Source organism: Talpa europaea, assembly GCF_964194135.1.
Source record: "Talpa europaea genome assembly, chromosome: 9".
In the NCBI taxonomy this organism is placed as follows: domain Eukaryota; kingdom Metazoa; phylum Chordata; class Mammalia; order Eulipotyphla; family Talpidae; genus Talpa; species Talpa europaea.
Genome location: NC_140076.1, coordinates 110,652,547 through 110,796,725, shown reverse-complemented (window position 1 = coordinate 110,796,725; position 144,179 = coordinate 110,652,547). Strand labels below are relative to the sequence as shown.

At 48.5% G+C, this 144,179-nt stretch overlaps 2 protein-coding genes across 5 annotated transcripts; one reads left to right on the top strand and one right to left on the bottom strand.

Annotated features, from left to right (window-relative positions):
• Positions 1 to 28,570: 28,570 nt before the first annotated feature.
• On the top strand, positions 28,571 to 79,796 carry CASQ2 (calsequestrin 2; the record flags this gene model as incomplete). The annotated part of the gene is made up of 11 exons (XM_084243786.1): positions 28,571 to 29,096; positions 44,362 to 44,446; positions 47,034 to 47,134; positions 48,553 to 48,664; positions 54,106 to 54,179; positions 60,186 to 60,316; positions 61,348 to 61,393; positions 67,412 to 67,466; positions 76,550 to 76,650; positions 78,348 to 78,422; positions 79,545 to 79,796. The coding sequence occupies exons 1-11, from the start codon at positions 28,863 to 28,865 to the stop codon at positions 79,794 to 79,796; spliced, it is 1,266 nt and encodes a 421-aa protein (XP_084099912.1). The 5' UTR covers positions 28,571 to 28,862.
• Positions 79,797 to 92,935: 13,139 nt separating this feature from the next.
• VANGL1 (VANGL planar cell polarity protein 1) lies at positions 92,936 to 132,671 on the bottom strand (the record flags this gene model as incomplete). 4 transcript variants are annotated; one of them, XM_084242105.1, is made up of 7 exons in its annotated part: positions 92,936 to 93,196; positions 96,264 to 96,498; positions 97,295 to 97,463; positions 98,794 to 98,951; positions 120,406 to 121,013; positions 124,974 to 125,106; positions 132,601 to 132,671. In XM_084242105.1, 7 exons carry the CDS (start codon positions 132,669 to 132,671, stop codon positions 92,936 to 92,938), a joined length of 1,635 nt encoding a protein of 544 aa, XP_084098231.1. The 4 variants fall into 4 exon arrangements, with proteins under 4 accessions (XP_084098231.1, XP_084098232.1, XP_084098233.1 ...); XM_084242106.1 differs by having other exon boundaries at positions 98,818 to 98,951; XM_084242107.1 differs by having other exon boundaries at positions 97,295 to 97,427; positions 98,818 to 98,951.
• Between the last annotated feature and the right edge of the window lie 11,508 nt (positions 132,672 to 144,179).

Below are 144,179 nucleotides of genomic sequence, written 5' to 3'. Positions count from 1 at the left end.
ATTCTCGCTGGCTGGCCAGGATCAAACCCGTGCTGCAGAGGCTGTGGACAGCTTCATTCACAGCCCTGTGCTTAGCGGCCTGTGCCACCAGGGAGGCCCGCTAATGACAGCATTTTGTTTTACAGGAAAATTGCAAGGACTTGAAAGTCTCAGTTGCTTTCCACCTCTTATCATTTGGATTTTCTACCATCTTTGTCAAGACATTTAAGGGAACTCAGCAGTGGGGAGAGATGTCATGGTTTTCTGTTTTCTAATTCAACAAAAGTAAAGCATCCTGACCTCTGTCCATCAAGCATTCATCTCTCAATTTTGAATGCAAGTGTTCCCCAAAAGTATGATGGTTAATTGGACTTTGGGGGAAAATTCCTTAACTCTGAAGTTAGGAGCTATCAGTGGTATTCAGAAAGGACAATTATCTTACCAGAGATGTTTTCATTCATCTCAGTGGTTACTTTGTATATTCCTGTTCTTTCTTTCCCAAAACATGATGAGATATGAAAAATCAGAGTTTAAAATACAAAAAGGAAGGAAAATAAGAAGGAAGTAAACTCTGGGTAACTCTGAAAGATGAGTCCAAGGCATTTGACAGTGGGGGGTCTCAGAAATTGCAGTGAAAGACTTTAGACCGATGGGAGCTTTAGAGTCTGGGAGTTTATACAATTGAGTGCCACTATAGTTGGCGAAGGCACAAAAGGTTGTCTTAAGGAAGTGTTTCCTAAAAGCTCAGCACTGCTGACATTTTGGACCAGATAGCTCTTTCTTTGGGGAGGCTGACCTGTGCCACGTTGGATAATTTGCTGCATCTCTGCCTGTTGTCATTAACTGCAAGCATCAACACCCTAGCCCTGTCAACAAAATGTTTCCAGATATTGATAACATCCCCTGCAGGACGAAATCGCCCCCAGTTGAGAACCACTGTTTGAAAGTATGGGCCTGTGCATCTGTGTAGGTGCAGTTACTGTGGGGGTCGCAGGGGAGGGAATGAGGAGGCTGGCATTTGGACCCTGGGGAGTTAGCAACTCCCTTTCCATCTCACATATTTCTTTTAAGGAGTGTCTTCAGGACCTCAGCAAATGCTTCTTAGCATTTCCTCTTCATTCTGAAATACCACAGGCAACCTCATTGATAAGGGCTCCTCCTAGTGGTGATGTAGTTATTAAGACCTTGTCCCTCGAATTGGGATATTCCTTCAAACCCATCCCCTGAAACCCTTCTTCCCCATCACAAATGCATTGAATAAGATCAAAGTCTTCCCAAGTGACACATTTTGAGCTTTAATTCAAAGACTTCCTGGAAGAAGGAAAATCAGTCCAGTGCAAGCCTCAGATATCTCAACCCTCAGAATATGGGTTATTCACAAACTACAAATAGGCAAGAAATGTCCCCTGTCCCTTCCTTCCCCAAACAGGCACTTAGATTATTGCAAGTGACATCTACATCTACTGTGCCCCTTGTTGTGTCTCTGTCTGTGACCACGTGTTTCCTTGATTCAAGAGTTGAGGAAGCTCTTCCTTGTCTCTCCTATGTGGCACTTTGGGGCTTGAGAACTCCAGTCATGACGGAGATGCCTTGTCTTTGGGACTACACCAAGGAGGATAGTGCCAGAATTGCTATAAGAAATGCCTTCACGATTAACAAGTCTTAAAAGTCCCCAATCTCTCTAGAAAGAACCAATCCCTGCAGGTATCCTCTGATCTCAGAGACTCATTCATTTATTCATTCATTCATTCATTCAGTGTAACAGGGAAGCAGAGGGCACTAGAGGGGCACATTCAAGAGTGCCAACAAGGACTATCAGCGACAACTAGAACATAAATAAAAAGTTGATGGGGGGCCTCCCCTGGTGGCGCAGCAGTTGAGCGCTGGGCTGTGAAGCTGCCCGCAGCCTCTGCAGTGCCAGTTCGATCCCTGGCCACCAGCGAGGGTCCCACATGGCGCGACAGACCTCTCTTGCCACGCCCGCTGCTCCCCTCAGCAATGTATTTTGTCAGTCTGTCTGTTCTGTAACCCGCTCTGGCTCTGGTGAATTCTGTCACCCTCCCACACTTCTGACTGTACCCAGTGCTTGTATAAATAAATATTAAAAAAAAAGTTGATGGGGGGAAGACTTTATAGTAGTTCAAGTTAGCATCATCTGAACCCAGTGATCAATCCCAAAGTCTCTAAAAGTGAAAATGCTGATCCTGTTCTGCCATGTGATAGGGCAGAAAGCCCACAGCACCATTTATAGAATATTACCGCAGAAAAAAAGTACCAAATGTAATTAAATTTCTGAATTTAACTGTCTATTTAAAGGAAATACAGGAGTTAAAGGAACATGTTAAATGATACAAAGAGAATGCAATGAGACACTCTCAGAATGAGGAAAATTCTACAAAGCACAAAGCACATTACCTCATTTCTCCCAGAGAAAATAAATAGAATGAAATGGCAAAAAAAAAAAGGAGCAGTTTTAGAGATTGAAAGATATTTAAGACCAAAATTAACCAAATATAATTTGTAGAGCCAATTTAGATCTTGATTCAAACAAACAAAAAATGAAGGGATATTTTGATGACAATTATCTGAAATCAAATATGAACTAGATATTAGATGATATTAAAGAATTATTAATTTTGTTGAGAATGTAATCATATGGTGGTTCGGTTAGTCTTAGGGGAAAAAGAGTCTATGTTAGAGGTGGAGAAGGGACAATTCATAGATCAAATGATATGACATTTAGGTTGGCTAAAATATTCTAAATATGTTCATGAATTACTTGTACAATTAAAAAGCGAAAAAAAGAATAGGGACCAGGTTTTTATTATTCATCATTAACATAGAAGAGGGATCTCATTTAACCTGCAGACTTGGGATAGAAGGCATTAGATATAGAAACCAGGTTTAAACCATTTAGATCATTGCCAGCGACATCTACTGAGTGAAGCAGAGCACCAAGTAGGATGTGTTCTATGATTTTGCTACTTAAAGAATAAGCCTTGGCTTTGCAGCATTAGTAGCTACTGAGTGATTACAAATGCAAAATCTCAGACCCACCTTAGACCCACGGAAACAGAAACTTGCATTTTTAATAAGATCCCCAGGTGGTTCATCTACACATTAAAGTCCGAGACCCATTGCTATAAACGCATGCTCATCTTTTAATAAAGTTGCTTCATTATCCATCTCTGAAAGCTTCTAGTGACCAAATCTAAGATTTCATGCAGGTTCCCCTGAGAGCAAAGATTTGTTTATTAATCTGTTGCAACACCTACACTGGTCCCCTCACTAATGGCTGATCCACCATCCATTCCTGGCCCCCAGCCACACAACATCCTTCCTGCCATGCTTTCTAATTGGTAATCTGCCACCCATGACCTTGACCAGATGGTGTACTGCCTTGGGATCCCTGGCCTCATCAGCTGATTCCACACTCAGGCAGAACCACATTACAAAGGGAGGCAGTGCCTGGAGCATCCGTAGAGATGGATGGGTCCCGAAGATTGTGGCATGCAATTAAAGGGAAAGAACTCTATTAAGTATTTTTATGAGAGGCCACGGCCCTTAACAGATAGGGGTCACCAGCCCTGCTATTAATCTAGTACAGCTCTGTCTTCCAAACAGAAAATACTTTACATATGAAGAGATAGGAGAGGGCACGGGGCAGCTGTCTGTGTTTCAAATCCATTCAGAAAAGTGGGGCTCTTGTCTACCCCCCTTTTTTTCCTAAGACTGGGAGCAAGGCTGTCTCCTTCCATGTGCTTTGTCCTTTTGGGCATTGCCAAGTTGGGAGCAACATCTCTGTCTTCTGTGTGATTAACTTTTGTTCATGCACATGGCTGTTTAATGAATATTGATTCTGGTGATTGCTTTGATTAATAGGGTCTGAGAGATTTCACACTTAATATCTGAGTTGAGATGAGACATGTGGCATCATTTCAATCCCAGGGAACTGGCAACCACATCACAGCCTCTTATGAAGTGCCTCAAAAAAAATCTTTTCCCTATTTCTGAGTATTTGCCATCAGGTATGCTCAACATCGTCAAGTCTGATTCTTTGAGTTTTGCTTCAGCACCCAAGTGTCAAGAAGACACAGGTGGGCAGTGGGATTATGTGGGAGGAGTGGTTCAGGATATGGATTCTGAAACTAGGTTGCTTGGATTTAAATCCCAGTTGTCACTTAACCATTGTGAACCATTGAAATGACTCACCCCTTTATGCTTCAGTTTCCTACATGTAAAATGAGGATGATGAGGACCTCAAAAATCATAGCTTTGTGGTGAGAATTAGAGGAGATAACATCTGAAGTCTCAGAACAGTGCCTGAGACAAAGGAGGTGTTCATTAAGTCATTAATCACCACCCATGCAAATACTACGTTCTAACAGCAATTCTTTGACTGCCAGCTGGGTGTCCTACAACTCAATTCAATTCCGACACTAACTACCCGGAATTAACACAGATTCTACAAGTTAAAGATCAAGTCCTTCAATTCTGAGGCTAATGATCTAAAGTAGTATCAGATCCCACAAGTATGTATATTTAGTTATGGATAAAATGTGAACATGTATTGATATAAATATAGTAAGATAATAAAAATGATCAATTTGGAAGATTATTTCCAAAGATGGCTCCACCAGCATAATCTACGAAAAACTATATTCCATCTACCTTTATGTATTTGTTCAGGGCCCCCAAGACAGGTGTCCTAAGAGAAAAAGAGCCAAGCAAAAACTTTATCTCCTTTTATGACCTAGTCTAGCTGGGGAGTCACAAAGTCTGTCCAGGTTTAAAGGGAGGGAAGATGGATCACCTTCCCGTGAAAAAGTGTTGATGTCACATTGTAAGAAGACTAAGTGAGAAAAGATAAATACTGAATCATTATGTTGTACACCCAAAACTAATGTTACATGCCCACTAAACCTGAATTTAAAAAGTAAATAGCTGGGCCTCCCTGGTGGCGCAAGGGGTTAAGATGCAACCTATGAAGTTGTCTGCAGCCCCTGCAGCACTAGCTCGATCCCCGGCCAGGGAGCTACCCCCATGGCACAGCAGGCCTCTCCTGACTCTCCTGCTGCTCCCCTCAGCAGTGTATTTCAGTCAGTCTGCCTGTTCTGCTCCCCACTCTGTCTCTGGTGAATCCTCTCACCCCCCCCACCCCTGGCCTGTACGCCAGTTCTTGTATGCATAAATAAATATTTTTTTAATTAAAAAAAGTGAATAGCTGACCCATCTGGAAAGAGCTGATAGCATCAACTCCCAGGCTTCAGATGGTGCAGGACCCAGACTTGGAGCTGACCAGGAGATTCCACCAGATGCGGAGAGGTTTCCTTGCTGAGCTGTGTCCAAATGTCAAACTGTCATCAAAATTAATAGGGTTGTTGCTCGACACCACTAAGTTTTGAGGTGATTTGTTCTGTAGTCATAATAACTGGAAAAATTGGAAAGAAGAAGTCAACAAGAGTTCTTACTAGTTGTATAAAACCCTTTATACTCTATTAATATTATAATTCATAATATTTTTAGCCAGAGCAATGCAGTTGTATACGTCACTAAAAAGCAAACAAACAAACCTGGATTAACCTCATACAGTGCAGTCAATCAAAGCTGTGGTTCTATGCCCAGTTCATTTCTACACTAGATTTTCATGGCAGACATAGCCAAAAAGATACTCCCTCATGAAAACACCATAGACACCACATAACCCAGAGGTGTGGGGTGGGGCTACTTCCCTTTGCCTGCCCATATTCTTGATAATCTTCCTGAATGAGATTTACTTTGTCTTCTTGTGCACGTTGAGGAGCCTTCATAGATCTAGTTACTTTTATTAAATCACTCCTTACTAAGACAGAACTCTGTTCAAAGAGTTCTGGATCTAGTATCATGTATGGTTTGTTGCTTATTATTTTAGGTCTGATTGTATCAGAGTCACAACGGGAAGCCTGAACAGAAATTCTCACTGTTACACGATAAGTACGTGGAAGGTGGCAGATTCCCACTCCACTTGTCGTAGAGATGATATTGTTTAGGAATTGTCAAAGGGTCCTGGTTTCCATTCAGAATGGCTGCTGAATCCTATACCCCCATCTTTAATTTCCAGATAAGCAGCACCTTCAATCCCAAATCTTGCTATAAGTACAGACACATCACTTGTTTTACTGAATAAATAACCTCATCTGATAGGCAGCTTCCCCACCATTTCAGGGGCTTTGTGTTTGTGTGCACATGCTCAAAGTACTCTTCGCCAGGTTCCGAGAACACTGTGCTGGTGTCCGTTGCTGACATGTCTGCATAATTCCTGGAGGTCTTTGTCACTGACCACATTTTCCTCAATTTCCATTTTCTTATCTTTTGATATGACTGCTATTAACTGCCGGTGACTGTAGTATCTGAGCATCTTCTTGGGGAAGTAGAGTGAGTATATTAACTATTGTAAGACCATCATGCTGGAGTTCTCCTGTGGAACATGGTCCAGAGTAGAGTCAGATGCATTTGATGTGGCATGTGTGGTGTAGGTGACAGCAACCTATATCCTATGGGATGGTTGGGTCATTTGCATTATCCAGAGAATCAGCCAGTGTTTTATTGGACCGTGTATTTATGAAGAAGCCTGTACAAACTCCTATTTGGGAAGGAGTTATGGCCAATTTTAATATTTTGAGTTGTTGTCAGAGCTGATTATGTCCTTTTTGCTCTTACACCACAATGTGCCCGGCAGTGTTCACCCCAAGAGTAAAAGACTGAGTCTCACTTAAATCTCCTATTTCTTTTCAGGACTCTCGAAAGGCCACTCATTCATTTGGCAAGGAAAAGTTTCATCAAACCAGATAAAGAATATAACCACTATGACACAGTGGTCTTACTCTACTTACCACTTCCCATGCCCCCTTATCATCCTCAGGATAAACATCCAAGCCCAGACCTGAAGGACCAGACGCCCCTCTCCCTGACATGCACCCAAGGGTCCCTCCTTTACGAATCACTTGTAGCCCCCTCTCCAGTCTCTCAATGAATGGTTATGGGTTAAGTCAATACATCTGAATCTAAGTCAAATGCACAGGAGGTTCCATGTCTTTCAAATGTATATGCACTTTGTCAATGATGGTAGAGAGACAGGGTCCCATTTACTTGTAGGACAACCTCAGTCAAAATGGTGGTGAAAACTAACCCAAATTTCCAGAGGTGCCTGCAACTGTAGGGGCTGTGGGTGGAGGCTGGAGGCCTTGTTGACTCTGAGGAGCCTGTGCCAACCAAGCGTAGTATATTTATTTGTTGCTTGTGACTTAGTGTGGACAGTATGATGACAGCCACCCAGCAATTAGCCTCGATCACCTTTCCTTTAAATCTTCCATCTTTAAACTCTTATTTTCTTTTAAGTATAGTTTCTATTACTCCCCTGAGCAAGATTTTTCATCTGGTACACAACTTTAGCTTTCAGATGTATATCCGGGTCAAAATGTAATTCCATTAACCAAACATTTCTGTCGTATTTAAGCCTTTAAGAACCCGTCTGGTCTGTGCAGTAGGTATATTTATATTCCCATTTTCCTTTAGGGATAGAGGAAAGAAGTGGAGTAGGCAAATGCATCCAGCTCACCAGTTATTAATGCTGTGGATTGCATTCTCTGTGGATTAACAGGGTTGCGTTTTTCATTCTGGGCTAACACTGACCCATGTACCTGGGGAATAAAAACTCATTTTAAAATTAGCCCAAGCAAAATAAATAATGAGTAAAGGAAATGCATTGTAAAAAAGAATAATATGATGCAGGTGAAGCCAGATAATGCAGTTTTGATCAATCACCGCTTTGGACCATCTTTCTTTGCTCTCACTTCCATTTGCATGCATAATTGAATGTTGACTACACAATGAAAAGGAACAGTTTTTTGAAAATGTTGCTATCAAGGGGATCAAGATTTGCTAAACTTCTGCTTTACTAAACTTCAAGAACCCACTCTTGGGAAATTTCTCCCATTTTGAGGGTCCATACCGCCTTAGATTTTAAGTTTGAGTGGCCTTTCCTGGGTAGCTGATGAGCATTCTAGAGAATGAACTAGTTCTGCATAACTCACCAGGTCCTAGGGATCTACTAGAAAAATCCTTGAATATTCACAATCTCCAGGAGACCCTAAAATGATCTTCCTCCCTCCCTTGCTCCCTCCCTCCCTCCCTTTCATTCTGTAGATGACATGGGTTTGCATCAATGTATATGACTCAGAGGAATAAGCTCACACCTCCCCAGATGTGTATCCCCACACTCGCCCACCTCAGAGCACCCATGTCCCTTTATCCTATACCACTGGGCTCCCTCCAAACTGTGTTCCCACCTCAATCTTCCTTCCTGAGTAGCCTCAATTCTACAGTCATATTTCTAGACTTTGTTTTGCTTTTGTTCTGTCAGTTCCTTTGTTTTGTTTCTACATATTCCACATACGAGTGAAATCATCCAGTATTTGTCTTTGTCCTTCTCCAGTTCCATCCCTGTTGTTGAAAATGGCGGGAGTTCATCTTTTTTATCATAAATGAATAGTATCCCATCATGTATCTATATCCTATCTTCTTAGTCCATTCATCTATTCTTAGGCACTTAGGTTGTTTACATAACTTGTGCTGTTATAAAAAGTGCGATAAACACAGGAGTGCACGTATCCCTGAAAATTAGTGTTTTTGTGATATTTGGATAAATACCAAGAAGTGGAATTGCTAGGTAATAAGATCTATTTTTAATATCTTGAGAAACCTCCATACTGTTTTCCATAGGGGCTGGATGAGTCTACATCCCACCAACATTGTAGGAAAGTTCTTCTTCTCTACTCCTCATCAACGTAACATGACATTTCTTAATGTTCACATTTGCTTTTTATTTTCTTCCTCTTTTTTCTTTTTCACCCTTTGGAAAATATGTTGAAGATGTGGTTTCTTCCTTTTCCAAATATGTAGAGACCTACACATCTTAACTGCTTGACCATCTCTGTTCTGGATCTTCTCAGCATCCTTTTCTTACCTCCCCTTCTCTGGAATAATAGTGTCAGACTCAAAACAAGAGGAGGCTTCACTTTCCACACCATCCACAGAATGACAGCTGTCCATGCATGCTGGTGATGTCACTATTGTGTTGACTGATGAATTCAAATAGGAGGTTGTGTACAGAAAAAGGAGGATGAGTTGATTGATGGCAACTGGTAGGAGCACTGGATCTGAGTGTAGGGCAGTCACATCCAGAAACTCTTTTCTGTTCCCGCCATGATAAGCAGCACCACATATCAGAGCATCAACAACCTTGGTAAGATAAACCCTTATGGGTTCCCACTAGTATCTGGGAGCCAGTCAACCTTCATCGTATGCTCTGGGCAAGTTCTCACCTTCAGAGAATAGCATGCCAGGCAACAGGGGACATGGGGAGAGACCTGTTTTCTTGTCCACCACTGGAAATTACAATATTTTCATTTGCTTAGGAAGAGTGGGAAGTGCCCTCTTTTACTGCTGGGTGACCATGTTCATCACTAGGACCTTGACCTTCATGCAAACTAAGGGAGCAGGATCTTCTGCAACCTGGGTGGATTTCACTAGATTGCTTCCCTCCCCCCCCACCCCATCCCCTCACATATTTTCTACTTTTTAATCTAGACTTACCAATATAGTCTTTGGAAAAAGAAAAAAACTAGCCTTTGGGCCTAATGTATTTTTTTTTAATAATGATTTTTTTTAATGGAACCTGCATTGGTCTGACTTCCTCTTGCCTGAATAAAGGCTTCAGCACAGTATAAAAGGGCTGCATGTGCTGAAATGTTGCCCAAGGATATGTGTTATTATTCCTCCCCCCTTGACCAGCAGGGTCTCAGCTCTTTTTCCCTTTCAGCCTTTTGTTTGAACAGATGGGATTGGGGAAGCCAGGGAAAGAAAGCCATTCTGTTCTCATTAACTCTCCCCATACACAAACACAAACCTGGGCTTTAGGGACTCAGAAGGGGGACAGCTCCCACTCCATTGCCATTGAGACCCAATGGACTGAGATACAAAGGAAGCCGGGCCCAGGGCCCACATCACCATATCAATGAGGCTGCTGGCCAGGGAAGTGGCTTTTATATAGGTTTCAATAAATACAGTCACAAATGCATATATTTCAGTACAGAAGCCTATATAACACACAGGCAAATACATATATAAAATAAACCAATTATATATACTACATGTAGTATGTTCTTTTCAGGAATTCCTTTATCATGTAGAGTGATAGGTTGAAAATACAGATAATATATTCATGATGACAGATAAAGGTATTCTTTGAACTATAAAACCTACATTCCTTTTGCCATATTTTCTCTCTCTATGATAGAGGTAAAATATATTGAGAATGGTATGGCCCAATTATTTCAGGCTTTGGAAAGTAAACATTATTATTAAGGTTTCCAGTTTGGATGGACTTGTTTGTCACAGCACTCCTGACCAAGGACACTGTTGCACATTTTTTAAAAAAATGTAGTGAAATATTGAGTGTCTTGTCTTTAGGGGGCCCTCTAAAAGCATGGCTTTTTTTTAATATTTTGAAAGAAAATGAAAGGTTTTACAGAAATAGATGAGTATGTTTCTCACCGAGTAAGCTAATTCTAGGAAGTTCTACCTTTTGTTCTGAATGCTGGATTAGGAAGTGGGCTTACTGATTTGTTAGACCGTATTTGCCTTCCAACTCCATCCATCCTCATTACTGTGATGAGGGTACCGAGGCAAAGGTAAACAGGGCCTGAAAAAAATGCCTTCTCATGACCAGATGCTGCCACCTGGGCTTCGACTCCATGAGCCCAGAGTCTCAGGAGAGCGAGGAAAAAAGAATAAAATTTTTATCTCATAGAACATTCATACATTCAGAGTGTTCTCCCCAAGGAGGAAGAGGCTACCCTTATTTCCCCAGGACTTCCAAAATGTGGAATATGAAGAGTGAAATGGATGAAACTATGTAGACAGCAAAAAAAAACCCCGATGTTTGCCAAGGGATGGGCTATGGGAGGCACTGGGCAGACAGAGTGAAGAGGGTTTGAGTGGAACTACACTGTTAGATGCTTTGTGGTTGGATATGCATCAGAATGTACCCCACCAAGGGTGAACCCCAATGTAAACAGTGGACTTTGGGTGATAATGAGCTGTCAGTCAGTGCAGGTTCATCAGTGATAACAAATTACTATGGGGGTGTCGGGGGTGGGGGGACTCCCCGGGATAGAGATTACATGGGAATTCTCTGGACTGTCCGCTCAAGGTTGCTAGAAATTCAAACTGTTCTAAAAAATAAAGCCTATTTTTTAAAAAATGAAAAGTAGTCTCTTTAATAAAAATGACATACTTCTCCTTGGCATCTCTCTTGGTGGGATCCCCAAATATGGGAAAATATTTGCGCCAAGAGACAGAAGCATTTCTAAATGATAAACAACTCTTTGTAGTTCTTTCAAATATTTCCTTGGCGTTTGTTATAAACATAAATTTGGTCAGTTTACTTTATTTACACTTGAAGAAACTAAAGTGCAAAATGTTCCAAGCCTGAGTTTGTGACCAAAAATAGCAATTGAGTGAAACTTCTACTCTCCATTAACTCATGAACACGGCTTCAAAGGATTTGTTGATAATGAAACATTTCGCCAACTCTTTAGATCACATTAAATATGCTGATATTTAGTATCCTGCTGGGGAAAATAAAGTAGACTGTGCTGCACAGTCATAGGTTCCTGCTAAATACAACATAACACAGATTTGGACTAAACTTGGGAACATCTTGGGATATTTCTCAACATTTTTACCCTGAAAATCAGATCAGATCAACGAGGCTGAAGACAGAGAGTGATGACTATAAATTGGCCAAACAACTACAGAGGGGAAAAGACAGGGCAGAGATAAAAGGGGACATTCCCTGGGAGGGTGGGGGGTTGTCTGCCAGGGCGCTGCAGGGGTCAGTGATGGGTGTGGGCCTGTTTAATATTTTTATTCCCGATGCAAAGGGGGAGGGGAAGCCACACAAAAATGAAGCTGCAGATGGCTACTCATTACCAGGATGTGCAGACCCCAGGAAGACCAAGAAGGAAAGGCAGAGCTTCCTTGGAAGGTGGTCAGAAGGACAAAGAAGACACTGGCTGGAAGGCGCGTAACTACCTGGAGGGAACAGCTCCAAGGCCGAGGGCCAGAGGCTCTCAGGCTGCAGGAATCCTGAAGGTGTCATGAACAGAAAGAAGTCTGATACCCACGCCCCCCCACCCCCACCCCAGCTCCGCTCAGTGGGGAGCACACACATCAATTTAGGTCTTTGGACTGGCAAGGCAGAGTGCTTTCTACCTGGGCAGCTTGCAATGGCTGGATTTAGCTGTGAGAAGGCAACGGGGGTGTCCCTTGTGCCCCTGCCTCCACAGTGGCAGTGCCCTTGCTGAACAGCTCGCTGAGGCAGGTGGAGGACGGAAGAGTCCAGTTGGGGTCCTTCTGCTCTTTAAGGAGCTCAGGCAGCCTCCCGCACCCACCCCACCCCACCCCCGTCTGTCTGCCCTGTGCAGCTGGCTCCTTGGGTGCAGTTAGCACATGGTCTTACCTCAGCAAGCGCCTTCACCACCAGTCCGGCCAGCCTCCCCTAGACCCACCTGAGGCTTGGAGGGCTGCCCCTGATGGGCCTTCCTTATTTGCTCCACATGGAGGTCGTCCATCATTGACTGATTAGGTCTCCCCTTTGCTCCAAATCCTCTGTGACTTCCTTAGCCCGGCATCCTGGCTGCTTCCCCAATAGTGTGGACATCCCCACATGATCCCTGGAAGCAGGTTGAGTGGCTTTAATGGTATGATTCACCAAATCCCCATCATTTCAGGCACTTTATCTCCCAAACTTGGATAATGACAAGCTCATGTTGCTTTAGCTCAGCGATGGCAGCCTCGGCTCTTCACGTGACATTATTCACCATCTTTCCCATCTCCAGTATAAAAGGAGCTTTCAAAAGTGATCTTTTTGTTTGTTTATGAGGTGTGTTTTATCTCCCAGAAATTCATATTTCCAGGAACACACTTAATCTATCACGCAAAAGTGATATTTTTCCTGTAGAAGTTTGCTGACCAGGTCCATGTTCCAACTGGCGAGTGTTTGTCTCTTGGCCTGCCACAAAGCCCTGGGGTCTCAGCCCAACGATCCATCTTTCGCCCCTCTTTTTCCTGCCCCCCACTTCACCAAGTGAGACCCCAACCAACCACAGATGTGGCTCGCTAGGCCGCCCACACACCTCAGGGTTGCACACTTCTGTGTGGTGCTTACAACTGTCCGCCCTCTGTCCTTCGCTGCTTGTTCACTTGGAAAACAAGCAACAGTTACTCTCTTTAAGGCCCAACCAAGATGGCACCTTTTCTGTGAGCTTCTCAGAGACTCTCTGCTCCACTCTTTTCTGACCAAACTAATCTCTTCTGTCTCCATCTCGACTGCAAGAGCTCTTGGGGTTCCAACTGTGTCTCTCTCAACACACTTCATGTCAAGTCCCTGGCACAAAGTCCTCAATAAATAAAGTGAATAAATAAATAATAAAGTGCTGTAGCTAAACTTCACGTTCATGAATAGAAGCTGTTCTTGAGAGAGAAAGGAGAGGAACCCCAGGAAGCCCAAGGACTGACTAGGAGAGGGGTCCTGCGGCCTGGAGAGAGGTGGGCCTGGGCTGTCACTAGGTGCCGGCTGGAGAGAGCTGTCAGCTGGGAGAGCTTTGCCGTGATCTGTGGACACGGGGCCCTTGGCAGAGGGAACTGGTCTGGGTGTGCCACAGACGGTGCTGGGTGGGAAACCCCGAATTGCAATTGCAGCCTGGAAGCGTCTCCTCGGCGGGAAGCAGCTCCCGTCCTGGGAGGGCGCGCTGTGTAATCAGGCTCAGCTGGCAATCAGGCGCTGCACACAGACGCGAGACTAAATTACCTTCCTGTCCCAGGCAAGGCGGCCTCTCCGCGAGGGTTCAAGCCAGCGATGGTGGAGAAAACAAAGGAAGGAGAGTGGCAGCTGCCACTGCACACACACCTGGCCGGCCAGGGCTCCAAGGCATCCTGGTTCACCCGCAGACCTGCCAAAGCCCGGGCGGCTTACCACAGCGGGCGTGGCAGGCCAGAGGCGGTTGGTGTCAAAGACCTGGACTGAAGAGGAAAGCAACAGATGCTCCTGGTGCCTACGAGAGGGTCTGGGACCAGTTTCCTGTCGATAGCACTGATGCATGCCAAGGGCTGGTTGAACAAACCTGAGTGGGACGGTGTGCCTCAGTTTCCCCGGTTATGAGTTAAGTGGGATGTGCCCTCACCTCCAAGACACAGATGATGCAGCCTTCCTGCGAGCCAGGATTCCACTTCTGTTCCTGCTTGTGTGACCTTGGTGGGCCCGAGCGAACTTGCTGTCAGGATCAGAATTACATGAATTCCCGAGCAGTGGGCTAATTATATGAATTGCCAGGAAATCAAATTACCTAAGAAAGGGGGTCCTTCTGGGGGTTGGAGACAAGAGATTGCTCTGTTCACTCTGTGCTTATGAAGGACTCAGCGAGCCAGGCACATAGTGAGCGGAACAACAGGAAACTGTTCCTTAGCTTACACTTTGGGGGGCAAACTGATGCTAAACATATCTTCCCAGGAGTAAATGCAAAAGCACCCCTCTAAGTGGGCAAAGAAGCAAAAAGGCACAGAAGTGGCAGCGGGGGAAGGTCACTGAGAACATGGCATCTGAGCCAAGAACTAAGGCAGAGGGGCATTAACTTGGGCAGGAAGGGAGGCTAAGTACCCCACTCTGCTGACAGCAAGTACAAGATAAGCACCCACAGGTGTGCAAGGTCTGATCATTCACTTCGCCAGTCACTGTCTGGAGCAGACATGCTACTCAAGGGCTAGATTGTAGCGGGAAGAGAGGGGGGCTGCGAGGAGTTAAATGATGCAGCAGGAGTTCTACCTGAGCTGGATGGTAAAGTCACCCCTCCCCAGGGGGGCTGGAGGTTAGCTCTGAATTTCACTCATCTGTCTGTCTAAGAGAAACAAGGGCAAGATGTTCTGATACAACTCTTGAGAAATAGACAGTAAGTGGGCAGGACTTGCTCCAAAGAGGGGGCTTTAGAGTGGGCTGGTGATATTGCACCATCTGCATCAGTCAGCTGTCGTCATGGTAACACCGTGAAACAAGTCGGTCCAGTGCTCAGTGGGTCACCACGAGCCTCTTTGTGCTCCTGCTCATGGTCTGAGGTTTTCCTACAGCTCAGCAAGTCTGGAATGGTTGCCTGGGAGGCTCTGCTTCAGGCAGTGGGGAGGGGAGTTCTTTGAGGCAGGGCTCCTGGCCTCAGCTTGGGTTCAGATCTATTACACCTGTCCTGGGGGTTGGCTGAAAAGGGTCCAGGCTGAAAAGGCAGTGCCACCCAAGGCCTGTTCTTTTTTTTTTTCCCCCAATTTTTTTTTTAAAGATTTATTTATTTATTTATCTAAGCACTGGGCATAGTCAGAAGCACAGGAAGGTGAGAGAATTCACCAGAGCCAGAGTGGAGAGCAGAACAGGCAGAGTGACGAAGTACACTGCTGAGGGGAGCAGCGGGCAGCAGGAGAGGTCCGCGCGCCATGTGGGACCCTCCCAGGGCAGCCAGGGATCGAATCAGCACTGCAGAGGCTGCGGGCAGCTTCGCAGCCCAGCACTCATCCACTGCACCATCAGGGAGGCTCCAAGGCCTGTTCTTATGCTCACTGGGTGCAAAATGCTGACCACATAGCACATGTTCTTTCCAGTGGTCAAAGACAGTCACATGGCCAAGGTCAACATCAGTGGGTCATGGAGGGATGCCATGACTCAGGCATGCCTTCAAGTCCAGGTTCCCCTTGTGGGAACAGGTAGGGAGTATTTGCTGAGCAACAATCAAATTCTTACACCATCCTTAAGACCAGCGCATGGTTATCTTAGGATCAGAAACCGGTGCTCTGGAAATTCGCTATTTGTATTGTCTGCTATTATTTCCTTTTTGTTCTCCCTTAGTATTTAGTTAAATTCTTTTTGAAAATGTCAGCTTGTCTCAGCTGTGCTATGAAGAACCAAGGGAAACAACTTTGTCCACCCTTGAGCCTAGTTTTAAATGGAAACTGATGTGGCCTGGGGAAAGCATCCCGAGTGCCGGTGAAACTCAGGGGCACTGTCTCCGAGAATTCTATTTCAGTATCCCCTCGCCCTTTGCATGGATTCTCCTTCAAGCATTCTTTTCTGCTCACTCCTTGGAGGATCCCAGGGTTTGGTCTCATAAGGGAAATGGTTTCCTTGCATGTGCACAGGTGCAGACCACCGGGGAACAGCTACAAGGTACTTCTGGTGGACTTGCTGTCAGCAAGACCAGCCTCCATGAGTATTGTCAGCTGTGTGACCCCAACGTGGGGTTCTCCATGCCAGACCTCAGGCACGCCTTCAAGTCCAGCTGAGGCAAGTGCTGCTCCAGTTAGAGTGAAATTTTGGAAAGTTGTACATACTCCTCTGCTAGTCCTGAGAGAGATTGTTGGAGATGACCAGGCTCTGCCAGCAAATATCAAACCCCAGCCAGACTCTCTGCTCTGTCCTCCCTTATAACCTGTGGCTCCAATTTGTGAGGGCGCCCCTCACATTTTAATGGGCTGAGAATCACTTGTCTTGTTAAAATACAGATTCTGATTCGTGGGCCTGGGCCGGCCCAAGAGTCTATGTTTTTGGCCGGCTGATACCTCTGGTCCCTGATGACAATGTGAGAAGTTAGGGATACATAGGCCAAGCTCTGGCTCCTCTGGGAAACTAGCCTATCAAGGGAATGAGGCTGTTATTTTAGGTATATCAAAATGTCAAGGAAAGCATAGGGTGGCCTTTGTCAGGCGAGGTGGGGTTCAGGATAAGTCGTAGGGTTTCCAAAGTAGGGCATACAGGAAAACTTTTATGGATGCTGATTTATGCTCAACCATAAGAGAACTTACAGAGTTGCTGGACAATGAAGTGGGCTTCTTTCCATATTAATCTTCCCAGTGCTGAAGGCCATGGAGAGCAGGCTAAGGGGCTGCTGATCAGAGAGGAGGGAGAGGACTTCAGCCAGGTCTGGATGTCACTGGAGGACCACTAGCCTTCAAGTTCTCTGTCTCTATATGGGGTTTCTGTTCTAGGTATGGTTCAGTCTAATCTGTGATGTAAGACTTTTGCTGTGAAATGCTTAAAAATGAAAATTGCTATAATAAGTCAACAGAAATGAATTCTTTTCCCTCCTCTCTATTTCTAGTCAATCACATTATTTCTTAGAAATAGTGGGTAGGGCCTCCCCTGGTGGCACAGCGATTGTGCACTGGGCTACGAAGATGCCCGCAGCCTCTGCAGCACAGGTTTGATCCCCAGCCACCAGCGAGGGTCCCACATGGCTCGACAGACCTCTCCTGTCTCACCCGCTGCTCCCCTCAGCAGTGTACTTCGTCTGTCTGCCTGTTCTGTTCCCCACTCTGGCTCTGGTGAATCCTCTCACCCTCCTGCGCTTCTGACCGTACCCAGTGCTTATACAAATAAATAAATAAATCTTTAAAAAAAAAGAAATAGGGGGTAAACATGAGACTGGGTGCTTGGCACACTGACCTTGAGGTGTTGGCTTTGGAAGAACACACATAGATAATGTGGAAGCAAAGCAGGGGGACTTAGCAAGTCAAAGAGGAAAGATTGATTTCTGCCCTTATCCTTATTATTCCCTTTCTTTTGATTATTTTGGAGTTAATTTTATTCTTATTTGTAATTTCTTAGTGTGGAAGTTAAGGTCATGATTGAGACTTCTTGCTTTTCTCTAATACTCGATGCCATGAGAAGCCTCCTCGGCTCTGCTCTCACTGTGTGCCACATATTTTGATATGCTGTGATCTCATATTTAATCAACACAAAAGATTTTCTTATTTCTCTTGTGATTTTACCTGTCATCTATGTGCTATTTAGAATTATCTTGTTAATTTTGAAATCTTGGAGAGTTCTCCAGTTATTTATTTCTAATTTAATTCTATTTTGGTCAGAGAATCGTTTGTGCGGTCACAACTCTTCAATTTGTGGAGACTTGTCTTTGGTCCCGAACAGGGTACATCTTCCTGGATGATCTTCATGTACTTTTAAAGTAAGTATATTTTGCTATATTAAAGTATGAACTATTTTATAATTGTCAATTTAGGTCAAGTTTTTTGATTCTGTTATTCTAGACTTCCACATGCTTATTGATTTTCAATCTACTTGTTCTCTCAGTTATTGAGGGCGAAACATTAAAATTTCTGACAATAGTAGCATATTTGTCTACTTAGCCCTTCAGTTCAATCAGATCTTATTTCATTTATTTTGAAACCACATTCATAGATATAAACACATTTTTAAGTATATTGATGAGTTGACGTCTTATTATGAAATGTCCCTCAATATCCCTGGTAATATTCTTTGCTCCAAAATTAATGCTGTGACTCTAGTTTTCCTTTGGTTATTTATTAATTTAAGAAATACCAAATTTAGTATATGGTATTTCTTTTTTCACCCTTTAGTTTTAACATAGCTCTATTTTAAATAATAGTACTTCACATATAAAAGAAAAAAACCTACAAAAGCAAACCTCCATCATCTCTTCCTGTCCTTTGTGTGATTGTTGTTATACATTTTACATTTTATATACTTTTTGACTACAAAAATTTATGTAGTTTTTGTTTTAAACAGTCATACCTCAAGACTCCTCTGGAGCTGTTCATTCCTTTGTTTAATTCCACATTTTCTACCGGTATCATTTTCTTTCATCCCAGAGAATTTCCTTAGCAGTCGGTCCTGTAGTACAGTGCTGTGGGTCATAAATATTTTCAGCTTTTATTTATCTGAAGAAGTTTTAATATCTCCCTGTGTAAATAACTGTAGAGCTCATGGTTGTCTAATTGGCCTATGATAAAGTCTACATATTGAAAGTATAATCTTTCGTGTGAACACACACACACATATGTGCACGTACATATCTACACACATATACAAGTACACATCTACACATACACATGTGTACAAATATACAAACACATCACACACATAGATATACATTTACATATATATGAACCCAATCACTACAAACAAGTTGATGACCTTTTCTGTCTTCGGCAAAGGTTTCCTCCTACCCTTTCTTACTTAATTCACCCCTTACTTCTGGAAGATACTTCCTTCCATTCAACAATTCTAGGTTGACCTTGTCTTCTCTTTCATCACTATTCTCCACAGTTTTCTGGACTGCAGAGTTTCCAACAAGTAATCCACTGTTAATTTCATATTCGTTCCCCTGTATATAAAATATCTTCTCTGGATGCTTTTAGAATTTTCTTGTTATCACTAGTGTCCATAAATTTAATTAGGATGTGTTTTTACCCAATTTCGGTTTAGTCTGTCTCTGCTTGGGATTTGTTAAATGTCTTGGATGTGTGAGTTTATCATTTCAATCAAATTCGTATTTTTTTTTTTTTAGCCATTTGTCGCTCCAAATATTTTTCTCTGATCGCCCCAGTCTCTCTCGGCTCCTTCAGGAATTGTATGTCAGGTGGGTTATTCAACACTGTCTCACAGGTACTGGGAACATGTTTATATTTTTTAGTCTGTACTTTATTTTAAATAGATTTTATTGCAGCTCCTTCTGATTCACTGATCTGTTCTCCATCATCTGATCTACTGTTAGTATTACTTAGTGTATTTCTAATTTCAGCATTTTTATGTCTAGAAGTTCCATTTGAATCTGTTAGTGGGAACCTATTCTCGTCACCAGATAATTCAACTAGTCCTGCCAGTATTTCATGAGACTGTTCCATTTCTTGGAGTCACCCAGTTAAAGTATAGGGAATTTGAAGCACATAAACATGTTAGCTGCGTCACTTAACTTCTCTGAGTTTTAAGATTCTCATCTATAAAGCTGGGGCAAGTGCTAAGAATAACTCAAAGGGTAGTTATTTGTTAGAGCAATAAACAGGTGGAAGGAAGATTAGGAAGCAGGAGGCCCCACCTTCCGGCCCTGCAATCTTTCACTTTGGAGGCTGGTTTTCCTTGTGAGTCAGAGAGAGGATTAGCAGTCCCTATGCCCTTGTAAGGAATGGCAAAGGAATGTTTCTAGATGTTACAAACACAGACCATCCTTTGCACGACACAGTAGTTATTCCCGGAGCGGAGCGTTGCTGAGATGATGATCTAGAGGTTATCACACCTGCTGGTCTCAGGTGGCACCACACCCACCTTGGAAGGAGCTGCCCAGCACTTCACCTTAGTTAGTGGGTCCCCCCCAACCCCCCTCGCCCAAGGGTTTGGGAATTCCGTCCCCAGGACACAGTCTCTCAGAAGCTCCAGCACCTCAGCTCCTCCAGCTGATCACGCTAAGAATGAGTAATCAGGGAATTCCAGAGGATGGGAGGTTACTGTCACTGGGCTCTGGACAGGTCAGGCAGAAAGAGGAATCAGGGGCTTGCATTGCAGCATAGCTCCAGCAAAGGGAAAAGACTGGACACGCTGTCAATACTTACCCTAGAACAGTTGCAGAGAGAGTACCTTTCCCAATCTAAAGTTATCCTTAGTCTATGAGGTAACGAGGCAAGGAGACAGCTGCAAAGAGCTTCGCAATCCAGCCAGGAAATTCAGCCAGAGCCAGAACCACAGGCAAAGCCAGAGCTCCTGTACGGACAAGGAATGAAGCTGTATCAGGTTCCTGGAGCAGGGAAGATCGCTACTATTCAAGGGACAAATGTCCACAGAGGGAGACTCTCGGCATATTAGCATTTTGGTTTAGCCCAGGTTTTTCAACTTTAGCACTTGTGATACTTTTTGATCAAGCAATTCCTTATTGTGGAAAGAGCTTCTTGTGCATTCTAGAAAGTTCGTTGTACACAGGCTTCTATCCTCTAGATGCCAGGAACACCCAAGCCTCTCCCAGGAGTTGTAACAATCAAAAATGTTTGCAGGTGTTGCCAGAGATCTCCTGGGTTGTCCAATGGCCCTGGGTTGAGATATATTGGTCTAATCCTCTGCTCTTATGCTTAAGAACAACTAAGAACACTTAACGATAATATCTCTTGAGCCTACCTATCACATAGTGTGAAATGCGGGGACCTCTGTTGTAAATCCAGCACTTTAGGCTGGTTTCCTTATAGCCATGAAGCCAAAAGTCATTATTTACATAAAAAATCTCCCCAAACACTCAGCAGAGGCATATAGTGTAGTTGTGAATTATAAATACTCCAAAGCAAGAACCCAGCTGCTCAGACCCGGCCTCGCCACTGATCAATGTAGGAGACTGGCCAGGGGAATGGCATCCTTTATGCCTGTTTCTTTATCTTAGCTGCAGTGACCACAGCGACTGCCTCCCAGGGCAGCTGTAAGGGTGCCCACTCACAGCTGCACAGACCATTCCCAGCTCCTAGCACACCAGCCCCGGCACCACCTCTCCCAGCTCCTCTCCCTGGGGTGGTGACGGCATTCCCAGTGTTCATGGCGCGAATGGCTCTAAGACTTTCTTTTCCCTCAATTTTGTTTGTTTTCATAAGTACCTAAAATACTACCTTGAAAATCTTGCTTGAGAATCTCCAAAGAAATCCAAGCACACATGGCTCTTGGAGGAGTCACAGGAACCGGTTCCTGAGTCAGATGCTCGGATTACACTCAGCTGCCACCGCGGTTTGGCTATTTAGAGCTTTCAGTGATCTCTTTTCTTAGTCACCATGTTGTCAAATTTGTGTCCGTAACGCACTGTTGCACAAAAGAAATACTGGTGCTGAAACACAGGGACAAGCGTGTAAATGTTAATTCTGCAAATGCATCAGCAAGTGACCTTCATCACTCCATAAGCTTATCTGACCTAGTGGACACATTTGCATGTGTCTAAATTTCTGAAGTCGGAGCCCAAAATAATATCTAGCATCATCATAGTGGATTTGGCGCTTCCTGTATTAAGAATAAAGAGACTAGTGCGTTATTTGCCTTAAATTTCTAAACAAGAGCTATTGAGAGATTGTCTATTACTATAAAAAGGTGAGCCAAAGGGCTGGGGAATCTGATGCAATTTCGTGGCCTACTTTAGAGGGGACAGGGGAGCCGAGTAACCCATGGGGCCGTGTCCCAGCTCCTCAGAGGACCCCTCAGAGCAGGTCAGAGAACTGTGTGTGGCAAGAAGCCTGATCAGGTCTGGTGTAGAACCTTCTCTCATCTGAACTTTGTCTGCAACAGGGTGAGGAGAAAGAAGATACAGATTATTTGTATGAGTAAGTAAGGCCACAGGCAGCTTTTCTACCCTTTAACAGTTACCTTTGATTGGTTTCCTCTGTATCAGCTCCCCACTGCTGCCGTAATAAATTAGCACAGACCTGGTGGTTCAAACAACACAAATGTATTTTCTTACAGTCATGGAGGTTAAAAGTCTAACAAGGTGGGGGCGCAGGCTGCAGGCCTTTGGGGTCCTAGGGGAACACGGCTCCTTTATCTTTGCTGCCTCCTCAGGCAGGTGGTCGACCTCAGCTTCCGCCCTCCTCCCGTGCCCGCCCTCCTGCTAACCCTGCTGTGCCCCTTAAGAAGAACTTTGTGATAAAAAGGGGCCCACCAGGATCAAGCAGGCTAATCACCCCATCTCCAGGTTGTGAATCCTAAATCTAATGATCTACAAGCCCCTTTTGCCACAGAAGGTAACACATTCCCAGGTTTGGGGATTAGGATCTTTGGGGAACTGGGGGGTGTCTTTACTTTGCTTACCACACCCTCCATTTGGACACTTTCATTTCATACATCCAGGATTTTTTGAGAGGTTTTCCTGCTCTTTTATGGCTTCCTTGGGGCGTCTCTATTTTCCCTCCAGTTCCAGGACAAAGTTTTCCATTTATCTGATCTCATATAAATTTATTTCTGAACTTTGTCCCTTGTTTTCTTTTCTTTTTTTATTTGTTCCTCTTGTCCTCTCCCGTTGAAATACCTGCCTTCCCTTTCTCTTCTTGTCTTTCAATCCAGTGAAATCTGTTTTTCCCTGAAGGAAATGCACGTAGCCTGGGGTCATGGGAGCGGAGAGAAGAGACCTGGGTTCAAGTGCAGTCCCTGCTGCTGACCAGCTTGTGAAGCAGCAGCTACTTGACCCGCTGAACCTCAGTTTCCTCATCTGTGAAGTGGAAAGAACCATGCCCAGTGTGATAGGATTTCAATGAGGTGATGCATAAAATGTCTCGTGCCTGAGATACCATCTAACACCAGTGAGAATGGCACATATTAAAAAAACTAGCAACACAAACAAATGTTGGCGAGGATGTGGAGAAAAAGGAACTCTCCTGCACTGCTGGTAGGAGTGCAAACTGGTCCAACCACTATGGAGAGCTGTGTGGAGATTTCTTGACCTACTAAACATAGAGCTTCCATAGTTTCCAGCAATTCCACTCCTAGGTATTTACCCAAAGGACACAGAAACATCAATTCCAAAGAGCACCTGCACCCCTATGTTTATAGCAGCACTGTTGACAATAGCTAAGCTTTGGAAACAACCCAAATGCCCAAAAAATAGATGACTGGATCAAGAAGATGTGGTCCATATATACCATGGAATATTACTCAGCATTCAAAAAAGATAAACTCATGCAATTTACAGCAACATGGATGGAGCTGGAAGGGATCATGCTCAGCAAAATAAGCCAGAAAGAAAAAGAAAAATACCGGATGGTCTCACTCATAGCAGGAATCTAGAAAACTTAAATAAGGGACCAGGAAAATGAATAATTATAAGAAAGTGAAAATCAAAATCAACAAAAAACTATGAACCAGAGACACTTTTTGGGGGGTGGGGGGTGGGAGGGGAGGGATTGGGGTCAGAATGGGGGGGTTGCAATTGTATGGGGAATATAAAAATAAAATTTATTATTTAAAAAAAAAAATGTCTCGTTCCCATGGCTGGCCCATAGCAAGCACTGAGCACATTAGTTCATTTCCTTCTACACACACAGAAAGGAGGGGATGCCCCAGCACCTGTCCTTCAACAAGGAGTCTCACACTGTGGGGCGCACCCTCTGAAGCAATTCCTGCCTTGTCCAAGTGACTCCTCACCCCCTGCGCGAGGCAGCTAGCTGTGGTCCAAAACCATCACAAAGCCCACCTTGGGGTTCAAATCCCAGCAGGGCCATTACTAGCCACGTGACCCTAGGTCAGTTTCTTAACCCCTCGGTGTCCCACGTACCCTAAAAGGGGATGCTAAACTTACCAACCTCATGGGTTGCTAAGAAGAATAAAGGAGTTAAATGTGTACTTAGACGAGGCCCTGGCACAAAGCTAGGTACTTCATATTTATTTAATAAATATTTAATGGCAACTACAATAGCTGTGCCGAGTGCACGGGAGACGAACAGATGCCGTCCCTGCTCCAATAAAGCTCAGTCTGGCCGTGGAAAGAGACTCCCCCGCGGGAGAATGTTTCCAAGGAGAAGTGGCGTGTGCGGCAAGTGAATGTCAGTCCTCTCTACACTCCGGGCCTCCCTGAAGAAGCAACCTTCCTTAGAATCTGGGGAGCTTATTGGTGGAGCAGCGGGCTCTTGGCTGAAGTGACCTTGATCTTCCTCTGCTCGGTTCTGTTTGGGAGTTTCCTGGTGCTGAGAGGAGGGGAACCCTCCTGGGGTTGCCAGGTGCTCAGGGTTAAGAGGGAACCAAGGCCCTAGGGGGCCAACAGGCTGGTTCTGACCTCACCAGGGGAAGCCCCAGACATTGGGGTGCAGGACTCTGGGGGTTGCCTGGTGCTCAGGGTTAAGAGGGAATCAAGGCCCTAGGGGGCCAACAGGCTGGTTCTGACCTCACCAGGGGAAGCCACAGACATTGGGGTGCAGGACTCTGGACTCAGGCATTTCCGAGACTCACAGTGCCCAGCCCGCAGGCCAGCGGCCCTGCAGGACACAGACGCCCGAACAAAGAAACGTGCCATGCCCGGCTTTGTCCACAGGGGGGAGCATTTTAGCCGAAGAAGGAGCTCGCGGCCGCCGAAGTCCTGGTTGCGTTTTGCCTTGAAAGGCAAGCTCCGGCCTGCACACCCTCCTGGGCCAGCACCTCTCTTCCAACTTCCTCCAACGTGCGCGCTGCGCCAAGGCTTCTCCTGGTAAATGCAAATCTTCCACGGGTGCAGCAAATTTTAAAAAGTGCCATAGAAGACCAGAGACTCTTCCCCAAATTGGGGAGGTGAGAGGTGCGGAGACCTGACCTGGCGCCTCTGTCCCACCTGTCAGAACAGCTCAGAACCCAGGTGTCCGGACTCTGGGGTCCCAGTTCCCTTACTCTGACCTGCCTTGGAGTCGCTCACGTAGTGTCCCGGCCTGTTGACCTTCCAGTGCAGGTGTGAACCCCCAAGTCTTATTAACAGGTGAAAAGAGTCTTGGTGCCCACCTAGGAGGACGAGGCGGGCGAGGCGCCCTCTAGCGGTGGCGTCCCGGCATTGCGGGCTGCCAATGTCAAGGCCCTTGATGGACTCACCTGCTGGGCCCTAAGGCTCGTGCCTGCCTGGCATCTGCTACCAGGCGCCCTCCTCAAAGGTGCTTTTCTCCTCACCGGTGCAAAAGGCCACTCCCTGCCCCTGCTACTGACTCCTTTGCCCTTCTCGGTTGTTCTACAGCACGTGCTTCTACTTGATGTCATGTGCACAAGCAGGGACTGCACAAGCCCCACAAACACACACGCTTCTTGCTGGTTATTGTTTGCCTCCTCTCTGTGATGCAAGCTCGGTGAGCTCAGGTTTGCTATCCCCGGGATGCAATAGAGAGTCTCGCACATAGATGCTCAATAAAAATTTAAAAAATGATGTCGTTAACAAGGAAGGAAAGGCCATGGCTTCCATCCTGATGCACCTATAAAATGGATTATGGTGGAAATCGGCTTGTAAAATAGATGCTAGGACATTGCGCCATTTGTCAAGAAGAAAGAAATGAAAGGATTTGATTAGATCAAGGGATTCTAGGTGGTGCCCACACAGAGTTAAGGACTAGAAAATTGTTAACCAAAACTTAGGGACCTACATCATATATTGTGACAACAACTGACACTTCTTTGTATTTTCTTGTTTTGTTTTATTTTTTCTTGTTCAAATAAACGAAGGAAAAATGCCTGCCAATGGCACATAAAAACACACGCCTTAGCATGCCCACGTAAACTACCCACACAGAGCACACCGCCTTGTGGGCAGCCACGCCCTTCAAACCCTCTTCTGCAACTACCAGCTTTAGCAGCAGCCAAATCTGAAATGCAAAGGCTGATTTGTTAGATGCAAAGTTGACTTGGAACTAGCTAGGATTCCTGTTTATAACATCAATTAAAGTTGGTGAGCAGTAAGACAAAGGAAAAATGAAACTAGGAAAAGGCAGCCAGAGCAAAGGCTGGCACACAGCAGACCTGAAAACCTATCTCCAGGAGTGGGACAGGAGCCGAAGTCCTCGCCTCTCCCCGAGGATGGGCCGTGGGAAACCCGATCTCTGCGGCAGATGGCAGGGGCCTGCGGTCCTCAGAGTCCAGGATCTGGGGCGAGCTTTGTGCACGGGGCTCTTCCATGAATGCTTAGTTGCTTTAAACCAGATTCAAGGGCTGAACTAAATTTTTAAAATGACCCCTTTGTCCTGGTACTTTTTGTCAACTGCAACTCAGGAAATTCAGACTCTTATTTGAAATACCTCCCAGTTTTTAGTAACATTAAAAGGGGGGAAAAAAAAACTTGGAGCCTCCCTGGTGGCACAAGGTATTAAGACACAACCCATGAAGCTATCCACAGCCACCACAGCACGAGTTCGATCCCTGGCCAGGGAGCTACCCACATGGTGCAGCAGACCTCTCCTGTCTTGCCCGCTGCCCCCCTCACCAGTGTATTTCAGTAAATCTTCCTGTTCTGCTCCCCACTCTGTCTCTGGTGAATCCTCTCACCCCCTGCACCTCTGGCCTGTACCCTAGTTCTTGTATGCATAAATAAATAAATCTTTAAAACAAACTTTATGATAAAAAATGGAGCGAATTCTAAATAAAGGTAACTTGATGAGATTGAGGATTGAGACAACTGGCAACCGTTTGGGGAAGCTGACCTCAAAAAAAAATAACAGGTTGTTTCATTCAGAAATCTTGCCTGCCCCCCTCCCCAGTTTTCTACAGAAAGCTGAGATCCCATATGCTTTCCAGCGGCCTGGAAAGCTGAGCGGGCCTGGGATGATTGCCCTTGGTACCATCTTTAACCAGCACAGAAGCGTCACCTCTGGGAGGCCTGGATGAGGCGCAGCCGCACGCCGGGTGCTCCAGGTCCTGGCTTCTGGCACATGGAGTGTCCTGAGCCATCTCCCCATCAGCCTGCCTCTAGCAGGGGCCTCTGGCTGCAGGTTGGGGGTCTGGTCCCACCCCCTAGGTCACTCGCTGATCTCCTGTTTTCCTTCTGTCCCTGCAAGCATGGGGCCTCACAAAGCCCTCATTACTTCCGAAGCTGATTTTTCCAAATGGAGGAAGAAAATACCTGGCCACAGACCTGCAGGGCCGTGGCCCGGAGTTAAAGGGGCCTGATCGCCGTTTCTGACACAGCTGAGTCCTCCGCCTGGGGGCAGCCACACCACCCAAGTTGCCCATCCTGCTGACTCTCAGCTCATCTCTGAGCATGAATTACTTCTGCCCCCCAAATGCCTGCTGGGTTCAAGGAGAAAAGGACAGGAGACGGGTCACAGACATTATCGTACGTAACTGGCAGGTGATTATCGCAGCTGACGTGTCACCCTGTCCAGTGAGAATGGAGCGAGACTCACAGTCACCGCGTTTGGACCCGCTTGCAGCCGACCCTTCCGTCTCTGCTGCTGACCTCACCGTGCGTTCATATCTGCCCCCACCGATCCAAGGACTGAGAATCAGAGAGGGCACGTGCACACCCAAGCTCACTCAGTCCTGGAGGGCGGGGCGGGGATCTGAACTCCAATGTGTCTGATGTGTGGGGCTCAGAGGCCCTCGAGGCCCCCACCCCACTCTGCCTCTGCAGAAGAGCAAAGCCCAAGACCATGAACACGGGTCATGTAAAAACCAAAGACAGGCTGAGGGCAAAGTACCCAAGAGGGCTTGTGAGAACAGCTTTGAGCTTTTATTTTACCTCACTTAGAAATGCAGATGGTGGGAGAGAAGCCTGGGGTGACTGGGGCCTCTGCCTCTGTCTGTGGGGGGCTGGCACCTCCCGGTCTGCAGAAGCATGTGGGCTGGGTTCCAAGAAAAGAGGACAGGAGGCCGGGGACGGCAGGTACAGGATGGGAGGTCCACCCCGGGGCCCGCCTGCCCCCATGCTGGCGTGAGCGGGTAGGGCCAGCAGCTGCCAGGGCGCAGGGTGACGCCTGAAGAGTAACGCACGGCCTCTGTCTTCCCTCTTCTCTGCTCAGCAAGCCACCCTCCCTGTTCTCTCGCTCATTTTCTCTTCTCCCTCTGAGATTATTTCTCCCCTGTGACCTTCCTGGCCTCCTCGCTTCACAGGCACCCACTCTCCCCTCTCCCCGCTGCCTCCTCCCGCTCCACCACCCTGACCCACTGTCTCAGCGAATCCCTCAACAGCGTCCTATCTAACTTTTTTATTCATTGCATGATTTATTTTTAGCCCCAAACAACTGCATCCTAAAAATGGAGTTCCTGATGAGACGGGGCTGAGCAGAGCTATGCGAGGTATCTGGGGCTCGGCCTCCAGGCCTGGCTCTGGTCCTACGCACGCCTGAGTGTGAGCCGCCCCCTGTCCTGAGCCGCCTTACGGTGAGCTGCGCCCGGGGTGAGCAGCAGGTCCTTGGCCCGGGGGAAGGGCAGAGGGGAGACAAAACCAGCCGGTCTGCTCCCCACTGGGCTCAGCACGTCCCCTAGAGTCCCCGGTCCTCTTTGCTGCACTCGATCTTTCTGGAAAGGAAAACAAAACTTCTCCCAGATGAAGGGGACCCACTTGTTCATCGTGGGGATCTACTTGCTGGCCTCCTGCAGGGCAGAGGAGGGGCTCAGCTTCCCCAGTTATGACGGCAAGGACCGGGTGGTCAGTCTCACGGAGAAGAACTTCAAGCAGATTTTGAAGAAGTACGACTTGCTTTGCCTGTACTACCACGAGCCCGTGTCTTCAGACAAAGTCGCACAAAAGCAGTTTCAGATGAAGGAGATTGTGCTGGAGGTGAGCAGGGGCCTGGGGGCGGCCGAGCTCGGGTTGGTGGGCAGGAGAGGGGGGCAGCGCGCACCCTGGCTGCGCTCAGCCTCCTGGAACCCCGAGCAGGCTCCTGCGCGGAGCTGGGCCCTGTGGCCAGCCCGGGGTGGGTCCACACAGGAACGTGTCGTGGTGCACGGGACTGATTCGGTGTCTGCACATGGTGACCTCTTCATTTTCCAAGGACAGTCATCACAGCCACTATTTTCCTGAGAGAAATGCTAGAGCTATTATGAAAAAGAAAGGATAGTTAGGGATGGTTTTTGCAGGTTCCATTAGGTGTACTGAAGCCTGCCCCTTTGCTCTCTCAAGTGTCCCCCTGATCCGGGACAAACAAGAGTCTTTTGACCTTGCCTCTCTTCACGGATCAGACGGCAGCAGCCCGCAGGGATCTGCCTCTCCTGTGACTTGGTTGCAGAGTCAGACGTGTGGATCTGGGAAGATCTTAGCTGCACATTCATTAACAGGAATTTTTTTTTTCTCAGCAAGTTGTTGGTGTGAGCTGAAGTCAGTTCTTATTTTATCTGCGTTGAGGGGCCTGCTGGGGCGCCTGGCACGGGGGCCCAGGGACTGTTCCTGCAGCTCCTCTGGACCGTTTCAGGCGCCTCCTCTCCAGGAGTGCCCATGGTGCCAGGGATTCTAGTAGGCACCACGGTCCGGCATCAGCCTCCAGGCCTGGCCCAAGCTGGCCCAAATCTGAGACAGGGACCATTTGAGTTGCAGCAGCACTAGTCGGCACCGCCAGGAAGCTCAGCTTCAGCACATCCTTCAATGAACAAATTAACCCTCGTGAATTTGAATTCTCCAAAAAAAAAAAAAAAATTAAAAATGGACGGTCTTCCAATGCAGGAAAAGCACTCCAGACACATTAAAATATCTTTGGTGATTTCAAAAGCCCTTCACAACCTACGTGTCTTGAGATCACCTTACAAACACGTCTTCTCAGGATTTACCTGTGGTCATATGGCCCCCACAGAGAACTCTCTGGTTGACAGAAAGACAAGCATTTTTTAGAAATAGCTCCATTGCTGTTACATATTTTTTCCCTCCGGCTCCCTCCTGGGGACCAAATGTGGAAGTTCGGTTCCATCTGTGTGTTGCCAGCAAAAAGAAAGCGGGGCGGGGTTGTGATAGGTCTTTGTATGATATAAATGGGAAAGTCACAGGCTGCAAAAACCCAGGCCGAACAGCATGACAGTTGCTCAGCCTGTGAAATCCTCACTCCTACCAGCGTCTCCAGAGCCAGCTACCCTGCTCAGTTACTGAGGGGTGTTTTATGATGAAGTTAGGGGTGAGCATGGGGATGGGGCCCTCTATGCTCACTCTTTAGCTTAGAACTTGAAAGAGCGCGGGCGCAGGCAGTGTTCCCCCCATTTCTGATTCCTTATCCTATTCAAACACACACACTCCCTCAAGAATCAGCCCCCCCCCCCCAAAGCCTCATTCGGGGTCACTCAAGCAAAATGACAAGAGGGGATTTCCCCTGGTCTTGCTCTTCCTCCCAAACACCTTTGACCCAACAGTGTCAGTCCAGGTGGGGGGGTCAGTGCAGGGAGAAAATCATTAGGGGAGAGAGAATGCAGGGCACTTGGGGGTCAGGAGAGCTGAACTTATATTCTGGTTTTGCCTCTTCTAGACAGGTGGCGTGGAGCAGGTTACTTAATTTCTGTGAGCTTTATTTTTTTATAAATATGGAAAAATAGCTATCAGGCAGGCTTATGAGATGATTCCATGATAACATGAATATTGATTGAATGCTTGCTATGGTCTATCAATACTTTCGTGAATGAATGCAACGTCAGCGCTCCCCAGAACCTGGGGGACCACGTAGGTTGTCCTGAGCCCCTTATTTCATGGCTGTGGACTTGGTGTGACTTACACAGCTGGTACCCCTGATCCTGGTCAGAAACTTGTCATCCACAGAAAAGCACATACCCACCTGGGAAGGCTAGAATGTGTGGAAAGAAAAAGAGAAGGCAGGATGGATAGTGAATGTTTGGTAGATTTCTTCCCAGTACTTTTTTCTATGATAAATCCATTTTTCAGTTGAGATTATACCATTTATAGTTTCGTTTCCTACTTTTTTCATTTCAGTATATTGTGAGTGTCCCTAGGTCATTAAATCTTTTTATAGTCTTCACAAACACACGTTAATGCCACCAACATATTCCATTGTCTGATCATATTTGAAAGATAATTTCCCTCATTCTGAAAACTGATGCAAATTTCAGGGTGTTTAAAATATTTGTCTATTTTGGATTTTTATTGTTGTTTTAATGAACATTCTTTGATTTCTGCCTACATGAACTTTTTCATAAAATTATTTACCATTTACATTTCCTCCCCCATTAATTATTTTTCTGTGTGTTTCTGTACATATTAATTATTTGATCCTGGGAAAGTTATGGACATGCAGGTTATTTTTCTCAACTAGGAAATCAAGTTAGTTTCTACCTCAGTGAATTAGAATTGAATGAAAGCAGGTGAATAAGTTTCTTATAAAAAGTATAAGATTCTGTACCAGTGCCAGGTATTGTTATTTTGTTAGGATGTTTCCTGTTGAAAAAATTAATCTATGTAGAAGGCTTAACTGAGAGCCTGAAATCTCACCAGTTCTCATCAAAAGCTTATTCCCTTCACCTGTCACTTGAAATTTAGCCCAGTTCTTGGTCAATTGTGGTAGTTCTCAACCTTGGCTGCATATCAGAATCGCATAAGGAATTCTTAAAATATACCGATGTCTGGGTCCCATCCTTAAGAAAGAAGAGCAGGATGACATCCAGGTGTTATAATTTTTTAAGGTCTTCTGGATCATTAATATGCAGCAAGTTCATGGACCACTTGATGCTTAAAATATGGCTCCCACATCAGTGTGCAGGCATCTCCTAAATGCAGTCATATTTAAGTAGGATCACAGGGTGGGCCTCAGATTTGCAAGGCACCATGCTGCTCTCTTGGGCTGGAGAAATTTCCTGACGAGCAGAATCTTGTGCCAATTTCACCTTTAGTCTGGTGACTCTCTGGAATGGCATGGACTTGCTGGCTTGCCTCTGATCTGGACAACTCTGGAGTGTCAAGTTGGTTCTAGGGCCCCCCGGGATGAAGGTCTGCTCCAGGACTGAAGCTTCCCAACACACGTAGTGACCCTCACCTTGAGTCTCCTTAGAAGGACGTGCTCTGGGCCTGTGGGAATCCTATTTGAGAGGTATCCAAGGAACTGTGTGGCTTTCTATGGCCAAATCAGAGGTTGTTTTTCTAGTTAGCCTCAGGGAAGAGTCCACATTCACCTTACTCTTTTCCCCAAAAGAGATGACAAATCCGAGCACCCTAGAGGTAATGAATGTGAGGTGAATGTGAGATGTTAACTAAGATGTCAAAAGAGTTAAAGGGTAATTGTGGAAGCTTCTTAGAGCAAACTGGTGAAACTAAGAAGAGACTTATGAAATTCAGTCTTGTGGAACACCCAAATGGAAATATTCATTCTTTCATTTACTCACCAAATATTCATGCTCTGTTTACTCACTGATTTCCAGGGAGATGTTTTTTTATTTATTGCTAAGAACTCGCTTTATGTCTATGTGAGAATCCTAGCACCTCAGTCAGTGGGAGCTCAACAGTGGTTGTTGAATGAATGTTGAACAGAAGAGGAAGGATGGGGAAATAGCACTTATTATCAATTTACCATAAACTATGTGCAATATGGGCACTTTATGTATGTCATTTTATTAAACATATTCTCACATTACTTATGAAGAAATGATTTCATAGAGTTAAGTAGAAATTGCCCAGTCATAAAGCTATAAAATGGCAGAGCATGAAGCAAGATTTGAATTCACATCAATTTAATTCCAAATAGCAGGTTCCCTCTACTATATCATGCAGTAGGTGGGCAGAATTGCTTCATGTTTGCAAGCAGTGCCAACTCACAAAGGGACACTGTCTTCAGTTTTTATTTTGGATTTTCACCCACATGTAAGGAGCATTTAAATGTACATGTGGACTATATCTTGAACCCAAATGACCGGTGTGATTAAAGGGACTGATGATTAGCAATTACTTGGCATTTAATAAATGTTTGCTGGGTGGATGGATGGATGGATGATGTATGGATGATGGATGGATATATGGATGGATGGATGGTAGATGGATGGAGGATGGACGGATGGATGGATGGGTGGGTGGGTGGATGGATGATAGATGGATGGATGGGTAGATGAGAATAAAAACCAAGGAATCATAAATGCATAGCTTCTATTGGAAATAGATCTCTCCTTGATCTCTTTTTAAAATTAAATGAAATTAAAAAATAATTGAGTGGAATAGTAAATAAATAGGTTGTGCCTGTCAGATACAGGCATCCATCCATTTGTCATCCTAGCTTCATCCCACTGAAATATGGGTGAGACTAAATTTTTTAAATCATGAAACTCTCAGTCCAAAGTATAAATGCAGCGTGGGCAGAAGCCTCTGGGCTCCATAAGACTAACACTGCCTCCAGACCCGCTTGTCCTGGCAAACATCCAGGTGATTGCATTTCTTAATGGCAAGAGAAGAAGCTAAATGAAGTTGCTGGAGTCAAGTAAATCTACAGTTGGGATGATGTGGGAACACTGGGCAGAAAATAGCAACATACACACAATTCGGGTATTTCTGCCAGCTGCTCCCTGCCCGGAGATGGCCTTCTCCAAGCTCGCACCTGCTGCATCTGAGAAATCAGAGGAGGTCAGGCTAGTCTTGGCTTGGCTTTGAGAATGACCCCTCAGAGACAGCCTGTACCCTTCAGAGGATGCATGCCCACGCGCGCTCTGAAACTGCAGACCTCCTTAGAACCCAAGTGCCTGCGAACTCTGTGCTGAGTGTTGATGGGGTGCGTCTCGGTAATGAGGCTGGTGTTTGGGGTGAGACAGTGAAGAGACCAGCGAGAGGTGCTGTTGTGAGGCACAGATTAAGGGGATGGTGGGTAAATTCTTTCTTCCACACACAGACTTAGAGGGGACTAGAGATTTTACAGAGTGACTAATGCACTGTTGATTTATACGCCTTGACACTGTTGAACCTTCTTTTCTCACTACTCTTGCCCCCCAAGTGCCTCAGTAACACTTGAGCCCAGACAGGGGGTCCAATCATTATATCCCTGGGTAGCCTCCACCCAAAGCTCTAAATTTTGAAATGCAGGCATGTAATACCGTGAGGGCCACCAGCGCAAAACTATTATTAGGACTATTATAAGCTAAGGCAGTAAAATAAAAAGAAATAAAATCTGTTTCAGCAGCACAAGATTTTTCTTTCCAATCTCTCAGCATTTGAGCTTGACTGGCTGTTGTGGAGTCTTTTTGTATAATTATCTGCTTAGCTTTAGCATTGAAAATGACTTATTCCACCAGGAAAATCAGTCCCCCAAAACACTGAGTCTGTACAATGAGGCCTCTGGGGCTCCCTCGTCTCTAAACTTGATGTGCTTTTCTCCAGAAAAGCCTAGTCTGTTTGGACAGCCACACGGGAAAATGGCCAGCGCGCCGTCTTGCAGGGCGATGGCTGGGCAGGCCAGGTGACTTCTGAACGCCTGGAGAGGGACACAGGGGGAGCCGCCTGCTGCCGGGGTCCCCAGCCAGGCAGGCCTCTCCTCACCATCTGCTGTGTGCTGGGCAGGAGGCAGGCCAGGTGAGCCAGCAGGTATCCTGCACCTGCCCCTGCTCCCCCTGACACGGGCTCGGGACACCAGGCCATTCACTCACTTGATCACTCACCCAATTTATTTCTGAAACAAATGAGAACCCCCCGAGCCCCAACTCAAAGGGAGAAGTAAATGCACCATATACACGGTAACCCAAACATCCCCAGGCAGTGTGGGAAGCTCACGCCTGCTCTTTGGGGCACCAGGTCTGAGTCCCCAAACTGTGGAGTCTGTCACCAGCCAAGGGGCCACATGCAGCTCACTTGGTTGCTCAGGCTGAACCCCTTCCTGGGGTCAAGTAGAAGCCACAGGGCCTCGTCAAAGGAGTCTCCCAGAGGGACGAGGGCCTCTAAGGCGGGGCTCGGGAGAGCAAGTGCCTCAGCAAGACAGTTGCCATGGTATCTGTTGTCATCAGCAGATGTTATCAAAACAAACCCTGGTCAGTTTATTTTCACAGACTTCTGTTGAGCAGCTACAGGTTTCTCTTCTGCTTTTTAACATGTGCCCTGGGAGGGACAGGTCAAAGTTTCCTCCTGGAGCCACAATTCTATCTTTTGGGGATCTATCTGCTGAAGCGCCCCCCCCCCTGCTTTTTTTTCTTTGATGAGGGCCACCCACCAATGGAAGGTTTAGTTGGAGAAGAGATGCTGGCTCCCTGCCCCCAGGGGGACAGTAAATACTCTGTGGGACTCTTCCAGAGAGAGCTGGGAAGGGGCCAGCCGTGGGGATCTGGTTTGGGCCTGCGGGGTGCACTGTCAGAGGCTCTTGGGCACAGCACTCTGCTGAGAAAACCGGGCAAATGGCCTTGCACCAGGTCAGCCAAATCCATTTTAAAAAGTTCCATTGCAACAATATTTTTAGTAAAAAAGAAAAAAAACCTGACCTCAGTCCTATCCCCTTCATTCACTCGGCTCGGACATCAAGAGATGCTGCTCGGTGAGCGAGAGTGGCGACGTGTTAGCCACGGCGAGAAGGCGGTTCTGGCTTGTGGGCCCCACACGGCAGCACCGCCCTCACTGGACCTTGGCAGACATGCAGTTTCCTGGGCCCCATCCTAGACAGACTGAATCAAAATCCCCAGGGTGGGCCCCGGGAATCTGCCTTTTTGCAAGGGGATCCTCTCTCCAGGCCGTGCTGCTGAGGGATCTGGTTCAGAGACTGTTGACTTCTCGTCATGGAGTTTGCTGTGTAGTAAATTTATAAGGAACAGACTTTCACGGAGGACTTGCACGCATGTTACTCCCAAAAGACTCAGAGCTTGCTTTTGAGATTAGAAAACTGAGTTCGGAGAAGATGTGACTGGCTGAGAGTCTGACAGCTGGTAAGCAGCAGAGCCAGGATCTGGGCCCAGGACCCTGGGAGGTCCAGGCATTAGGAACAGAATGTCCGGATGAAAGCGTAGGCTCTGTAGCCAGAGTGTCCAGGTTGGAATCCCAGCTGTGTCACTTATGGGCTGTGTGGCCTCCGGCAAGTTGATGAACCTCTCTGTGCCTCTAGTTCCTCATTCAACTTCATGGGCGTTTTGTGTCAATAAGATGTTTAATGTCAGGTGTTAGCGTGAACCTGGAATATCGTAAACACCTGATAGGTATGTTGTTGTGGTTGTGCTGGTTGTTATAATGCTTCTTAACAGGGTAGGGAGGGGTGGAAAGCACACACAACCTGGCCTCTGGGTCTCTTCCTGGGCGCTGACCAAGCTTAACGGTACAAAATGCCAGTTAACACAACCCACAGCTGCCCTCTCCACCGAGGTGCTCTCAGAGGCACCCATTCTGGCTCCAGGAGGCCCCAATATTCACTTGAACCTCACGAAAAAGCCAGTCTACCAGTGGCCTTCCTCCTGCCTGGATACAGCATGCGCCAGGCCCTGGCTATACATAGTCCAGGTCTCACTTGAGGGCAGTGGAAAGTGACAGCAGATTACTGCAGATCCCTGTCAGCTCTCCAGTTTCAGGGGAGGGCAGGCAGCTGTTGGACTGCTTGACTTGTCGCCACATGGTACCAGGGACAGTGGGTGAAAACAGTCCTCTGGCTCCTGGCTTCTGTGGGGATGCAGGCCTGCAGCCAGGGTATTTTTAATGCCTGGCCTGAGAGGTATCACTTTGAGCAAAGGTCTGTGGGATTTCCATCGAGGCTACTCTGTCCCCAGCCTGTTCTATCTTGTCCCTGCAGCAGGGACACCTCCTCCCCCAGGAAGTGACCTGTCCCTCTCCTCTTCTGCCCACACCTTCCAGGTCTCCCCTCTGGGTCCGAGGGAAACTGGCTGTCTCCTCTAAGAAGACAAGTCTAGGAAGAGGTAGCTATCTTCCTCTCTCTCTGTCCCCAAACTGGGGCTGAGAAGTCCCACGAGGGAGGGGCCTTGGAAGGACCTGTGGAGACGCACAGGGCCTGGCACGCTGCAGGTGCCATCCCCTGGGGCCCAGGGGGCAGCCACGTGTCCCTGGCACCTCCTTCCCTGGGCAAACTTCTTGAACAAGTGAGCGCACCTGCTGTGACACATCCTTGCCACCCACTCAACGCTCACCTCGCAGCACTCTGGCTGCTGTCCCAGCAGGTCTCTAGGCGGGCACTGGGGCCTTCCCCACTCTGAAAGGAGAGAGCTCAGGGTGGTCCCGCCATCTGAGACTCCCCCGGCATTCGATCTGACCAGCTCCCTCCTCCCAGGCCTTCGCTCCGCTTCCTCTATCTCCCAGGGCTCCTCTCTTGCCTCCAGCCGGGACAGCCCCCCTGTACTTTAGGGCACAGCCTTGCTGGTGGCTGGACTGCCATCGCCATGAAGTCACCGCATGGAAATCCAGCCAAGCGCCTTGCCCAACCCAGCTCTGGCACAGCCTCCCCACGTGACCCTTTTGTCCTTCGCCCCCTTCCCTGGCTGGAGACCCTGGAATCACCGCTCACGTTGCCTCCTCCTTTCCTTGGATCGCCCTCCTGTCTTTCTCCGGAGCCGGGGAAGAGGTACCAGATCGGACCCGTTCTCCACTCACACAGCACCTCAAACTTCCCCTTTCCCCGCCGCGCCGCCTTCGTGGACACCAGCAGCCCCCACTCAGGGCACGGTGTCGCCTGCCCACTGGTCGCCTCGCAGTCTGCTGCGCTGTCTGTGTGTCTGGGATGTCCTCAGAACAGCACCCCGCCCGGCCCAACTCAAATAAGCCATACTGCTCAGCTAGCCTCGCTCATTATTTAAGAAACTTGATGTTTTTGCTGCTACCTAGAATGTGGACTCAGCTCTTCTCATTTTGCCAGGAAAACCAGAATTGTCAAGTTCTGTGTGAAGCTGCTTCATTAAAAATTTTCACATACTTTAAAGGTGATGCCTATCAGAGGAACATGGCCCCTAAAATGACAATTTAAAGACGACTTCACGTGCAGTGTGGAGATGAGCGGGTAGCACGTTCAGTGCAGAAACACAAAACGGACTCACAACTCTACGGCAAGGAGGGTTTGCACGTCTATAAAAGTAGCATTTCCTGAAAATCAGGAATTAAATGTTCATCCCGTGCTTTTGGAACTTAAGCAAAAAGGAGAAAAGCATGGTCCTCTTTATTACTTTTCCTTAGGAATGCATTAATTGTAAATATAATATTTAGTGGCTTAACATCTCTATTAGCTAATATAACCAAATGCCTTGAAAAGCGGGTGGTTGTCAGCTTACAGAAATGGTTAATAAAACACACCTTCAAGATTCAGACATAATTGATACACAGTGCATGTCAGGGGATGTGTGTCCACTGCGAATGGCCGCGCAGTAAGTCACTTCCATCCTCAGACACTTTATTTTCATGACAAGAACTTCTAAGATCTACTGTCTTGGCAGCTTTCAAATACACAGGATTTGAAATGCAGGATGTCTGTCTTTCTGGATGTTTCACCCCAGAACCCCAGTTGGGGGCTTGACCCTTTGCTCCCCTTCAGCCACCCCCTGTCACCCCCATCCTCCACCTGTGGCACTCACAAATCGGTTCTCCCCATTTGTGAGATCAATTTTTTTGTTTTTATTTATTTATTTTTAATTTAAATTTTATTTTTATGTTCCCCATACAATTACAACCCCCTTATTTTGACCCCAATCCCTCCTTTCCCCGCCCCCCACCCCCCATAGAGTGTCTCTGGCTCATAGTTGTTTGTTGATTTTGATATTTTAATACCGGATGGTCTCACTCATAGCAGGAATCTAGAAAACTTAAATAAGGGACCAGAAAAAAGAATAACTATAAGAAAGAAAATGTGGAATCTGAAAAAAAAATTGATCTCACATCTGAGTAAGTTCTGCAGCGGTCAAGAAACGAATCTATTAGATTAATATTTTAGACAGTGGATTTGAGATCTCCGCGGCAGGTGCAAGAGACAGTGTGGGGAGCAGGGCAGTAGCACCTGGGCTTACAGGCGGGCAGTGGGTGGTGGAGAGAAGGTTGTCCTGTAAGTTACCTATTTACAAATGGAAAAAGGGTGATGAGGGACAAGCACAGGGTGCTAAGGATGGACGAGTGTAAAAAGGCCGGCCTATTAGGACTGGAGCTAGGGGGGCACTTTTGAGCAACCAGCATTGCATGCGGTCTTCAGGAGAGCAGGAGCTGGCCAAGGATGGAGGGAAGGGTCTTCTGGAAAGAGGGAAAGGCACGCCTGGAAGCAGGGCCTGTTAGTGCCTCTGGGGACTAGAACACGCGCTCCCTGCAGGCCGCTGCGCAGCGGGCCGCCGGGCCCGGTTTAGGCTGCAGACCCGCCATCCTGTGCAGAGATACCGCGAGGCCAGAAGGAGCCTGAGGTTTGAAGGAACCACAGAAGAGTGCATCAAGTAAGAGGCAGAGTGGCCCCAAATGAGGCCGGGGAGGCAGGCGGGCCAAACCATGCAGGGCTGTGCTGGCTACTTAGAGAATTTAGATTTTATCCTGAGTGCATGGGAATTATACCCGCGCTACTCATCACAGCCCATGCCGCTCTGCAGGATCTGACCTCCCTGCCTACAAGCTCACTGGTGCTTGTCCCCTCCCGTCCCCCTCCCTCCCTCTCTTCCTATCTCCCCATGGCCCTTATTTTCTGTGCTAGTCCTTTAGCCCCTACTGGCTCATTTTTTCCCCTGAGGCTTCTCCCTAATGAAACCACCAGGTCCTTGATGCTGAAAGGCATGATTTGACTTAGTACAGCACCTTGGACAAAGTAGTTCCTCCAGGAATATTGTTCGCTTTCCATTCCAATACATGGACTTTGGTATTTGTGAATTGGTACAAGGCCCAGAACCCTATTCAGGTAGCATAATATTAATTAGATAGTCTCACATTTATTAAGTACTGACTGTGTGCTAGCCAGTGCCAAGAATGGTGCCAAGCACTTTATATACATTGTCTTGTTCTCTTATGAAATAGCTATTGTTCCTGTCTCCATTGTACCACAGAGTCACAATGGGCCAGGCTTCTGGTCCAAAATCCTGAACTCTTAACCACTGGGATACTACCCTAGGCCAATTACTCATTGAAAAATGAGATCTATTTTGAGCCCACCATTACAGAAGTAATGGTGGTGCAATAAATACCTATATAATTCAGTAAAAATAAGTAGAATAAGGATGTACTAAGAATATCCTGTTAAGATTGAATTATGAATTTTACTTAATAGAAATTTTTAAAAAGTTATTTGTACTCAGAATAATCAGCAACAGGGCAGAGCAAATCCTAATGTTTCTGGAAGCAATGAGCACCTTGCCGATGCCAGGGCAATGCCTGGACCAACTGGTGAGAAAGAAAGTTCCATTGTCTAGAATGGACAATAGGCCAGACCATAAGGGAAGCAACCAGCCAAGCAAAACCAGCAGAGAGAAAATTATAATTCAACAGGAGCAAATTATAGTCCAATCTGAAAGAGCGTTCCAGTTTCTAGAAATTTAGGAGACATATTGACTCTATCTTTTCTCATCCTCATCTTTACAGCTCTTAATCACTATAACTAGGGACAGTCGGCTCTTCCCTTTTGACTCTAAAGGCCCTTCAGTGTGTAGAGTATTCAGACCAGTCCAGGCATTGATCCAGAATATGAAGAGATTCTCTAAGTGGGCACATAAAGTGCAAAAGAAGCACAAAACAGGAACCTTTTGCTCAGAAAGGAAAGATTTGCCACACAGAGGAGTTTACACACAACTCTGATGATCGCAAAATAAGTGTCTGAGTGCCCATGAAGGGCAGCTGTACCTCACAGAAAGGAGGCTGGAGTGAAAGATGAATCTGGAGCTGGGCTTTGCAGCCAGGGCGGCCAGCGCTGGCAGCAAACTAAGAGAGATGTGAGGCTGGATTGCAGGAGACTGGAGAAAGGAACATACAAGCTGGAGTTTCAGGACCACAGCAAAGACGGAAGCAAGATGGAAACAAATGTGAGAGGCAGGCCTGTCCCACCAGCCCGGGAGGGGTGCATAGCTTTAGGGAAAAAGGGGTCATATCAAGGTCATTCCAGAAGGTCCCAGGCTTTCATTGCAGCCATTACTCCCCACCCAGTCCCACTACTGTCCCTTGGGTTGCCAGCAGCCCTGCACCCCTATGTTAGGCCCATGAATGTTCTTGCTAGAGGACAGATGTGATGACAGAGCTCAAGTGGCCAGGCTTGGTGTCTAATCATGCAGAGGCCAGAGGGATAGGGCGCTGCAGGGGCTGTACGTGAGGGTGCCAGGGAGAAGGCGGGCAGATCTCTGCTATGGGGGACTGCTGGCTCTTTTCCTCCACCTGTGCCTAGGACAGTGGCTGCTGCACTTATTTATACAGAAAACAAGGAAAACAGAACTGAGTTCATCTGAGTTAGCACCTTCCACTCATGTATCTTCAAAAATCACAAATAAATCTCACCACAGTACCGAAGGCCTTACTTTATGTGGCTGGGAGGAGCACACATTTGCATCTGCCTGAAAACAACAAAACGTGGTGATGTCTGCCTGGGAGGCATCAGAGTTAAATTCCCTACTGGGTTCTCAGAGTTAACTTCCTAGGCAGTTTTTATGTACACTGAAGTTTAAGAACCACTGATGGGGGTCCATGCTCTCATAGGCAACTTAGTAATAATGTCCCAAAGCATTAGGGCTCATCATCATTAATTTTGAGTGATAGACAGTACCAAGCAGGACAGAGCAGCCTAAACCAAAATCCAGAAAAGTGACTTGGTTTAATAAATCGAAAGCAAAAGACTAGAGGCAGAAAGACGGGCCCGTTTAAACATTGCAGGAAATCTCAAGGAGAGTCAGAACATAAACACCAACGATGACATCTTTCATCCTAAGGCTTCCTAGTCCCAGCCAAAATCCAAGAAAGGAGAAAACAAACCACTCAGAGACCATGGGGTCATTAATTGGCTGTTCCCTCCCTGGCTCCAGGCACCAGGAAAAGGCTTCCCAGCAGCTGTCTGTGCTTCTGCCCCTTCTCCTGAGCCCAGAGGACTGGGAGAGGCTAGGAGTTGGAGCAAGTGAGAAGATCAGAGAGGAGAAGAATGAAAAACAGAGTAAGCCCCCAGAGGAGTTAAAACAGGAGAGGAAATCCAGGGAAAGAGGCATACATGCTGGCTGGAAAGTCAAGGCAGTCAGAGGAATGAAAAGAGAAACGAGAGAAGCCACAAGAAGAGAAAGTAGAGGTTTTTGAAGCCCAAGATGTAGAATGTCAAAAAGATTGAGGGTCAATCCACCAGGAAGACAGAAACCCTAACGGCACATGAACCAAAGAACAGAACAGCAGCCTCTTAGGAGCAAAACCTGACAGAACTAAGGGGAAATGAGACAAATCCTTGAGGAGAGAACAAGGCACAGAGGTTCATGCTTCCTGGTCTTATCCAACACAGTGAAAAAGGAAGGTCTTGCCAGGGCCATAGGAAGCACAAGGACATAAACGGCTTACAGATTAGAAAGGGAGAAGCAACTGTCCCTATTTGCAGATGACATGATGTCTACATTGAAAACCACAAGGAATCTACAAAAACAAAAATACCTCTTAGAATTAATGAGAATTCAGCAGAGTTGCAAATATTAGACACACAAATCCAAATAAATATCTATACATATATCTATATCTATATATATATATCAAATACTTAGACACCAAAATTGGAAATACACTATTTACAATCACTCAAAAAATGTAAGTACTTAGGTTCACATCTAACAAAATCTGTGTGCTAAAAACTGCACAGTGATGATAAAAGAAATCAAAGATCTTTACTTTTTTAACTCATATATATTTTATTTCATCCAACATATTCTAAATATTAGTTTCAATAATCAACACCAAAAAAAAATCTATTTTTTAATTGATAACAGTATGTGATTCATCAGCACAGGATCTCACCTCCTCAGATGCTTGTCACCAAAATATCCCCTCCACCCCGGCCCCCTCAGCCTCCTTCCACAGTCCATCCTCCACCCATCCCCATCTTGCAGCGGTAATTCCAGTCGCATTTCTAGGGTTTGGTTTGGTTTCTCTATATTCTACATGTAAGTGAAACCATCTGGTATTTGTCTTTCTTCTTCTGACTATTTTGCTCAGCATTATCCCCAAAGAGTTTTTAAAAATAGAGAAACATACCACACTCATGAGTTGGAAGACTCAACATAGTAAGTATGTCCACTACTACCCACAAGTTAATAAACAGATTTAAAGATTCAGTGCAAGTCTGATCAAAATCCTAGTAAGAATTTTTTGTAAACATAGAAAAGATCGTTCTAAAGTATATGGAGAGATGCAAAGGAGCTAGTCTAGTTAAAGCAGATTTGGAAAAGAAGAATAAAGTAGAAAGAGGCAGTCTACCCATTTATGAGAATTGTGATATAACTACTGTAATCAAGACGTGGAATTGCAGAAGGACAGCCACATAGATAAATGGATCAAAAAAAAAAAAAGAAAGCAAAAATGGATCCACATAAATATGTCAACCAATCTTTCACTAAGGCACAAAAGCAATTCCACAGAGGAGAGTTGATCTTTTCAGCAAATGGTACTGGAGCAGCTAGACCTTCACTGGCAAAAACAAAAATGGAGAAAAAAGGAATCTTAGTAAAAGCTTCATGCCTTCCACAAAATGTAACTCAAAATGGATCATGGACTTGAATATAAAACTATAAAGCTTTTGGAAAAAAAATAAGAGAAAATTTCAAAATGGAGATCTAGGCAAAGAATTCTTAGATTTAATACCAAAACAGAATTTATAAATAAAAAGATGATAAGATTTAAAACTTTGTTCTATAAAAATCCTTATTAAATGGATGAAAAGATTTTCCAGTCAGGGCTTTCAAGTTCCCTTTGCGTCCTTCCTCCCCAGTTCTCGCTCCCAATTCAAATCTTCCCTGCTCCGCGGGCTGAGGAGGGTGTGCGACGGTGGAGACATCTGGCAGATCTCACCTCGGAGGGATGACCATCTTTCCTGCTCTTGGGTCTCGGCCCCCTGCGAGGGGGTCAGCACACTCCCATTGCTGCTGCCAGAACTGGTCGCAGAGGAACAGGAACCCCCTCCTGCCTACACCTCCAAATATCATCCTGTGATATTTCTGCCATTTTCTGTCCTGGTTTCTGTACTTACTCTCCAACCTGTCTTTCCCCTCAGCTTGTTGCCCAGGTCCTGGAACATAAAGATATAGGCTTCGTGATGGTGGATGCCAAGAAAGAAGCCAAGCTTGCCAAGAAACTGGGTAAGTGTGAAGTTTTGATATATAATAGGAAGAAACAAATGTCTCCTGCCCCCCCCCCCAAAAAAATCACAATTGTATTTGTTCTTAAGTGATCACTGGACTATTTTTAAATAAGTATACAATGATCCTGTATACCTTAGGCCTGGGTTGGGGGAGAGTCTCGTGAAAGTAACTTGGCCTGAATTGAATGGTTTTACATTGATCTGTCTAATACATTTTGTGTCAGTGCAGCAAACAGGGTTTCTTCCTGGAGAAACTGATCCTAAAGGCCCAATGCTTTACTTTCAGGTCTTAGAGTTAAAAGCCAGCTGCTCTACCTCCCTGCCATGCTGCTTTCTTTGTGAGAGATCCAGTGTGTTCTCCCATCACCTCTTATTTCCTTACCTCTTGGCGAAAGCAGTCGACAAAAGATAACCTTAGTAGTAGTGACTCTGGGGTCCCAGAGGCTTCAAAATTGAAGGCTCAGGCCCAGCTGGGTATTATCACCAAGGATGCAGGGAAGGTTTTGATGAGACGTGGTGAAGGCTGTAATCTCTTGTGTCAATATGTCACGCTTAAGTGCAAGTGCACTTTAAGGTTCTTACACTGCTGATCCCAAAGAGAGAGAATATAGGTAACTCCTCTGGTCTGCAGACACCCACACATTTTGCCTCTTCTGCATGACTAGTGAAGAATGGCTATTAAAAATAGCAGGAGGTTATAAAACAGGACCTTTGATGAAAGGTTAATTGGATTTGGAGTGGTAAGCACAGGGGGGATAAAGATTATTGGTGGGTCAATAAATACCTTTGGGTACATGAGAGTTCATCACCCTAGAGAATGACAAACAATTGTTTTCTATTTTATTTTTCAGAAGAGCTGTCTTTTTATTTATTAAAGATTTAAATTATAGGTGGTGGCTGTATTTAGGCTAGACACAAGGAAGAATTCTTAGCTATAAATTGATCATGGGTTAGTAAGAATGTCTGGAGTATTTCTTTCTTTGGAGACAATATAAGGAATATCCCCCTTGAGCAGGGCAGCAGAGATGCCCAGTGCTTTCCCTGGTCAAAAGCAATTTAAAGAGCTCCACCACCTTCCCAGTAGCCTGCTGAGTCCATAGTCTTTCCCCTTCCCATTTTTTTCCTGAAAGGCTGGATTTGGGAGACTTCAGAAGAAGAAAATGCTAGTGTTCTCACCATCTAAAAATTGGGGAACACGAATTGGATAGTGACCGTGAGACTAGAACGTGTGGCTCTTCTCCCATTGGAGGACACGTTGGGCTGGACAAGCTTTCTCCAAGCTCAGCCTGGAGGAGTCAGCGCAGGTCCTTTCTGGCTATTTGATCCTGAGTTTACAGGACATTGTGTTCTGGGAAGCTGCTCCTTTCTCTTCATCCCCTCTTCATTTGCCTGAGTTCGATCTCCATCACGTCAGGCCTGAACTCGTGCAATCATAGAGCAAGATCCAACAGCGGGACACTGGTGATGATCTCCAGCACCTCTGTGGGCCAGATTCAAGGAGACCTGGCATGATGCTCCTTTCAATATACAAATGGTGCTGCGTGAGGCCTGGGCTCTTCAGACGTGGGCTGGGCCACAGCAGGCAGCAGGCCAGCCTTTCCCTCGAGGTTCTGCAGAGGAGTTCATTGGGAGAAATCACTCTCCAACTAATAGAGAGTTTGAAAACAATTAATCTAAGGAATTAGGATGCCAGGGAGTTGGACTGAACACCAGCCTCAGCTATTTAGCGCTCCTGGGGGGAAATGCAGTTTTCAGCAAGGAAGCATTTGTTTAAGTGTGCTGCAATGCGCCAAGATCAATGGCGGGGAGAAGAGAGGAAGCAGAACCTGCCCTGGCGGCACCTTTCAGCCACCTGGGAAAGGATGTGCATGATTCAGCCATGCTGCAGAAGCAGGCTGCCCACAAATATTAGGGGGGGGTCTGGGAGACCAAGGTCAGTGGCCTACCCCTAGAGTACACACTGTTAGAGTGAACCGCTCTACCTGGGCAGAGGGAAGGTTAGTAACAGCAAGAGAAACTGGAGCAGCCTCCTTGGAAAAAATGAATCCCAAACTGAGACCGAAGGGAGCCCACTCACATGGGAGGAATAGACAGGGAGCAAGGAGATCACACGTGCAGACTCATGCCCTGTGACTTTCCCTCTGTGCATTCTCCAGCACGAAGCAAAGGGAGCTGGGCAGGGATTGAAAGAGCAGTTCTCGAAGGAGCCAGTCTGCCAGGAGGCCGCGGAGGGCTGACACTGGCTCGTGGGGCACTCGACTAGCAGGCGAAGCTGGACAGTGGGCATTAAGCTTCGGGATCAGGAGCAGGCGGTCAGCAGTAGTTCTTGAAAATGAAAGCAGTGATTCGCTTGAATTTTTTTTTTCTTTTAACAATCCATTGGAATTGTGGGTTCATGATTATTTCAATTTAGATTTCCACTTGGGAACCCTTTAGGTGTGGTTTCCAGGGGCCTGATCCTTGGTAAGCACCATTCCCCCATGCTGCCCCCACTGTCTCCAGGGGCCCTGAGCCAGGCCTGGCCCACAGGATGGCCTGTCCTACACCAGGATGCCTTCATCCCGGGAACTGTTTCTTTCTCCCAGGTTTTGACGAAGAAGGAAGCCTGTATGTTCTTAAAGGGGATCGTACGATTGAATTTGATGGCGAGTTTGCAGCGGACGTCTTGGTGGAATTCCTCTTGGACGTAAGCATTTATGCCCACTGACCCTGAGTTTGGATTTAAAATATGAACAGAGAAGCTGATGAACCTGACTTGATCTGGGGCCAATTTTTCAGGCTTTATCAAAAAAAAGAAAAGAGAGTGTCTCTTTCACAGTGTATTCACTTCTAAGAAATGGCTTTTAAGTCACCTTAGAGACTGACTCATCCAGAAACTGACCAGAGGGTCACAGATGGGGGCTGTGTAGTAGTAACACACAAATTCTCCTACCAGTTATACACCAGTATCCCCTGAAACCGTCTCTTCTGGGGCTGTGAAGGGGAGCTGGGTGGATAGGAAAGAGGTGGCTGATCACCTGATGACAGTGAAGGGAGGAGAGTGACAAGCACCTCACTTCTACTGACAGCAGCACAGGAAGAGGCAGGGCCAATGAATCCCCAATATCACACTCCCCCCTCAGCCATGGAGGTACAGCACCCTCAGTCAGATCCATATGTCAGAGCAAACAGAGGGACAAGCACTATACAAGTGTTTTGTCCACAGATAAACTCACGAATTTAAATAACAGTTGTGGAGGCAAATGCTTTGTCTGTGCAGATGTACATGTGATTCCTTATCAGCCAGCACGTCCCCTCACCTTGCCTCTCTACCGCCAAGTCCCAGAGCCAGAGTGGGTGAGGCCCACCTCCCCCAGAAAAGTGCTCATTCACTCTGCTGCACCACCTCATTGGCCCATATCCACAGGCCCTGTGAAAACGGAGGGGGGCCACAGAACCACGCTGAGTCACCAGGCCACTGCCCAGCTTCATCAGCAGGCCGGGGGCTTTTATACACAAGAAATCGAAATCAGACTCTGCCTGCCCTAAACCATAAGTAATGTGAGCGGCCACATAAATGGCAGCCCAGGCTGGGTGCAGATTTCAGACTTGATCCCACCAGAGCTCTCGCTCCATTTTTCTCTACAAATTACAGATTATGCTGCTTTCAGTGAATTGGCTTTGCCCGCAAACTGACTCGTCTTCAGTTGGACATAAAACGGTGGTGCAAACAAATAGAGCAAATTTCCTCACTCATATCCAATGAGAGGAAGGAAATTCTGCTTTCCCATTCTGTCTTCAAAGGGAAGAACTTTCCCGAGGCCATCAGCAAATCTATCCCAGAAATTCATTGACCAGGTTGGGGTTGCATGCTATTGCAGTCAATAACCAGAGAGGGAAGTAGAATCATCCCCAGACCAACCCACTGCCCCCCCTGAGTTCCCTGAAGGCATGGCTTGGGTGTGCTCTCAGCAGAAGGCTGGGGTGGGTGCTGAGGGGCCACCATGGAGCCTACAGCCTCCCTCCCGAGGCTCATGCACATGCGTTCCCTCCTGGGGAAAACAGTTCTTCTCTTATTTGAACATGTCGTGTGTGTGTTTGTGTGTGTGTGTGTGTGTGTTGCAGCTAATTGAAGACCCAGTGGAGGTCATCAACAGCAAACTGGAAGTCCAAGCCTTTGAGCGCATTGAAGACCAGATCAAACTCATCGGCTATTTCAAGAGTGAGGACTCGGAATGTAAGTCACCTCAGCCCCAGCCCGTCCGTCTGAGGGACAGCTTCCCAAGATGTGCCATCGGCACCCCAGTTCTGGGTAGAATGGAAGGAGAATCCCTGTGACATGGAACACAGTTGTAGAAATGCTACAAATGGCCAGTGGAGCTGAAAAGAATGCCAAGGTTGGGCCCTGATCTTGAGCTTTGAAGGGGATGAGAGTGTCACAGAAGAGAAAGGAACCTTTCCTCCTCTCATCCCCTTGCCCACCTACTGGTTGGATTCTCCCTTCACACAGGGCAAAAATGGGCAGCTGCCATGCTCACCAGTTGGAGAGTTTCTAGTCCCTTGGATGGCATTTGGGTAGGGAGGGGCATAGCAGCTGCAGCACCAAGTAGAAAATTGCTGACCGAGCCCACAGCTGACCACCAAGGCTGCCGGCCTAATCCCACCCTCGGTCTGCTCCCACTGAAAGCTTGTGGCCAGGCTTCGGGTGGACCCTGGAGCAGGTCACGGCACCTCCACCCATGCAGGGACCGGAGGGTGGTGAGGGGGAGGCAGGAAGGGTAGGCCAGGAGGGCTGACCACTTGAGTACGTTTTTTAAAACTGCTTTGACAGCACAAGTCCGGTGAGCTGAGACCTCTTCTGATGCCAGCCTCGGAGAGAGGGAAAGTGTTGGAGGGAGCAGGCCTAACTGGGAAAGAGAATCTAGTGGAGCTGTAACATGGGGGAGGCTCAAATAGGTCTGCTAGGGCTGTTTTGGAAAACTCCAAAATATTTTGAAATTATTTGCAAAGTTGCTTTTTTATCCCATCTGCCCGCTGGCACCCTCAGCCATCTCGTCAACCACCCACCAATTTTCTGTCTCCCACGACCCGACATAACTGTCTTCTTATTTGCTCCATAAAAGCCTCTGCTCGCCTCCTTAGGAGCATGTTGGGGGGAAGTGGTCAGGCAGGAAATAAAGGGATGTCTTCAGTTCACTGTTCACATTTCTGTACAGACACTGCCCCAGGGTGCTTCACCCGCCCCTCTGCTTCCTCTCCTCACATTTCCTTCTATCCTCTTTATCCCTTCTGTCCCTCCCTCTCCATTTGTTTTCATCCTTTTGCTTCTTCCTTCTCCTCCTTCATTAAACTCAGGGGGGCAGAGAAGCGGGGAAGCCAGGCCAAGCTGGGAGAAGAACACAACTCCCAGCTCCTGCCCCCCCCCCACACCCCAAGAGTAACTCTAGCTCCTGTAGTTAGTTAGCATAACCTGGGCCAGGGTCTGACGCCATGATTTCACTCTGGCAACGGGCCTATAAGGTGATGGCCATTACCATCAATACTTTAATGATGAGAAAATGAAGGAACAGAAAGATTAAATTAACTCATTAAATCACACTGAGTAAGTAAATGCAGAACCAAGATTTACATCCCAGGAACTTGACTTTAGACTTTACCCTGAACCCCTGGACTTAGTTGCAGATTTCGCAAACTTTGCCAGTGACGGTGCATGTGGGCACATCGGTAAGCTAGAAGGAATCTGAACCTAATGGAAAACACACATTTTGGTTCTTTAATATAGTAATAGTAATAATTGGGCCTCCCTGGTGGCACAAGGGGTTAAGTCGCAACACTATGAAGCAATCTGCAGCCACTGCAGCACAAGTTCGATCCCCGGTAAGGGAGCTACCCACATGGCGCAGCAGACCTCTCCTGCCTTGCCCGTTGCTCCCCTCAGCAGTGTATTTCATTCAATCTGCCTGTTCTGTTCCCCACTCTGTCTCTGGCGAATCCTCTCACCCCCAACACCTCTGGCCTGTACCCCAGTTCTTGTATGCATAAATAAATAAATCTATAAAAAATAATAGTAATAATAAAAATAATAGGATAGTATCAAACAATACACTGCATAAATCTTCCAAATAAAATAGGTTAAGATTTTCAACAGGAATCTTGTATTTATTTGATGTATATACTTTTCAATATTAGGCTTTCTGCTTCAAATAGCAATGTAGTAAAAGAAAAAGGTTTTAAATGATCTCTTTAAAATCTTGGTAGTCACCTGAGACTTTGCTTACACAGGTGAAAAGTTGTAAAGACAGGATACACCTACATTCTCTTTGATGGTTGAACAGTCTTTTCTTGTCATTGAACAGGGTTTAAGGTGACCTAATCTCTAAAGTATCCTTCAAGGGTGTGAGCACTCTTTCTGTCTGGTATTACTTTCCTTTTCACTGACCATGTGTGATGCAGATATTTCTTATGATAATTTGAGTAAATTGCAAGTCCAGTTGAACTTTATATTATAGATCTCAAAATTAGAATGAAAAGTTTCCTTAGGAATACAGAAACACTGCTCTAAGGTCTTACAAATTTTTCTAAAGAATTAGATAATAAAATTACCTCTTTTTAAAGTTGACTTTTGCTTTTGAATGTATCAACTTTGTCAGTACCCTGTGTGTTTCCCAAGGGCTTTACAGTGTACAGTTAACTTCATCCGGGGTTCAATGGGACCCAACATGTTTCAAAGCCAATAATTTTCCTTTAGAATTTTTTCAAAGTGAGTATAACTCATAATATTTTTTTTTTGATTCCACTGTTAGCTCATACATTCTTAGTAAAACTCTCTTTGGGCTGTGAGCCTGCGTTAGTGTGAAACAGCAGAGACAGGTCTTCTTGGCCCACATCTCCACCTACAGCTAAAAAGAAAAGGGGGTAAGGAGGCCTGGATGTCATGGGTGTCATCTTCTTAGAGCAATCTTTTATGTGGCTCCGTCAGTGAATAAATATTACTTGAATTTCAAATTTTTCATCGTGAGCTCAAAGTAATCGTTATCCATTCTCTTGATGATAGCCTCACCACCAGTGCACGGACTTGAGCAGTGTTCCCCAAATCTGTTTTGAAGTGTTCATCTACTTATTTGAATGTCTCATCCCCAGTGACTTGGTTTGGTTTATCTTTGCAAGATCAGTGATGTTATTCCAAGCATAACTCTCCACCACTTCTTTCTAGCTGGTGCAATTGACCATGTCTAGTTATTAATATCTGTAAGTTCACCAGACTACAAGACATTTTTGAATCAAGATTAAAGAAAAACACGCGGTATTTGGTTCTGCTTGCACTTGTCTAAGCCTTAAACATTTTAACCCTGTTTTCTTTGAAGTGGATAGTCTGTGTTAAGGGGCAGCTGGGTTTATGGAGTGGTAGGCACCTCTCACTGTCTGTTTCTTCTTGCTTTTAAAAAGAGAACAGGTCTGTGAGAGGGGACGCTGTCGGGGGAAACACCCAGGACAGCACTTGAGAGTCCTGTATTTCCGCTGTTGTTTGAGGATACCGATCAAGGAAATTTAATAATACAGAAGGCACTGGCCTTCCAGATGATCCCAGGCTTTTCTATACAGCAAGAGTGATGGAGAGACAGTGGGGATATTGGAAGATGTAAAGTAGAGGTCGACAGGAATGTTCTTGGGAAAGAAGCATCCTGAGTTTTGTGCCAAACTAAAAACTACTTGGAAGAACCAACAGGCTACATCTTCCAAGGAGGTTGCTTAAGCACCCAGTAGCTATGGGTGCATATAGCTTAAGCATGTAGTCATGGATGTTAGCGTTGGGAGAATGTGACAAGAACGTTCTGGGGGATCTCAGTTTATGGTTAAGAATCCCACACTGGGATGATCTGGAATGAAGAGGTCAATATCCAGGATGGGAAATGTGGAAAAATGGGGAAGAAAATGAGGAAATAATAAGGTAACTCTCTGATAAGTGGGAGGTTGAAGATTGACTATTCAGTATCCTATGGCAGAAGGAGAAAGAGGCATTAAGGTGACAGTGAAGAGCCAAAAGGAGCTGATCTGCATCAAAAGAGAACATGAGAGCAGGAAAAACATTGGGAACATATGAATCAGAGAGAGCAGAAGACCGGAGCAAGGCATCCTAGAAGACAGCTACTATTAGTGTGAGGCTAACAGTTCAGCCACGTTTTAAAGCAGCATCTTGGGGAGTTACCTTGCTCTACTCTACATCTTAAAAGGAATTGAGGCTAGCAGCCCGAGATATGAAGAGCTTCCTCTTGACATAGGGCCAGGCCAATTTCCCATCAGAGCAGGAGTTTTTGAAGGTCTGGAAAAATTCAACAGGGATAAGGGGGTATGAGATAGAAGGAACAGAGGATTCTGTGGATCGCACTGTTGCCTTAGATAGATTAAATAGCTTTTTGCTGTAACTATTCAATTTTCTATATTCTCTCTCTTCTCTGTTCACTCTCCAAATCTCCTACCCATCTTTGTCCCCTCCACTCAACCCTTTACCCCAACTATCAGGACAAATGATGTACTTTCTGACAACCCAATTACCTGTATGAAGATGATTTTTGTTTGAATGTGTATCAGTATGTATAGATACTGTAAATTTTCAACCACTTTCTCACTATTACAACAACTCTATTACAACAACACATTCTATTGTGATCCTTTAAGGGTCCATAAGCCTTAAGTTTTGAGCTATGAGCCTTTGTAGACACTGTCTGTGTCTTAATCCTCTCAGTGCCCCTGAGCCAGCATTATTCTTGCAATGTGTTTTGATTGAATATTAGGAAATTCTGCATATTCCTTGAATTATTGTGAAAGTCTACACCTCTGATGATTAAGGGATATAGAATAAAAATTTTATGGAAATAAAATGGAAAAAAGTTAATCTTGTTATGAATGAATCATTGGCTCAGTGGCTCTCAGGATTATAGACTCTGCAGCACAACCACCACCATTACCATCCCCCTTGAACCTGAGGCTTGAATATGAATGTCTTTGCCAAGTAGCTGTCAAGGGGTAACAAGGCACAGCTTTGCCATCCTCACGTGGCCTCATGCCCATCTTGACCAGTTTGCACTCAAGTTTGGGACGTTCTAGCATAAGCTTGATTAATTTCAAATCATCCTTTCAGGGAATCATAATAAAAATGGAAAGCTTAAAAAAGAGGGAAAGAAAAACTAGGATTTACCAGAAAGGGCTCTCCAGCTAAGACGTTCAAACTACTTCTGTGATGTCATTTTGATTGAGTTGCTGAGCATGGGAAGTTTTCTTAGTGCTGATTTATTTATACAGCAGCTGCACTCTCCAGAGGGCACACTTCCAACTGGCAGTGAGGGTGAGCACTTTTTCTTTTGGAGTTTGACAATTCTTTTTCTCTCCCTTTTCCTCTCTCAATTTCCTCCTTTTTTCCCCCTTTCAGATTACCACTTTCATAAAACATAAAAGTGGGGTTATGAATTCCTTTGGGCAGTTGAATGCAGCTAATTCAGACTTCTTGGAGGAGACTATGTATTCACATAATACTAAATAATCAGGCATCTAAGTAATATCTAGTAAATAAATTATCTGATAAGATCAATAGGCTTCCAGCTCTCGCCACACCATTAAAAAATGAAAATTTCTGTAGTGTCCCTCTTGAACTGCCTTCCCTTTTCTCTTTTTTCTTCATAGACTACAAGGCTTTTGAAGAGGCAGCTGAACACTTCCACCCTTATATCAAGTTCTTTGCTACCTTCGACAAAGGGGTAAGTATCTATGAAACTCCAATTTGAACACTTTTGTTGGTTCTCCGGAAGTCTTAGAAATGTGGCAATAAATCACTATTGAGTGAGAGATGAGCACAAAGAGAGTAATCCAGAAGATGTGAGGGTGTTACCAAAAGCTCGCAGTGAAAAGTGACAGCTCGCCCTTCATTGTCTTGAGTGAAGATGGGAAGCTTATGAGCACAGTGTGTGTCTCTGCTTCCTTTCTTTTAAGAGCCATCCTCTCCCTTCCTGGTGCAAATGCTTCCTACTTTCCAGAGTTAGGATAAGGGGGGGAGAAGGAGAGAAGCATTGACTACTGAAGATCTGGGTGCTTCAGAAAGTCACCCTCATCTTCAGGGCATGTGGTGGATGGTCTCTATAATTCAATTGCTCTTTATTTCTGGATGTGAAAATTGCTTTTATATAAAAAAAGATTAAAAAAGCAAAACAAAACAGTAGAGATAGAAGAAACTAGAGTCACTGGTTAATTTCCTGGGGATCTTTTGTATTTAGAATACTCCATTCTGGCTTCAGTCACTACTAAAAGGCTATTCATCAATTGCCTTCTGTGTGCTGGGTACTATTTGATATTTTTCACTTATACTATCTGTAATCCTTTGAAGATCTCCAAAAAGAACCCCACTTCTTAGATGAGAAAAGAAATTCAGATTTAAGTAATATCCTAGGTCTCCAGCAAATTCATGGTAGTGCGGAGGTCCTAATTTAGGACAATTTGTGCCTAAAACCCATGCCCTTTCTCTTATCAGAGCTTTAAAAATAAGACTCTGCCCCTGAGTGTCAGTGTGCACACCCACATACCACACTATCACACCCACCTCGCACCCACACAATACACATTCATACAACTTTCAGACATAACACATAGTAACTCATATACCCTGACATCTACACCCACATAACGCACATATACCCCAATTAAAAGCCCTGGATTATTGTATTTTCTAGGACAAATAAATTCAGATCCTGATCAAATTTAAGTTAAAGTTAATCAGCAAGTGGCCTACTAAGGAGTAAGAGTTGAAAGCTGGGCTCATGGTTTGTATCCATGAGGAGTACAAGTATTTTGTGAAAAATGAGAGAAAGCCTATAGTTGCTGAAACAGGAAAGGAACATGATAAAGAGATTGCACTCAGTTTATATGTATATATATATATATAGAGAGAGAGAGAGAGAGACAGAGAGACAGAGAGAGTGTGTGACTTCTACTGTCTAAAAAACTATAATCCAGAAGAGAGATCTATAATGTAAGTAATATTATCTAAACTTGAAGAAAAATCACTCAAATGGGTTCAATTAGAGTTAGGAGAGATTTTGAGCAAGAACAGTGATTATCATTGATAGCAATTGTCGCTGATTTTTGTATGTACCAGGCCGTGAGCTGAGAGATTTATATAGGCTTTCTCATTGAATCCTCTCAACACCCCTATAAGGGAAGAGCTAGTATTCCCAGTCTGCAGAGGCCTCCTACTTGGTAACAGTGAACCTCAGGCCAGCCTGGGTTCAAAGCCACTGCTCTGACTCCTGTGCTCTGGTGCCAGGCACACCAGAAGCACTCAGCAGATGTCAGCCAGCCACAAGCACTGTTGTTAACAAGAGGCAGTCGCCAAAGCCCAGGAGAACAGCAGCTGGGGGAGGTCAGTAGAGAAGGGAAGGTGCAGGAGAGGAGGTACCATGAACCCCTCACCGAGTGGCCAGGAGTGACTAACATGTCTTCTGTGTAAAACTTACTGAGGAAAAAAAGTCAGGTAGACAAGCTGGCCCATACATCAAAGCCTGGGTTCTTAGAAGGGCGGCCCAGTGCTGAGTTCACAGTAGTGTCAGCTTTCAGACAAGCCTCTGGGCCAACCATATGGCTTCGTGCCTATGACCCATGAAGAAGGTGAGGTAAGGCTATAATTAAAGACTAGAAGGTGGTTCACCAAGAGCTGTAGATCCTGAGTCATAAGTGGCACTGTTCATGCAGCCTTGTGGGTTTCACACATTTAAAGACAGAAGGACACACTCTAGGTGGTACAGTAGGGGAAGGTCGTGGCATTAAGAGCACTCAGTGTTATTCGGGACTTCACAACTTGTACCATGGGCAGGGGAGGGAGGACATGACAGTGCCCAGTGGGGAATGGTGGGGGCCAGAAGCCGTGAGTGTGCCCAAAAAGCACTGCAGCGTTGCCTGGCAAGGGACTGGAGCAGAAGTAACTGGAAGGACCTGTTTGTGAGACACACTCTAGGGAACCCCAGAGGGACCTGGGGGAGGGGAGGTGCTGTCAGGAGATTTGAAATCCAGAGAGACGAGGGCCAAAGAAGCACTAATGCAGTTCCAGAGGTGACAAGACCAGCTGCCAGAAGTTGAGCTGCTAATGGATGACTTGCTCACTGGTGATATGGAAAGATGAGAGAAGGCTCAAAAAATAACTAAAGGTTCTAAATCTCAGCTTCGGCACAGCACAGATTATGAAGCTACTGAAAACATTAGGAAATCTAGGGAGGAGAATCTGGAATGGAAGAGGGAGTGAAGAGTTCTCACTTTCTACCAGTTGGAATGAGGTTTGACTGGAATTTCTTTCATTCATTCACTCACTGATTATCTTTCATGTGCCCGGGACACAAGATTGAACAAAACAGATCCCTGCCCTTGTAAAATGTAAGGTTTCGTGATGGTAAAGCGGGGTGAAAATATGGGGAAACAGAAAATAAGTGAACAGATGAATACATCTGTGACTCAGAGGGTGACATGCCAGGGCTGCTGGCACACATGTGGGAGTCGTAGTTTCCAATCACTGTCTGTGACCCCCAGATTCCCGGCTCCTGGAAAGTGGATGTTTCTTAGGGTTGTGCTGGGTTACAGGAACATGCATTTTCAAAAGGCTCCATGAGGGGAGAGAGGAACAGGCTTGGGACCAGCACTGATCCTTGGGTCCTGCTCCGAAAGCAAGAACAGTAGAGCAGAATGGCGATGAAGCAAATAGAGCAAGAGACTCTAAGGCTAAGCGTGGCATCCCTGCCACTGCACCTTACACTTAAAAAACTCAGTTTTAATCACCCCAATGTCACCTCCCACTGGCTTATTCCTCTCTCAGAGTGAACAGTGAGAAGCAAATTCATTTTCCCTTTTGAATCATACCGGATGGTATGAAAGGCACTATCATTGTCTAAATACCGTTGATGGGGAAGACAGATGTTGGGAAGCCCAGAGCCAGTGCGTAGGTTTCGTTTGCAATAACTGAAATGTCCTGCTAGCTTGTAGGAAAAACCTGTTTCGAAATCCTAACACACGCAAATAAACAAATAGCCATTTTCAATTGTAGTTTTCTTGTCTTGGACAAAATCTATCCCAACTTATTTCTGGGATTTTTTTTTTTTTAAAGGCATGAAAGAACTTATTATATAGGCCTATTCTATTTTTTTTTTTAAGATTTATTCATTTTTATTCAAGAACCAGGGTACAGGCCAGATACGCGGGAGGATGAGAGGATTCACTGGAGACAGAGTGGGGAACAGAACAGGCAGACTGACTGAAATACACTGCTGAGGGGAGCAGCGGGCGAGGCAGGAGAAGTCTGCCTCACCATGTGGGTTGCTCTGAGGCTGGCGGGGATCGAACCAGCACTGCAGAGGCTGCGGACAGCTTCACAGCGCTGCGCTCAACTGCCTGCGCCACCAGGGAGGCCCCCTATTCTATTTTTAATAGTGAAATCCATTTTAGATAATTGGTATGCCTGGAAACCAGGTCTGGTCCCAGAACAGTGCCTCAGATGAGTGGGTGCCACTAAAAACTAATTGAATAAATGAATGAATCGATTCCTCAAACAATCACATCTTGTTCAGTCCCTACTAAGATACAATGAAAAGAATGGAAGACATGGAGTCCCCGAGAAATGATAGGTGGCCAATCCATGGTGGTGGGGGATGCCAGTGGACCTCTGGGAATTTTTTCTCAGGGCTTACAAGGTTTAAACTTAAAAATCCTATAATCCAGCTTGACATTCATGATCGTAATACTGCAGATCTAGACACCAGGATTCAAGGGCCAGAGACCACCTCCCCTCACCGCCCCACCCACACATACATACATACATGTGCACGCCTACGACACACTTCTCACTCTCACTTAATTCTAGCAGACCGCGATGCAGGAAGACTTGACGAGAGCATGTGACCAGAGAAACAAGGAAACAGTCACTAAAACACGTGCGGCACCAATGTCATGTCTGCAGGGACAGATACTCCTGCCCTTAGAATGTCAAGAAGGTCATTTTCAGATGAGAGAACTGGCAAGTTAGAGTCTCCCTCCTCTGCCGAGCTGGAACCCAGGCTCGGTCCCCTGCAGGGCTGTGATCTTGACCAAGCACATATTCAAACAGCCTCAGGTTCAACATTTGTCAAATGAGTTATGATGACAGTTCTTCCCTCGCGTCTCAAAGTGGTCAACCTAGAATACTTTGCTCATACAAAGAACACCATGTGCTCACTCTAATTACTGCTTGTGGTCACTGGTCACTTTCCACCTCAGGAAAATACAGTTTCCTGGTTCCTAGAACATGTAGAAAGTGAACTCAGAAAATCAGAATCCAAGGTTCGCTTCGACCCCTTTCATTCTGTGGTGGGACCAGCTGGGCAAGCGCGGTGCGTAAACCCAGACGTGGGTGGATACTTGCTGATCCCTCCCCCAGCCTGTGCGTCCACCACCACATCACCCACACCCCCGGCCCCTACAAGAGGGAAAAAGTAAGAGAAACCCCACACCTCTCTGTCCCTTAAAATCAACTTGACCAGAGCTCCTCTGACTGCCTGTAGCTCTTAACATGGCCTGTTTTCTTTAGTTCTGAGTAGGAAGCTGGAATTACTTTCACTTCAATAAGAAATGCCTTTTGGAATACAGTGACCTGGAACTAATAGCAATTGATGGCGAAAACCGTGGGGATATCAGTGTTTCCTCAGAACAGACCTCCTTGTGTAACAGCTTATGTAACCCTGTCCTCCCTCCCCACTTGGTTCTGGCCGTCAGGGCCTCTGCCCTGCGGTCACCGCCCGGGCACTGAGGCAATTCCTTGAGCTTCAAGAGAGCCACTGTTCATCCCAGGCCCTCCGAGACCACAGCTCGGAACTAGAAAAGAATAGCATTTGGTTTTCTACACAGTGGTGCACATTCCAGGCCCCTAGAATCACCCCACAAAAAGAGGCTCTGAGTTCAGCAGCCCTGCAGGCAAGCACAGGCCCCTCCTGCCCCGAAAGAGCCGTGGGCCAGTCATAGAGCGCTGGCCCCCAGGCCGCAGCCGGCCCCAAGCTTGCCATCCTGCACCCACTGCACCGAGCGTCCTGGCCTGCCCGGACTGCCCAGCTTTAGCGCCGAGAGTCCGAATCCCTGGCAGCCCCTCCTCCAGGATGGCGGTCGCCTCTGACTGGTAACAGAGAGGAGAAACCCAAAGCCCGAGACGAGGGGATGAGGAGAACCCCAAAGCCTGAGATGTCCCCCATGGGGGATGAGGCCCCCAGGGCTCGCGTTTAGCCTTGGTTGTAATTCGGACTTATGAGCTGATCAAGGACAGGTGAGTGGGTGGGGCCCTGATTCTAAATATCTATGTCCTTGAAATTGTTGCTATCAATTTCCTCTCAAAACGGGTTCAATTAAATCCATGCACCCTGGACGCTGAGCACGCTCTGCCGACATGCTCTTCCTCCCTTGGTCCCCGCCACGGCAGTGGATGATGTGACTGCAGAATCCAGCAGGCCGCTCTTCAGCCTGCTGTCCCCGCTCCTGCTTGGACCTCATTGTTTGTTTCTCCCCGTCTGCCCTTCTCTGCTCATGGCAGGAGGCTGGCCCAGCCAGGCCTCTGCCAGGAGTTCCTATGACTGCAACTTTAAATCACAACTGCGTGTGCACACTCATGTCCTTGCCAGAGAGCACACTCACTTCTTGTAGATGGGGAATCCTCTGCCTCTCAAGATGAGCCCCCAAGGAGGCTATTGTCACGTTTCTCCTTGTTACAGGTGGCAAAGAAATTGTCTTTGAAGATGAATGAGGTTGACTTCTACGAGCCGTTCATGGATGAGCCCATCACCGTTCCTGACAAGCCTCACACCGAAGAGGAGCTGGTGGAGTTTGTGAAGGAGCATCAAAGGTGCCCCCAGATGGCATGCAGGAGATGGGGGAGCCAGGCCTGGGGGGTGGAGAAGGGCCCCTCAGTCCTGACGTTTCAGACCCCTAATAGCAACAACCTGGAGCTCCTGCCCCAGCAGAACCAAACTCAGTGATGTGGCTGTGCTGGACATGGACCCGCAGCGTCTACGTCGCCACATGTTCTGAGTGTGGTCTGCACTGCACACGAGGTCAGACCCCTCCTCCCCGTCAGCAGGTCCACTCAGAGTCAGAGCAAGAAATAAGGGCTGCAAGGCAAGCAACCATGATGTGCAGCAGCCTCCTAAAGTCCCCTACAGTCTATTAAAGTCCTAAAATAGCTGATGGAAGCTAGTTCACCTAAGCTTCCACATAATGGGGTAATTATTATTACCCTAATTTTACAGATCAAAGATTGAGTTTGAAGTAGTTAAATAACTGAGCCACAGGTGAGCACGCCAAACACAGACGCTCGGGACAGGAAGGCTTGATACCCAGGCCCTCCCTTGGGCCCTATCAATGTGTCCACCACACTTGCCAATATTTAGAAAGAAATGAAACCATGAAGAAAATAGCAGTCCTGCCTGCTCCCCCAAACAGCCCTAAAGGGTTCTTTGCAGAATTCCCTAAAACTACAGCTCTAGGCTGGGGAAACCAAAATGTGCTGTTTTCTCTCCCAAGCCTCCTCGTTCTGGACCTGCTCTGTGCTCCCAGGAGGGGTGTCTGTGTGTGAGGAGGGAAATGACTCCGTACCCCAGTAATGAGCTGACCCTTGCCCTCTGACCCTTTGTTTGTAATAGACTTTATAATCCTTGGGTCATCTGGGTCCATGAAAACGCTGAATTTTAGGCCCAACTCTCTGGGTGACAGAGCAAGGCAGACCTGCACCTTATCCTTAGTGGGGAGCCAGGCCCCAGAGCTCTTCCTGTCCATGTGGCTGAATTGATGTTGAATTTTACCTTTTGCTGTGCTGCAGCCGTGTGTCTGCCCTGGTGGTCCCTACTCAAGGAAGCTTCTCTCTTTTTTCCCTCCCAGACCCACTCTGCGTCGCCTGCGCCCGGAAGACATGTTCGAAACGTGGGTAAGAAAGTGTGAAACTCACATGCTCTGTCGTAGCTGGTGTATTTCCCCAAGAGGAGCACCCCCTTGAAGATCTGAAGCAAATCAAGTCCTATTTGGCTGGGTTGGATGTCTGGATGGTGGATGTAAGGGCAGGAAGGCCACTGAGCAGCTTTTCTGATCCAGCAGACGGGGTAAAGGAGGAGAGAGTCCTGGAGCCCTCGGTGGTGTTTGCGGGCTTTTATTGGGATTTATCAGGCATACGGCAGGCAGGGGTACTAGGGGGCCGGGAGGCTGGCAGGCCTCCCAGCCCCCAGCAAGTCTTCACTCTGTCTGGGCTCTCCGGCCTTCTCTGGTGGTCTCTGCTTCTCTGCTCTTCTCGTGGTCCTCCTGGCGTCCCCGTGATGCTGCCCTTATTAGCTCACCTCTCAGCCCAGGTGAATCCCATCTACCTATGCCCACACCCTATTCCAGGTGCCCACCGTCAGGCATGCATTCAGGACCACAAGGCTCCATCATCAATCCTAATGGTGGGAAGGCAGAAAAGCCTGATGCTCTTCTTACCCTACAGTGGAGTATTTGAAACACCAACAGCATCAAGCCCAATCAGAACTCACTTCTCCCTGGATCCAATTTAGGCGTCTTTCTGCTGCCCACCAGGCAGATTACTCTATCACTGAGATCATTTCCCACAAGGCCTACTGGCTTCTGTTCACTGCCCACCATGACCCCAGGGTGTCAGTGGTGAACCCAGGTGATGGAGTCAGAGAGACAGGGGCGCCAGAGCAGAATCTGCTATCCGGGAACTTTGCATCCTACAAGTCACGTGGTCTTTTTGAGTTTTATTTTATGTATCTAAACTCAGCACTTTTTGTAAAGATGGTAGCTACTCAATGAATGACAGCTGTTTTTGTAAATCTCAACCAAGGCTCAGCAAAGTTCAGTCCAGTTGTCCCCATCTCTGTGTCATAGACAACATTGGGCAGGTCTGGAAGGGGACTTTGGAGATACGACTTCCCACCTGACTCAACTTCATACAAAAACCTGTAAACAATGCCAAAATTCTGCGGAGTATTTTTCAAAGTATTTCTTCTATCCTTTTACTTGGAAAGGGATATAAGACAAGTATTATTTAAGCCCCCAATTTATGTGGGGAATCTGATGACCATATGGAAACATAACTTATAAGTATTGTCTTGGGATTTAAGTTTAGACCATCTGGAGCTAAATGTCATGTTCTCTCCCTAGAGGTCATGTCCCCAGAATTTAGCATGGAGGAGGGGAAACATAAGCAAGAGGAACATGGAAGCATTTACTTATTAATTCTTTAATTCTAAATCTAAAGTGATGTTGAACAGAACCATGGAGTAACTTGAAACTTCTTTTTAACTGGCACGCAACTTATCTGGATGTGTGAAGGTAGAACAAACATTTCATAAGACACAGAAAGGCAAATAATCCAGTCTGGAGCAGATGATTTAAGAACAACCCAGCACAATAGAAACATATTTTCCTGACATTTAAACCTTTTAAAAATTTAACCTTTAAAAGGTCTGACTATGAGATTTAAAAATAACAAAAAGGGGTAACAGTGCTTTAAAAATAATATTTTTTTCACTTAAAAGTAATTTCATATGTATGAAAAATAGTGCAAAGAAGCTTGTGAGCTCTTAACTCAGGTTCCCCAAATGTAAACATTTTGCCATTTTTGTTTATCAAGTGACAGAGACAGACAGACAGAGGATGGCCAGATGGATGGATGAATATAGATTAAGATAGTAGAGTGTTTCTTTTTTCTTTCTTTTTTTGGGGGGGCTGTGTGAGAGTAAACAAGAGACACAGTTTCCCTTTACCCATAAATATTTCAGATGTTTTCTAAAAATGACTTTCTCTGTCATGACCCCAGTACGCTTATTGAAATGGGAAATAAACCCCAGCTTGGTTCTCCCATCTCATCTATGGGCCTTATTAAATTGGTGGGCTGCCCACTCATGTCCTTTATAGCATAAGAAAAACAATTTTTTTTTTCCTGGCCCAGGATTCAAGCCTGAATCACACATTTTCATTTGGTTGTTACGATTCTTCACTGACCTTTCATCTGGAATAGGTTCTTGGTCCCTCTGTATTCATAACACAAGCCACTATTTTAAATCAAGAATGTTCTGTTCTGTTCTGCAATGCCTTTATCCTGAGATCTTTATTTTCTTCATCCCTAAGGGATATCTCAATTATCTAGGCTCCTGCAAAAATTGTGGAACCTTCTCTCAGGACTTTGCACACAGACACAGCGGCACCACAGCAAAGAACTCCCCCCCAATCACCACCATCATCAATGCCTCAACCCCCCCACTACCCCACAGAAATGCTCCTTCTCATGGCCTCAAGGCAGATGCCCTGAAAGGGCACCCCCTGTGGGGCTTCCCTGGAATGCACTCTGCTTTCTCTCCAATTAATGCTAAGATAAGTTACAGCTTTGCAATCATGTAAAATAACAGTGATGGCGCATAGTCTCCACATTATTATATATTCCATTGTTTTCTAATTGGAAAAAGACTGTGTATTGAATTTAACCAGGTAGAGAAAAGGGCAGGTAGGCTGGCTTATTTCTTTTCAACACCCATCCTGAAATTCCCACACAATTTCCCAGAAACCCTCACCAGACCTGCCCGTCCCTCATCCAGCTAAGGAGGGAGGCAGCACAGGTTCTCCAGGATCAGCTTTATGTCATGACAGAGAATAAGCAGAAATCAGTCTGTCAAAAGGATCTCTGGAGAGCCACTCCCTGTCCCTCCGCCCCCCACTTACCTCACCCCCACAGGAGGGCACAGCTCCAAAAAGCAGCTTCTCCATGGGCCACTTGGCCACAGCAACTTAAACCACAGATGCTGGGCAAAGTGATCAGCTAATGAACGTAGAAGTCTAGCTTCAACCCCCACTTGCCCAGACATTGCAAAATATTTAAATAAGACAGACAAGGCAACTATTGACCTTTTCGCCCCAACCGCAAAGGGTATTAAAGCCGGAAACCATAGAAAACACATCATTTATTATTATGGAGAAATTGCTACCTGGTCATATTTGTTGTGTGTAAATTAGATCGCTATTAGCCATTCATTTAAAATATTCAAAGAATGTCAAGGTGAGGCCCGCTGACCTGTCTGCCCCTTTAAGACTCCACCTTCCAACAGGCTTCTCCAGACAAGTGCTGAGCCTCGGTAAGAGCACACAGGCAGGGGAGTCAATGATTCCTGCTAAAAGAATCGTCCCTCTGTTGCAGTGGAAAAGTAGCTCCCCAAGGAGACCAGAACATCCAGCTGAGCCCCCAGAGCACACTGCATTGTACCAGGGAGTCTGCCGGCATTAACTGCCTTCTTTTCCTTTGCATCCCTCATGCAACATGAGAACAGACACTCAATGAGACTGGAAGGAGGAACACAATATGGACAGTGCTAATCTCTCTGGTTGGTGGATCAATGATATTTGTTTTCTTCTCTGTATCTCTAATTTTTTTTTCAATTTCCTCCAACCAGGATGTAAGATTTTATACTCTTTTTGCAAGGGCAAAGTAGTTCATACTTTTTCTTTAGTCACTAGGTATTCATAAGATCCTATTATCTTGTGCTAATCAAGGAGCTTATCATTGTTATTTGAAGGCATAATCCTGTCCCTCTGAGAGCATGGCATCTGGCCGAGAACGGAAGGCCTGTGCAATTAAAAGACCATTCCCACGGCTATGTGATCTCAACCAAAGGGTCCAGAAAAAGCCCGAGGGTGGTCTCAGTCCTATGGGGGGGGTCAGTCACGAGCTTCCAAATGGCCATGGGGCAAGTGTGTACCTGCTTCTTTGTGGGTGTTCAGTACAGGCTTGTGTGCTGAATCTTTGAGACACCCCACCCCCCCAAGGAGAAAGTCTTTCTCTTGGTTTCACCTCTCCCTCCAAGGCCATTTCAGGTCCAGGGAGTGACAGCACATTATGAGCAGCCTCTTAGAAAATGAATATGGATTCTTAATTCTAAAACCAATTTCCAAGTGTGTTCTAGAAGGGCACACAGAAATGAAGCCTGTTTCACAGAGTTAACACCGCGCACTTCCTACCGATGGCAGGAGACGAGACACAGGGCCACCTAATGAGAACTGATCAGGATATTCTGCTTGGCGATAATAGCAAATGTAAAACTGTGAAACCTCAGACTCCCCTTCTGGCTGCTGTCGGATTTGTGTAATAAAACTGTGCACACATGCACACACACACACATCTAGCTGCGAAATTGAATTCTCCAGAGAATCTGACCGAGGCAGCGGCCATTCTCTTGTTTTTAATAATAATATTTTCCATTTAATCTGTTAGAATTTTTGGAGGTTTTGTCCATTCTAAACTCAAAGGAAAAAAATTAGCATTTAGATAGGATTGCACCAGCATTAAAATCAATTGAAATGGAGACAGAGATCATGGGAGAGCTGAGATGCCTGGAGTTTATTTTTTTTTTCCATAGGATGAGGCTGATATGACATTGTGGGGGGGCAGCGAATCCCTCTCCCCACATCAGCAATAATCAGTATTCACACAAATTTGTCCCCAGTGTCTCATCCTCACACATCTTCTTCTCCAAGTCTCATGAGAGTCACATTACTTCGAGCAGAGACCCCTGCACACTCACATCCACCCTCCGCAGGAATAATCAGTGCAGAGGAGACACGTGGCAGATGGTCTCTTCTGTCCAGGACAGAGAAACAAGTGCCACAGGTGCACCCGCAGATTTGAAATACCACTCCCTCCCTCTAGACTCTCAGCTTTGCCCCACCCCACCCCCCAGCCACCTTTCATTTTTATTATCACACATCCTCAACCTTCCAGAACCCCTGAAGACCACTTCCTGGAACCTCCCACACTCACAGACATGTTTCGAGACCTAGGCTGCTTCAGCAAGCTTTGGGTCCAGAACAGAAGGGACCCCAAGGAAACTCTCTGGAGGTCACAACCACCATGACGTCCCACTGACCACATAGGTTCTGCTTCTGCAATAACAGGTGTGTTATGGGAGAAGCACTACCTTTGTGTATGAGTCCTGGGCGAACAAGCTGGGACAGGTGAGGACCCCTCAGCACCACTCAGCAGTGTCATAACTTGGTGCGTTGCTAGAAGTATTTGCTGGTGGGAAATTCTTTTTATTTTTTTTTTATTTTTAAAGATTTATTTTATTTATTTGTGCATACAAGAGCTGGGGTATAGGTCAGAGGTATGGGGCTGAGAGGATTCACCAGAGACAGAGTGGGGAGCAAAACAGGCAGACTGACTGAAATCCACTGCTGAGGGGAGCAGCGGGTGAGAGAGGAGAGGTCTGCTGCGCCATGTGGGTCAGCTCCCTGGCCAGGGACCAAACTGGTGCTGATAGCTTCATAGTGCTGAGACTTAAACCCTGCTAGTGGGAAATTCTTCAAGCAAACTGACATCCCCATTCACCTGGCTGCATTCGAGGCCTCAGAGCTCCTTGATGTGCCAGCTCACTTTCTTCCTTGTTTTGCTTTCACTGCTGCTCTCCTGGACCCACCAGACCACGGGCGTAGACCATTCACTGCTAGTGTCATTGGTGTTTCCTCCTGCCAGCCCATGTATCAAGTGCCATGCGTTCTTCCCAGTCGCTCCTCAGCAGCCCCTTCCTCGATGTGTGGCCCTGCTTTGGCCGCTGTGCCTGTGCCTCCTCGCCCTCTGCTGCCTCCTCCCTCCATCTCCATTATTTTATTTATTTTATTTTATTTTATTTTATTTTATTTTATTTTATATATTTTTTACATCATTTTTCATTTTTGCACAATGTATGCATTTTCATCTTGGAGATATTCCCCATACAATTCCCACCCCCCCTTATTTTGACCTTAATCCCTCCCCCCCATAGTGTGTCTCTGGTTTATAGTTGCTTGTTGATTTTGATTTTTACTTTATTATACTTAGTCTTTTTCCATCTCCATTCTAGCCCCATCTGTCCCTGACTCTCCCCACTGCATCTCTCCAGAGGTAACCCTTGATTCGTTTCTCCCACAGGAAGATGATTTGAACGGAATCCACATCGTGGCCTTTGCAGAAAGGAGTGACCCAGGTAGGAATCCCCCAATCTGCATTTTCACACCTGAAGCAACAACCTACTTGTCACCTTTGTCAGCCCTTGGGCTCCCCTCCACAGTGCGACCGCGAGCTATTGGGTGCCCCCTGGTGGTCACCTGCTAGGCAAGCCCCTTTCCACTGAGCTAGGAGAACAGATGTGGACACACAGGACCTCAAATATTCCACTAACTGCCCAATGTAGGAAGAGAAGCTGAGGATATATGGGGTATTAAAACATCCTAGCCTTACAGGGGTGTGTGTGTGTGTGTGTGTGTGTGTGTGTGTGAGAACTTCTGTTCATATTAGAAGTTTATTTACCAATTTTGGGATCTAACTTATATAAATGATAATCCTACCTTAAAATACCAATGAAATAACAAAAAATGTGCCCATTGGCCTAAAAATCATTGCCTGTGCTTAGAAACTTAATAGAGAATATTTCCCCAATAATGAGAGTTGGTTAAACAAGCCGCTTATTCTAAAGTGACCCGGCATATCATATATCACAGATTAATTTCGTTTTATTTTTTAAAGTGCACAACTTTTTCTCTCTTTTTAATATCCCTGGAGGGTGAAGTGCAGAAAAAAATATTTTGCAGATGGTATAATGCTGGGTCCCTTGGGCAACGCTCTATGAGAGAGGATTCTCGAAATGAAAGTGTAACGGTGATTCTGAAGTGTGTTTTGGAACTTCCAAAAGTGTGTTGTGGAATGTAATCAGAGAAGGCAGGAGGCTTCTTTGAGGAGAGCTAAGCAGCCAGGCCTTGGGCTGTCAGGGGGCTCGATAGGTCTTCTCAAACCTAATGGTGCTGGGAACTACATGTGTCCACGCTGCCTGCTGCCAGCCGAAGCAGAACATTCACGAAACTTCATAGCACAGAACTCTGAGGCAAGTTCTGATACCCACTAGGCTTGGGAACCACTTCTCCAGGTAACATAGAGGTAGGTGGTATCCACCTGGGCTCACAACCTCCTATGTATGTATTTAACTAGGAGAAGTTAAACTGCCCACGAGGGCACACTGAGTTAGTGGCAGGTCGTGCGTGAAGTAGAGACAGATTGTCCTGTTCACTGATCTCTGTCTGATTCTTGCGTGGCACCTTGACACACAGTAGATGTTCAATAAATACCTATCAGGCAGGTGACTAACCAAGATTGAGCCCCACCTCTTCATGGTCAGACCAGCTGTTGTGGGTTGGTCTTTGTTGTTTCTTTTTACAGAATATTATCAGCCTCCATAATTTCTTACCGACAAAAACCCACATTTTTTTATCATGCAATCTTTTAATTAAGATATAATCCACAAACCATAATACTCATCTTTTTAAAGTGTATAGTTCAGTGGTTTATAGTAAATTCACAATGTTGTGCAAACATCACCACTATCTAATCCCAGAACGACTTCATCATCTCACAAGGAAACCCCATACACATTAGCGGTCACTCTCATCCCCCCAACTCTTGGTAACCACTAATCCACTTTCTGGCTCTAAAAATTTGCCTGTTCTGGATTTTTCATATAAAAGGCATTGTGCACTAATGTGGCCTTTTGTACCTTGAATCTTTTACTTAGCATTATGTTTTCAAGGTTCATTTGTGATGTAGCACCTGTCTGGCCTCCATTCCTTTTTCAGGGCCAACTAATATTCCACTGCATTAAAACCAAATCTATGCTCTAAATTATCTGAGAGTTTCCTCCCTCCCTTTTTTAAAATAAAACTCTTGTATCTCCATTAATGTTCTAGTTTTCCCATCATTAACTTGCAGAACTGGAAAAACTCTTCAAGGATATTTAGCTCTTGTCCAAAAAAATAAATAAATAAATAAAATGGCAGTGTGGTTCCAGCTCTTTCCATACATTCTGTCCATCCCTCGACCCCTGGAGGAGAATAAAGCAAAGGAAGCCAGTTGCCTGAGGTTTACAAGCCCTAATCAAACAGAACGGGCTCCTGGGATCCCTGGTGTTGTGTGGACAGAGATGAGATTGCCTTCAGTAGCAGCCTGCTGGCCAGACTCCAGGGGGCTTCACTCCCCCGCCCACCTGCCCCCTCCCAGGATTGCAGAGAGGCCTGTCTGGTTCTTAGGAACAATGGAACAAAGAGGCCTCAAGAAGTTGCAGGAACCTGTTTGACCGAGATTGCTGCTATAATGAATCAAGCTCCTGAAACTACTTCCACCTCCTCCCTGCACAAATATCCCTGGGCCCAGAGCCTGCCTTTCCCCAGAGGAGCCCAAGCTGAGGCTTGTTCCTGGGAAGCTGGAAGAAATGCACTGAGCTCTAGGAGGGTGGAGGGAAGCTGGAAGCACCTTTTTTCACGAGGGAGGACCTGGCCCCCTCAGGGTTGGGGAAGGGAAAGGCTTTCTGTGAAAGTCCCTCCCTCTAGTCAGTCATTACCCGCAGGTCACTGATGTGTGACTGGGCCCAGAGGCCTGGCTGCAGGACGAGGAATTCCATTCCTGTCTAGACAGCAGTTCCTCACCTACCTTTGCCCTGGTTACAAGTTACATATGGCCTCCTGCCCCGCACAGACCCCCACTCGCTCACCAACGAAAGCAGGGCCCACATCCAGGAAAATAACAAAGGTGTCCTTGAGGCGGTCACAGTCTTGAGGATCTGTGCTGGGCCCAGGAATATGTCCTCACCCAGCCCCTAAAGCCATCTGTGAGATATAGGACCGACACCCCAGCATCGAGGAGAAAAGCAAACCTTAGAGATTAAATAACTTGCCCAAATCACTCGCTTTAGCTAAGTCAGGATGGAAATTCTGGCAGGCTTTCCAGACCTCTGCATTCATCATGTGTGGGAAGACGATGATGCCGATAACTTCGCAAGTGCCAGTGACGTAAGGAGCCCGTGTGGGAGCTGTGAAACCCTCTTCTCTGTGAGGAGGTCGCGGCTGAGAGGCTGACTAGCCCAGAAGCAGGATCAGGGCAAGCTGGCAGCCCAGCCCACTCCCTGGAGCGCCTGGCCCAGCCGCAGACTGAGCCGCTGGCCCCCACGACAGCCAGTGACCCCTCCACCTCTGCTGTTCTTCACCATCTCGTCCACGTCCAACATTGGAAAAATCCAGAGAAGTTCAATGACGGACTCGAGTACAGAAGTTTAAACCTGTGCATGGCTCTTCTAGGGGCCATCCACCCAGCCTCACCGACTCCCCCAGGCTACCCAGCCAGCCCAGCTTCTGAGCTTGTGCAGCTGCAACAGTGTAATGGAGGCACAGAGCAGAGCAGGGTGAGCAGGAGAAAGGAAAAGGAAAGAGAGGGCCGCTTGAGAGCCCACTTAATGTAAAAAAGCCAAACATCCTCCCTACTGCCCACTGCTGTCCCATTTTTGGAATTTAAGATTGAGTCACAAGAAGTGAGCGGCATGACCTGGGCTGCCCAAGGACTCTTCCAGCAGTTCCGATGTTCCCAGCGCAGATGGCCTGCCTTCCCTGCCTTGCAGGTACTGGGCTGCTCCTGTAGAAGAAGCTCCTATTCCTGCTGCCCAGACATCAGCGAAGGGCGTCTCCCACCCTCTGTTCCTATCTGTGCCCTGTCCAGCTGCCCCTCCAGGGCCTCCCCTCAGCTCCCATGCTCAGAATGCCGCTGGCGAGGCTGTTTGACAGGTCTGAAAATGAACGGCTGTCCCCTGCCGGCCCCTGTGTGTCTGCATCAGGCTAACATCTTCTTTAGAACATCTGATGAAAGGTTTGCAAAGTGGCGTCCCTCCATGAGCGAGGGCCAGATGCGTGTCCTCCACGGGCACAGGAACAGCAGGTCTCACAAGCTGAAGTGTGGGGACAGGCTGCCGAGCACAGCCCGCCCCGGGCCGGGAATGGACGTGGTGAGCCTGCTCCATCAGGGCCCACGGCAAAATGCTTTTTGAGAATAACCATCACAGATAGGAACGTGACCGCAGAGGTCAGCTTCCTGACTTACATCTGGTTTATCAAACTTAATATTTGCGTCTTACTGAGTGCTAAGTATTGCTCCAGGCGCTTAACAGAGAGCAGCACATTTAAACTTCCTAACAACAGTGTGGGTAGGTGCTGTTATCATCCCGGATGGACAGACGAGGAAGCAAAGGTAGAGAGAACTTCTGTCCAGTCCCCAGGTCAGATGGCTGGTCAGTGGTGGCACTGGGCTTCAACCAGGCAGGGCCCCATCACCACCACGCTGCTCCTCCCCATCACGAAACCACGTCACTGGACTTTGCCACTGCTTCTGGGCCCTTCGGGCTACAAGACAGAGCAGGAAGGAGAACTATGGAGGGAGTGACCCGGGCCTCAGGTGGTTCCAAGCGCCCCCTGAGGACCACGGAGCCCACACAATGTCCCCTGTTCTCACAGGTGACTGGGCAACTCTGCATTGCAGGGGGAGAGCCCCGAAGGGCCCAGAAACTTCACAGTTACTGGTGGACGCTGCCCTGAGCACTGACAAGGCCTTGGTGAAATGTGACCTGGGGACAGCACCTGCCCTGTGTACCTGGGTCTGATACCTTGTGGGCACTCAGAATATACCTTCCTGATGACAGAATGAACCTTAACCAGCACTGAAGGGTGAAAGTAGGGAAAAATTTTAAGTGAAGAAAGGAAAGAAGACAGAGAATATCATTCCAGTCTCTTCTGCAAATGCCTCCCATGATAACAGCAGAATCTAGTATCACCATCGAGTCCCTGAGTCCCTTCATTTTTGGATGAGTAAGTGGAAGTCCCAGAGAAGTGAAGTGGCTGTGCAAGGTCTTCACGCCCAGACTGGAGCCCCCTCCTGACAACCACCCAGCTGCATGGTGCTCCCTCCCCCAGCCCCACCCCCCATACTGCAACCCCGTTCACCACACACGGAGATCTCTCTCCAGGATGAGGCCTGAATCCCATAATGTCATGTGATAAGGCATCAGGGTGTCCTTCAGTGCCTTCCTGGGAAGAGTGCCCTGGGGGTCAGAGGGGTGCGGTCAGGAGGACAAAGCAGGGCAGGCAGCAGGGCCCCTGGGCCATGGCCGGTCTGTGGCCCACGTGCCTCTGCCCAAGGGGTCTTGGCTCCAGGCCTGGCTTGGGCTGGCCCGGAACTGGTCCCCCAGGCCTGGTCCCCCAGGGCTTGGGGCAGGCGTGTTCCCAGCCTCCGCTCCCTGCCTGGGAAGGAGCAGAGCATACTCACCGGCTTCCCCTCCCACAAAGATCTGATTCCCAGAGGCCTCCCGCTTGCCGTGGGAAACCTGGCTCGACATGAACCCTCAGCCCCGGGTCACAGAACCTCTAGTTCCGAGCCCGTGTGGCAGGGAAGAAGCCGCAGTTCTCACAGCACCGGGTCCCTTCTCTTTATTTAGGGCCACCTCTGAGGCCCTGGTCTGCCTCAGGGACATCAGGGGGTGAACCAGCCGAGCACACTGTGGCTGTGGGAGGAGGCGGCTCAGCAGCAGGTTGGAAGAGGACAGGGACTCGCCAGGGAGGGAAGAGAGGCCTTCGCCCCAGCCACAGCGCCGCTGCCATCGCCCCAGCTCTGTGCCCCTCATGTGGAGGGTCTCACACTCAGCTCGGGAATCCCACGCACAAAGTTAATGGACTTCAGAGGGAAATGGGTGGTGGAAATGGTTCCAGATAAACAGACTCAAGACCCAAGTTAATATCCTGCCAGATGCGGGCGGCTCGAGCTGGGAGTCTCAGAATTTCCCTCGGCCTCAGTCCTATCCTCTTTAAAACAGGGATAATAAAACCTTCCCAAGTGCTAGCTGGATGAGATGTGATGATGAAAGGCAAAGTCCCTGGTACCCATAAGTGCTCAATAAATACTCACAAGCTGACCCTCGGGAAGTGTGATTGGACTCCCGTGAGCAGAGAGCAAGGCCTGTGCCACAGAAGAAGCAGGAGGCCTCAGTTGGATGCAGGAAGACTGTTGGCTTTCGGGATTATCAACTCTGTAAAACTTTGGGGAGGTCAAACATTTCCACCCTGGAAATATTCAGGAGAAAACACAGATGAATGTTCTGGTCGGGGCGATTCACCTGCCTGGATATTTGGGAGTTGCTTCTGGCTTTGGAAATAACAGCAGAGAATAATCCTCTAGTTCCTCTGGCTAATTAGTTTCTAGCCTACAAATCTCTGAATATTTCCTATTACCTCCTTTTCCTTTACTTACTTTTTTAAAAAAAAATTATATACTATCCTTTCTGAAAATACATGGCCACAAATCTTAAAAGACCTATAGACTCAGTGCATCACTGATTAAGGAAGATCCATCCATCCATCCATCCATCCATTCATTCATGTGATTCCAACCATAGCCACGGCTTGTGCTCAAACTTGAATTACAAACATGAACTATAGCTCCCTACACTGGTCTCGCTGTCAGAAAGGGAGGATCCACAGCAAATATTTCCCTTTTCCAGGACACCTGCCATTTTTACAAAGAAACAGAAACTATCCCTAAAAGTAAACTGAACTTGTAACTTAGAATGTCAGCAACTGAATAAGCGTTAGACCAGTTTAGCTGCCTTAACTCAGTTTTCCCAGATGAATGTGAATCTTCTCCAGCATTCAGAGCTGGGGAATCAAGGAGCAGGAATGCTTATGAGCCAGATCATTGCCCTTGTGCACATGATTGGCTGGGCGGAAGGCTGCTGCATTCAGAGACTCTCAGGTCACTGGAAAGAATAATGGCTAAGCCTTACCAAGTATCAGGTATCTCAATGCTTTCTTTAGGGGTGCTAATTCATTGAACTCACAGCCAACTTATGACACAGGAACTATGAGTATCATCACCCCATTTTACAGAGGACCAGGCCATTAAGTAACTTGCCCTAAATAACAAGACATCAAATAACTAAATTTCAGAACCAGGATTTGGACCGAGGTCATTTGTCCCGTGTCTGTGTTTAAGCATCGGGTTGGACTTCACCCTGAGGCAGGCGCTGTTCTATTCTGGAAAGATCCAGGAATGCTGAAGGATGGTGCCATGACAGAACCCATTGTCCTGAATGCCAGAAAGCAACCCTTAGATCAAGATGGTCCTTCTCTGACTTCTATATCGACCTTGGTTATTTATTTATTCTGTGTTTTGTGAGCCTTCCTTGCTCCTCCGTAGACACAAAAACTATTTCTATTCTCAAAGACAGACAAAAGGCCCCAATTTTGACTTCTCTTATTCATATAAAACTCCAATCCATTGGCTTTTTCTTGCAGAGCTCAATCTTTATTTCTTTTTTTTTCTATCGCCAAACCTACTCTAGAATGTAAAATACAAAAGGCTTCCGTAAGTAGCTTTCACTCTTAAAAATCCCAAGTTTATGGGGTTTTGTCAGTGGTGGACAACAACCTGCTCACTTCATTCTGAAGGCAAATCTTATCCTTCTACAGACCGTGCGCCTCACAGCTTCTCCCTCCCTGGATGGGAATCATTCTTTCACACCTCACGTTGACTATCTGGTTGAACTGGGGCCTGGGCTGAATTCCGTCCTCTTTGTGAATTGCTACTTGTAAAGACCACCTTTAAATTTGATCCTCAGAATTCTGGCAACGTCACCTCATTAGCCAGGGATGCCAGACTGGCATCCCTGCTGCTGAAAGTAGTTACTGAAGGTGCTTGGTAAGAACTGCCCCTTTGGCCTGTGGCTCGTATGTGTAAATGCACAGAGAACCAAGGTAGCCCCGTATTTCCCTGTTCTGCCTACAGGACAATGATCTGAGTGTCCAGAGAGCAGCCCCCACTGGCACTCTGGAGGGACTTGATCTCAGGCGCACCTAACAGGCAGCAGGAGTAAGACCCCAACCCCACCTCCACCCAACCCCCACAATGACAGTGAACTCTGAAGCACAGGGTTCAGTCCATCTCAGGCATCTGCCATACGATCTAATTCGCAGTATAAGTCACAGCCTAGAACAATCACCCAGACTGATGGGCATTTCTGCAGGAAGGGGCTGCACACTACAAAGACCCCGTCATCTCTATGAGAGGTCCATTGTCCAGGTGGGGATGGGGAAGGCACCCTGCATGAATTTTTAGTAGGAGTTAACAATGTTACAAGTGACTCCACCCATTCCAAGCACAACTGCCAAGAACAGTTTGCATTTTGCCTGGAATATATTAGAGCTGAGGAAGTGCGGAGGAAAGCCTTTACCAAGAAGCTGCAAGTAGTCAAACAAAGACTGGCATCCCTGGAGAGAAAGGGGCCAGTGAAGTGAAATTTGACCACTGGATGGTGGAAACTGGCACTGACGATGGTTCCCTTCACCTCCCCACCATCCCCAGGGGTTCCCTGTCTTGCTGGTTCCCAGGCTCAGGGACTTTCCAGAATCTCAGCTCTTTGTTTCTAGCTGGGAGTCGGGTGGGGATGCTGAGGGTTTATGGTACGCTCTTACTAAACATTTTTCCAACATTATTTTTATGACATTTAATACTTCCAATTGTTCAAGGTTTAGGCTTTAAAAAAAAAAAGAAAGTGTTCTTGAAAAACTCACAAGACTTGTCTCTGCTTTTCCAATGAATCATCTCTCCCCTGGGGGCCAGGAAGGCTGCTGACTGAATAGGGGAGGGCGGGGCAGACACAGAAATGGTGGCCAGGGAGGGAGACCCCTCTCACCATCTCAACGCTAGGAAAGCAACTGTTAAATCAGAAGTTCACTTAGCATGGAGGTTTGGGGAATTCCAGACTAAAGAAAACTAAAAGTTTTCTTGGTCCATGGAGCCAATGTGATGGGAAGCCCCAAGGGCTAGAAAACCATAGGTTTTGAAACTTGGCACTGAGCGCTGAGGACCAGGTAGTCGAACTGCTAGTTTGGTTCTGGTTCTGGTTCTGGGACTGCACTTTCTGACTCAAAAACGCTCCATTTTCACAGGCAGAGCAGCAGATGCAGCTTGGCTGGGAGTAAGAACCAGCCACTTCCTTGTGAACTTTTAATTTCTTTATTCAAAATCTTTATTGTTTCCTTTGAATAAGCTGCTTTGTGGCTGGAGTTCTCATCTGACTCATTTTATAGAATAATCCTATAATTGAGGGTATGCACCAAGCAGCCTAAGAAACCCTCGTGGAAAAGCCACAGTCCCTGTGCGCTGAGCTGGAAGGCATGCATGTCAGGGCTTACTCACCCCAACCCGCTGCAGATGGCTTCGAGTTCCTGGAGATCTTGAAACAGGTGGCCCGGGACAACACGGACAACCCAGACCTAAGCATCGTGTGGATCGACCCAGATGACTTTCCTCTGGTGAGCCGCACACAAGGGGGCTGGGTCGCCCCAGGAACATGAAGGAGGGTGTGAATTAGGAGGAGAACTTGCAGGAACCCCATGGCGGCCCCATCCATTGTGGGAGATCTTGGCCACAGGGGTAACACTGATCTTGGGCCTGAGGTGGAGACTGACAGGGGCACAGGAATCCTTTGCTGGGCCCACTTAAATGAGCTGCAAGTTCCCCTTATCCCACCACCACCCCCTAACTATAATCTTTCATTATCAGAATTGGAAATGTTATTGGAGGCAACTTGAGTTACTGAGTAATGCAGATGTGGACATTTCATATAAACTGAGAACTTCTAACAAGGACGACCCATGCCTGGAGGGCAGAGACCCTGTCTGTTCCTGTTCTGTTCCCCAGGGATCAGCGTTGTGTGTAGCACATGGATTGTGCAAGAATATTAGTGTCCGAACTCTTGCTCATGTCAACTATGCATGGCCAGAAAGTCCTGGTGGGCTCAGTTTTAAAGAGAATAAGTTGAGTCTGTGCATCTACTGAGTGCCTAGAACTGGAGTAAAAGCATCATCTCATCTGATCCCCTCAGCCACCCTACGAAGTGGAGACTATCATAACCCTGACCTTGCAGAGAGAAAGGTGACACTGGAGAGGTTAAAGATACAATATTCCAAACAGATCCATGTGATCCCAAAGCTTGCAAAGCTTGGTCTATGAGTCAGCAGAGGTTAGGTATAAGAGATCCACACAAATTCAGTTCTCGTTTGATTATAAAGGATTACTCAATCTTCTTCCAGGAGTCACCATTAGTTGATGGGTCATAATCATGCTATGGTGAAATAGACAAAACTGAGGGGCTTTGCCATCCTGAAATCCAATCCTGTGTGGAAGATGAGTGACTCAAAGGCAGGGAGGGACTTTCTTGCCTCCTGAAACCAGCCATGTAATTCTGGGTAATGGTAACAAAGTCTCAGCCAGATGAGACCCTACACCCACAGCTTCTCTTGTTTAGATTCTTTCTCATTTTATTTCCAGCTTATCTGGACTCTAGAGTCTGCAGTCCCCTGGCCTCTTCTATATGTTTGCTTTTGTATGTTTGCTTTTGCCAAGGAGAAATCTTCAGACTATTCTAACTCTTCCCAGTCCTCAGACCTTATCTTTGCTTGGGAGACTGTCTGTCACTGAGCATCCCTGTCTCTTAGTCCTTGGCCCCTCTCTCCTTCAGTTGTGCCCCGTCAGAGGACAGCCCGCTGGGCTGGGTAAGAAGGCCTCCCCCTACTCACATGCCAACAACTGAAGGCACAGCCCTGCTTTCCCGGACACGTCCTGTAGCAGAGGGACTCGAGATGAGGGTTTTGAAGTGGGACATTGAGGGAGAAGTGGCTCTGTCCCCACATAAACTATAAAAGGGCCACAAGTAATTTGGGAATCAACCTTGGACCATCCCTGTAATATTCTCCCTTACAGCTGTAGAGGATTTTACATGTTTTCATAGCTGATGTTCTGATGTCCTTTTTTCCCCAACTTATTTAAAGTCCTTGAGGGCTGGGGCCAAGTCTTCAATTTCCTAAGTGCCCACAGCTGTTTTGTAGACCTTTAGCCAATGATGACCGAGTGACTCTGATGGGATGGCAGGTGGATCAGCCACAAAATGTGGCTTGAGCAGGACCTGCCCTCTCTGCCTGCCGTCTAATCTGATTTCCTGTTGCTGCAGCTCATTGCCTATTGGGAAAAGACTTTCAAGATTGACCTCTTCAAGCCACAGATTGGGGTGGTGAACGTGACAGATGTGAGTATCCCCCTGCAAGCTTGCTCAGGCACCCTTAGCCTGCCCTGTTTCTTGCCATGCAGCCTTGACTGTGAGGGGTTAGCCTTTCATGAAATGAGCAGGCCCCGTGGCCTTGCACACATGCAGGAAGCTGTCAGTGAAGCTCAAGTCTTGTCCCCGAGCCAGTCCTAACCTCCAGGGCCACTTTCTCATGCAAGGGCACATTTCCTTCTAGGATGTCAGTTTGTCCTCTCTTGCTCTCTGCAACTTGCCATCCAAATAAACTGTCCTGTGTGCATCTCCCAAAGTCCAACAACAAAGACCCTTTACAAAGGGAATGTATGTCCGGTGCTGCCATTACCTAGTGGGTGGTGAGCACCGTGGCTCAGAAGGCCAGGCAGTTACCTGACAGCAGGCGGGGGACCCCATCTTCAAAGGGAAGGGAGAAAGACATGTGCAAGGAGAGGACTCGCCTCCCTGTGAGGACCCACTGGCGTGGGAAGTCTACTGAGTGGGCTGCCCGTGAGGTGTTTTAGCCTTGATCCAGACGTCTGTTGCAGCTCCACCTTCATAAGCCAGAAGCAGGATGGGTGCAACACATAGAATGGACAGAAGGGGATGGTCACAGAGGGTCTAGCTCCCTAGTTAGTGTGGTGACTCTCTTGCGGATGGGGGTCCTTTGCTCTGCTGGTCAGTGTTCTATCACCAGGAGGGTCTGCATTTATTTATTTTGTAAAGTACTTTATAAATGAAAAATAAGAATTTAATTATTTTCTCAAGTTAAAACATTTCAAAGCAGAACAGTGAGAGATGAGGTAAAAAGCAAAAGTATTTTCCACTGCCCTGACCTTCTCTTGAGTCCCATTCCCGGAAGGAACCACTGGTGACAGTTTTATGGCTGTCCTACCAGACTTTTCACATACATGCATGCGTGTGCATGAAGACATTTCCTTCTATATCACATCTGCAGGATATTACCAGGCCATTTTGCAACGTGGTGTTTGCATTTAATAATGAGCAAACATTTTGATAAGTGTAAGTGACCTGGGCCTCACCCAGCTACTCAGAACCCTCTGGTCTGACTCTTCCTTCATGCACTCACTCGCTCACTCGCTCACTCACTCGCTCTGTCACTCACTGCAGGCTGACAGTGTCTGGATGGAGATTTCAGATGATGATGACCTGCCCACAGCTGAGGAATTAGAGGACTGGATTGAGGACGTGCTTTCTGGAAAGATAAACACTGAAGATGATGACAATGCAGATGAAGATGGAGATGATGACAATGGTGATGACAATGATAATTCTGATGAAGAGAATAATGATGATGATGATGATGATGATGACGACGACAATGATGATGATGATGATGATGATGACGATGATGATGAATAGCCCCAGCTCGAAGTGATTTTGATGGAAACAGAGTCACCGCTACCTGCCACTGGTCAGACAGGACAGGGTGGCAGCAAGGAGTCCTGGCTCATGCCTGTCAAATCCTTTCCCCTTCCCAATGTCTGTCTTCCCAGCCCTTTCTCATCAGAAGCTGCACTATCAGCAGATGCCTTTCTAAACCCACTAGTCCCACTCAGCAAGGACAGTGGGGAATTATTCCCATTCTGACTGTCTTGATTGTCAAAAAAGCTTTTGTTCTTTGCCAGGCCATCAGTGGGCATGGCAGTGCCATGGGTAGGCCAGTCTGGGGTACAATCCCCAGCATTGCTACTCAAGTCTTCTTGTTGTCTTGGACCATGACAGTAACAGAACTGGCAGTGAGCTGTTGAGCAGAACCCAAGAAAGACACACAATTAATCCACATCACCCCCACATCAGTTAGGGTTCCTTCTCCAGCCAACAGGAGACAAGCTTATAAATCAGCTTCTTTTGATTCAATTATTAAACTTACTATTTCAAGTGCAGCTTAGATGCCACCATTGGATAGCCATTGAGCGGCCCTGAAACACACATATATTGATGTCACCATGGTTTCTGTCTATCGGGATACTGGGATGGGGAGTTGATTTGCTCTCTAAACTTCCCTCTAAGTGACAAGTCTCGCAAATACACACAGGGGCAGGGGGAGCCAAATGATGAAAGGTTTTTAGCTTTTTCTGAAGGGTTCAGATACCTGATCAGCTCAGCTAGCTTTTTCCTCTGAGCTGGGGCCTGCACACCCCTTCCCTGTCACCGCTAGTGAACTTTTCTATTTGGAGTAAGACTGATTTATCCAGAAGTCAATTAACTCTCCACTTATCAACACTCCCACAGCTGACCAGGACAACAATAGAATTCATAATGATGCCTCGAGGCACTGAAAAAAAAGTCCCAAAAAGCCTTGGGAACTCTCTAAAGTTATATTGTGCTCAGTAGTCTTAGTGTTAAGTGTGCATTAATATAATGTTCTAATTTATTTTGTCAGTCCTTTAACACATGGTGAGACACTACAAATTCTTTGAAAATAAGACAATCCTTCATGGGATAGTAGTCAACTAACTCTACCATTAAACTCATATTTTGAAAATTTGAGACTAATCTTGAAAATCCTCTCTTGATTTTTCTGATCCTGTCATTCTCTAGACTCCTGTCCTGTCTGCTTTCATTTCTAGTCCTTCTTCTTCTTCTGCCGCCTGCTCTTTAAATATATGTTTCACAGAATCTCTCCACTCTACAGACACAGCCCCTGATTTAAGATAATTCAACTTAGATCTTTAGACTTTTATGATGATGTGAAAGCATTCGGTGGAAACCACACTTCCAGTTTTATATTCTGATCTCTTCCCAGGCTGGTGACATACGGATAGTACCCTCGTGATGCTGGGCAGTGAGCCTCGCCCTTTTGGCCTTAAGATCACGAGGGTAACAACAAATACACTGTCTTTTCACTCAACAAATGATGTGAGCTATTCAACATTTGATGATAAAATAGGCTTTGTGTTAGATGATTTTGCCCAACTGTTAGCTAATCTAACAGCCACCTAACGGTTGGGACATTCCAGGAAGGCTCAGCTAATACAAGAACTGGGGTATAGGCCAGAGATGCAGGGGGTGAGAGGATTCACCAGAGACAGGGTGGGGAACAGAACAGGCAGACTGATTGAAGTACACTGCTGAGGGGAGCAGCGGGCGAGTCAGGAGAGGTCTGCTGTGCCATGTGGTTTGCTCCCTGGCCAGGGATCAAACTCGCGCTGCAGTGGCTGCGGATAGCTTCATAGGTTGCATCTTAACCCCTTGCGCCACCAGGGAGGCCTGGGGGTTAATGTATTTTTGACATACCATATTTTCAATTCAATGGATTTATTGGACATAAGCCCAGCATAAGTTGAGGAAGATCTGTGCACTCTTCCAAGGTAATATCATTCATGTCCATCACTTACCACCTAAGTGCACTTGACCTCCAAGATGGGGCTTTCTCGCTTTGCTTTTGCTTCTTGGTTTTAGAGCAACTCCTTCGACTGTCTCAGGACATCTTGGTTTGGATGTTGCATGAGCACTTCAAACAACATAACAAAACCTGACCTCATTACTGTCCCCTGCAAACTGCTTCTCCTCTTCTTCACGGAGCACCATTTTGGGCCTCATACAGCAAAAGAAACCATCAGCAAAGTGGAAAAACCTACAGACTGGAAATGATAGGAGATCTGAGGGTGCCCCCTCCCATCTGTTCCCACAGTGTTTTATACAGATCCCAAATCATGAAACTTATCATTTAAGTTGTACTTAGTTTGCATGCCTGTTTTTTTCACTAAATGGTAGGAGCCAAGGAGTTTACTTATCTGTGTATTCTCAGTAACTAGCACAAAGTAGATATGCATTGAATTGATGGATGAATAATTGATTCACTAGAATAACTATAACCCCCCAGCACTGTCAAATATTGATGCTTACAAGGCTTCTTTACTTACTTCCTCCCTCTCCCACCCTAAATCAAGGCAAACACTTCCAAGCTGGACTGTGCTGTATCCAGCCAGGCCCAACCACACCTCAATTAAGCTCTTGGGAGGTAAACTTTCAAAGCAATCTTTGAAGCTAATCTTTCAAACAGCCAAGGAATGTGGTCCATCATGAAAGTGGTCTGTTTCCCAGCTGAGAAAATTCCCTTGTTCTCAGAGGTCTGAGTAATAAGTATTAAGTTTAGATCATTTCACAGTGCTCCTGTGTTAGAAGCTTCTAGCACCAAGTAGAAGCAGGCACTGTCTGCCAGTGGTTGTGCTGTTCGGCTCTTGTTCTAAACTTTTTTAGGCTGATATTTATGCTTTGCTGGGCACCTGAGGAACCAGCCTTAGCTTCACATGCCTTAGCTCATCTGACCTGTACAAAGATCTCACGACCTGGGTCTTGTTATTATCCCTGCTTTTACAGATGAGGACATTGAGCAAGTCACAGAGGGCTCAAGTCATTTTCAAAGTCACCCAATACTTAAAAGGGGTGCCATCAGAGCTTCCCCATCCTGCTCTGAGTGTCAGATCACATCTGAGTTTATTTTAGAAAACAGCAGCCCAGACCTATGGCTCCACCATCTCTGGAGCTAAGGCCCAGCAATCTGCTTTTTAAAGAGTCACTGAGGACTGACCCCAGCCAGGCTGCTCTTCCCACCCCAGGTCATCTCCTCTGGCCTGTGGCTTCCAGCTGGCCCTACCAGGCTTCTCCTGAGTTCCAAATGGCTCATCCACTGCTTCCCTGGCCAGCTGCCGTGGGGTACCCCGCAGGCCCCTCAGATCTGCGTAACTCTGGGACTTGAGCGTGCCTTTACAAAGTCACTGAGATCTCAATTTCCTGATTGAGACCTCTCTGGAACAACTGAGAAATAAGGTTCAAAAGTCAGTGGTCAGAAGCCTCTCCATTATTACAGAAAAGAGGTCATCTGGGGGTCATCTGGAGACAAGAGATTGGAGAATGGCTTTCCAGTTTCCTGCCTCCAGGGCAGGCCTCCCAAGGGCGTGCAGAGAGGCCCAGCCCACTCCCTCAGCCGTGAGGAATGTCCAGGCAGGAGAGAAAGTCTGGACCCCACACTCTGACGATCCTGTGTGACACGAACAGAGGCTGTTGCTCAAGAAGCAGGCGACTCGCTCCTTGTCAGGCCAGGAGTGAGGATGGGCGAAGGCCAGCAGGATGGAGGACAAGGTCCCTTTGCACAAAGCAGAGGGGTGGGGGAGCAGTGCCCCCATCTGACAGTGTGCCAGACAGAAAGGATGGAGCCATTTTATTTCTCCCACTCCCGCGTCCCCCAGGAACAATCCTGTCCTCCCTCCCTCCCTTCCTCCTGCTGGGCCAGCAAGGCTTCCACACTCTCCATGGCAGCCGCCACTTTCTGACAGACAGCTCTCCCAGCCTGCGCTGCAGCCCTTCTCAAATGAGAAACGAATCACACCACACCACACACATGCCTGACATTCTCTTCGGTGATAGCTGTTTACGTTGTTTTTTTAAAGACTAAGAGACCGAAGAGCAGGCCAGGAATGGAAAAGGTTTTACTGCGAAATACAGAGTCCAGGCTGCGGTGATGAGGTTGGGGGGGGGTGGGGGCAGGGTAGGCAGGTCTTGTAAACCAAGGGTCCTCGAGGTGTTCCCGCTCCCTGCGGGGAGAGCCAAGTGGAGTGAGCGGATGCTGCTGGCATCCAGGCTTAAGAATCATAAAAGCCCTGGACTGGCCAGGGTGACTCCTTCTGCACAGAGGGAGTGTTCATCTTGAAATCAGAGCATCCAAATTACACATTGGGATTGTGGCATCCAGCTGTTGTCTCAGCATAAGTCAGATGGGGAGCAGACTCTCTCTGTCATGGAGCAAAACTAATGTCCTCTGTAGCACACCAGAGGTTGGCAGGACCAGCCTCAGTGCTCATGACATACTAAACGCTTACCCTCTACTCTTAAAACCTGAAGCTGGTCGAAGCTGACTCAGTACTCAATGCCTTCAATCCCTGCCTCATGCTGTTTCCATACACTAGAATGCCTATCCTTCCCACCTGGGCTTGTCTGACAAACTTGCCAATTCTCTTAAATATAAGACTCTGACTTTTTCTAGTCCTGCCCCAACTTGGCCACTTCCTCCACCAGACCCTCACTGCACACAGCTCACTTGCAGAACCTACAATTTATTGTACTTTTACATGGATGCCTCTTTCCTCTTTTTAGTCTGAAAGTAACCTGAGGTAAAAGACCAGCTGATTCTGCTTTATTTTCAGTGTCATAGGTACTTAATAAATCTTCTCTGACTAAACACTCTTTAAGTCCTATGCAAAGCTCATTTTACAGCTATTAGTACAATTAAGAACACATTAGTGATTATCAAAAGTCAACCTAATGCCAAGAAATTGTTGGTAACACGATGTGATCTGCTCAGATTTGCTTAGGATAGACAATTGCTAAAAAAATAGAAACACAATCTCCTTGGCTCAGTGACAAAGTTTCCCAGGGAGGATCCTCCCTCACTTTAGGTTAGCACTGTCCCCCAGAAAGACAGCCATTACGATGAGAAGCTGAGTGTCCCAGAGACAGAAGAACAAGCTCTACTCCCTGGGAACAGGAGAAACACACCCATCTACACGTCAATTCACTTACTTTAATGCATCTACAGACTCAAATGTTTGCAAGGTGAATTAAGGGCCTCTTTTGAATTAATCTGGTATGAACTCTTTAGAGCAGTTAAGATTACAATTCTCTAAGACTAGACTCGATAATGATAACCTTAGCAACTAAAATAGTTCTATATGATTTAGGGTATAGCCAGTAATTTGAGCACTGAGGATGCTCATTCATTCATTTGATCAAAGAGTCAATCAATGGGCACTTAAAGCTTGTTACCACCTGCAGATCACAAAAATGATTGAAGACAAGAGAGTTGAGCAAGACGTTAGAAAACTAAGGTTTAAAGTGCTTCTTGTCAGTTCCACAAATGCACCATTTTATCTGAAATACTGTGAGTTTTCAGATACACAGTAACACACTCAGATGTAAATACAAAGAACACACCAGAAAGTCAGAGTTTTGGATTATTCACGTCAACACTAGCTTTCGAGTATAAGACGCTCACGCAATGACACCAGCAGGAGTGAGCAGCCTGTCCTGAGTGGGGTCACCACCCACCCCCACATTCCTACCCACGGACCCTGTCTCCATACTGGGTGAGCAGGCAATGACTTTAACTGGTCCCCTCCTAGTAACCCTCACTCAGCTTCCCTCCTCTGATAGTTTGTCTGGCATTCCCCAAATTCTCCCAGAGTTCTATAGCTGTATCATGGGTAATAAATGAAAAAGAGGTCTTTGGTTTACATCTGCACAGTTTTAATTTTGTCTCTAGTAAGCTTTGCTCGTGCAGACACAAATTGTGCACGTCTTCACTGAGAGCCCAGAGAAAGGGCTTCTCGATAATCTATACAATGAATAGCTTCAGCTCAATTGTGTCTCCCGTCTATGTCCACACAAGAGGCAGACACTTGATTGTATATCAGGGCTCTCTTCAGGGACAGGATAGCTGAGAGAAGCAGAAGGCAAGCTCCAGCATTTCCTTGTCAAATAATTGGTTCTCTTAAAAACACCTATCTAAAATAAGTCAATAATTTAAAATGGATGCACAAACCACTCACAGAAATAATATCATATTCACTCCTCACAAATGCAGGGTCTGACGCTTTCCTCCCTGCTAAGTTGATTCACAGATCTTTTCTCACCGGCTAGGTTACTCCAAAGGCCTGTTTCTTCTACAAGTTTTAGAGGCTAAAATTTTAATTTTTGGTAACCTATTCTTTTAAGACATTCTCTTGATCACAGAATGATTGCAAACCAAGCTCCTATTACTATGGCAATTCTAATTTCCCACTCAATCACTACGACTGCCTTGCCTTTCACAGAAACTGGACCAGCTGTGTCTTTAAAGGGATATCAAAGTTCCACAAAAGTGAAAATGTTCCGTGAAACATAAAACTCTCTACTGAAATAATGACATAAAAAATCAAAAGGCAATTTGGAACTTCAATTTATTTTCCAAGTTTTACAGTATAAAATATGTAACAAATGTGAAAAATGTTTTACAGTTAATTGGGATGGGGTGGGGAGAGTCCCAAAGGGAACAAAGTAACTTGAATGCCAGGTACACACCTCCCTTGCAGGCGCTAACATTGTCACTGCTGTCACACCAGAAGAGTTTTCATAGCACACACACCTTGTGGATGTATGTAGACGCACCTGTGCAGGTGGCTGGGGGGCAATTCATTCCTTTACATGATTGACATGTCTCGACAAAGCCCAGACCCACTTTATGCAGGAAATCACACTCACACTTGGTCAAATGCACAGGGGGACTCTGAGCAGAGGCAGATCTGCCCCTCCTGGTTGCAAAGTGCAGCTTGAATGAAGGAGAGAGAGCACCCAAGACCCCTTATCTTTGCACTAAAGGTTACGACCCCATCAGATAGAAACAGATGGCCTCATTGCTGACCTTTCTGGGTCGATGCTGGATTCTAAACCCAGAAGCATACAGTTCTTTCAACACAAAGATGATTGTCAAACTCTTGAGTAAGACTTGGCCCAGGCCCCTCTGGGCCTCCCTTGCTGATGAAGTGGCCATCCAGGCTGGGCCAAGTTCACCCTGCCCTCATCCTGGCTGGTGCCTGCGTGGTCCGCCTCTTGGGAATCAAATTTAGTTAATCATGTCATAACCAAGCGGTCTCAAAGGAGTTTGCTATTTAATTAAAATTTTGCAAAGGGATTACAAAAATAAGAAATTATGGCCAAAGTTTGGATCAGGGGCTCCCTTTTTTTTTTTTTTTTTAAAGGATAATGGTCAACACAAAGCCTATATCCCATTATTTCTTTAGTTAAGGGGTGCTGGCAGACATGAAGCAACTGCCTCCTCTTTTCCCCGACCCCCAGAACAGAGATGATATGCAATTGTCTCAACTCCCTACAGCACAGGCTGATCAGATTTGTTACTCTTTACTTGTTGCCCGGGGCCCGTTACTGATTCCCTGAGCAACAGTCTCTGGTCCTCACAGATGAAGCTTCCCAAGGTGGGGGTGGGGTCTCAGCACCCCTAAACTACGAGCCCCTCAGAGGGAACGCTCATGTCCACAGAGGACGGATAACTGTAAGTGCACACAAACCAGACGACTGTACATTCAAACATTTTTATCCAAATATCTCAGTGCCAAAAGATGTGCCAAAGGCACTTTTAAGAAAAAATCCTGGAATCTGTCACATTTGTCCCCAAACTTAAAAGGTGGTTTTAGTTAAGACAAGGGCCAAACATCGACGTTCGCCGGCTGAGACACAGACTCTCAGAGGCGCGTGGGAAGGGACCAGTCGCTGCTGCTTCAGGTGCTAGAAAGGGTGTGCGGGAGAGATGCTGAAAGGATGCATTAAAGACATTTACTTTATAAGAGAAACAAATCAAATTGGGTTATCTAAGTAGGAGACAAGGACTCCCAGGATCGGAAAATCTGACTTTATGCCACAGTTTCATTTGTCTTATCTACATTCTGAACATGTGCCCCAGTTTCTGACGAGTCGCCGTGCTGAGAGGTGTGGGCAGCGTCCGGCCTCTCCTGCCCTCCACCTCAAGCAAAGAGCAGGAAAGGAAAAGGTTGTTTATGCCCAATTGAACTAAGACACAAGCCCAGGAAAAGGTGTTTTCAGAGTCCTAATTTATGCCTGTTCTGAAAACTCGAGGCAACTGTGGAAAGAACACTGGGAGGCAACAGGCAGGCTGAGAACACGCGCGTCAAGGCTGGAGGCAGGAGTCCAGTTACAAAACTCCCCGGCGGGCCTGCGGGCAGCCCTTGTCCCCCACCCTGCCCTGGGAAGCGTCTGGGGCATGTAGCTGCCACAGTGCCAGGAGGAGGCCAGGTCAGGTCCTGCAAAAGCCCCTGGATCCCAGGTCTAAGGCGCGCCCACCTATGCAAGCCAGCAAGGTGGGGACAGAGGGCAAAGGGGGAGCACTACGGCCCCCCGCAACAGAAGCAACACTGCAGGACTGGTTTCTGAGAGGAAGGGGCATCTCAACTTCCTTACACTGAAAATCCTGAGTGCTCCACCAGCACAGAGAAGGTTCCCCTGCACCCTCGGGCCTGACTACTAGTGCAAACTCAAGGTGTGAGGGTAGGTGCAGTTCCAGCTCCAGGGAGGCACCCACCCCAGGTTCTGGTTCAAGGTTAAGTGTCTCAAGTTCCTCCTTCACATCCCCGAATGCTAAATCACTCAGCTCCTACTTCCAGGTAGAGTGACTGAGGGGCAGGAGTCAAACACTGGATTATAAAATTCCATTTACCAGCAGTGAGAACTTGGGGGAAGTCCCCCCTTCTCTGATTATCCTTTTTCTCACCTATAAAATTGAGACAATGCCTACCTCCTCCAAGGAATTCACATTCTAGAACAGTGCCTAACACTCACGACCTGATAAATACATTAGGACCCCTCTCTCCCTTTTTAGCCAAAATGTTTTGTTAAAACATCAGAAATTGAATTTTCTGAGCACTTAGTCTTAAAAGCTCAATGGGGTGATTTCAAAGCAGTGTCTAAAGGAGCTTGGTTCACTCTAGCACTGAATAGCATTCAAGAACTGTGCCCTGGGCTGAAGAGCTCTATTGCATTTACAACGGATTGGGACCACAAGGTTACATGGTAGTAAATTCACAGTAGTGATTTATTTATTTTTTTATAACAAGATCCATAAAGTACAAATGCTGCCCAGCAGTAATTACCTCATTTTATAAATGCAGGGTCTCTGCTGCAGGACTATCCAAATATTATGCACACACTTCTGTGCTACTTGTAGTAATCAATACTTTTTTTTTTTTTTAACGAATCTCAATGTATAAGCTGTACTGGGAAATACAGACTAAGGCTTCCAGGGTGGTGAAGTTGGAGCAGTAATTATCATAAAGCTTGACCTTTCTCTTTTTCTAACTGTTTTTGGGGTCATAGGGTCCTGAGCGAGAGGGTCTAGTGGACTAATCTGCAGGACAATCCTGTGATAAAGCCATTTACTCCTGGGAGAAGCCAGTGTAACTCAGGAATGAAAGGGATGGAGAAGCAACTGACTTTAAAGTAATCTCATAAAAGAGGGGTGATACTAGAAAATATCTCCAACATAGAATAGGCACAGAAAGACACACACCCCCACACACACAACTTGCTGAACCACACACCATCTGCTACAGGTAACACAGATGCTCAGATGCCTAACTATAAACATGTCGACCACCTGAGAACACACTCGGCCACACGCTCACGTCTGTGGAAACACATACCACCAATATGCATCCCTGTTGAGGGGAGCCTGACGTGCCGGGTGAGAGAGAGAAAACCAAGGCCTTGGTTTTGTTGGTTTTACTGAGTGGCTGGAACATTCACCCTCCCGGAGGCTGGTGGGGCAGACAGGGAAGGGGAAGGCATGACCATCAATTTCTGTCTGCACCGTGGGCTCGCTGCAGCGCTGCAGCCACCTTTCAGCACATGCACCCAAGAGTGAAGGTGAGATGTGAAGGGGAGGGTCCTGGATCACCTCTAACCATGTGCAGGGAGGAGAAGGGGGCACCTCATCCTGTCCAACACGCCCACTCCAGTCCCTCCATTGCAAAAGGTACCAGCAAAGAGCCACAGCACACGCGCACGCGCGCGCGCGCACACACACACACACACACACACACCCCATGTACTTCCAGCCACTTATTGGACAGAACCTGTCCTGTCCACAGATTTGAAAAGGACAGAGAAGAACAGGAGAAGATGTCAGCGGAGCAAAAACTGGTCAAGCATCTTCACTAGGGCTTTTTGGGTGAACTTTAGCAAAAGTATTAGGTGTTTTGACTTAACTAATAATGCGAAGGACGCAGGAGAGACAAAACCCATCTAACTTGAAGAACGCAGACATTAAGTTCATGGACGATAAAAAATTGTCATTATCTTCAAAAGTACACACTTAAGAACAAATGTCATGTACTGGTTAAAATGTCACCGGGGAAGCAAGGAGCTCAGACACACACTCATCAACTTCTTCTACTTTTCCATTTAATGCTCATGTTTTAATAACTTAGGTTGAAAGGTATAGAAAAAATCCATAAACATTTAAGGCAAATGAAAGTCTGTCCCCTCAGACAAACTCATCATACTTTCTACTAGCTGCAGGGCGATTGACCACTTCTAAAAAGAATGTCCCGCTGGCTCGATGAACTGAAATAAAAATGCATCATGTTCAATCGAGAGACACAGCTTTCTGAAGCCTGGCTGTTTTTAAATGCCATTTACTGTGTTCCCACTGCACCGGGAACTCAAGCTATTAAGAGTCTGAAAGTGCAAAGTGTGTATAAAGATCCTGCATTTTATTGTTATTCTTTCAAAAAGAACTCAATACACAACCAGTACAAAAATGGTATTCAATTTAAAACAATAATTTCAGAAACTCTGACCATCTCCTCTGCAAAGACTGGGAGAGAGAAAGCGGTAGAGAGAACATAAATTCCTTAATTTAAACCCTTCTTCACCCCGCTAGGAATGCACACACCAAAGCAATGAATCCCTCTTACCCCCTTCTGGGCTGGTGACTTAGCTGGTTTGGGAGCACAGTACTGGGGGGCACTGAGGACAGTGTCAAGATGAACTGCACGTACGACAGTGGTGGCCCTTTCAGCTGCTGTTCCCAATGCAGCAGCTCAGACACATGTAGCCTGGGACAGGATAACCTTTATGCAGCCAAAGCCTCGCACGCATTCACCATCCACTGCCCTATCTCGAAAATATGTTTCCTGAGAAAGACACCATCCTAAGGAATGTCCAGTTTGAAGGGACCTAAAGGCAAAAACTAAGAACGAAGCACCACGGTTCCATGGCATGTGTCTGCACACACAGAGCCACACAGTTAGAGCGTCTGGCTCCCCACAACACCTATCAGTTTCTTCTTCCTTCTTTTTAACACACTTTTTGAGCTGAGGCTACTGATTTAAGAACATTGTTTACTTTTTCAGATAGAGGTTATCACAGAGATCCAAATATCTGATTTTTAAAAATGATAACCTGATACTGCACTACTTGTGGCATGCATGGGACGGAGAAGGTGCACCCACACCTGCACACACACACACACATACACATGCACAATGCACAGATGCATCGTAACAGTGTCACCCCGTACTAAAGCTGAGGGGCTGATGACCCGAAATACCTGGGAAAAGCAGAGTGAGCACTTTAGAGTTGGCTGTGGACATAGGGAGGCAAGCGGAGGTTGCAAGGAACCCGGATGTGCCCCACGGGAAGCGCCCAGAGAGGGCTGCCCCAGGCTCCTCCACCCATGACCCACACTTACCTGCCCCCCACCCCTCAAGCCAGGGACAAGCCCCTGAAACCAGCTGCATTAAAGCAAGAGATCGTGGATGGTCAAATAGGAAGCACAGCTGGCTCCCCACTTTCCTTTCCCCAAACTCTGCAGCTTGTCCATTTCTCTCTGTTCACTTAACCAGCTGCCCTGAGTGACTGCGCCCGAGGGCCAGATCCAGGCCCTTTCCTGCTTGTAAGTGGCAGAGGGGACCAGTGCACAGTGATGGTGGTCGGGGACCCAGGGACTGCTTGGTCTCCCTGAGCAGGGCAGTGGGCTGTGAAGCCCTGAGACAAAGGGCTCCATGCTGGGCCTGCCAATCTTGGGGTCACAGTGTCAGTCTCCCCTGGACCGTGAGAGCAGAGGGAGGATGCGGTAGCGCTGACTGTCCTGTGATCTACCTGGAGGATCCACTCTCCCCTACGGGAATGCCCCGGGGCCCTCAGGGGCTGTGCACCCGAGGAGAGCCATGTCCCAGGTGGATTTGGAGTCAGGCCCCTGGGGGCCTGCCAGCCCACTGGGGGTGCTGTGCGGTGGGGAGGGCAGGCTGCAGTGGACACAGGTGGGCAGTCACAGGGTGAGGAGAGGGCCTCCTGCCTGCAGCCAGGGTGGGGTGAATCGGAAACAAGCAGGCAGGATTCCTCTTTAGGAAAACAATGAAATAAAATCACTGAGAGTTATAAACGGATAGTGCACATTTTTTTGTTGTTGTGATCTTTCTCTGAAGAATCTAAGGCAACAAAGAGCAAAGGTGAAGGCAGGCGTTTCCTGAAGGCCCGGGGCTCTGCGGGCGGCGCTGGGCACTCACACACGCAGGACACACGTGGACACGTGGGGTCTGGCTTCCTGAAACAGAACACACACGCGGCCCGCCCCAGAGCGGATCGACCAGAAGCAACGGGGAACATGGGCCTGGGCGACAGCCAGGACGAGGGGCCGCAGGCCCCCCTCCCCAGAACCGCCGGCTGCGCTTTGGTTTACAGCTGTGATCGACACTCCGGGACGGCTTCTCGAGGCATCGCCTCCACAGAGGTCGGGGGTCCCCAGTGCTCATTTTCCAGGGTGGACACCCCTGCTTCCTTCCAAGTAAAGTGCAGATGGTCGAAGGACACTGGTCTGTCATCTGCCAGTCTCAGTCAGCAATGAGGGACGGGACGGCCCTCTCTATACCTATCTCTCTCTATATAGATATTCTTTTTCTCTTTTCCATAAAGCCACAAATATAGAACTTTTAAACCGACGTCTCAGACTGTAAGCGAAGGACAAACTTGTGAGACTTGGGGTCTATGAACTCTTCCGAGAGCACGATGAATGGGATTTTCTTCACAGTGACCACGAGGCTGAAGTCCAAGCACTTGAGGACGAAGACGATGCCGTCCCGCAGGCCGTTGGTCACGGCCTCCTCGCTCACGAGTCTCCACTGCGTGGACAGCCAGCGCTCGCGGTCGTACTGCAGGGTGGGGCCCGCGCTGAGGTAACGCTCCAGGAAGGCCTGCAGGCAGAGGACAGCGAGGCCGTGAGGGGGCAGTCCTGCAAGGGCAGCGCTGCGGGGTGTGTCCCTTCCCACACCTGCAGTAGAGGCTCCCTGATGCCCACACCTGCAGTAGAGGCTCCCCGAGGCTCGCACCCGTGGAAGAGGCTCCCCGATGCCCCCACCCACGGAAGAGGCTCCCCGACGGCCGCACCGGTGGATGAGGACCCCCAAGGAACCAAGACTTCATGCCAGAGCTCGTCATCACACAGAATTCCCATCAAACCCTCACAACCAGTCGCTATAGGGGAGGGAAGCAACAGGGACATTCCTGACTTCCAGGTGGGAATGAAGAGGCTGCTGAGCACCGAGGCGAGGAGGTGGGGTGGCGGGGGCCTAGAAGCCATTGCTGAGGTACCAGCCCAGACTGTACCAGCTAGTGGGTCTGCCTCTGCCACCCCAGAGCCCCTCTGGGGAGGGCTGGCACAGAGGCACAGTCTGAGTAAATAAAGGGATACTGACTGGGTGGCTCTGGCTGGACCCCCGACCCCTCTTAAGTACAGCTGATAACAAGACCTACATCACAGGTGCTGTGGGGGTGAAATGGTTACCTGCACCACCTCGTGGCACAAGACAAGTACAACCAATGTGAGCAGCGGCTATGTCATGCTGAGGGAGTGTGAGCATGCGGAGCCCAAGGAAGACCAGGCCCCACACCCACCACCCCTCACAGGCTCTAGGCTCCAAGCCCTGAGTGGTTCTCTGGCTCCCCACCTGAGCTGCTCATTTTGTGGTTCCAACTAATCGTCCTCCTAGCTCCCAGCTCTTATCCGCTTCTCAAACCACTCACTCCCCTCAAGCTCTCAGACAGACCAGGACGCCCCCCTTTAGGGGGAGCTCAGGCGCCTGTGATGGTTGGCAAGAGTCTCCAGTAACATTTTACTTTCTGAACAATTATTACTGACTTGCTTGTCTGCCTTGCAACACTGGATTCTACTCTCTTCGAGAAAGGAACTGTTTTTTAAGTTTGAATTTCCAATGTTCCTGGCACGTACTAGGAGCTCATGGTGATTTTGTTGTGAGAAGAAGAACAAGTAGCTAGTGACAGACAGCAAATACCAGACGTGTCCCCCTGGACACAGGGTCCAGGACAACTCCTAAGCCTTCCCCTTCCACCCAGGCCTCACTGGAGCATTATTTTTGATCTATGAGCATATATTCTAAGACAGAAAGTGGGGCCATGCCTACACTACAAGCTATGCTTCTTGTATAAAAATAGCTCTGTGAATCATAAGAAAAAGAAATAACAGCAATTAGAAGAATGACATTAACGTGATAACTAATGGAATACATATTCGTGGAAATTAACATATGAAAAGATGCTTTACCACATTAATAATTAAAGAAGCATGAATTAAAAATATATTTCCCTCCTCTAGATGGGCAACGATTCAAAACAAGAACACCCAAGGCTGTCAAATGTGCGAGGGAAGCCAGCAGTCTCATATCCCAGAGGCAAAAGTGTAAGACAGCAACACCCTCAGAAAGTCCATTTGGCAGGGTGAGCCCATGTTCCTCTACTGGAAATTTATCTTCAGAAACACTTGCACAAATCCACAAAGACATACGTAGAAGGGATACGACAACACTGTTTAGGCTAGGGATTGGCAAACTTTTCCCTAACTGTAAATATTTTTGGCTTTGGAAGCTACACTCTGTCACAACTACTCAAGTCTGTGGGCTGTGGGAGAGAAGGCAGCCCCAGACAGTGTGTACAAGCATGTGTGGCTACGTTCCAATAAAACGTGATTAACGAAATCAGCCAACCCCAGGTTCAGACTAATGAAAGATCTTAATCAATAGGCAATCGGTTTGACAAATTGCAGTATTCTGTGGAGTGAGACACAGCTATTAAAGGGGGCCAGTTCGATGACAGACGTTTGAAAGTACTGATGTGGAACCTCACCAAAAGCAGCTCTAAATGAAAAAAGCAAATTTCCAAATTTTATGTGTGTGTGTGCATGTATGTGTGTGTGTGTACATTTATGAAGCAGAAATACATTACATATGTACTTGGTTTCTTGATTTCTACTTTGCAAAAATCACCTGCAAGTATATTCATAATTGTATTGAATACTTTTTTGGTTTCTTACTGAATATTTCTGCATTCCTTTCTCTAAGGGTTGTTTCCGATTAGGGCAAACACCCCCGATCTGACGTGAACTAGGCAATGCATGCACACAGGCCCTCATACAAAGACAAAAGCATACAATATGCCATGGTTATTTATGCTCTACCACACAATTTTCATGTCACGTTGCCATATTAAATAAAATTCTCTCACAGCAACCATATCAGATAGATGCTATCCCTATCCCTATTTTATAAAAGAAACAACTATTCAGTAACTTAGGCAAAGTCACAAGCCAATTAAGTGCTGGAGCCAGGAGCTGAACCTCGGACTACAAAGAGGTGATTTGCTAAATCCTTTTTCTCTTTTGCCTCCATAGCCACTCCCCACTATTAGACACATGGGTCTATCCTATAATATTCCTAAAAGTGTGCTTATATCATAGCCTAGAAGAAAACTTAGTAACCCCCCAATATCCCAAACAAAATGATGGCATTACTCCAAATGCTATAACAACGGCCCCGGATTCAGTCCTTACCTTACGACAGGCACCGTTTTAAGTATCTCAAACGCTCAAACTTGTTTTATTCCCACAACCCAACAGGGAAGGTATCGTCCCCAATACACAGAGGAAGAAAATGAGACACAGCCGGCCATTAAGCTATCTGCCCAGGGTCAGCCAACTCAAGGTCAGCCAACCCAAGGTCACCCAACTCAAGGTCATCCAACTGGCTGACGGAGCCAGGTTAGAGTGAGCGAGTGAGCTCCAGAATCCACAGAGCAACCCTATCTATGGCCTATGCTGTCTCTAAGTGAAAGTCTTCCCAACTGAACCAAAATAATATAAAATAACCAAGAATCACTCGTTCCTGTTCATTGGTATTTTAGAGAAGACTGATCTTAGCACTCCTAGAAACACCCTAAGCTGGGGCCTCCTGGGCTCGGGAAGAAGCGCACCTTGGGGGTCATGCTGTTGGTGACACAGAAGGCCAGGTGCCGCAGGATGCTCTCCATGCTGTGGTAGTGCTGCTGCCGGGTGGTGCGCAGGTACTTCTGCAGGGCCCGCGCCATGGAGGGGAAGATGGCCTGGGCGGCCTCCCGCGGGTCCATCACCTCCCCGGGTGCCTTCTGCTGTTCCTCAGCCTGCAGACGCTGGATGTGGATGAAGGCCTCCTCCACAGCAACCACCAGCCTGGGAGCAATGAGACACGGTGACCGGTCAGTGCCTGCCACAGGGTGAGGACAGAGCAATCAGCAGGACCTCGCAGCTCCTGTCCAGCCACTGTGCCCAGTCTGCCACCAGCTCTCCCAAAGGCACATCCTTTCCTGTCATTCCTGATGGCTAAGCAGAAAGGGTGCAGCACAGGGACTGTGGGGCTGTTCTCAGCTCTGCCACTAACCAGCTTGGGAGACTCACCTAGATCCTTTTCATCTCGACAGTGAAGGGTTAGGCAAAAAAAGTTGTAAGGTGCCTTAAACTCTGGCCACAAACAGCTCTGCATACACTAAGAGGTGGTTGGTGGCCCAGAAACCACACTTATAAAGAAGAGAGCTCTACCCACCAACCCCCGTACAGCCGTCCACACCAGAAGTCCCTGGGAAAAAGCAAGGAAGAGGTCTAGCACACGTGATGGAAACCTCTGTTCACCTCAGTTAATATGATCAGATCTCAGTTAATATGATCAGATCTCAAAACCAGCAGGAGCCTGGGGGCATAGGACAGGGCCAGCAGCTTCCTCATCAGCTGGGAATTTGTTGAGAAATGCAATGGCCAGGCCAAGCCCAGGTCCTGAGCATCCAGCAGCCTTGCAGGGGGAGCCGGAAGCTGACATGTGTGTTTTAACAAGCCCTCCTGGCAATGCCCACGCAAGCTGCAATGTGAGAAATGCCAGGCAGGTCCCGCTCTGAAGGCTTTTAAACTGAGATTTCACTCTAGAGATTAAAAACAAGTTTACAACAGGAGGATGCAGTGTCAGGAGGGCGAGTACCTTGCTCTCCGCTTCTTCACCCGCCGCTCATGCTCGGCCTCCTCGTAGTACAGCTCGTTGTGGCTGGAGTCTCTGCGGCGAGCGGCCGCCGCAATCATAGCCCGGGACTGGCCGGTGGCATTATTACTGGGGCCTTTGGGGAAAGGATGGGGAAGGAAGAACAGTTTTACTGCCATGGAGCCATGAGACAGAGTGAAACACTAGCACTGTGGCCTTCAATCCCTCCTAGAACTCCCCCGTGCAGCACAGACACAACCCCCAAAGGTAACACCCCAAAGGGCAAACAAATGCCCTGCTCTGCATTCAAGGTGCTCACTGGACATGTCCACAAACCCCAATCTGCTCGGTGGGCATGAAGAAGAACCCAGTAGGGATGGAGAACACTCGACAACCGCACAGCTGGCCACATGGAACCCACAGGGAGATGAGGTTGCTCTCACCATGTGGGATACTGAGGTCCAGCTGGGCCATAAAGGGCAGCTGGAACCTCACGTGTCCGCAGCGAGACAATGAGGGAGAATGAGAAGGATGGGGAGAAAAGAGAAAGCCAAGGGACTTGGAGGCAGATTAGACACAGGAGAAGCAGCCACCCAGAGCCTGAGGCCCAACACAAGTGCCTCGCTGGACAGTACAGACTTAGAACTCTTGGTCTTGATCCTTCGTCCAACTGACCACCGTAACTTTGCAGATGGACAAGGCAGATCTCATGCTCTCTTACATATTACCTGCATGGTGAATGACTTGCTTTTGCTGGTGGTGATTTTCACTATTTTCAGATCACAGGTGAAATTAACCAATCGTGTAGGATTTAAGAGAAAGTGTCCATCTCATACAGCACTGGCCCCCCCCAAAGGGGGAGGAGCAGGGAGAATAACACCACCAAAAGGTGACACCATAAATCACTTGACTTGCTAACAACATGATCCTCCTCTAGGGTTTGCAAAGCTCTTGCCCTGACCTGAGGTGCCCTGCAAGAAATGACGCCGTGTCCTGTTTCTTGCACTTAAACATCTGATAGCCTGAGTCAAGCTCTGGCGTCCCAGCCTGGCCTCTGGGCTCCTGCCACCCACTCAGCTCCAGCTCCAAGCCAGGATTGAGAACCGCCTGTAAGCGTCTCACCAGATGCCTGAACTACTAAGAGTTATAGCCCTAACGGATCTGGGTGGCTGAGTCCTTGGCTAATTTATCCAAATTTTGAAAAGGAAGCCTTTCTTAATAGCTTTCAATATAAGATGTTCCCAGCAGGAGGCAGGAAACACACATCACTATTGTTTTCAATCATAAAATCCCCAAATGAATGACCCTCCCACGTATGTAGATTGTAAATCAACATTCCTCGGAAAATGTTTGTCTGGGGAAAAAAAGAAAGAAAAGAAAAAGAGAGAAAGAAGAAATTGTTCTGAAATGAGAATGGACCATAAAGACAAACACTGCGAGAAGGAAAAACCAAATGGTCCATAAAGCGTGAGCTGAATCGTTTTCCCCACTGTGCGCCTCACCCCTCCGGGACCTCAAGTACGCACCGTCTACATTGTAGACCTTCAGCCCCGCCATGTGCTTGGCAGCTCGGAATTTGGAGGCTGTTAGGAGGTTGGGGTTATAGATGGTGAAATCTTTATAGTAATTTTCCAGAACCACCAATGCTGCTCGCTGGATACTGAGAAAAGAAGACAAAATTAATGCAAAGCTTTTCTACCGAATAAGCAGGTCCTAAGTGTAAAAAAGAAAATTTTTGGAGTCGTGTAAAACAATAGAACACCGGCCACAGCCTCCCATCCAGCCTGCTGCGTTGCCCCAAACCTCTCGTTTCCAGCATGAAAATTCAAAGATGAAATTAAGTTCATGGTCAAGTGGCTTCTGTACCCCTCCCTTATGACATCAGCACATCCCGTCCAGTCGATAGTTGAGAAAGAAATAAGTTATGACTTATAATTTAGACTTCTTGAGGTTATACAGAACTTTCCTATTTTCCCCAATTTATAAAAGAGGAAACTGAGGACCCCAAAAGGTCAAGAGATTTACAAAGGGTCACAGAGCAGACAAGTGAACAGCAAAGTGAGGATTCAGGTTTCTGGGGTTCCCGTCCTACACCTCATTGCCCCTGATGTAAGGAATGCTCGGCTTTCAGTTTTCTGCAGAGCAAAACTACACCCACTGGGCAGAATGCCTTTGAGGAAAGCTGGCTGCAGACACGAGTTAATCCAGATTCCTCCTCTGCCTTCTCTCCGAGCTATCCCGGGGGTGAAGGGGTGGGTGGGGGCTTCAGCTCCTCCTTCCCCAGAGCCCCCTGCTTCTTAGACAGCTGTCCCTGGCAGGAGCATAAGAAGGGGACACTCTTGTTCCAGTATCCCACAATCTCCAATCTCTCATGTACTTGGCCCCTAGGAGAGGAGCAAGGGAGAGGTAACCCCAACAAGCAGGAGGGTGTTTGGGGGGGGGCACCTCCTCAGTACTGGGGCAACAGAGCCTGTTCTCAGATGCAGGACACTCAGCACCACCTCCAAGAGAGACGTGTAGTAACACAGCAGGGCTTTCTGCAGACCTCGTTTCATCTGACCCACACGGTCATTCCAAGTGAGAAACCGAGGCTCAGAAGCCTGTGACCCACACATCTGCACCCAACTACCCCCAGCAGGCCTGGGACTCCACCCTGACTACAGAGCCGGACTCGGGCCACGGCTCTCTGTGACCTCTGCGGAACAGGGCACTGATCCCCACAGATAGACATGTGGGTGAACTTAGGATTATTTATAGTGACCCAGGCGCAAGACGGGGCTGTCTTGATCCCTAGGCGAGCACGCTGCACCCCGCAGCTCCTGCACACTCAGGGGTCTTCACACCAAGACAACGCAGCCCCGACACTGTCAACCCACCCTTGCTTCCCTGGGGCTAGGCCCCCCCAAATTTCAGAGAGTCTGAAGACAATCTAGAAGTAAATCTGAACACTCCCGGAGGGCAGTCACGACCAGGGTTCCTCAGATCCCCGGCATGCCTGGATCAGGGCTGCCTTCCTGGCACACCTCCGATGTGAGCACTCAGGTGAGGGGAGGATCTGGCAGGACCAGCTTGCACAGCAGCAGCACAGACTGCCCGAGCGCACATCCGCGCTTTGGAAGCCCTGGCTGCTCAGTGACTCAGTCCCTCACTCATCACTCTCACATTTCAACTCCACAGCTGCCAAGTCCTGCAATGCAAGCGTGAGGTGGAAGGGCTGCTCCTCGGCCAGGCGTGCGGGCACTCCAGCTCTGTGACGACGGCCGTGCGCCGGGGCTGAGCAGCAGCGCAGGGAGAGCTGCCAGCCGCCTGCGACACAGGCAGGTGAGCACAGCTCCCCGCAGAAGCCACCGCCCAGGGCTCCGGTCTGTGTCACAGATCTGCGGCCCCATTTAATCCTCTCCGCTGGCGCCGAGAGCTTGCCAGTGCACTCAGCCTGGCTCGGCCTAACCTCTGCCCTGGCCTGTCTGTGGGGTTCTCCAAAGCAGCGGCAAGTGCTTCGTCTCCTCCCACCCCACCCAGCGATTACATAGGACAGTCCCTCCCCACCGACACAGGAACAGGCCCTCGGGCACCTGGACCTGGTGCCTGCGCCTTCCCTTCCCAGAGTCCGCAGGTGTCGTGCAACAAGGAGCCCCTCCACCCAGAAACAGGCCGTGGTTCGCACATACATACACCGGGGTGCAGACCATTCTACCCCATGCTCCTATACTGACATGGAAACATCTCCAGGCTCCTGGATTTCAGGAAAAAAGTGCTTGATCAAACTTTAAAAGCTAAAAGCCAACTCGGAGGTTATTCTCAGGCTCATCTTCAAAGCAAACCCGCCTGTGGTTGCCGGGTCTGGCTTTTCCCTTCAGCCAGGCCACAAGGAGGAGCCCAGGCAATCACAGTCACTCAGCCGGTGAGGGGGTGGGGGTGCGAGGCAGGCAGGGGCTGGCTGGAGCCTGGAGACCCCATAGCCAACCTTTCTATCCCAAAGCCATGCACGGCGCCTAGTTCTGCCCAGAAAGGGGCATCCTCCATGCCCAGCTCCAGCAGGGGCCCCCGGCCAGCACATACACCCTACTCTCTGCCACCTTCCAGCCCGGGGCCTCAGGCAGATGCCTCCAAACTGGCCCACACCCTCTCCAAACTGGCACACACCCACAGGCCACCCTGCCCCAAAGCCAGGCAGCCTGGGGAGCAGGGCAGGTAGCATGGGACAGAAGGCCCTGATGGCTGCTGAGTGGCCTCATTGTCCACCCAGAGCCTCAGAACCTTTGCTCAAAGAAACCGAGCAGGTGTCTCTTGCTCCAGCACCATGATCTCAACAGAGCCACCTGGCCAGGCGGGACCTGGCTGCCCTCATGCTGACAGCACAGGTGACTGCAGAGGGCCTTTCAGGGCGTTTTAAAGCCTCCAGAGTGTACCTGGGCTCACTCCACTACCTGCAGCGAGAGTGACAAAAAGCTCCTGCAGGTGCAGAGGACATGGAACGGAGGTGCCGGCTTCAAAGCCAATGCTGTGAGGTCTGGATTCAAACCCAGCACATGTCTCAGCTTTCGCGAGAGTCCAGTATGTAATGCAAGACACAGCCTGGCTGGTGACTCAGGGTGAGTACCCAGCGCCGACTGCTGAGCTGTGCCATGTGGGGAACTCAGCAAGACGCCACACCCATCAGGAGGGGGCGGCCACAGCTCGTGGGCCCCACGCTGAGGCTCAAGGCTGACGTTGCATTTTTTTCTGTATTTCCCCTTAAGCGGGGCGGTCAGGGTCACTGCTAGCTGCTGTGGACGAGCTGCCTCTGGTGGTCATTGTCCTATTCTCAGGCACCCTCAGCCTGGGAATAAACAGAAACAAAAGCCCCCCAGGGGCCCAGGGAGGCTGAGTAATGGGCCTGTCCCAGGAGCCTGAAGGCCTCTTCATTTCTGTCTGGCTTCTGACCCACACTCTGGGTTGGCAGAGTTGTGATAACAGTAAGTCTCTACTCCTATGTCATTTGACTGCCCATGAAAGAAAGGAGAGCTTGGCTCTGACTGCAGGGAGGTTCTGCTGCCAGGGCCCTGGCCTCAGCCTCCATCGCAGCCCCATGGGAGAGGGACGCAGGGGCCAGTGCCAAAGCCAGTGTCTTCCTGCCTGTTTCTGGGCATCTCCCAAGGCCAAAGGAGGCTCAGCTTCTTTTAGGAACATTTTCCAACTATCTGGTCCCCTTGAGTGTGTCCCTAAACAACTGCACCACAGGAGACTTGTGATGTCTTGGGGTGCAGCATGCTAACCGTGGGGTGCAGCCTCCCCTTCTGCCTGCCTGTGAAGTTTCTCACTCACCAGCAACACCACTTTGGACTTCCCAACAGGGCCACAGTACTCGCTGGTGAAAGGTCCATGCAGGAGGCCTGAATGCAGGAGCCAACCAGGAAGCCCACCTGGGGGGCAGGAATGCAGATACCTGCCTGGAGGATTCAGACAATGAGCCTCCCCCCTCCCCCTAGGAGTCTCATCTCAGACAAAGAACCTCTACCTGCCCTACAAACTTTTCCCGCCATACGAGCCCAACTACCCACCTGACCTCTCCTCGCCCTATAAAACCCTGCTTCCCCCTAACAACTTGCGCGGCTTCACTGACCCCCACCTTGGGTCTGTGAGGTCCGCCCGGGGCGCAATAAACTTTCCCTCCCTTTGAGAAATGTAGCCTGGCTCTCCTTTTCTTTACCGTGCCGAACCGTATCAATTAGACAATGGTTCCCATTGGCCCGAGCATGGCACTTTTGACTTCTCGGTCCTTACAGACCTAAACAATTCTGTCACGGCAATGGAACATGGTCAGAGATTCTTAGGGCCAGGCTGTCTTTCTCTTGCGCTCTGCCCCTTCCCTCCCTCCTGAAAACCTGCTGTACTTTCTAAGTCTCCTCTCTCTCTTTGCCCTCTGCAGACCCCTCTTCTGCATTCTCTAATCCTCTAAATTCTCAGTCTTCACCTCCTCCAGCTCCCCAATCCAGCTCTTCCCCCCCCTTTCTTTTCACCTCCCAGCTGCCACACCCTCTCCCTGCTGAAGGAGGAGTTAGAGTCCATGTTCCTTTCTCTGTCTGATCTCTCCCAACTTGAAAAGCGTCTTGGCTCTTTCACAAACTATCCCACTACCTACACCTAAATTTCATGATCTTACCCAAGCCTATGACCATACATGTAATTACATGTTATCTTCTCTTCCACCCTGACCTCTGACCTGTCCCCTAGCTGGTCTCCAACCGGCAGCGCCTAAGCCTATAAACTTTCATAAGCTCAAAAACATTACCTAGTCTTCCTCAAAAAACCCTCCTGACTTCCAAAGGCTGAAAATGGTCCTCAAACCCCTATCCGGGATCTGCTGAACATGGGGATTACAGTATTTAACAACCAGGAGGAATGGGACAGGGCAGAGAGGGAACTCCGCAGTCGCCAGAAGGCTGAGCTTCAAGCTCAGGCCCCAGTAGCTGCCTTGAGACCGCCAGGCCCTGCTCCTCCAACGACCGCAGCGCCTGCTGCCCAACAGAGGATGACAATGGGCTCCATGGGCCCCAACCAACCGACCGCCGCCAAAGCCTGCTTCAAGTGTGGCCAAGAAGGCCACTGGTCCAGACAATGCCCCAACCCCCGCCCTCCGCCAGGACCGTGCCTCATCTGCCACGTCCAGGGTCACTGGAAAAGTGACTGTCCTTACACACCTGACTGTGGTGGGCCAGTCCTTCCAGTCCCTGCAACTCTTGCCACCGGCGGTCTTGGGTTTGGCGGCTGAGGACTGAAGAGGCCCGGACTCATCAACTCCGATAACCTTCAAGGAGCCCAGGGTCACAGTCAAGGTAGCAGGTAAGTCCATCTCCTTTCTGGTTGACACGGGGTCTACCTTCTCTGTCCTCCCCTCCTAATCCAGTCAAGTTTATCCTTCTCAGGCCTCGGTTACGGGAGTTGACGGCCTTCCTTCTCAACCCAGGACCACTGGTCCGCTCTTTCCTAGTCATGCCTCCTTGCCCCACACCACTCCTGGGTCACGATCTTCTGACCAAACTCAGGGCTACTCTCTCATGGTTCTAACACCCTAGCGCTGCTCTCATCCTCCCACGACTCCAAACATCTCCTAATCCTTCTCAGGACTCCCCGCTGTCTCCTTCCACTGTCAACCCCCTGTTCTGGAATATCTCTATCCTGATTGTTGCCACCCACCGTACCCCAGTCCTCATTCGCCTTAAGGATCCCTCTTCTTTTCCCTCTCGCTCCCAGTTTCCAATTCCCCTCACTCACCTTACGGTCTCAAACCCATCAGCCAACAACTCCTGGGAAAGGGACTCCTTATTCCTATTAACTCGCCCTGTAATACTCCCATTCTCCCTGGAAAAAAGCCTGATGGTTCTTATCCCCTAGTTCAAAACCTTCGCCTCATTAATGAAGTGGTGGTACCTATCCATCCTGTAGTGCCAAACCCCTACACCCTTCTGTCTTATATACCATCTTCTACCCCACACTTCTCTGACCTCAAAAATGCCTTTTTTACCATCCCTCTGGATCCTCAATGTTACTTACTATTCGCTTTTACTTGGGAAAATCCGAACACACACCTCCCAGCAACTGGCCTGGACAGTCCTGCCTTAGGGTTCCTGGGACAGCCCTCATGTGCTTGGTCAGGCATGAGCTAGTGATCTCTCGTCATGTCATACTCCACCCAGCACTCTCCTCCAGTGTGTTGCTGATCTCCTCATCTGCCGTCCTTCTCTGCCACAATCTCAGCAACACACTGCACAACTCCTCAGCTTCCTGTACTCCAAAGAATACTGTCTCCCCATCCAAAAGCTCAACTTTCATTTCCCATAGTCATCTATCTGGGTCTTCGACTAACTCCTTCCTCCAAACAGCTGACAGTGGACCCCAAACAGGCCATCCGGGACCTTCCCTCCTCTGAATCGACAAAACAAATCCTTTCTTTCCTAGGTTTGGTTGGATTCTTCTGACACTGTATCCCTAATTTTGCTTCCTTAGCCAAGCCACTGTATGATACAGCAAAAGCCTCCCTGAAGGACCTCTCCAATCCCCCGGAGAGTCCGCAGGGTCACACATATCCTTCTGAAGACACCTGTCCTTACCCTTCCTGATCCAGAAAAGCCTTTGCTCCTGTTCACAGCCGAACGTCGGGGTATGGCGGCAGGTGTCCTTTCCCAGCCTCTGAGCCCAGCTCTGCGTCCTGTCGCTTATCTCTCCAAGCAGATGGATTCCACTGTCAGGGGCTGGCAACCCTGCCCTAGAGCCCTGGCAGTGGCAGCCCAACTCACCCGAAAATCCCTCAAACTTACTCCGGAAAGACCCACCCAAGTACATTCCCCTCACCGCCTTCAGGCCCTCCTGTCTCCCTGCTCGCTCTCCACTCTCACTCCTTCCCATTTACAGGATTTCCATGTGCTCTTCATTGAAAATCCCCTGGTGAGTCTCACTCAGTCTAATTCTCTCAACCCAGCCACTCTCCTGCCTGTCCCTGGCCCCCTTCTGCCATTCATTCATGTCCTAAAATCCTGGAAGAAATGCAAACCTCCAAACTGATTCTCCTTTGTCAGATGCCTCCTGTGTTTGTAGACTGGCAGCTCTTGTGAAGATGCACGCGGTCAGCGGAGGGCTGCCTAGGCCACTGTTACCATTGATCAGGTAATCGACACAAAAAAAAACTGCCCGGAAGAACCACCTCCCAAAAGACAAAACTCATAGCACTTAACCAGGGACCTTACCCTCAGCAAACATAAGCAAGTCAACATCTATATAAATCCAAAATATGCCTGCCTTTTTGCTCATAGTCATGCTGCAATTTGGCAGAAAAGGGGATTCCTTTCCACCAAGGGGTCCCCCATCATGAATGCTAACTTATCCTTAAGCTTTTACTAGCCTTGCAGCTTCCAACTGAAGTCGCCATGACCCACTGAAAGGACACCAACTGACAATTCTTAGTTACCACAGGGAATAACAAGGCGGATGCAAGGGTTTTCGCTCTCACAACTGACTCTGCTGCAGACCCTGCCCCTATTCTCTATCAGTCCCCTCCATCACTCCGACTTAGGAGCCTAATGAGCGCCAATTCCTGAGTCTGCTCTTCTTCCACCCTTCCTTGAGTGCAAAAGTCTGACAAATATGTTCCTGTCGTCAAACCTATGCTCGCATGTCACCTCAAAGGGGAGTTCGCCTACCCTCTTTTGCAGCTCACCAACTGCGTGGACACCTCCCGGGACAGGATTGACCTCTCCCTACTCAGCCAAGTGCTCCAGGAACACACAGACCGGTACTTACCCCGGCCTGCCTCGGATCTCGACCCCCCTCAACCAACCTTCCCTACCACTACATCCAGGAGACCAAGTCCTCCTCAAATCGCTTCAGCCAAAGCCACTGCAGCCTCGGTGGACCGGCCCACGCACGGTTATTCTCACCACGCCTACAGCGGTAACACTTCTGGGACACCCCTCCTGGCACCATCTATCACGGGTCAAACGTGCCCCTGAAGACAAACAGTATGTATGTTATAACCTGGATCCTAATAGGATGTGCATTTCTTGTCAAAATGTCCCCTAGCTCAGTGTCCTGGGTATGGAAATTCAAAGTTAGGGAGACCTTTGTCTCAGGATCCACTGAGACCACCCACTAGGTGGGTACTGCGGAGTGCCCACAGGCCAGATGCACAGCACTTATCACTCTCACCCTCTCTTTCATCGATTACTAACCCTATAAACACCTTGTTTAGTTTCTTTACCATCAAACCTTAGATCACTACAAAAATACCTATAAAAATATGGGGGGTGCCCTTACCAGTCATGCACAGTGCACCTTCCAGACAAAGGCCAAATGTTCTCTCTGGTCCGTCATAATACGGACTTCAATATGAATCAAGTTAGCTCTGCTATTTCAGATCCTTGGGACCAACGTTGGGTACAGGGAGTCCAAGCCGCAGGGTACACTGGCTGGCATTCCTATCCAGTGGCAACACTGACTCCAATCACAGCTACCCCTGCTATCAAACTGATGCCCTTGTCAGCTTTCATTCCTGTACTTCTAACCTTTCGGTTACTTCTGTACTCCGAACAACAGCAAAGGGAAACTTTTTCTGGTGCAATGGCTCTCTCTCTCAGTGTATTAATTCTGCTACTCCAGGCCCACGTACTCTCTCGTGGTCCCACAGTTAACTCTGTACAGACGGTCTGAGCTAGGTTAGTTATTCTCACCACATCGGACTAAGCGGGCAGCCTTTCTTCCAATCATGGTTGGAATCAGCCTGGCATCATCGATAGCAGCTGCAAGTATGGCAGGTGGGGCCCTGGAACACAGCCTGATTTCTGCCCAGGAATTTTATAAAAAATACCTCCTTACAAAAAACCTGTGTGTCTTTAGCATCATTAAAAAGACATCTCACCTCCCTGGCACAGGTCACTCTCCAAAACCGGCGGGCTCTGGACTTGTTAACAGCTAATAAAGGGGGTACCTGCCTGTTCCTCAGGGAAGAATGTTATTACTAGTAAAACCAGGGACTCCAACTCTCCGCTGACATGGTTTCAAAATCCTATAGTGTCATGGCTCCTCCCACTCTTGGGGCCAATACTAATGATAACCTTATTTTTTTCTTTTCGCTCCTTGTCTCCTAAAATTCATACAGGCTCGCATTCGGGAAATGTCTCCTACCACCTTTAACCAACTCCTTCTCCCCCCATATTCTCACATCCCTGCAGAAGACCCTCATAACCAGGCCTGAGCCACCCCCTTGGTCTTTGCCCCTTTTCAGCAGGAAGTAGCCAAAGAAAAAACCATTGCCCCTTTTCCTATCAACAAAAGGCTGGTATGAAAGGTCCATGCAGGAGGCCTCAATGCAGAAGCCAACCAGGAAGCCCACCTGGAGGGCAGGAATGAGGATACCTGCCTGGAGGACTCAGACAATGAGCCTCCCCCCTCCCCCCAGGAGTCTCTTCTCAAACAAAGAACCTCTACCTGCCCTACAAACTTTTCCCGCCCTAGGAGCCCAACTACCCACCCGACCTCTCCTCACCCTATAAAACCCTGCTTCCCCCTAACAACGTGCGGGACTCCACTGACCCCGGCCTTGGGTCTGTGAGGTCCAACCGGGGCGCAATAAACTTTCCCTCCCTTTTGTAACAGGGTGGTCCCAGGAAAGGGGGAGGTTCCCTGCCCCACCCAAGGGAGGGTGGAGCTGAGCAGGAAGAGGAGAAGCTGCAGAAGAGACTGAGAAAGGAAGCAGGATAGAGCCAGGAGACCTGGAGGAGGCGCATGGAGCCTAGAGACACGTGAAGAAACTGCGCTTGTCTTTTGGTCGTGGACTGGGTGACACAGATGTGGGTGAGACCCGTGGGGAGGTGACCATGGCAGCTTTTATCTTGATGTTGATTTTGCTCTTTTCCTTCCGGGCTTGTCTGGTTGTTTCTGACCCTTTTCTGTGGGTCCCCACTGGAAGATGCTTTAGACTTGTAGCAGGCTTTGGGGCCTTGTTCTGGGCCAATCCCATTTGGATGGACTTTTACCCACGAGGGGACGGGTCACTTTGGGTGCTTGATTTAGAAACTAGACTCTTTGCCTTACCTGTATTGTTTCCTAGTTTTATTAAAGTTCCTTCCCATTAAAGTCTCCTATGTTTTCTGTTGATGCGGCAGATGGCAGAACCCATGTAGAATAGGCAGGTTTGCGGGGTTTGGGCTGCCCCTCTCCCTGTCCTATAACAGATTTGGCGACCAGTTGAACCATTTTAAGATTTTTTTTTTTTCCTGTAATTTTTACATATCTGCTGTCTTGTTTTGGCTAACGTCTCCAGATTTTTTTTCTGGCTTAAATTGATGAACTATTTTTCCTGGAGTGGAGGACTTTTGCTTTCCACAATGGACAAATACCTGGAGAGACTGGTTTTCTTTCACACTGGAACCTGACAAAATGTTCATCTGAGATTACATCCCAACCTCCATATATTTGATCTTCATCACCATGGAAATGGTGACAACAAGTGAAAGGGGGGAATTGTTAGGGGGAAAAGGATGTCCCAAAGCTAATTCCATACAGGCTTTGTGGACTCCACCCCCACCCCAGGCCAAAGCCAAAGACACTGGGAACTCCACATCCCATCACCACCCAAGGGAAGGTGGCTGGGACCTGAGGGTGGGGTGAAGCAGCCAGGTGGATACAAAAGGCAGACACGTGGGCTTTGGGGTCTCTCCATTTTTGGGCTCTCAGCCAGCTCGGAGCGTCAGGCCAGCTCTGAGGGTGACTTTGGGTTTCCAGGTCGTGGGATCGGGTAGGACGCATTAAAGACTTTATTTCCCTATTTTCTCCCTGAGTTGTACATTTTCCTTATTTCTTTTTCTTTTGTAAATAAACCTTTTATTAACCCTTTTGCGTGTCTGTAGTAGAGTATTCATAAGTCCCTTTAAAGCGCGCGGGTGAGGACCCACAGCCAGGAACCCGTTTAATATCGGGGTTGCTCTATAACACTTTGAGAAATTTAGCCTGGCTTTCCTTTTCTTTACCACGCCGAACCGTTCAGTGTCACCATGCGGAGAGATGCCCTTTCTCAGAGCCCACATATTTATGGGAAGCAGCACTCAGAGACAGGCACAGCCATGGAGAAATTCACTTGAGGCCCACAGAGAAAAGCCCGGCGCCCAGAGAAGCAGATGCAGAAACAACACGAATGGCACAGGATTGAGGGCCAGAAGCTAATGGTGCAACCAGTGTTTCAGAAAGCGGCCTGCTCCTTCTGCCCTGCCCAAACTTGAGCTCCTGAAGGACAAAGGTGGGGGCAGTGATGGCTGATGGCGCTGCACCAGGAACCAGGGAATTCAACAGCCGCATTTACATGTGAATGAAGCTCATGCTGGCCATGTTGTTTTACTGCCCTATTTTCTTTTCAGGACAAAGAAGGTGGAATGTGAAATGCTGTGGGCTTTTGTGTCCACTCAACCACAAAAACACTTGCAGTGTCATGGACAACTGTTACACAACAGTTCTCAAACCGATTTGGAGAGAAGCACCTCCAAATCCTAATTTGCTCTCTTTAGCTCTGTCCACAAAAACAGCTTTCTTCGTGTATGAAAATGTGAAGGGACTTCTTACATGCTAACACCCCAGGTGAATGCTAGTCACCAATACCTGACCTCTAGGTAGTGCTCACGGGAGCGTCCTCCACACAGAGTAAAATCTGCAAAGGCCACCTCTCAGGGGATCATATTCCTGCAAGCTGATGAGGACACTCAGGAAAACACCGATACCAGCCTCCCAACTCCACACACAATCTGGTGTGACTGTGGCCACCAGTGAGTCTCAAGTACTGAGACATGAATGTGAACAGGCCTCACGGGCTGATGGCCCCATCATAAGCGCAATAAGTAGAAATAATAAGAGCAACAGGGTCACTGAGTCATCACAGAGCGGCTTTGAGAGACTTGTTACTGAGGCAACTGTGTCTCCCCAAATCCCTGCCTCCACAGGACCTCAGAATGTGGCCTTCTAGGGCCTCCAAATACAATGAGTTAAGGTTGTATTGTTGTCTTTATGACAAGAAAAGAGGACACACAGAGAGCACCACGTGGTGAGGGAGCAGAGGCTGGTGTGATGCAGATAAAAGACACGGAGCCCCAAGGATTGCTGCCACCCCCAAAGCTGGGGCGAAAAGGAAGGATTCTTCCTTAGAGCTGTCAGAGGGAGCAGAGGCCTGCTCACATCTAGACTTCAAACTTCCAGTCTCTGAAACACAGAGAGAAACTGCTTGTGGGCCTTTGCTGCAACAGCTGAAGAAAACAAACAGGAGTATTCAGGGCAAGAAGGATGGAGGTAGGTAAGGGGAGAGGTAGGGCTAAGGTTTAAGGTAACAGAGTCTCTAGACCACTGGGAAGGGGAGAGAGAGTGGGGGAGGGTGGGAGAGAGAGTGTGTGCAGGTAGGAGAGCGGGAGCCAGGGGTGAAGACCCAATGCCACGCTCAGTAAGGTCTGCCTGGGTACCATCACACCCCCCCACCCTTTCAGATGTGCTGCTCCAGGGGCTGCATGACAGGCCCAAATCCAGGTCTTTGCGGAAACTCCAAAATACAAAATAAAAGTTGACTCAGTTTTGTTTGTTTTTCTTTTGTGAAAACCCCAACCCCAGAGAGCTGCTGAGGCCCTCACATCATCCAGCTGCTCCTTCTCCCCAGAACACCCCCCTGGCGTGGGGGGCTTCACTGCTCCCTGGACTTGGGAATCAACTGACTTCGGCCTGACAAGGAGTCAAGACCATTTGCAGCAATATTTATGTGAGTCCCACAGATGCCAACATAATTAGCCCCTGAGCCGCCGCCCCCACCCTGGCCAAGAGCTGGGCACACGAGAGTTTATATCTCCTGAGCCTCCTGCCTTTTAATTAAAATGTTTGTCTCACAGCTGCATTGGGGTGGGGGGGGGGCAAGCTTACACCTGGCAACAGGCAATGAGCACCTTGGAACATGGGGACAGATCGGAACAAAAACTGGAATTAGCTCATGTTTACCAACAGGTTGAGGTAAGACACAGAAAGAGCTGGAAGAAAGGCTGGATTCCCTGGATGTGTCGTGCAAGAGCAGGAGCTGCTTGAGATTCTGAGGTGTAAGGAGATGCCCATCCCAAGAGGGGACAAACCAGCACCCAACCTGGGGAGACCCTGGAGGGCCCACTCCTAGGAGCCAGGTAACCTGGTGCCTCTGCCTACTGATCTCCAGCTCCATGGATGCCGCAGTGACTGAGTTCTCTGATTCAGGATTTAAATGGTGGAAAATGCCCTGGGCCAGGCTGTGAGTATCCAGCTGCAGACAGATGAGCCCAGCAGGGCCTCACCCCCGAATGCCCACTGTGGCAGGGAGCCGGGGTGTCCACTCCCACAGCTGAAGGAAGGAAGTGGAACCAGCAGGGCCTGGAGTGGCCTCCCACATTCAGTCTGGGGGCCACCCAATACTTCTCTGTTCCTTTCACCGCTCCCACTCTAAGTTCCTGGTGATGGAGTATAACCCCGGACATGCCCTCTTTGTAATACAAGCATGTCCACCCCTAGAGCGTCCAGAGACACCTTCTGGTCCTCACCAGGAGGAGCTCATGAGAACTAGAAGTTGCTCGCAGTTGTCCACGACAGCCTGGTCTCAGGACTAAAAAGTGTCGTGTGTCCTCCCTGTCGTGGTGATGCCACCACCCACCAGGCAGTGGTGGAAATGGTGACAACACCGACGAGACAGCGTCTTTCTGAGATGACCCGGCCCCACATGGCTGTCCAGCTGGCCACCTCCCCCATGGCAGAGAGATGCCGGCAGTCATCTCCACTGGGGCACCTACAGGACATGCTTCCCCTCAAGTGACAGTGAGGTCACCACCGGGTCCACCTGGTGAGCTCAAGGCCACACCTCCAGCGGCACTGACCCCAGCACATTGCAGGGCCTGCCTGGCCCCACCTGCCTGGCCTGGGATGGGAACTCAGCTTTCTCAGGCCACAAATTACTGTGCTGAGTCAATCAGATAAACATCAAAGACCGCCTCCCTACAGAGCAGGCTCAGATAAGGACTAAGAGCCCCGGGCCTGCACGGGATGCTCCTAGCCTGCTCTGATGCAGCGTCCTGTTCCTCGTCCTGTTCCTCAATGCCTGTGCCTCCGGCCACCTCTGCACACAGCCTGGCAGGTGCAGAGCAAGGTGGCAAGGGCCTTACAGAGCTGAAAAGGAGGCCCGGCTACGCACCACATCTGACCAACCTCCAATCAGAGGGTGAGCGTGCGGAGTGCCAGACCAGATCACAGCGTGACTTCAGGAAGAAAAACTTTGTTCAGGGTACAGGATCTACCGCCCAGCCCCGGAGCCCTCGGGAGGGCGTCTGAACCAGCTTCACTCCACATCCCCGGCGCCCTGCCCCTCGGCCGCTGCCCTTGAGGGGCTTGTGGGCAGACACCAAGCCAGCAAAGCTTTCCCAGCTGCGGCTGCTGCCAGCAGGCAGCTGTGCAAACACAGGGCTGCAGTGTCCCACACCTCACACTCTCACTACGGCCACTTTCAACAGGCCCCACATAGCCAAACCACAAACGGCAGCGCTGTGCCCGCCTACAAAGTCCCCCACAGCAGAGCAGGGCCACGGCCAAAACCTCCATACTCGGCTTTTTAGCTCTTGTTTTCATCCTTTGCTTTTTTAAGAGGGGCGGGAGATTGGCAAATGCCTTTACTGAAGAGCAGTTATGCAAGGAAAAATGCACTTTTCTAAAAATGAGTCGAATGTGAAATCATGATGGCAAATGACAGAGACCAGAACCCCTGGCGGCCACCTGAAGGTACCCCCAAAATTCACAGGCACCAGACTGGGCCCTGCACCGCTGGAGCTGGCCTTGAATTCAGGGAGGAGGGGCCCAGGGTGCCAGTCACACCGGGTAGCAGTGTGACCCGGAATCTCTGACATAAGCTTCCAAGGGGGGCTGGACAGATCCCGCAATTACTGGGAGTAACCTTAGTCTCACCAGGAGACTCTCCCTTTCTCACTTCTAACTAGAAAACCAAAGTGCAGCCCCAAGGAGCAAGGCCTGGGAAGACGCAGGCTTGAGCTGGGACGGACAATGTGGGCCCTGTTTCATCCGGGTCCAGCTACACTCATTGATCCGTGGTTTCCTGGGGCTCTGGGGTCAAAAGTCACGCATGTGCGTAATGTTCTGTTTTCATCTCCTCAAGCTGCCGTAACAAATACCACTGTCTGAGTGGCATAAATAACAGACATTCATTTTCTCTGTTCCGGAGCCTAGAAGGTCAGGACCAAGGTTGGCCTGATTCAGCTTCTGGGGAGGGTCTCTTCCTGGCTTGCGAGCGGCTGTCTTCTCACTGTGTCCACACAAAGCCTGGCCTGCGCGTGTGTTGGGAGGGACATAGCATGAGAAAGCTATCTGGTGCCCCTTCTTCTACAGACACTAAGTGCATCAGCTCTATGACCTCATTTAACCTTTACTGCTTCTGCAAGGGGCCCATCTCCAAGCACAGCCACGCTGGGGTTTATGAATTTGGGGAGGCACCAGTCCATCTATAGCATCCTGTCATGGGGCCTCTCAAATTCTTGTCTTGCATGAATGTATTCATTTCATCCCGACAGCCCCGAAAGTCTGAATTCATTCCAGCAGCAGCTCTAAAGTCGCAAACGCCTGTCTCGGTATTATCTAAGTCAGATGTGTCACCTAAGTCAAGCGTCATCTGAATCAGGGCGAGGACAATTCCTCTCTAGCTAGGGACCTGTGACACTCAAGTCATGCGCTTCCAAAATCCCACAGTGGGATGGAGGACAGACATTCCATGAGCGAGGAAGGAAGGGGTAGGTTCTCGGCAAGTATAAAACCTAGCAAGTCAGATTCCATTAGATTCCATCAGAGCTTAACCCTTGAGAGTCATTTTCTGGTTCGATGCTCTGCCCTCAGGACCCACTGGGTGGGCTGGATCATCCTCCTAAGACTTTTCAAGGTGGGCCTGTCCATGCAGCTCTCTGCGGTGGCCTCCTGATCCTCTGAAACAAGGTGGGGGGCAATCTCTGAAGCCAGCGAGGAAGCAGCTTTGCCCCTGGGCCTGTGAAGGGCGGGAAGGCAGCCCTGCTCACCCGATCTGAACCCCCTTGCGAGCCAGTCTTCCATTTTCTTGAAGAATGGTGCAGTTCGGTCTTCCTTCTTCCACCCACTCGCTCTGCTTCCTTTGGTGCCAGCTGACAGCTTCTACTGGCATAATCCCATTCTATTCCCAGCTTCTGCTGAGAAGGTGGATTAAATCCCTGGTTCAGAGCCACATTAAGCTCCTTAGCGAATGGTTATTCAGTCACCCTGGGTGTTCTCTTGAGTACATACTTTCACGATTTTTGGCAATAGGCTGAGAATTTTCCAATTCTTCAAGTGCAGTTTATTTTTTGCTTAACAATTCCTTCTTCGGTTCAGATTTTACTGAAGAGAAAGGAAGACCCAAGCTACACCTTCAATGCCTTGTTCAGAAACGTCCCCTGCTAAAGACCCAGCTTCATCTCTCATAACTTCTTCCTTGCACAAAACATTGGAGCATGAACATAACTCAGTCAAGCTCTTTGCTACTTTATAAGAAGGATCACCTTTTCCCCACTGTCAAATAATGTGTTCCTCATTTCCACGTATGAATTTGGGGGTGGGGGGGAACATTCCTTTTCAATACAACAGGCCTACAATCATATACAATCATAAACCTCTACTGTTTGAAAGGCAATCCAAGAATCATTTCTTCTAAAACATAAGTGGTTCTATAATCAGTAGCCAAACCTCTGATTAAAAGGTGCATGGTTAATGCCAACTTATAAGATACTCATAAGCACAGAAAGGAAGCAAGGTTAGAAACTCAAAGAGTTAAAGGCCGCTGGCTGAATCAGGCACAGCAGGCCTCAGCAATGTGACTATCTTACAGAATGGGTCATTGTGAATAGACAAGTCTCCCAGGGAGCTGAGTTGAGTGTTCAGCCGCTCTGGGATTTCTCTGTCTCTTTCCTCGCTGGTGCTGCCAGCTATCAATCTTCATCACATTCACATGCCTCCTCCAAGAGGCTCCTCCCCCATTGGGCCAGCTACTTCTGGACTTGCTGAGGCATAAAAGTCAATAATTAAATCTGTTAGAACTCTGGGCCTCCCTGGTGGCGCAGGGGGTTGAGCATCACACTATGGTGCAATCCGTGGCCTCTGCAGCATGAGTTCGATCCCCGGCCAGCCAGCGGGGGACTCACATGGCGCAGCAGACCTCTCCTGTCTCACCGGCTGCTCCCCTCAGCAGTGTATTTCAGTCAGTCTGCCTGTTCTGTTCCCCACTCTGTGTCTGGTGGATCCTCTCACCCCCTGCATATCTGGCCTGTGCCCCAGCTCTTGTATGCATAAATAAATAAATCTTTAAAAAAAAAAAATCTGTTAGAACTCTATGCAAAGCAAGAAGAACAAGCTCAGAACGGGAGTCCCGGGCAGCGGTGGGAGTCCCTTGTGTCAAGGCCCCGATGCACCAAGCCTCCCAGCCCTTCCCCCAGCACAGTCCTCTCCTGAAGCCTGGGCCAGGCTCTGATTTGCTTTAACCAAGAGAATGAGCAGGACGAGTACTGGGCCAGTTCCAGGCCTAAGTCTTACAGGGTCTGGAAATTTGCTTTTGACTTGTCGAGACTCCGGAGAAGGCGAGGCACCTACTGAAGAGCCTGGGCGGGAGGTGCTCTAGGGAGGGAGAGACCCAGCGTGCCTGGGATGAAAAGGATGCCCAGTCCCAGTTGACCACCACACAGCCTGCAATCACACAGGGACCCCGCAGGAGACCTGGAGAGGCAGCCCTGCTCAGCCCAGCTCACAGAACTAATGATAAATTAGCACAATGCTAAGTTAAGCTACTGAGTTTTGGGGTGCTTTTAAAAGCAATAGATAAAGAGGACCACTTTGGGACACAGACTATATAGCAAGTTAAAAGGTTAGATCAGACAAAGGCTCCAAACTATTGCTGGGGTTTGAAGGAGCAAGTTTTGTTTGTTGATGGAACAACAGAACCACCAGACCTAAGGAGTAGCCGGAGTAGAGCCACCATCTGACAACCCTCTTCCTTGCCTCCATCCCAGCCCTATACTCTGAGTTAAGTGAAATAGGAGAATAGACACAAAAACAGCCTGCACTCAACCTGGCTCATGGTAAGCACTCAAAAAATGCTTACAAGTTCGCTCATGCGCTCTCAAAGCAGTGACGTGAAGATGAACACATCTGCTCCAAGGTACTATGGCGAAATAGGTAAAATCATTCTGGAACCACATAACCTGGGCTCAAATCCTGGCTCGCGCACAATCACAACCTCTTTGACTCTTCTGTGCGTCCATTTCCTCATTTGAAAGCAAGGGTAAGAGTGCTGACCCCTCGGGATTGATCTGAAGACGCCGTAAGTGGCAAGTGAGTCCCCAGAAGGTCCCGGATCACCCCTAATCAAGGCTGTCCTTGTGCTGCTGCTGCTCTGCACTTTAGATTCAATGACTCCAGCTTCTGCACCCCAGTATTCAAGACGTTTAAAGATTCCAAAACTGAGCATTTATTAGCTAGGATCATTAAATATCATTTTTAGTCTCTCTTTTCTCCTGGGCTTCTTCCCAACAGTCAGATCAAAACTCACTAGGTCTTGGGTGAAATCATGGAGCAACTAGCAGCTCTGAAGGCCCCAGTCACCCCTCAGACACCAGGCAAAGGTCAGGAACCCCCTAACCTACAATGGCATCTATCTCACTTTGCACAACAATCACCTCTCACATTTCTGCAAGTTTCCAAACAACCATAAAACCCCATTCCTGCTCACAAGCAAGGTCCCAGCAAGAACCTTTCGGGAGAGCAAACAGAAGCATATTTTTTTAAAAAACTAAGGACCAGGTATTCTTTTGACAGCTCTCAAAAATAGCTCAGTCAATGCAATAAAGTCATTTTCTAAAAACCAAACAGAACAAGAACTCACCAAGGCTCCGCACCCCAGCCCACAGGCCGCTGCTGCGGGCGCGACTTTACATGAAGAGAGATCAAGGGAGCGCGGCCCGCGGTGACTCAGGCGGCTCTGGGGTGCCCAGCCCTGGGCCCTGCTCCCTGCTCTCCTGTCTATTCTCGTTCTCCCTCTTCCCTCCCTCCTGTTTCCATGTTTTATAAAAGAGGTTAGAAGTTATATTTCTGGCTCGGTGACTCTTCCTGCCACCACAGGGTTGAGAGCAGATTTAGCTCAGGGCCCGGCGGGTGGCAGAGCCCACGGGGCCTGGAGGCCGAACTGCCCCAGTTCTGGCAAACTGGCCGCCATACGGCAGGGCTGCCTGAGGCCTACCTGAGGCCTGTATTTGTAGGTAAGGGCGGCTCTGCTTCCCAGGCATCTTCCAGGCCCTCACCAGGCCTCCAGTGAGGGAAAAGTGGGTCTCACTGGAGGCGGGGAAGGGAGGAAAATAGGCACTGAAGTGGAGTCCAGGGGAGATGCTGGGGTCACCTGGACACACTCTCCCCCAGGGCTGCTGGGAGCCCTGTGTCCTTGGTCTTCCTGGGGAGCTGGGGTCAGGGGCTTCAGGGTCAGCAAATGGCGGCAGCTGGTCATGGTGAGGACACCCAACAGGCCACGTGGCATGCGCGGTCCTGCGTCTTCCACCCTGGTCCACACCTGGCCGCACAGGTATGAGGTGAGGGACAGGGCCGCCAATGTTCTGAACACACCACAGGTGTCCTGCCCCCAGGCTGTCTTGTGTGTCCTCTCTCATCCCCATTTTTTGAGGGAGGAGCCCCCAGAAGCCACCCTGACCTACGCTGAGACCAGAAGACAAGGCGTCCCTTCCCCTCTCACAGTGGGAGTCACGCCAACTCAGGCTGAGCCCCAAAATGAAACCACAGCAGCCCCACTCCGGCCAGTGTCTTGGCTACTTAGATGGACACACCCCCCAAATACCAGCCCTCCCCACCATGACCAGAGCTGGGTTTCCCCACCCCCGCACCCACCGCAAAGCCTGTCCTGCTCAGGGGAGCTGAGCATCATCACTGCGGCTGCCTGAAATCTTCCCCGGCTCCCGTGCCCTCATCACTGGTACCCTGGCCGCATCGGCACTGCCCACTGCACAGCACGTGCTGGTCTCTCTCCAAGTGACCATCCGTCCGTCCCACAAGTTCCAGAAGAGAGCTTTGAAGGCAGCCAACCTTGGGTCTCAGAAGCCTCTGGGCCTGGGCCTGCACATAGCAGGTGTTTCACACAGGTCTGTGGGTCACTGTTCTCCAAGGAAAGCGACAGTCGCGGCAGCGACTGACTTGGCATCCAAGGCTAACGGCATCTGCAAAGGTCCCAAGCACCTGATTTTGCTGCTTAGCACGTGACCCCGACACTGCCGTCCTCCAGGCTCGTCGGAGCGCTGGCAGCCTCAATGCTCCGCCACCAGGCCTCGGTGGAAGTGCTGAGCCAGGGGAAGGAGAGTGGGTGCATGCCAGCACCGAGAGGGCTTGGCAGCGAGTCCCGGCTCCAGACAGGGCTGGGCCACCTCCCTTGGCACCAGCCAATTAGAGGAAGAAGCCCATCACTCTGGTGATGCCACTGAGGAGCTCTTGCCCATTTCGGCTGTTTTGCCAGCTACAGAGTCACAGCTACAATTAACGAGCTTATCATGGGCCAGGCAGGTCACAACATCGGCTTCGACTGCCCGAGGAGGCAGCAGTGCCCACTGAGCAGCTAAAGTCAGGCATCCCAGGCTACCCGCCTAACCAGCTGGGTGCCAGGATCCAGGCAGGCACTGAGGATGCAAGGAGGAGGGAGACACAGCCGCTGTCCTCCAGGAGTTCACAGTTTGTGGAAGAGAACAGAGAAATGCAGAGGGAGAGGCTCCAGGGGGAGACTTCACGCCGGCCTCTCTTCACGACATTGGGATGAACTCAACGAGGCGAGTCATATCATTTTGGACAAATTATTCAAAACTCCTAAAACACAATTTCTTCATCTAGAGGCACTAATAATGTACATCGAAGGGTTCTGTGAAGGGTAAACATGACGCTCCCTACACAGGGCTTACCTCGGGATAGAGAATAATAAATAAATGGCGATTGCTCCTTTACTTAACCACAGAATAATTAGGTTTCATGCACAGATTTACAGTATGACATGTCAACTTATTTCTAACAATTTTCTCACGTGTACATTTTTAAGTCACTCAGCACTTACAAGTTTGGAGTTTCTAACTTGGGCTTGAATCTTTGCTGGAGAGTCACTAGAGTAAGCATGTGATTGATTGTCCAAAGCCCCTCCGAGGGGGGAAAGAAAAGGAACGAGTAACGATTCCTCCAGGACAACCATAAACCAGATGTAACCATTTTGGGCAGAACGGAACTACTGATCACACTGTCCAGCATCCACCAGCCAAGGTCAGGGGCCAGGTCAGCAGCCACCATGTGCATCCTTTCACCAGGAGAGGAAGCCCAAGGAAATCAGCCTGGTGAGAGGCAGCCATTGGCCACGCCATCCAGAAGTCAGGGGACAATACACATACCCAGCTCCTCCTGGGCGAAGGGGAGCCCCCCGTGCTGGCCCTGGGCACCTGCACCACCCCCCTGGCTGAAGACCCGCCATCTGCAGGCTGGCATCAGTGGCCCTCTGCCCCTCGAGGGCCCCTTACCTCAGGTGTCCCAGGCTGTAGAAGCGGGACTCGCCGTCGGTGGAGCGCACGACCTGCAGCGTGAACATGGGCTGCAGCTGCCGGAGCTCCAGCAGGACGATGGCCAGGTAGTGGATGAAGAGAAGCGCGTCCACCAGCGACACCGCGTACTGCACGATGCCCTGGTAATTCCGGTCCCGAGAGTCCAAGATGCGGACCCCATAAAAAAGCCAATAGGACACCACGAAAAGGAAGATGAGGACCAGCAGGAGGGCGCGGAACACAAACACCCGTGGCAAGTCAGCTCTCTGCTTGCGGAAAAACAGCGCCCAGGTCCCAATGAGCAGAATGAGGAGTTTGAACGCCACAGAAATAAAGAGTCCCTCACAGATGGTGCCACAAGGCTCCAGCTCGTCCCGCCACAGGATGGGGGGCAACAGAATGAAGGCAATGGGGGTGAGGAAAACTAGAAGTCCCAGGAAGGTGGCCACGGTGAAGCCCAGGTAGCGCTTGCAGTCCAGTCCCACACTGTCCTCCATGTCCTTGCTGATCCTGGCGATGTCCTCCTGGGATATGCTGTGCTCCGAGGTGCCCGTGATGGCTGTTGTGGTCTCACCCCAATTGTCATCCTGATGGGGAAAAGACTGTGAGAATGAAAAGTCCCCCAAGCAGGCCACCTGCCAGAGCCCCCAAGCAGGCGCTCAGAGACCTGGGGAGGTGTGGCGGGGGGCCAGGGAAGCTTAACTCTTCAATTACAAGAAGCTTTTCACATGAACAACTGTCAGTGACATTTTCCAAAATTATCATACACTTTCCTTTTCAAACAGAGGAAGCAAGACCTGACCTGTCTGCTGGGTGATTCACTACTATGGAGAGGCTCGGAGGGCCTGGAGCAGTTTGCCCGGCAATAAACAATCTTGTTGTTCCACTCACATGTGAGCACTCACCCACCCAGGAGGGCGGCCTCTGCATTTGCTTCTCAGTTCCTGGCTGGCTTATAAAGGCTTACGAGGCCCAACTGCCACAAGGCGGGGAGTAGTACTATCCCTTCCAATACCTCCGAAGACGAGAACTGACATTATTCGTACAGATCAAAGCTTACTGGCAGCTAGTCCACACTTTTTCAAACCTCCACCATGTTTTCCAGACTCATTTGGGAAGTATGAGTGTCAAGAACTCTGATAACATGTCTCACTGACCAAGCCAAGCAAACATCAGCCTCATGGCCAGCACAGCTCAAAATCCTTCCCAAATATACTCTCCCGACAAACTAAACATTGGGGCAGAGAAATGCTGGAATTATTCTGTGTTTTGCTTTCTTGCTTTCTCTCTTTTAAAACTTTGAGGTCATTTCTCACTGGAAACTACCCTAGTATTTTCTACTCTCTAGTTTCTTATCTACTTAACAAGATCAGTTGTGAGGATTTTAAATGACGTTGTTATTTATTGGCAATTATGACTCTGTTCCAGAGCAACAACAGAGCAAGAAGGACATGAAAAGGCACATGGGATCCAAAGGGGTTTTGCCTCAGAGATCTGTACACATGATTTAACTTGGAAAATCAGATGTGGGGGTAAAATTGGGTGAAATTAAAGTATAAGACACTAACTTAGAAAAATCTAGTTAGAAAAATCTAGTTAGAAAAATCTAAGATGACAGCTGAATCAGTAAGAGAGAGATTTCATAACCAAACAATAACCTCAAATCTAGTAATGGTCAAAAAGGAAAAATGATTTGTGAAACGTGTAGGCAAGGAATGGAGGTCGTGAATTTCAAAAATCACATACCATGGGGCAAATTACTGTTTATGGTGACAGCCAGAAGCACCTGGGACCATCAAACATCACCGGTGGAAGCAAAAAGTACTACAATCACTCTTGAAATCTGGAGTGGCACTTTCATACACATTTAAATATATACTTAACTGCATGGCCTAGCAACTCCATTCGTGGATTTTTATACAAAGCACAACACATGGCCACAAAAAAAAATGGTACAAAAATGTTTTCTTGGGCCTCCCCGGTGGCGCAGCGGTTGAGCGCTGGGTTACGAAGCTGCCCGCAGCCTCTGCAGCACCGGTTCGATCCCCGGCCACCAGGGAGGGTCCCACATGACACGCAGAACTCTCCTGCCGCCTGCTGCTCCCCTCAGCAGTGTACTTCGATCCTTCTGCCTGCTCTGCTCCCCGCTCTGGCTCTGGTGAATTCTCTCACCCGCCTGCGCTTCTGACTGTACCCAGTGCGTGTATAAATAAATAAATAAATAAATAAATAAATCAATCAATCTTTAAAAAAAAATTGTTTTCTTAACAGCTTTATTCATAATAGCCAAAACAATATAACCCAAATGCTATCTGTTAGAAGAAAGGATAAAAAATTGGAGTACATTCATACAATAAAATAATTCCCAGCGAAAATAGAAAGAATAAATTGTTGAAACACACCAACACATGGACAAATCTCAAAATCATACTAAGTGGGGTGGGGGAAAAATCCAAAACAAACAAACAAAAAAATGATTCCAACTACACTGCATTATAAAAGAAGCAAAATTAATCTTCAGTGATAGAAATCAAAACAGCACTTGCCTTGAGAGGTGGGGGCCAATCGCAGAGATTGGGAAGAAATGAGAATATTCTAGAGTGACAGAAATATATACCTTGATAGGAATGTGGACTATGGAGGTTTATTCAGTTGTTAAAAGTCATCAAATTTACACTCAAGATCTTACATTTTACTTCAATTTTTAAAAAAGAAAAAAATAGTTAACAGGAAAAAACAGCCACAAATTCAAAGATACACAACTTGCTTTAATATAAGGTGAGGTTACAGGTGACACAAAATAATTTCCTTTGTAAACCTCTTAGCGAAGGCAAATCCGGGATTCCATGTTTTGTATTGGGCCTAATACTGACTTGATGATCAATACTGAAATAATTACTACTAGCAATGTCTCATCCTTTTGTTCCTCACCCACCATCTTTGATTTAGCTGCTCACCCTTTTTCCTGCCAAAGAGTTGTTAATTAAATCCTCTGCCCATATTAAGAATGTGTGTGTATATCTATGTAAGACATGCAGCTGTCCAAAGATTGTCTCAAGGTTGAAGTTCTCAGAAGAGAAAGAATCGAAGGGCCTCAGCCCTAGGTTATCAATAAAGAAACCAACCAAGGCCCACAAAGGCGGGGACACCCCACAGTCCCCAGGGACTGAGACCAACTTCCCCTTCAATGCTTTTCCCACTCCATCACCTTAGTGTAAACACCCAGGCTGTCCCAGTCACTTCCTGGTGAGCCTCAAGATGAAGAGAAGCTGTGAAGGGGAATTGACTTCACAGGGGCCCAGCAGGGCGTGTGAGTGGACATGCAGGAGGAAACTGCCCCCCACAGCACTTCAGGGTGGTCCAACCTCAGGACTGGTCCCTCCCCCACCTCTCTAGTCTTCCCGGTGCTAGGCAGGGGGTGCAGCAGTAAGCACTGGAGCTATTTACTGACCTCTGAACAAACCCCACTTTGGCCCACAGCTGCAGCGCTGGACTCCAGGGCACCCTGGGTCTCTGAGAAATTCCTACTTCAGTCCATCTGTCTGTTTAGTTGTAACCAGGCCTCCATGTATACCCACAGGGGCACACAGATCCATGCTATCTGCCCTAGATCTTCACCGCCGTGTGTGATATGTCAGTTTATTTGGAACCAAGGCTGGACATGCTTATGTGTCCAGCGCCGTGGAGAGTGTGCAAATATGGTTTGAGTATAACTCGGACACTTATGTAAATCAGATGGGCCCCCGGACATTGGAACGCAGAGAGAAAACCTAAACTCTTTTTTTTTTTTTCAGTTAATAAATCACCAATCTTTAAAAATGGGGTGACTTCACATAAAATCCTAATTTCCAGCTTTTTTTAAGCATTGCAGGATCCAGAAAAACCCAGTTGCTGCATTCCTGAACCGCAACCAGGGTCTGCAGAGGAACTGATACTGTTCCCCCAGAGGAAATGCATTCCACAACACGCAGACTCCAATGCCCGGCGTCATGGCCCCACACATGGGGTGCCCCACACACGGGGTGCCACTCAGATGGCTGCTCAGCCCCAAGCTCATGGGGCGCATCCGTGGCTATCTCATCCGTTTTCCTAGCCAGCACCTCAGGGTGCTCCCTGGTGTACTCGATTTACTAAGCGGCGCTGCTCAGGTGTCTGTCCCAAGCACTTTGCTCTTCTTCCCAACACTGCTTAGGGTTTCTGGAGAAGGAGTTTCCTCCCCTCTCCTACACTGTTCCACTTTGGAATGAGTCTCCAGAGACTGCTGCCTGTAACTTTTCCCTTCTCTGCGCTGTCGTCAACCTGGCTGGCTCCAACACCCTTCAAAGCAGGCCAACCAATCATACTCAGAAGAAGCTGCAAGTCAGCCAATAGCAGGGCAGGCTGTCCTCAGACCCATCAGGAACCACGGGACATAGATAAACTAATTAACATGCTGGAAAAACAAAGATTAAAACCCAAGAGAACTTAGAGCAATAAGACTTAGAAATACATGTACCAAAAAGCTTTGATCTAGGGGCCGCCAGCTCACACACTGCTGTGAGCCTTACCTGAACTTCCTCCGTCCGGGCAGAATCATTTGCCAACAGGGGCTCTCCCGTGGGAGCCTGAATGGTGACAGATTTTTCTGACCCTCTGCCATCTTTATTCCGGGGTGATTTGTGTCTCTCTCTATTTCTTTCCCTGAAAAAAACAAAAGATAATCAGCTAGTATGTTCATGCCATGTGAAAGAATAAATGCCCTCAAAATTAAGTTAGAGATTTCATTTTGAATTTAGGAGACACACACACACACACACACACACACACACACACACAATGCCAATGCCAACCCCTCATCAGCCTCCTGCAAGGAGTTGGCTGATCCTTATTCCCTACTTAGTAGTTACTCCTTACTTCCTTTTCTGCAATTGTAAGACAAACACCTCTATTAACAGTGATCAAATTTTCTCAAAGCCTAAAACTGAACTTTAGAATTTGTGCAGGAAGCAGATCATTTTATGGTAGAATGACTGACTTCATTTGGTAGTAATTTGCCTAAATTGATTTTCCAGAACTTTTTAAGTTGAGAAAACAGCAAAATATTTTAAGCTTTGGTCTGTCAAAAAAAAAAAAAAAAAAAAATCTGGGACACACTGTCACCCTACACCTTTGGATGAGAAGAGAAGAAAAGAAATTCTAAACCAGATCAGAGACATTTATTTCTCACCCTTCCAAATTCAGAACGAAAAGTCTCTCCCATAGGCTCTAGCTGAATTCAAAGACTCCCACGAAAACGAACAAAAGCTGGCACAGAGGACGCCAAGGGAGTTGTGTGAGGTGTGGTGTGAGTTTCACGTCTCCTCAGAAAACTGCTTTTACCCCGGTGGACCTCCTGGGTGGTCTCCCAGGGTGGCTGCGAGAACTCCCTGCTGTGGGTCACTCCTGACATTACAAAAGGACTCGGTCGCTGTGCAAAGCTCAGCAGTCACAACCTGGACCTGAACCACCTATGGAAGCCAGGGGCGCGCCCACCACCCCCTGTGGACAGTCAACCCGGGGAGCCACCACCAAGGGGACCCCCGAGTGGTCAGGAGTGAGTGTCTTCAGGCTGCTGGCCCACCAGCGGCCTTGACCTCAGCCTCGCTCCTCTGGCCACTCGCCCTCACACCCAGGTCCCAGCTACACAGAAGCCTCGAGCACACAGACTCTGGTGGCAAAGAGGCTCTGTCTCCACTAGCTGTGCCTTTCCACAAGGTATTCAACCCCTGAAAAGCTCAGTTTCCTCCTCAGAAAAAGGGATAACGGGAGCACCACACAGATGATGGGCGAGGCCAGGGCTGCGTTAGGGCTCGGCGCGTGGAGGTGCTGGTCACCGTGTCACCATCAGCCGGGGGCCGCGGTGGGTGGGCTTTGGGAAGCAGCGGTCGTAGAGTGGAGGCGACCATGGGAACCCAGCTATCAGCACTGTGGGAGCCCCTCCCCACCCCGGCGCAGTTGACCTACCACTGAGCTCACAAACCACTCCCACATTTCCTGGGGGCAAACTTCATTCAAGATTCTCAACACCTTCCCAGGAGAAGCTCTGGCTAATTCTTCAAAGAGCAGGGAGGCTTCCAGGGTCCCAGAGACTCTTTCAGTGACAGTCCCCAACCCCACACCGGCCCCCAGCCTGATTCTGGAGTGTATTGTATCACCACGGTCTATTCGTGACCTCCAGCTGCACAAGGGATGTGTTCTGGTCAACTCAGCCGTTGTGTTTTAGGGCAACAACCAAGAACAGTTCTCTGTCTGGAGCTGCATCTGCCGGCGCAGTCACACCACTTCCCACCCCAATGTATCAAGCCTTTAACTCCGTGCCTTATTACATGGACGGCGCTCAGTCCTAACAGCAGCCCTGAGGTCGCGGTCACTGTCCCCAGTTACCCCCATAACTGGGGGGGCACTGAGGCTCACAGTGAGTGGCAGAGCAGGGTCTGAGCCACGGCTGCTCCCACGGCCTCCATTCATACCTGCTGGACTGTGCTGATGCAGCTGGAGGTTTCGTAGCATAAATATTCTCACTGTTCCTCCTCACCCCTACACTGGCTGGACCACGAGAGCCAGGAAACAGGCCTTTAGATGCCAGGAGTCACCACTGAACCTGGCCTTGGGCAGCTGTGTGCCCACTACCCTGGGCTGCCACGGAAATGCTGCAAAAGGACGCAGCATGAGGGTCTCCCCTGGTGGCGCAGCGGTTGAGCGCTGGACTGCGAGGCTGCCTGCAGCCTCTGCAGTGCCGGTTCAATCCCCGGCCACGGGCGAGGGTCCCACATGGCGTGACAGTGTATTTCGTCAGTCTGCCTTTTCTGTTTCCCACTCTGGCTCTGGTGAATCCTCTCGCACTTCTGACTGTACCCAGTGCCTATATAAGTAAATAAATAAATCTTTAAAAAAAAAAAAAAAAGGGACGCAGCATGAGACACAATAAGCACCACAGGAGATCTGTGTGCCTGGCCAGTCTGCAGAATGAGCTGTTTCCATCAAGTCTAGAACCACCACTCCCCAGAGCCCTGCCCGGGCAGGGCGAGGAAGCTCCTGCTTTCCCCAACTGCTCTCACATCCGTCACTCCCTGTGCCATCAGCCAAGTCACCCGCTCCCCTGCCGGTCTAGTCCCACAGCCCCACAGGCTACCTCCTGTGACAGCACAAATTCCACTGGAAATCAAGTCTGACCGAGTGCCAACCCCACAGCCTGCATACCACCCCACTGGGACAGAAGGCAGGTGGGGGGAACCACCCAGAACAGGAAACTTGTCTCCCAAGGGCCAGTGGGTGGTCCTGGCCCTAAAAGGGCCAACAGAGACCCAAAGGTGAAGTGACAGTCTAACAATTCCCCTGATGACATCTTTGGCAAAGCCAGTAAGAAGCTAGTACAGATCACCCCAGGGAGGTTTCTTACCCTCCAAGCCAGAAACCCTAAGCCAGTGCTTCTCAAACCTGAGCAAACAGAAAAGCCAGTGTGGATGTAAGCGCTGATTCTCTGGCCCCACCTCCAGAGTGTGTCTGACGGGAGCCAACAGAATCCACATTTTCCACCAGCACCCCGGTGACTGGGAGGCAGGTGGTCCAGGAAACATCCCCCAGGGCTCTCCCATCAACCACTCCTGCAAAGGGGGGTTGGGGGGTGGGGGGCTGCTTGAGTAACTGCTCAGAATCCTGCCTGTTCTCGAAATACTCTGCGCACAGCCCTGCAGCAACCGGGCGTGAACATGACTCTCAGCGGCACAGTATGGTGGCTTCTTTATGGGAAGCGCATCCTGTGGGTGCCACATGGGCCATGCAATGTGCTGGTCCTGTCATCAGGGGAGCAAGACCCGTCATACAACTTTTATAACAATCACTGGTCCTGAGTCACAGCTTGAAGAAGGTCTCTGAGCCAGAATTAAATGGTGAAGCCCAATAAAAACACTCACTCCCGGTCAGGCTTTCAGTTTGCAGAGCCGAGAGCTGGTAGGGCCATGCCACGCAGCAGGGACCCAAATGTCATCCCTGTAGCTCCAAGGGCGCAAACTCCAGGGAGAGCTTGTGGCTGCCAAGTGGCCTCTGGGAGAGGCCTCCCCAGGGAGCAAGAATCAGTTCATGTTTGAACATATGAACACAGGCGACTGAGGAGTAAGGCCCAGCAAGGAAAGGGTGTTACGAGCCCGTGTGCCCCAACCCTGCAGAAGTGGTCGGTCACCCCTGTGCTCAGCTGGGCAGGTGTGTCAGCGAAGGAATCTCTGCACCTTTATCTCTGAGTCTGCTCCCACACATCTGCCTGTGCAGGAAGATAAGTGTGTCTGTGCGTGCGTGTGCACTCAGGAGGGACGGGACGAGCAAGCAAAAGCACGTAGGAGGCTCGGGCATGTGTCTGTACCTGCAAGTGTGTGTGTACAGACATCTATTGAGGTAATCTGGAGCTGAGCCCTGGGGGGGCTGCTGTAAACCCCCTCTCGCTGCCAGCCAGAATCCCAGCCGATCCCATACCGTTCCCATTCACAGCCGGCATTTCCTGGGAAGATTCTTTAGCTCTGCCTCTGTTGTTTGTCTATTTCTATTTGGGGAAAGCTGGCCCCACCGGTTACTCCTCCCTTTCCTACTCTACCACCACCCACTACCTGGCCTTTCTCTCCACAGGCTGCTGGGGCTTGGCTGGCTGCTTCCTCTATGCGGTGACTGGGGTGGGACCCTGGTGTCGTGCAAACTGATTGAGCAGCCTGTGGACAAAAGCACAACCCCCACGGCTCAGACAGCCTCTCCGGGACAATGCATGAGGCGGCTGTCACATGAGTTACCCTTCCGTTCCGCCCTTTTCCTATCAGTTCCTCCTGCTGTTCTCCTGGGCTTCCCAGGACCAACAAGTGAAGCTGAAACCTGCCCAGGCCACCTACTAACCGTGGTTCTGTCACCTATAGGATGGGGGGTACTGCCCACCAGGGTTCTAGGAATGCTGTGAGGACAAGACCAGGGCTGAGGGCCCAGCAGACAACCCACACCATCGCTCCCCTCACGGGCAGCTGCAGCTGTGGTATTTAGCGCAGGGAACGGCCCACACCCACAGGTGAGGCGAGGTTGGTTGGGGTCCACACCACCTTTCCAGCCAGTTACCTGGACACCCTCTGGACATGGCCGACATCACAAAACCAGACCACTGACTTCGCTGCTAGCAGAGTCACTGGTCACCTGCTTGGAACCCAGCCAGTCCTCCAAAGGCGCTGTGCTCAGACGTAGCAAGTTTGGTGCACTTGACCATTCCTGTCTCAGCTAGACCGCTACTGAAATGACCACAAAACGAGGTCCCTCCCTTTTCCTTCTTTTCCATCCAAATTCACAACAGATCACTGAGCAAGCGGCTTTGCAGGGCTGCTCCTGGGTGATACAGCTACCTGGCTGGTCAAGGCTGCTCACGCGCCTGAGAGGAGTGTTACTGCTGCTGATGATCCCTTAGGCCCCACTGGGCGCCCCCCTCCACACACCAGGGCCACGCTGGCTCCCCAGCCCCAGCCCCACTAGGGCTCTCGGCCTTGAACTCCCCACAGGCTTGTTTTTTCTGAAGAGGTCCTGGAGGGGCCACCTCTCACCCAGCGCTTTCCTGAGGGGCACGCAGGGACAGCCCTCCATCAATTTACTGAAAATCCATTTCTGTTGTCGCTAGTCACAGCCTTTCCTCCAGGGTCCAAGAGAGCTCTGAGAGTTCTGCCCACTTTTTTAACTCCAAGTTATACTTTCTTAAAGTCACCCCGGGAGCATGTGGTATCAAGTTCTGGGGCCCTGGGAGGCCCAAAGAAATGGCGGCAGAGCAACAGGCCCTGAAGCCTGACAGTGGGAACCAGGTAAAGGCAAAGAGGCCAGAGATGGTCTTGACTCTGATACTGCCAGCGGCGAGCACCACGAAACCCCTAGTTTTCCTTCCAGCTTTGGGGCACGGGAAAGGGAAATCTGGCATTCTGACAAGGGAATTACTGTTTCCAACTAGGTCCAAAGATTTGATATTTTAAAACAGCTATTTCTGGTATTTGATAACTAATCTGATCTGTGTACCCACTGGCTGCCGTTCATGAAGATGTTTTATCACCAGCGGTTTCTGCCTTTCCCAGGGTCTGAGCTCTGGCCTGTCCCTTCAGCCCCCCCACTTCCCCCCAATCCCCCCCTCCCCCCAGCTATTCCTTCCTGTTTCCTTTGCAGACCAGAAAAGCTCTCCTGGTCTCTGGCACAAACTTACACCTCTTTCCCAGAGCTTTATCATTATAAAAGAAATAAATGAAAATTTATAAGTCAAAATGTGTAAGTTAAAAAATACCCATTACCCTAGTAATCCTTTACTCAGGGGCAGGCAAGGTCGAGTGAATATCCACCGTATCAGAAGATCTATAACTCACCTAAGGTTTAGGTTTTGAATCTTGCTTTTTATAACAAGGCCTCGTGTCATGAACCAATCTTTGAAAACCTTATTTTGACACTTTTATTCCATTCGTATTTTTAGTTGCTTAACACACCCTTGTAAAATGAGGGCAGAAAGATAAAGTGGAGATGATAGTTTCCAGCCATCCCTGTTCGGGGTTGAGTTCCTGCCCAGATAGGGTTCCCCTAACTATCGTGGGGTAGTTCCCACAGGCGATCACTCCTATTGGTTCAGAGGGTATCTTCCAGGCCTCTTTCTGCGTGCGTGCTTCCGCAGGGTTCACAAATAGAAAAACAACTAGGCAAACACATCTTACTGCTGTTCCCACTGCCGTGAGCTGCTCTGCGAGACCACAAGGTCTAGTTAGGCTGTTAGGGGGAAAAGGCTGTCCTAAAGCTGATTCCATACAGGCTTTGTGGACTCCACCCCCACCCCAGGCCAAAGCCAAAGACACTGAAAACTCCAAATCCCATCACCACCCAAGGGAAGGCGGCTGGGACCTGAGGGTGGGGTTCAGCAGCCAGGTTGGTATAAAGCCAGACACGTGGTCTTTGGAGGGGTCCCCCATTTTGGCTCTCCGCCAGCTCGCAGCGTCCGGCCAGCTCGGAGAGTGCCTTTGGGTTTCCAGGTCGGTGGATCGGGTAGGACGCATTAAAGACTTTATTTCCCTATTTTCTCCCTGAGTTGTGCATTTTCCTTAATTCCCTTTCCCTTGTAAATAAACCTTTTATTAACCTTTTGTGTGTGTCTGTAGTGGAGTATTCATAAGTCCCTTATAAGCGCGCGGGTGAGGACCCACAGCCAGGCAACCCATTTTATATCGGGGTTGCCCCATAACAAGGCCACCACCTAACCTGTCCCAACCACGGGGGAGGGGGTTGACCACAGAGGCCTTTGGGACATGGCCCATGGGGGCCTTTGACTGTGGTGCTGAAATGCCACCAGTGAGTACCGTCCAACAATGGGCTGTACCAAGTACCTCATGTGCATCACCTCATTTAACCCCTTCAACAGCCCTTAAAGTGGGTGCTGCTGAACCCCTTTCACAGATAAGGGGTCTCAAGGAAGCAGCAGCTTTGCAATTTTATAACATTACAAATATAAGTAGATAATACAGATAGCAGCAATACAGATTACAGTATTGCTTCACTCATGCCCCACTCTTCTGCTCATGGAACATTCTGCAGATCTGTCATGCGGCAGGCTCTGTGAAGTCAGTGCAGACCTGCTTGTTTTGCACAGAGGAGGAAGATTTTGGCCCCCACCACCCAGGACCACATTTTCAAAACCCAGGCTTGTGCCCTGGGAAGCTCCTCAGAAAGAAAGAAGGTGCCAGACCAACCCCCTCTTCAATGTATAAGCCTCACAGCAAATGCATAATGGACCATGAGTCAGCAGCTTTGGGAAGGAAAAGTAACAAATTAACACTTTTTTCAAATCTTTCATTTACATTCTTGGTAAAGCTTTGGGAGAATTGTCAGCTAAGAGAAGTACTTAGAAATGAAAAACATTTCCACTGCAGGGAGAAACTTTAATTTAAAATCAATTGTGAGAAATTAAGGTCATCAACTGTAATAGCAGCTATAAAACATAAATTGGCAGTGTAGTTACTCCCCACGCAAGCTAAATGCTCTCAGCTCTGCTTCTCACGCACCAGCGAACTCAAGGGCCCTGCGTCCAGGCGCCACTGTCTGAACAGTGAGCCAAGAAGCCCGCCCCCCCACCCCTGCATGTTTCCCCAAAAGAAAAAGTGGAACCACCAGCCACTTACATACCCTTGTCTGTGAGATTTTTTCGAATGACTTGAATAGTAAGAATATCCAGAATATGTGGATTCGGTATCCATAGCAATGCGGAGCTTGCTTGTGATGAAGGAGCAGGTACCGTTTGTCCTTAGAGGTAGAGATTCCTAAATCTCCAGACTCCTAAAGCCTGGGACTCAAGGAGCCACTCTTCAACAGGAACAAATTCTGCAAAAAGGGAAGGAAAAAAATATCAACTTTCAGAGCTTACCTAAAAGGGGCTGGAAGTTGTTAAGAGCCAGCTCCTCTCCAGGATGAGAGCAGGGAAGCATCTGATGGCTAAATGCACCACTCAAGCAGCCAGAGGCTCCCCAGGGGTCCAGGTGGGGGCCGGGCCAGCAGGTGGGGGCCAACCAAACACCCAGCACAGCAGAGGAAAACCCCACCTGGTGCAACCCAGCCCTGGCCATTTCCTCCTCAGGCTCTCCTGCAAGGGTCTCGGCTGGGAGAAGTGGCTACTCTCAGCCCAGCCCCAAGTGCCCGGCCACCAAGTGCCAGCTAGCCGGTTCCAAAACAATACCCAGGGAAGGAACTTTTAAGGGTTTTGCTCATAGTTTTCAAAAGCCAATTAGAAAGTTCTCAGTCCCTTTAAATCAGGAATCCAAGCTCCTGAAAAATCTATCCTAGGGAACTAATATACTAAAAAGAAAAACCTCCCCAGTGGCACAGCAGGTTGAGCGCAATGCTATGAGGCTGTCCGCAGCCTCTGCAGCACCGGTTCGATTCCTGGCCAGCCAGGGAGCAACCCACATGGCGCAATGGACCTCTCCTGTCTCACCCGCTGCTCCCTTCAGCAGTGATTTCCGTCTGCCTGTTCTGTTCCCCACTCTGTCTCTGGTGAATCCTCTTACCCTCCTGTGCCTCTGGCCTGTACCCCAGTTCTTGTATAAAAATAAATAAGTCTTAAAAAAAGAAAAAAAAAGAAAAAGAGAAAACTATCACTACATTGTTTGTAATAGTGAAAAACTAGAAACAATCTAAATGTCAAAAAAAAACCCAACAACAATCAGAGGAAAACACAGCTCATCCACCCAAAGAAATATCACATAGTTGTTTAAAGTGATAAGTATGTAGAATGAAAAACTGTGTAATGGTAAATTTGAAAAGCTAGTTATAGGATTCTAGATAGAAACTGAATCTGCATTACAGCCACGATCATATAAGTTGCTTACGTAAGGACAGGACTAAGAGGGGCCATCAGAAGATGAGAGCAGGTGATTGATTAGTTGCAGAAGGGTGGACATATTTTCATTCGATGCTGCTTTGCAATAAAAATAAATTGGAAACATTTCCAAGCACAGCCCTGTGTCCTACAAGCTAAAACCTTTACTTCTAGACAGCTGAGCTCCACAAGCTCCAGCCTCCCTGCACCCCTGGCCCCAGAGCCAGCCTCTGCCCAGCAGGGTCCTCCTTCCAGCGGGAAGCTGAGACTGCAAACAGACTTGCTGAGATAAGTAAGCGTGAAGACAACACAAGGAGCTGCAAATGCCGGATCCCTACCCCCTCCAAGGGCAGCCAAGTCCTCTGGGCCCCAGCAAGGCCCGGCCAATCCGGGGAAAACTGGGCCTTGACTTGTGCCTCGTTTCTACCTGGTCTCCCAATTCTTATGATTAGAAGAGCAATACGTGAAAATGTCAAAAATAATGAAAGCTGTTTTTAAAAATCCCACTCACACTCCTAGGAGAGGGATCAACATGCTCATAACCATCTTTTCGGAAGAACACATGGCAGCCATCGCACACCAGCACAGCCTCAAACGCCAGGCAGACGGCGGCTGCTGCGTCCTTGTGTCCACTCTGCCCAGGTAGGATGACATGGAGCACTTTCACTTTCAAGGTCGTGACCCTGGGCTAGCCTCCCTCCCCTCACCCTGGAAGTCACCACTCAGCAATTCATTTCTCCTCTGCCCTCTGGAGCTCAAGGTGCACAGTGGGGAGACCTGGGTGCTACATACAACTCTTCACTTGTCTACAGCAGCCTGGAATAAGCCACTTGCTTCTCAAGCCTCAGTCTCCCCATCTGTCAAATGGGGATAAATCAACCAGCTACCATTGTCACAATCCCAGGATTTACTTATTAGCTATGTCACCTAGTCAAATTATTAAACCCCTCTGAGCTCACATTTGTAAAGTGTGAATAACAAGTAACTTAGCAACTGTGGAAGTTGCCAGCAGCAGCCCTGGATGTGCCAGATAAACAGAAGTCCATCAGTGTCCCAGGCCCAGGTTCCGAAGCCCCGGGACCTCCCTCCTGGGGTCTCAGCTAAGAGCAAAGCTCAGAGAGGAGCAGGCGGGGCTCCCTGCATCGGTCACCCTGGGCTCCCCTCTCTGCCCACAGCTTGCTAACTACTATTCAACCCCAGAAAGGCAGGTCCCCCAGAGCCTCGGGTTTTCTCATCAGTAAAATGGAAATAAAGGAGCCTATTTTGTGGAGTTACTATAAAGCTTCCCTGTGAAAACAGACACAGAAGCCACCAGCTTTGCTCTGGACCCTCCTCTACTTCCCTGGCAGACCTGGGCACGCACCCTCTCTGGGGTCCCCCGGCACGTGCACTAGGGATCTCCATCAGCTCGCAGCGCCGCGCACTCTGCTTCCCTTCTGCTCTGGGCTCTGCTGCTTTTTCACCTGCTGCATCCTGGCAGGCACCATGTGAGGGCTGAGCCAAGATCCCGCCTGCCCTGAGCCAGCGCCTTTCCTGAAAGCCCAGCTCAGCTCTCCGCTGCCCTGCAGAGAGAACGCGGGCAGCCTGTCGGGTTACCCGGCCATCCCCTTGCAGACTCAAAACTGACCTCTGCAATGACCACACCTTTTTCCTGCCTTCCAACCTCTGAATGAGGATTCCCTTTCCCATCGTAACTTCTAGTCAATTCTGGCTACATGCTGCTGGGTGTCTTGCACCCAGGGGACCCAGGGCTGCTGACCTGGACTGACCCTACCCATGAGGGAACACCGCGAGGCAGATGCTGTAAGGGGACTTACCTCTCTGAGCTGTTTCTCCCCGGGAAATGAGGCCATTTATTTGACCTCTCCCTAGGGCTGCTGTGAAGGGTGAAGGAGACACCCTATGGGAATCGGCCTGTGGTTGCCCGAGCGTTTCATCCGCCTCCCCCTCTGCGAGAGGAAGTCACTCACAGCCCTCATGAAAACCACCAGCCATCCATTAGGACAACTCCGGGCACGCCCCGCAGGAAATCATGGGCTCCAAAGCACCCTTTGGGTAATGGCTTTAGCTAGCCCTCTCTCACTGCTCCAGGCTACGCTCCTAAAGGGGCAGTCTGGACCTGCTAGGAAGCCTGCCTCTCAAGTATCACCCCAGACGCCAGCCTAAGACAGCCCCAAGTTGACCAGAGATGGCAACAAGTCCAAAGGCCACATCTGTGTCCTCCGTCCCACTGGGGCAGGAGGGATAGACCTTGTCCCATCTCTTCCTTTGTTCACCTCCTTATTCAGCAAGCAGCTCCAAGAACCCTCGTGAACCATGCCAGGAGGCCCAGTGATGCCACCGCCTGCCCTGCCCAGCCCCTCTGCTGCCTGCGCCCCGTCACTCCCCATCTGAGGGCGCTGCCCCTCCCCCAACACACCCTCTCCCTGTCCTTGGTCCTCTCTTATCATTCAACACCCACCTGTGAAGGTGTTCTCCTCCCTCTGTAAGCGCCTTGGAGACAGGAGCTCTGGTTTACCCACCCCTGAGCCACTGGACATGGTAAGAACCCCACAATTACTTCCTGAATCAATCCTACCATGCATTTCCTATGCAGATGCCTCTTGCTTCACCTGCGGTCAAGAGCACCCCCACAATTGGCATCTCCCTTCCACTGTCGTCTGCTAGGGTGACCCAATCAACTTCTCAATCCTCAAGCTCCAATTCTGTGCCACTTCTGAGGCACACTCCCCTTCAGCCCATACCACCTAAGTGCTCTCTGCACACAGCATGCCCTTTGCTCTTGGGGTTCCGGCCCCCACTCCCTCCAGGCTTCCTCGACACAGGGCTAAAAGGGTTACTAAGCCTGCAGCCTGCTCATCCAGTGCATCGATGCAGAGCTGAGGCCTTTCTAAGTCATCCTGCTTCTGTCATAACTATCGATTCTTATCTGAGATCTGAGTGAGGATTAAGAAGCAACAGGAGGCAAACTCTCAAAACTCATTGTGACAGAGAGTAAGAGCTGACACCCTTGGTAAGGACAAAAACATATCCTGAAGCTTATCACTACAGAGACTTATTTATGACATAGTTCTCCTGTATGCACAAGAAATTAGCAGATAAGCCGAAGGAATGCCTTATCAGAAAGGTAATAAAGTCATGAAAAGGAATCAGGTTCCCGGGGTAATAAACTGATAGGCCAGCCCCCGCCTGAGCAGGACTGAGCAGAAGGTGTAAACATGGGTCCTGGAATCTGGAACTGTCCCTCCATCACTCTGACCCCCATATGTGACCCACACCACGCTTGGCCCTAGCTGGGCAGCCAGTGATCTCTCAGGGTACAATGTGGATGTCACTGCCTACTTAAAATGCCCCCAGGGCACTTTGGTCTGCAAGGTCCTGCCCACCACCCCAGCCCCTTTGTCCTCTAGCTTCAAATCCCCTCAGACAGCAGGCTCTCTGCAGCCCTGGCCTTGGCAAGGCCCAGTGTATCTGCTACATTCACTCTTTTCACGCCCTGTTTCACCCAATTCCTATTCATCCCTCTCAATTTAAAAACTGTTTCTTTCAGGCCTCCCCAGGGGTGCAGCGGGTTGAGCGCAGCACTGTGAAGCTTTCCGCAGCCTCTGGAGTGTGGGTTTGATTCCTGGCCAGCCAGGGAGCAACCCACATGGTGTGGCCCACTGCTCGCCCGCTGCTCCCCTCAGCAGTGTACTTTGGTCAGTCTGCCCGTTCTGCTCCCCACTCTGTCTCTGGTGAATCCTCTCACCCTCCCACACCTGGCCTGTACCCCAGCTATTATATAAATTGAAAATAAATACAGGCCTCTTTCAAGAGGCCTTTCCTCCATCCTCAGATCTTTTCACAGCACCCCCCTACTTTTATCTCAGGCCCAATTACATGTTGATTTAGGTCTGGCTGCTGAGCAGACCCATGGGAAGCCCCTCAAGGGCAGGGACCACTTTCACTATTGTCTCTCTGGCCCCAGAACTTAATGGGAACTCAACAAATGAATGAATGAATGAAGAATGAAGTGTTTTTGGCAGACCTCCAGACATGAAGACTGTGGAAGGAACCTTAGAGATAATCTATTTTAAGTCTTTGGCTTTATAGGAAAGGTAAGATGCAGAGGTCAGATGCAGCAGCCACATCAGAATCAGGGAGTGGAGCCACCCCGCTGCTCCCCCAGGTCACACTCAGGGGGAAGGTTTGTAGTACAGACATGCTAAGTAAAAGCCAGCAGTGGCCTTTTTCAGTCGCTGCCCAAGAGCATTTGACCAGCCACCTCCCCCTGCCCTGCTGGCATTTGGCCCCCAGGAATACAGGGAGCGCTTGGGGGGGGCTGGAGAACCCCAGAACTGGGCTGAAGCTTCTGAAATGTCACCCCTGCGGGCCAGGCAGGCAGTGTTGAAGGGGGTGCACAAGGCACTTCTGCCTAAGCAGCAGCACCTTCCATTCCAGAACTCTCAGCAAAACCTATCAGGAAAAAAAAGTCCTTCACGACCCTCTATTAAAAACAGAGTGAAGATGAGGGACCTCGAAGAGACTCTTCCCCTACAGTCATGTTCGCTCACATAAAGTGTACCTGACTACTACTTCAAAGAAAAACACCGTGTTGAGAAAATCATATAAGGGAAATAATATGTTATGGTAATGACAGTGGTAAACAGAAGCTAACCTCGCTAAAAAGGAAATTATAAAATTATCAACAACTCTGCCTAGAGCTATTAAGCAATTAAGAGAACTCGGGTTTGAAGGGGAGAAAGTTGCCTTGCAAGGTAGAGACACACACACTGAATTTAAAGTCATTCCTCACCCTCGCTAGTGGATGTGATTTCCAAGGGAGAGCAGTTTCTGGTGCAACTGGGTTTACGTGTATCACATATATTACCCTGCACACTTGATTTTTATCATACCGTAATTCTAAAGGGTGTACTGCATTAATTATTATTTTTTTTGTGTTCTGAAGCTAACATTTTTCTCAAGGTACCTATATTAAATTATATGGCACCCCGCTGGAAAATGACAACTGAAATAACTTTGTTTCAAGTCACCTTTTCTTCTACAGGGGGAAGGCAATGAACACAGGTTCCAGCCTGACCTTCACTGTTCAAATCCCCGCTCCAGTACTTTTTAGCTGTGTGACCACAGATCAAGTTACTCAACCTTCCTGCGCCGGTTGCCCCAAATGTTACAATCAAATTGTATTTTATTTATAGGCATGAGGTGGGTATGACATGAGATAACTCGGAATCATTTAGAACAGTGATTAGCACATGATAAACACTCGCCAACTCTTCACCATTTTCATTATTCAATAAAATGAGGAAGAATGACTTTGCAAGGCACACAACTTATATCGTTTTCATTGAAGTTATGTCATTTTTCTGGGTTTAGTCTACCTGTGATGAATAGGATTAACTATGACTAGAAAATGTTGCAATTTCCATTCTGTTCTTTTTATTGCTCTGGGGTTGGGAGTGACTAACAGAGAGATGGCGCATGTTTCAGTGGATGATTTGGCGGCCCTTCATCAGAAGGCAGGGTCTGCAAAGCATTTTGCTGCTATATGGTCTATAAAGCACAAAGCATCATCTAGCGGACTGATGGAGGGACCCAAGGGTTTGTGGCATTTGTGACAAACCCAGAGCTCTTATAAATGAATGACTCTGGGCCACAAGTCACAAAGAAAGAAAATGTCAATCTCATTTTACCCGTCTTGCCAATGATTTGAACTTACCTTCCCAGAATAACTGTTCCGTGGCTGAGTCACTAATTACCTCTGAAATACCTCCGGTGGCTGCGTATAGATTTCTGAAGAGCTGTGAATGGTTAACGTGTCTGGGGTTTTATGATGTATATTTGTTTTCAAGTCACCCCCTTGTTCCCTGCTAGATCTTTAAGCTTCAGGAATAAAAGATTTCACAAGTACTACCTCCTCTATAAAGCTGGCAGTGCTGGGCGTAATGATTGCTGTCCAATAAGTGGGATTCAGAAGGACACTGATGGAGACAGAGCAGCAAAACACGACTGCACTTTTCCATCCAGCTTCAGGGGAGACCAAAGTCAGAGTAGAGACATGGTCCAGCCCCAACTCCACTTAATCCTGTCCTGTCCACCGTCTACAAAATGGTGTGTACTAATCACATGCCCATCCAGTTAGCCCCCAACCACAGGTAGTTCACTTTACAGAGAGAGTACGTTGACAACGGTGTCTAATACTTTACAGTTATCGAGTGCTTACTATGTGTTAGGCACTGTTTTAAGTCCTTTACAGGTAATATACAAGCCCCAGATCAAGCCTTATCTATAAGGGAGACAAAAATATTAGCTTCATGCTACAGTTATGGAAACCAAGTCATGCACCAGGTAAAGCGCTGGAGCCAGGGCTTGAACTCCTGAATTGTGCTCTTAGCTGCAGAAAATTTAAAGCAATGCAGTGATTACCAAAAAAATGTGCTTATTTACAGAGAAGGGTGGGAACAATCAAAGATTGCCCCAATACACACAAAACCCACCAAAATATTGCGGTTTCAATTCCTGCGCACAGGTTCAGTGTCTCAAGCATTGTAGGAAGTCCAGAAGAAAGGAATCTGGGAACCTTTCAGCTCTTAAGAACCTCACAGCCCAAAGGTGGATACTGGCCATTAAATGTACCCATGAGACGCACCCATGGAACCCAAGCTGCCGAGGCCTAGGGTCACAGACAGGGTATGTTTGTGGATGTGAGCAGGATGGTGGAGAGAATACCTCCCTCCCTCAACACCTGTCTGCTCTTCAAGGGCTCCATGCAATTGCTCTTGGTAAGGAAACTCGATGGTTTGATCCTGTTGCTTAAATACATAAGACAATAAAAATGTCTTAGCAAGCAGACCTTACAAATCTGCCTTCCCCAAATTATTCTCCTATTTTACTCACAAATTAAGTCTCAACCTAGTCACGCTGCCAACACTGTAACAGGAAAAAGTTCGCACTAGATGTTAGCACTAATTATACCGACAGACAGCAAAGTTTAGGAATGCTCAAAGCTCAGGGGTGGTGGGTGAAGAGTGTTATTTCTGTCAACTTTAGAATAAAACAGTTTCCTCCCACAAATCAAAGCCCCGACTATATCACATCGATTTAATTCCACTCTAAAAACTCTAATTAGTGGTTACATAAAATGACTAATTACGACTCCCTGGATTCAGACAGTTTCTGCCATCTCATTTAAACAGCCCAAGAGCTGTGTAATCAAACAAGCCTCCCACTGGAAGGAGAATGCTAGTTAAGCATTGTTGATGGGTGACACAAGTTATAATATTTTCCAGCAACCCCATAAAACTTATAAACAGATCCGTGCAAATGCCAGATCCTGTACAGCTTCTAGCTTTTGGAATAAGTGCCTACAAATACTTGCATTTCCCAACCACAGCCCATCCAAAGCGTTTCACAAAATGCACATCCAGCCATACGAGCAGATCATCCTCATAAAACCCTCTCACCGCTTCCCCAGCAGCCGCAGGAGCTCGGAACCCGGGCGCAGCGCGGGCCCTGCACCTGGGGAGGAGATGGCAACACTGAGCCCCAGATTTCTCCGCACCAGTCCCACCAGCTCATCTCCGGGAGCCAGGCCGCGGCTCCGCCCCACTCCCGACGCGTTGAAATGTTTCTAAAGCTTCACACTTCTCCGGGGGCTCAGCGACCGCAGGAGGAAAGGCGGTCGTGCCCATGGCGAAGGCTGCCCGGGCGCGGCGAGCCTGCTGGACCCGGCGCCCTGGGCAGAGGCGCGCCGGCGCGTCCTGCTGCTCCCGGCGGTTTTGAAAGTAAACTCCTACCTGCCTGTTGCGCTCCGGCCGGCGCGGCGGGCTCGCCCCAGGCCTCCGGGGCCGGCCGGAGCTGCCCGCGGGGTGGGCGCCCGGGCCGGCTCCGCGCGCGCTTCAGGCCGAGGCCGGCGGCCCCGGCGCCCGCGGAGAGCAGGTCGCGCCCCGCGGCGGAGCGGGCACCGCGCTGCGCCCGGCGCCGGGGAGCGCAGGACGGCGGGTCCCGGGTCCCCGCGACCGACTCAGCCGCCGCGCGCCCCCGGGCGCGCACAGCCGCTCCCCGCCGGCCGGCCGGAGGCGGACTCCCGGGGCGCACCCCGCAGCGCAGGCAGGGGCGCCGGGGGCGCGCGAGGCGCCGGGAGGGAGCGCCGGGACCCGGGGAGCAGGGCGCGGCGGGGAGCGCGGGGCGGCCGAGCAGGGCGCACCTCGCGGGCACGGGGAGGCGCGGGGTCCCGGCGAGCGCGGGCGGGGCGCGGGCCGTAGGACGGGAGGGGGCTCCTGGCCAGGGGCGGGCGCAGGGCCGGGGTCGGGGCGCGGGGCTGGAGGGGCGCGGGTGGGGCGGCGTCCGCCGGGGTGCGCCCGCCGCCCCGCGCGCCCGGGCTCCCGCGGGACTCACCTCCGCGCCGGCCCTGCGGGCTCCGCGGCCGCGGTCTCGGCTCGAGCGGCCCCGGCGCTGCGGCCTGCGCTGGGCTCGGGGAGAGGCAGAGCCCCGCCGCCGCGCGCTGCCGCTTTCCGCTTCCTGTCCCGGCGCCGCCCCGCAGCCCCGGCCCAGCCCCGCGAGCCCGGCGCGGCCGCGAGCCAAGAGCTGCGAGCGCTGCCGGCCCCGCCGCGGGCCCGGCCCACCTGCCGCGGAGGCGGGGCGGCTGCACCCCGCCCCAAGGCGCCCCGCGCCCCGAACCCCAGCCCCCCGCGCGCGCACACCCCTCGGGACTGGCCACTCACACGCGCTCCTCCACGCGCAGTCAACACGTGGCCAGGAATGCCGCGCATCCAGCACCCCGACCTGCTGCACCCCCAGGCTCACACGCACGCGTCTCACAGCCACACACACATCCAAGCCCGTCTGCCCTGTCCAGAACCCCAGCACACACACGCGAGGGACCCGGGGACTGACCCATCACCGGCCTCCTGCCCCGCGCGCGCACACACTCGTGCACACTCATACGCTCGTTTCAAGAACTGCTCCACAAATAGCCACTTACACACCCCAACCAATGCGCACACCCCAATTTAAACTCACGTTCAGCCCAGGAAATGACCCCCCCTTGGGGTTCCTCTTGCTCCCCTTAACCGCAGGGCCGGAGGGAGCAGTGGTCATGGCTGCAGGACAGGCAGAGCTCCTGGCCAGGGGCCAAACTCAGTCTCTTAGAGACTGCTGGAAGGGCACATCTCTGGAAGCGGGTGGCCCTGGGTTCCAGTCCTGACTTTGGTGGTTTCTGAGTCTGTCCTGTCTGAAAAATGGAGGAGGTGGTAAGGCAGGCCTTGCAGGAGTGTGGGAAGGGTTATGGAATGTAGCCGGTGACTATATAAATAATTTGTCTTCTATGAAGTGTCTGGAATCTGGTTGGGACCCAAAGCTGCTTACGCGGCAGAGTCCTCAAGTGGAGGGGTGTATGATGGGGAACTGTGGGCAGTTGGGGTGGGGAAACCCCCCCTGCCCCCCCCCCCAGCTAGCCTTAGTTAGGGAACTTGAGCCCTCAAATCCCTCACTCTCCTCCACCAACTCTTCTCCATCCCACTTCACCCACATTCTCTCTCCCATCACTCTTCAGAGGACACAATGAGGCCATAACCCATCTTCACCCCTGACCCCCCAGTCCCCAGCAAGCTCCATTGCTGCTGTGCAGCCAAGACGTCTCACCCCACCTGCAGCCTCTCACCTGTCTCGGGAGGGCAGCCAGCCTCCTAAGGTTAAAACCCGGTGTCTCTCCACCCGAATCGATGTGCAGTTGCAGCTTTATAAAAATGTAGATCCTTTCATCTTTAAAATGTAGACCTTTCCCAGTTAAACTAGGCAATGATTTCCATTTCTGGTTATAATGCTCCTGAATAGCCTCCGTGTGATAATACAGATTCTCAATGAATTTTCATTGGAAAGTGATTTTAATTCACTTTAGTTTGTTATGTCTAGCTAGCTTAGCATATGTGGGAAAGAGGGGTAGTGCAAAATAAACTCTATTTTAAGATAATAAATTCACTTATAAATGCCATCTACTGTTCAGTTTCATCCAACAATGCCAAGTATTCGAATTTAGAAGGTAAGAAGTGTTGGAAAACGCTCAGGACCTCGTGGGTGGCCTTTGTTACCTGGAGGCCGGCTGTGGCGCCCTTTATCTGTCACAAAGTGGGTCAGCCCTCTTCCGGGGCTCAGTTAGCAGGCTTACTCAGCGCTGCCTAAAGTAGAATTCTCCAGCTTAGCCTCGATCAGTGATAGAGGTAATGACGTCGGCTCCATCTGCCACTTATTTGCCTCTCTAATCCACTTGTTCCAGATTCACTTGGAGAAAGGGGGTCCTATGTATTGGGTCTTCTCAAGAATGCAGCATAACTGTACATTTCACAAATTTATGCACATATTTCTCCCTTCTCCTGTCCTTACTCTTAGCTTT